This window comes from Calonectris borealis, chromosome 6 (assembly GCF_964195595.1).
Source record: "Calonectris borealis chromosome 6, bCalBor7.hap1.2, whole genome shotgun sequence".
Taxonomy (NCBI): Eukaryota; Metazoa; Chordata; class Aves; order Procellariiformes; family Procellariidae; genus Calonectris; species Calonectris borealis.
This window is the reverse complement of record NC_134317.1, coordinates 41,866,751-41,988,646: the sequence shown is the minus strand read 5'-3', so window position 1 is coordinate 41,988,646 and position 121,896 is coordinate 41,866,751. Positions and strand designations below refer to the sequence as shown.

Below are 121,896 nucleotides of genomic sequence, written 5' to 3'. Positions count from 1 at the left end.
ACAAGAAATGGCCCCTCTTCCGCAGCATCCTCCCAGGATAGCGGCCTTTCAGCTCGGGAATTAGCCGGAGCCGCGTAGGCACCGTGTCTTTGATTGCACCATGACAGCGTTTTAGCGGCGGCCTCCGAAAAGCATCGTCGGCCGGGGGCATCCCGGGGCAGTGAGCCGGGGGTCCGGCTGGAGAAACCCCCTCCCCTTTGAAGAGGACAGCCCCACGGATGCTGTGCAAAGCTGAACAAGAGCCCTAAATGATTTGGGGATTTTATGCAGCTTGTTATCTTAGGTGTAGGGTGGTTTTTTTTTTTTTTTTGAAATCCCAGCAAGAAATAATCCTCTTTTTCTGGTCGGAATAGAAATGGCTTGATGCCACGAGGCAAAAAATAAAAGAAAGCTCTACCCGGTGCTGTGATGATTTGCAAGGCTAGTGAGAGACTACATAAGGCGTTTTCAAATAGACTCCAATATTTTCAGTGCTTAAAGAGGGCCCGACTACGTGACACCTTTTTTGAAGCCCTGATTTACAATGGACCCAGGCTGAGTGCATTATAATTTGCTGCGCGAAGTTCCAAAGTCACAGTACTTTCAATAATGAGGAGAGAAACCTTAATATGATGAGCCTTTTTTTTTGGTATTGTGTTTAATGAAAAGCTAAAAATGTGCTAATTTGTAAGTCCTGTTGTGGTAGTGGCATCAGAGGCTTTTGAAATGCATTACTGACTTAGGAAGTATTAAGAAAAAATGACATTTTGCTACTAGCAGAAAAGTCAATTATAACATTTCCACACTTTAGAAAATTGCTGATGCAGGATGGGAGTTAATAGAACAGTCAGCTTCGCTTTGTATTACCGGATTTGCGGGGTTTTGCTGAGAAATGTCGGGGTTTTTTTTTTTTTTTTTTTAATTCCGATGGTAACTTAATAAGCTACAACAGGCGCTTCGTGGTTGGGACTCGTCTCTGGCCAGGGCGTGCTGGAAGGAGATGTGTTCCCTCGGGCTGCTCCCACCTGCAGCCGGACTGTGTGCCAGCCTGGTGCGATGCAGGCTGCCCAGGACCGGGGCGAATCATCATAAATAAAGATTTAGCTGCATTTTGCTGTTGGGCTGATCTCTCCCTGATGGTGGAGGAGCACGTGCCAAAGCACCGAGTCCGGTGCAATCTGTTCCCGGCGCTTTGCGAAAGAGCCCTGTTAATTTATTAAAAAACGTTTAAACCAAGAAACTGGAGAAAATAGCTGTCCTTACCCACTGGGCTCTCGACGGAGCTTTTTTTCCTATCTCCTGGAGAAGAAAACAGCAGTAAACTTTTCCTAAGCTCCTGGGGAAGGGAGGGGTGGGAGCTCTGGGAGACTCGCTGTGGTTGCCAGAGAGCTTCAGTGCCGGTTGTAAAAATCCCGGTGCTGGAGGAGTCGGCTTTCAGGAAGGCAGCGGCACTCCCAATAACCCTATCTCTAAATCAGTACGGGCTAGCAAGGCAAAATAGCTTATGCAAAATTGGCAGGGATCAGAGACAAGGGCTGGCACCGCTTTTAACAGGAGTTAGTGTCTGATTAAAGGGCTTTTGGCCACAGCGGCATAACCCGAGCGCTTGACATAAGCCGGGGACCTAATAATACCCGCGGCACATCGCGAAAGCGTGACTTCATGGCGGCTGCTGCCTTTTACCCAGCGAGGGCTGGTTTTCCTCCCTCCTCGCTGCGAGGATGCAGCCCTCCTGCCTGGCTGCATGGGTCCGGGGCTGCCCTGGGTCGGCTGCATCCCCGAGATCTTGCTGCTGGGAGGGAGACGCATCTCCTGCACGGGTGCCGACAGGAATGGTGCCTGGGGGCTGCGAAGAGGCCGGGGGCTCTTCCCTGGGGTGCTTGGTGGGTGCTGTAGAGCAGCGTGGAGGTGATGCCTCATGACTTAAGGCTCCACTTGGTTTTGGTTTGTTATTATGGTAACCTGCTTGTGTTTCTCAGGCTTATTGATAGGGTTTAAATCAGTTGGCAGACATCTCATCTGAGGCAGGGTATCGGCTACACACCTGAAATCCTGATTATGGCACTGTTTTGGTGGTTTTTTTTTTTTTGGAGAGTTCTGGAGCAGAAGGTTTGTCAGCTGCAGCTGGAGTCTCTGCCCTGGCTGGTTTGGCTGATGCCCAGGTGATGGGTATTGGAGGTTATTGGCATTTTGGGGAGGTGAAGGTGATGTGAGGAATTTGTACAACAGGCAAGAATGGTTCCCAGGTGCTTCCCCTGCCTTGGATGGAGGCGGAGTGCTGGGGCTGTGCTCCTTGCCCACCACCCAGGACCCTGCAAAGCTGGCACTGAAACCTGGGCTCCTGCTCTAAGCGTGGCCTCGTGGGCTATATTTAAAGCACATTAAAATCCATAGGGCAGGGTTGTGCCAAGACTTTATTGCCTCTGGGAGAGTGAAGTCACACTTTGCTCCCTCTTTCTCGGCTGTTCCTCCCCAAGAGTTTCAAAGGGGGGTTCCCGCTTGGTGTGGTAAAGCAGAAAGATGGGAAGTGAGCACAAACCCTTTTAAAAAGTCATGTCATATGTAGTTCTCCTGGGTTTGGAGGAAGCAATTAAGCCAATTAATTTATTGGTAAATTATCTTATGATGAAGTACAAAATAACTGCAATGAAACGCTGACATTCACATTAATACCAAATTAGTTACTGTATTATGACTGTTCTTACAATGAATGCCCAGTAATTTAATAGTAATGGGACATTTAAATAATTTAGCCGATAATTCTCTAGATCACTTACATATATAAATGAGCATGACAGCTTCTTTTCTCAACTTTGCTGGTGCTGCTGGATTACCTCCCACCACCAAACCAGGAGGCAAAGCAGCCTGGTGCCCTTTCTCCGCTGTCTCCCAAAACTCACTTCTTGCTGGAAACTAAGTAGGGGATAGGGTGTAGCAAAGGGGATTTTCCTCCCTTATCAGATTTTTGGGATTGCTGTGCCAGGAGGCTGCGGCTGGAAAGCAGAGCACAATTGCCCTGAGGCTGGGCTTTGCAAAGCCACAATTCTCTTTTTTTTTTTTTTTTTTTAATTTTATTCTGTGGTGAAAGATCTCTGGGTAGAGATCTGGGTTGCAGACCTGGTGGAGCATCTCTAGCAGTGTTCCTTGGGAGAGCACTATTAGTCTCGCAGCGGGATGGGCGATGGAGATCCAGCCAGGGCCACTTAATTGAATAGTTCAGCCGTTGACAGTGAAATTACTGTGTGTTGGCTCTGCTTGATGTAACGGCTTCATTTTCAAGTAGCTGCACTTTCTGTGATAATAATTATAAATAGCATTAAAACTGCTCCTCATTCTCCCCTCCCCATCCCCCCGAGAGGACTCTCCAAAGGAGAGCGAGGGCTTGGCAGCTGTGCAGGGCAGAGTTTGTCTGCTTTACTGCTTCTTCATCACCCCCCGCACCCACGGAGCTGCTTGTAGATACACCAGCTGTGGCTTCGGGTCCCCACGGAGGAAAAGAAAAAAAAGAAATGCAGTTTACACCGAGGGCGGCCACCATTGCAAGTTACACCTAGAGGTTAAATTGCCCCAGTGCTTTTTTCCCATAAACTGGTGAATACTGGAGGAAAAACCACCGGCTTCTGCCCTGCCAAGCACACCTGGGACGGCGAGAGGTTCACGCATCCTTTCTGCATGGGGTCAGAGTCGTGCCCTGGAGATGGATGTTGCCAGTCAGCGTGTTACTTCGCTATTAAGATTGCATTGAACCTGCTGAAATATTAGTTAATGGGCTTGCTTACGTCCAACCTAAATGTGGTCTTTTCATCACATCACGTTCTGCTGTCAAACCTGTTGTGGAGAGGAGTATTCCACTGTCTGCAAGATTGAGGACAGAATTATCCAAATTAGTTTTCTTGCAGATGAGAGCAGCAATGAGGTTTTTAACACGAACCCTGCCACTTCTTTGGAGAGTCTGGCTCCTCTCACCGAGGATGAAGTTGAAGAGTACCTTTTTTAATTTGGATGTGCTGCCAAATTTGTGAAGCCAGCAGCCTGCTGCAAGCAAGCGTCTGCAAAGAAAGAATAAAGAAAGGAAAGCCAAAGTTTGTAGCTGCTCTGTTGCAAGCGATTAAATCCAGGGGCTGGCAGCTCATACTCGCGGGGTCCCTTGTGTGGGTCATGGCGAGGTTCTAGCAGCCAGATTACTGCTGGGATGGCTGGGGGAAGGACTTGCCTACACCAGAAACGTCCTGAGGTTTTGCGCAGAGGAGATCTAGCACGCGGTTCCTCTCCTGTTATTTGGATCCCCTCGGCAGGGCTGGAGATGCAGCCTGAAGGTTGGAAGGCTGAAATTCAGGGACAGCTGGAAGTAGCCAAAGAGGACCTCAAAAAGCCTGAGCTGGGGCTGTGATAGCACGGCAGCCTCTTCTTCCCTCGGGGAGAAAATTCACTTTATTAACCAGAGCCATCCAGTTCCCTCTGCTGTGCTCAATGATATGATTACTGGAATTGTTTTCTGTGCAGTCAGTTGCCTGTAGGAATCTTTCCGGGCTCTTGTTCAGACTTTGCCATTTCCAGGAGCATCTTTTTCCAGTGGATTTCTCCTTAGGAGTAGGAGAGGCTCAATACCATCCCCTTCCCAGCAAGCTTTGTTAGAGAAGCTTCTCAAGCAGGTTTTTGGGTGGGCTTTTGTCTTTCTGCAGGGTTTCTGTCCTAAAGTATGTTGTGTACTGACCATCCAGGTAAAAGCACATTTTCTACAAGTCACTTGCCACCATATTTTTGATGAAGTAACTCTGTTCTACTAGGGGAAGCCAGAAGAGTAAGGGGTTGGGGTAGTACAAAGATACAGAAATGTTTAAAACGTGATCGTTCCCTTCTACGTAGAAGACACATTGGTAAGATCTTCATGAGCAGTGCTCTACTCGGAGTGAATTGTAACGGGCAGAGTATGTGTGATGTGCTGTCCTCAGCCTGCCCTCCCCCAAAGGCAGGTTGGCCTGGGCTGGGCTGGAGGAAACCTGAGCAGCTTCCTACAGCAATGCAGCCCTCCTGGTACCTCCTAGCCTGTCTATAGCGATGGTGTAGAGAGGTCCTTCGACTCCCTGGGGACGGTGTGCCTTGTGTTTCCAGTTAAATAGGTGTTATGAGTTACTTGTTGTCAAGTCAACATAGGCGTGCGGCAGTTAGAGGTGAAAACAGGTCTTTGTGGCTCTTATTTGTAGAAGACCCCAGTGAATGAGATCCTGTACTTGACATAAAGGCGGCGCTGGCTCCATCATTGTCATGTAGGATGTCCCAAAGCTTTAGGGTGTTCTAACCACTGTTTATAAATACCTCGCCCCCAAAATTGCTGATTTGTGAGCAAACAAGATTGATTGCCTATCAAATGCTATCATGGACCACTCGGTGCATTGTGTTTCTGAGAAGATTTGGTTCCCTGCATTTGCTGTTTGTGATATTTGGATATTGGGCCTAATGCACGCTACTGAGTAGGAGACACGACATCAAAGCACAAGACCAGGAAATCTCTGCCTCCAAGTGTCTGAGGTCCTTCTGTGCAGAAGACATTCCTGGCACGGAGCTTCACGTTTTGCTGCTCACGCACGTAGAAATAGCCACCGTCATCCCACAGGCTACATCTGTACACGGCTTCATGTGTGGGCTCTGAACGTGACGGGGCAGACTTTCACCAGTGGGCTACTTAAACAGAGCTTGCAGGACTGGATTTAGAAGAAGTTGAAGCAGGTCTAGGTGGATTGGGTTTAACACAGCATGAAACAACCTTTTAGAAAGCTCAACAGGCCTATTCCAGAATGCCATTAGAGCTGCTGTTTGGCTACATATGGTTTTTTTAAGCAACAGGTACATTGCTATTTGTGCAAACAAGGAAATTGGGCATTGTTTTCTATTGCAAAATGGATTCTTGGGACATCCACCAAAATGAACACCACCTGACTGCTTTGCTTTTGCTTTTGTTCTGCTTATTAATGCTTTCTGCTAACATCCACATATATGAATTTGTCCATGATGAGGCATCAGAAGGTGAAACAGTGCTGGTCCTCGTGCAGCTATGTAAATATTCAGCTTGTGGTAGATTGCATTAAGTGTCTTATAATCCATCCCAATTAAAAAGCAGTCTTTATAGCTGTAATAGTTTTATTGAGAACTGTAACACATTAGACCTACAGATATATAAAGCAGTTAGTTTTATAAAGCATATAGGATATTAAAGTAATGAAAGACATTAATGTGACATCAATTTTTAAGGAGAGTTACTTGCTGAAATAAATGAGTATAGCCTAAAAGTTGATGGCATGTTACAGTCCTGAGTAATGAACCTCTCTGCCCCCTAAAACCTTGTAGAATAAATAACGCTTGAGCAAGTCAGTGGTCATTAACTCTTTATCCTCTGAGAGCTACATGTCACATTGATGTCTCATCTGATTTTTTTAAACTTTTGAAAATTAATTCAGAAAGGAATTCTCTTTCCTGGAATAGCTATAACTCGGGGTGCGTTACTCTGAAGTTATTTCCTAGCATCTCCCCCTTTCAGTGAAGTAGAGCTGTGACTGGTATTGCCAGATGCAAAATTACTGAGGAAGTTAGTTTTTCCCTTTTCCTTTCTTTCCTTCTTTTGTTTTTCCTTTTCCTGCTTTCTCACTGTCTGCCAGTGCTCTGGTTCGTGCTTTACCCAGTGGTGTCTTGGTATACCAAACCTGGAGAATCAAAAAGCATGTGTATGTTTTAGTAAAACTTAAAACACCTCCCCCCCTTCCCGCCCCCCCCCCTTAAGAAACTTTTGACTAGTACAATGGAGTATTCCTTTAAAAAAAGAAAAAAAAAACATCTTAAAATCCTGGCTGGCTCGTGGAGAAGCAGAAATGAAATCCTTGGATCTCTTGAGAACATTGTTATAACAAGAAGTATAGCAATTGCTTGCTTGAAGTGTGTCTCATTAACAGGAATACTTAGCTGGGCCATTTGTGTTGCTATAGTTATGGAAATGTTAGAACTTCTATATCAACCCTATTTCTGAGGTACATAGCTCTTGTCAAAACTCCCTCTGGTATGAAACCTGGCAATAGACAAAGCATATGCTTCTCATGGCTCTGCAAATCAATCCGGACAGTTTTTATTTCAATGAGAGAGCTTAAGAAGCAAAACAAACCCCGAACATTAAAAACCTGTTTATTGCTTTCAGATGCCTGTTCACAGTCCTGTGACTTGTAAATGATTTTGGTGTAGTTGCTCTGCAAACTTGCCAAGCTCCTGGACTGTAATGTCAACAAGGCAGTTCCAGGCCATGTGAAAATAATGTAAAACGAAGGAGAGGGTAGCGCTTTAAAGTTAGTAGTGTGTAGGAATTGGTCTTTCCCCATATGTACGTACAGGAACCTTTATCAACAAAGTCCTGCCTACACCAGAGATTAAAATGCCACTAGGTGTTGACATGATTGATAAAATGCCTTCCCTCTTGACCGTATTCATCCATGCGCTGCCCCAGGAACAAATGTCTTTCCTCTGACCACAAACTGCTATTTAATGCCACAACTGTGTCTCCTCTGCCCTTCACTTGGGTAGTCTTCAACCTTCCTACCAATGCGGCATCCTGTAAAGTCTGCCTTTTCCATATGATTCATCCAAAATGCTGCCTCCAGCTTGAGCCTGGCAAGGCCACCCCTAGGAATTTGCTTTGTCCGGTTTCTTAGTACGTGTTGCAGGCAGCAGCAAGAGAAGTAGCTGGGAGAAGAGGTATCGGAAGTGTATAGGGAAGAAAAACCCTTGATGTTCCTCTCCTGGCCCCAGATGGTCCTTCTTGGTGTCATGCTTCTTAAAGGCTTCCTCTGGGTCCCAGAAAGGGGCTGATGACAGGCACCCTATTTGGATCTCTTGTCTTGAAGATGAAATACTGTCAGCAGGTACATGAAGTCTGACTGCTGTCAAACGTCCAGCTGGCTGCTGAGCAGCCCTAAGGCTGTGATCTCTGCTCTAATTGCCCGAATTAGCTGAGCACCCCTCCTCCAAGAACCCTGACTCCATTGATTAAAACACCATGCAACCTCTCATGCATCCACATCTAGATGGTGTCCCAGGAGGTGTTTGGGAGGAACCCCTGGGATCTCAGTGCATTTGAATTTTGCTGTCCTAAAGATGGTCTTGGGCCAAGCTATTCCTGTGTCCGGGAGAATATGGGGCTGGGACAACATGGGGCAGGGAAAGCCCTGGAGAGATGGCTGTTTATGGTCCTTCCCATGAGTGGGATAAGAAAGACAAGATGGTGGTTGTGACTATTGGCTTGGGAAGGAATTGACTTCCCCGGCAGTAGCTATGCAATCAAGCAATCTCCCTGGCCTTCCATGTGTGATAGGCCATGAGGCCACAGAAATTCTATTTCCCCCCGCCTGGTTTCTCGTCCTGGGTATGATGTTCTCCAGACCTTAAGTGGGAGATGGAAAGAATAACCCCCGCCAACAGCTCGCTGGGAGCTTGGTAGGACAGAAAGGGCTGCTGGGTGCAGACTGGGGAGGTCAACTCACTGCCCACTCTGAGTCGCTGATAAAGCACTCTGCTGCACGTGGCAAGAGGAGCTAAATGACTCGTGATGTCTTCTCTTGTTCCTTTCCCATTTCTTTGGGTGCATATTTCAATGCAGTAAATCTGCCTGCCTGTTGACACGCGATGAGGGCTGCTTTTGACTCTTTAGCTAGTGGAACTGCTATGTGAGGTTAATAAGCCACCTCCTCAGATATGGTTAAAATAAAAGTAGATTTATCACTAATGCACTAGCATCTGAACTGGGGATGCAAGTTATTGACAGTGAGTGAGTGATGAGAGTTAAAATGTTTGCTTGTTGGAGGAATCATGTCCGCAGTCTTTGGTATAGGTCTTCTTACATATTATAAGTATTTCGTATCAGTCGCTGCCAGGCAGAACTAGCGTGCCCTTTGGGCTGCCCTTTGCTCTTCTAGGACTACTGATATTTCTGTGTAAGGATTTGTATCAATCACACTGGTGCAATAACTTATAATTTCAAAAATGTGGATGTATAATTGGGACAGAAATTTGAGTAAATTGAATGAAGAAATCATATTATCACAAATTTTGCATTATTTATATTCATTTTGGAACACTGGCAGAATATAAATGTCAAACAGGGAGATTCATGTTTCCAGTGAATAGAAATCAAAGATTCATCACAGCGCTAATCTTCACTTTGAAAACTGCGTTTTAGCCGCCCCACTTCAAAAAGGACAAAGCAAAGCAACAGAAAAGGTCCAGTGATGGCAATGGTTAGAGGCTCAGGAAGAGGGGCTTCTGTGCGAGAAGAGATGAAGATACTGGAGTTAATTAATGCACGAGGCCATTTTGACAATCCTCTTCCCCTGTGCCATATTACAGGTGCTGGGGCAAGGTTCCATGACATTTAAGGGAAACAAATTTAAAACCGATAAAAGGAAATACTTTCTTAAGGGCTGTAATTAATGCAAGGAAATTATTGCCATGGGATGCTGAGGACAGTATCATTTTAGCCGTGTTCAAAATGAAGTGCTGCCTGCACACTTTGTGCTGTACAAAACAGGCACATTTATAGTAAGTGGAATAATATTTTCAAGTTAAACTCACACTAAATACTAGCTCTCGTGTTTCAGGGTACAAATGGATTACTACTTGGAGCTGGGAGTGATAGGGTTTTTTTTTCTTTGCTGCAACACTGAACCATTAGCCTTTCCCTGAGGAAAGATATTGGTTTAGATAGGAAGCATGAGGAAAAAAGAGTAATTTGCCAAATATCACAAATGCTGTCTATGTTGAGTGAGCCAAATGGCTCTAAATGGAAATTGGAAAGTATTCAACAGCGCTGGGAGAAATATGCACTATCATTAGGTTAGCAGTGGAAGACGACTTGGACAAAGTTGTTAGAAACTGCATCCTGTTTATTGTGCGAGGCACTGTGGGGATTCAAAACCAGGGAGGATTCAAAGAGCAGAACGAAGAGGAAACCTTTTAGCCGGGAGAACTTGATGGTTTATAAGTGGGTCTGGGTAGAAGTTGGGGGGGGTATGGGGTTGAGAAAGCTCTTTCAGAGTCTCCTGGCTTCAGTACAGAAGTCCTATCCCATTTGGAGCCCCTGGTGTGGGCTGCCTGCAGCTCCTTGGTACGCAGCAGGGTTTTCCTGTTCGGTGGCCAAGGCTTTTACTAGCCTTTAGGAGGCTCGAAGTGCCCTGGTCAAGCGCTGTGCCATTTTTCTGGGGTGTTGGTGCTGCTAAGCTGTAGTGTTGCACTCAACTAGCTCGTTCAAGTCCAGTTCAGCTGTTCCTAAGCTACGCTGAAGTCACTACAGTAAATAAATTGTAGACCTTTACTTAAGCCTGATAAACTGTTCCCATCAATAGGAAAACCAAAAGCAATACAGCGAAAGCAGAATTAACCACTACATAAAGATAATCCTAGTCTAGGGAAAGAAAAGAGTAATTATAACTAAGCTACATGTGGAAAAAGTAGGTTTTTGCAGGGCGATCCACGTATATTTGAGGTACATGTAATGCACCTCAAATGCACTGGGTTTTGCCTTCAGGATTTTATAGCCCTGAAGGCAGGGAGAGGGATGGAGTTTGAGGCAGAAACTAATTCTTTTTAAATGCTGAAATGAAGACTCTTATAAGAAAATCCTTGTTTGAAATCATTTAAAATAAGGACTTAGAATTTGATCCCTATGTGGAACACCCTGCAGATCCTGCATGTCCAGGTTTTTTGCCTTCTCAAGATAATATACACAGGCTTGCTGAACACGTCAGCTCCGAAAGAAAAAGGACCAATGCATTGTACTAATGGCACCCGCATAATTTATCCATGCGTGTGAAGGCCACCCTGTTCCACATGAGCTGGGTGCAGGCAGTAGGTTCAGCAAAGCCGTATGCCGGGTGCGTTGCCCGTGCAGAGTTGCTGCCTGTAATGATGACCGTTTGCCTGGCACGCCCAGCAGCCCGGGCTGCCAAACTTCCCAAAATGGGGGAGATAGGTGTTTGGTGCTGTTGAGCCATATATCATCACTCAAATAGTGATGTGCCAACCCGTCAGCAGAATTAGAAGCTCTCTAGATCAAATGTGCCTGGACAAGGACATGGCAGGGGACAATGGAAGACAGCCAGTTAACATAGCTCTTAATGTCACCTTAAATGTTTCTTCCTCCTCTTTGTATACCGGGTCCTGTCTGGCCAGAGAAGTCATGAACTCGGCAGTCCTCAGTGGCTTCCTGGTCATCTGCAGGAGGCGTAGCTCGGTCAGGACAGCTTGCACTGCCTGGACGATGTGTCCCTGGGTGAAACCATCAGACACCTTTGCTAGGCAGCTTATGTTCAGCAGGTTGGTGATCGCTCCACCGTTCTGCAGGATGATGTGTTTCCATAACACTGTTCATCAGGACCCAGAAAAAGAGAGAATGCCGAAGGCATGCATTAAGGAAAGCAGGAGAAATATTTTTGCATTTTGAAATCGAAAGAGGAAAATAAGGGATATTGGTCAGGAAGGCCAAGATTCAAACTTTTCTTGTTTGCTGTTTCTTTCATCTACAGACTTGTAGCGCAGAGGCCTTTAGGCACATCTGTTCTTAAACCATTAGTGATCATTTGTTGGCTACCAGTCAGTACTTTTCAGAAAGTCATTAAGGGCCCATAACGTGAGGTGGATATGTGTGTAAAAATGGAAAGAACTACTTAAGTATGCCTGTGTGCATACCCAGAAAGAGAACCTGTCCAGAATGTTCCCATTTGGGTGTGTAAAGTTAAGTACCTATATTAACAGCCTGTTTTTATTTCCGTGACCCTGATCACAGGTTACTCCTGCTGAACCGAGGGCTGCTATGGGGACTCAATGTCTGGTTTGGAAGCCAAAGGCTTCCAGCTATGCAGGCACATGTTTGCAAAGGCCAGGTGTAAATTTCTGTGATTGGCATTTTGCTTGTTAGTTAAACGGTGAACCTGTTTGTATCTTTTAGCTGTGAACCTCTGTGACATGAAGTTTTTCTTAATGTTTGTGAAGTGCCTGACATTTTGCTTCCAAAAATAAATTAATAGGAGTAATAACACCTTTCATTTTATCCTGTGTAAAATAATGGTCTGTCTCAGAGGAACTTAGTAAAACTTTCATGCCATCTCACCGTGCTTTCCTTTAAAGCCTCATATGAAAACACTTGGAAAAAATAAGAAGTATTACGCATAGAGATTAAAAAGGTTCTGGAATGAGACAGACAATTTGTGATTTGAGTATTGTGTGTTTGAACGCTCATATGTAGCATGAAAGCGTTGGCTGGAAAGTTAACGGTACTGGATGTTGGGGCAGCCATGTAATGGAGAAAACCTGCCTTATTCTTCCTTCGATTGCAATGTCGATACCATGGACTTGTGCCCATAACTATTGACAACTTTGTACTACATTTTTCACGCAGGCAAATTGTGATCTTCCACTTGAATTATATCTATGCTCAATAATTATTGGCTGAATCACTAATTTATAAATGAGGAATTGGTGCACGCAACAGTGAGCGCTACTTCTGCGCAGCCATGTACTGTGTGCTGCAGCTTCCGTGGCAGGTGGGATCATGCGTAACATGAGGTACTGACTTGCTGGGTGATTAATAGCAAGAAACCAGTATAGGATCATGAATCTTCCAGTTTAATGATTTCCATTGTGTGTTTACTGTTTCCATCGCGCATAGATTGGAATATTCTGGTTTGTAACAAAAAGGAGGGTTGTAGCAGACAGGTAGTTGTGCACAGTGCCTATGAATATTTGTAATGTCATGGCTTTTCTGTCAAAACAAGTTTCTTTAGTTCTCAAATTGGGCGTCAGGCACTGAAAATTGTCAGGATTGGAAGGTGAGTTGCTCTGTACTGTAAAGATCATATTTCCATTGAACTTCAGGGAAGGTTGGAGCTAAAGAACAAGCCAGGTACTGTCTTAAATGGGACAATGTCAAAGAAGTAAAGCTACAAGTTTAATCTGCTTTAAAATGTCAAGAGTTAACTTTTTAGGACATTCTTAAGTTTGCAGTTGAAATCCCTTTAGCTGGCCCTTTTTTTTTTTGATCCAAATTAGTGGTGAGAATCCCAGAATGTGACAGTTCAATCCCCAGAAGTGAACACAGCTAAATTCAGCTGCTATCACCTCCTTTCTCTAGGTCTTATTCATGTCCTTTATCTGTTAGCAATTTATCAGAGCTGTAACATAACATGAAACACATGTTAGCTTGCATAGAAACCATTTCCCATCCACACTATGAAAATTATTGAATGTGGGAGAGATTTACAATGTGCTAGGCAGTCAAAACCTGTCTTGAGCTTGCCCAAACGTGCATCACCTCAGTACCTTGGCTGCCTCCGTGGAAGGCAGTATAAACTGGATTTCACGATACAGTTGCATGACTTTTGTAATAAGGTGACTATGCGGAGCAATATTGTAGTCAAGGTACAATTGTGTAGTGAGGTCCCTGAACCCTGAATGTGGTTTCCTTTACTACTGCATTCTTCTGGGACACGATCTGTCAGAGATTAGTGGCATGAAGGGAGTCTGTTTTCCTTGATGTGGTGATATCTAATAGGGATACTCATGCTAGGAGCTGCTGGTAGAAGAAACACACACTTGAGAGTCCTAACTCGAAGTGTTTGGTGCCATCCTGAATACCCAAAACCTTTTTTCCACATTATCTTTAGACTGAACCTAAACAGCCCTTCTGCTTACGAGTCACCACATCCAGACTCCTTAGTACGCAGAAAAGTGTATTAAACCACATGATATCTGTGAAAAAACCACAGGAAAAAAGATTAAACTTCTGGGAACAAAAGTCCTTCTTCCAGCCAATTCTGAAGGATGTGGACAAACTACCATTTTTCTTGCAGTAATTGATTCACATTATTATGCTTAATTTGGAGCATTTCTTCGTAGTCAATGCTGAGCTATTGCAGACTTCGAGGTCTTTCAGATTCAAATCTGAAAACAAACTTGCATGCTTGAAAGTTTCTTTTTTCTACCCATGTAAGTTGGTCTAATAAAAGATGGGTTTTTCGTTACAAGCTTTGACTCTCAGCATATGGGGTCCTCAAGGAATTTGTCAGACTTTGGGAGGGCCCGTCTATCACCACTTGATAGACTAGGCATGCAAAATCGTGGATGCTTCTCCAATTTCTCTCATGATGTGCAAGTACAGAAGTGGAATTTGATAGTGACAAAACTCAATTCTCCAGACATGGTTCTGTTTATGGAGAAGCCCTGAAGTGTATTGTTTAGAGTATGGAAACTGGATAGGAACAACAGAAATTCAGAATCTTTGTGTAAAAAGAAAAGCTTAAAGTAAAAACTGTGTGTTGAAATAGGATCTTATCCTTCCTACAGTGAAAAAACAGCTTGGGATGAACTCAGTACATTCTAAACAACTCACGAAGAAATGCTAATTACCACAAAACAGTATTTTAAACCCTTCTCCCAACTTCCACTTTTATTATCTGATCTTTGGGGTAGCCTGCATCAGTATTACCTAAACTTTCAGGAATTGAAAATTTAGGCAATACTGAAATTCATTGAAAATCCGTACCTGGGGTACAAATTGAGGTTAAAGTCACTTCTGAGGATAACGAGAGAATAAGCATGGATTTTAAACAGTAGCAATCAACAGGATCACTCGCAATACTTGCCAAATCTTGAAGCGTAGTCAGGCCTAGGAATCAGAATAATTTTTTGGTAGACTTTGCAGAAAGGTTTAAGGTTAGCATCAAAGGGACGGTTGGTGGTTCCTACTAGCAGCACTCTGTCCTGTGCTTTTAAAGCCTTGAGGAATTTGGGGAGGATCTTTTCCAGTCGTTTTGGGTTCATCTGCAGTGCGTACATGTAAATACAAGGAGGAAAGAGTTGTTACCGATGCTGACAGTTTAGAGTTAATGAGGTGAAGTTGTAGACGTGCTATATACAACAGGATTTTGTGCTTTTTTAGTGGTCTAGTTGCATTTAGTATAAGCAGACTAGATGCTCAACCTAAGTAGAAAACCTCTGTCTTCTGAAAGTCAGGTAAACACTTGATTTCTGCTTATGTATTTGTGGGTTTGTGCCAGTGCCTTTCACTATTGAATTTGCTGGTCCTGTTATTGAGAAGCAGGAAGGAAACAACTCATTTAAAGAAGGAAATCCTGACTTCGAGTTCAAGGAGAAATATTGCTTGGACCTGTGCACCTGATGAACCTTAACAGATAGAAAAATTGCCAGGGTATATAACCTGGTGTGGAATCCTCCCAGCTCTTGGAGGTTGTCATCTACCAACTCCTACTCATGGTTTCAATGTGAAAAATACACTCCCTAATTTTTGCTGTGATTTCTAGCTTGCTGAGGCTCTAACCTGAGAAGACAAGCTCTTTGAACTCAGGATTCATTTCTTTGCAATAATCTACTGTTTGACTTTATAACAAATATTTAGCTACTATTTACAGAACAGATGAGTATCGAGCAAAACCTGTTATTGGATAGTTATGTTTGATAATGTTCAAGTGAATATTGGTTGGAGAAGCTTAATCAAATTGCTGTGGTGTCACTCTACTGTTAATAAAGCTATAAGTGAATAACTGGGTTAGGATAGTGCATTGTATTCAGAGAAGTCTAGTGACTTGAAGCCTCTTTTCAGAAATGATTGAGACTTAACATCCAAGTCACCCACACTCACTGGAAAATCTTACTCTAGATCACCTTGTGATTTTTTAGTTGTGTAGTAGGCAGCTCCCTGAGAAACCTGAGCCTCAACTTCAGACCGGTTATCTTTAATGTCAGTGAGGAAGAAACAATGTCCTGCAAACCTTCCTAGTTGAAAGGCAATAATAAACACCTATGTATCTACATTGCATGTTCAATCTTTGCGATCCACTTTTTCTGTTGTCTGCAGTAGCAGACAGCTGACAGAAAGGAGACAAAGCTCTGTCCTCTGGAGCGAACGCTACAGAGGAGGGGAAATTGGGAAACCAACAAGAAATCCCCAAAGGCTTGGGGTAGAGTCACACAGTTATTTGCTAGCTAAACTTGTCTTAATTACAATATGTCTGTTTTCTCATTCTTTTTATTGTCATGGACATACTGTGCATCTTCCTAAGTCTGGCAATTGCTTAATCATGATAAGGAGCTGAGCATGTCTTAGCGCTGGGGCTTAGGTCCCACTCTGGAGCATGGACATGTTGCTTGCCAGGGTGATGCATCCAGCTCATGTTTTTGCTCTTGGATGAACTATTCCTATGGCCATCACTCAATGCCAGCAGCCATCTCCTCATCTCCTCCTTGTTGTGCCTATGCACCCAACGCTTCCAGGAGAGCAGGATGCCTGCATTTGCTCCCAAGGAATGTGCCTTGTAAGTACAGTAGGTCTGCCCTGGAGCAAAGGAGAAGTCTTGGTTTTTCTCTTGCTCTGAAAGAAAGGATGTCTCTCTGTCCATGCCCAAACAGTACCTTTGCCGTCTGAGGGCACGACTTCAAATCATAAGCTCTTACCCAAACTTTGTCATTCCCTTGTTGGGAAGCTTTTGGTAATGAACTTGACTTCTCTGATGATTAAACAAGCTGCTGTTACATATCTACCTTGGAAGTTTTAGCCAACCTTGCCACCTTTGCTCTGTCAGGGAGATCTGGTCACAGCAATGACTGAAATGTTGATGTACTTTATTTTTAACACATTTTATGCTGGCTCAATTACTCTCTGTGATTTATACATCTGTTGCTACTCATAGGCTTCAAGGTTTGCTCCTCTTTATGTGTATTGGAAGGAAGTAAGAATGTTCTCTAAGATGTTTCGAGACATCAATATTGCTAGAAAAGTGAGAGTTATCAAATTATTTTAGGTTTGGAGGTGTGGGGGGTAGAGGAATCCCATCTCGCTGAATAATAGTTGCTTCAAGTGAGATATGGTGTTTTCTGGGCTTGCAGTATGTCTTCTGCTGGAAAAACTGACGCTATCAGGAGATGCAGAGAATTTTTAAAATGATTGTCTGACTCTATTTCACCTCTTGCTTGTGAAATTAAGTCCTAATTTATCCCCAGCATTTAGAACACCATTTTTTTGGGTTACAAACGATATTCATGGATTCCCACTGATCTAGAGTTGGTTACAAGAAGTGCATATTGCTCAGCTTGCAGGAATCTTAATTTTAAAATTTTAGATGATTGTACTAAAGCTAAACACTCCACTCATGTTAAGTGAGACTGAGCTAAACACTCCGCTCTCATGTTAAGCCTACTAAGCGAGACTGGCATTTTTGTGTCAGCAGCTCCTGTTATGCTTGTGAAACTAATGTGTGTCCATAGCGCACCCATTTCAGGGATATGTCCTGAAAGCTAATAATATCTCCTCCACTTTGGAAGAAAAGTGTGAGTAGCAAGAAGGGCTGCTGAAGAGGCAAGCTATGATTTCAGCCATCATATGGACCTGAGCTGGAGAAAAGTGGGGTGGATTGTGAAGGTGACTCCTACTTGTTTAACTGTGAGTGGTTGAACTGCTTGCACATCATCCTTGGCAACTGGGTTTACCAGAATGTATCTGCTATTTGACTGCTTTGCATCCTTTGGGGAGGACTGGAGAGAGACTGCTTTTCTAGTGGGTATTTGAAGAAAATTTAAGGCTTCTTTTTACCACGTTCTCAGACATGGTGCCAGAAATGTCACACTGGGATGAGCAAAGTGACTTCCGCTCACTTTGGCTTCTGAGGGTTAAGCTTAGCTCATCTTCTCCAAAATTCTAGTGCTCCTGAGGAAGGCTCCCCAGACTGCCAGTTACCACTGCCTGTCCCTCCTGTTTCGTGCTCTCTGGCTCCGAATATTGGTTATGCTGTGAACTATCTTGGACATGAGTGATTTCAAGCCTGGAGCCACTCACTCCCACCAAGAAAACAGGAGACCTTTTGTTAAATACCTGCAGGTCTTGGGGTGCGATAGCAAGGGTGGAGGTGATACCCCTGACTCTGAGGTGGGTGGAGTGAGAAATTTTTCCACACTGGTGGCTATCAAAGCAGACAAAGATCATGATTACTCCAGGCAATCTTTAGCCTGTAGTCTTATTTTTTGATCCCCATCTGCACTTGCTGTCAAGGTTTGAGCCCAAGAGAAAGGTTCCCTTTTGGTGTGGGCACCACTAGAGGGCATCAACCCCTGCATACCCATCGGCTCATATAGCCCTCATGGAAGCGACGGCCTCATCCAAGGTGATGCTTCATCAGCCTTCCAAAATACAGGCTTGAGTCCATGCCACAGTCTACATGCACAGGACTCACCTTAAGAAAAAAAGTTTAATTTTTCACACGGAGCTGTAACAGTAAAATATTTTGCAAGCAGCGTGAATCTAATCAGGATTTCAGGTGAATTGCTCTCTGCTGCGGTGGTTGAGTTGCTGTGCCTATTGGGCAGTGTTTTAATTTTCTTTCAGTGGGGAAGCTACACAAGAGAGGAAGGAATGGAAGCAATGGCAATAGGACTCCTGGGAGCCCAAAGAAAATAATCTGTAAACATAACTATTTAACATAGAATCTTTGTTTTCACAGTGGAAATTTATCCTTGTTACTTTATTGTTCGCTTTGGCTCCATCCAATTTCTCAAATTAATAGAGCTGAACAACTTAAGTTCATCTTAACTTTTAGTTTCTTGCCTCATATTTTGAAATTCTCCATTATCCTCTTCTACTTTTCAGTGCACTGATGAGCAGTGACTGGACTATTTTTAAATAAAGCAAGTATAGGTGTGTAGGAGAGAAATGTGACCTCTTGGGGGCTCTTAAGAAGTCACAAGACTCTCTTAAAAGAAAAAAAATGTTAGTGAGACAAGCTATTATCAAGCAAGCTTTGGCAGGTCTGGTCATACTGGTATGTGCTAAGCTAAGAAATACACTTGCTCCTTTGTGTTGGCTGTAATGCAACAGGAGAAATTATCTGCAGTGGAATAAAAAAGGAACAACTCACCTTTTCTTCAGCCTTCGGCACGGCTTTAGAAAATATTTTTTCTGTGTCTCCAATCCACACAACTGAAGGCTGCAAGTGCTTAGCCACCTAAGAGAAAATGGGGGAGAGAAAGCAAGAAGTTGATTAAAATGGCTACAATTTCATACCTGGGTGCATATAGTTATGCTTTTGAATCCATATTTCAGCAGTTAAAATTAGCCTGGTTTATTTTTTTCCAGAAACGTTCAGCACTCATGGATAGCACTGACTCTGCTCAGCAGTTTCGGCAAACCAAAACCGTTTCTAGTTAGGAATCTAACATTAAGAACCCAACCCAAATTGGATCATTTTGACTGCTATGCTTATCTTTCATTTCTCAACCCAAATTCAGCTGCAGTTCTGCAAAAGGAAGCCTGGACTTGGAGTTCAATGGCACACAACAGACCACCAGCAGCTTTTCACTGCTGCCCTGCTCGTAGGATCCCTCCCTGGTTTTCCAAGGACAAAACAGATAGGGAGACAGGCAAGACATGGCTATTGCATGAGCAACGAGGGTACTAATATTTAAGCAAAATAGGCTGATATGCAATCTTCTGGCTTACAAAATAGCATTTAATTTGCAGTTAGCCCAAGAATTAAATGGAACCTGTTAAATTTGAAGGGGGGGTGGGTGTCTATACGAATGGGCTTTCCAGCTCCAAAGTCGGAGGCACTATACCTCTGGTTCACAGCAGGATGGCAGCAATGCTACAGGCTTTTTCACATCTTGCACTCTCCCTATTGCTATAGAAACGCCAGTGGTTTAGACATTCCGCTGCCAAATTTTAATCACTTTCCAGTGGCTCTCGGAGCCGTGCTAGTTTGCTCAGCAACAAAAGTGATAGCTTGGAGTCAATGGGTAACGAGAGAGAGACAGCATTCTTCTGCCCTGCCCTTCTGCTTCCCCCCCCCCCCCAGTTGAAACTACTGCTTCCAGGAAAGAAGCTTACAAAATCGATAGGTTGTATACATCACAAGCTCAGTGTCTGACAGCCAGTGCAGGAAGAATTAAGTCATGAACATCTTTCTTCAAAGCACCGCAGTTCATTTTTATGGATGCATTTCAAAAGCACCAAGCACACGTATGTGTCTGTACAGTAAAAATGGATTGAAGATAAGGGGGAAGCATAGTAGATGAGGGCTGTTAAACTTGTTTGCTCTGCTGGTGCTGCTAATAGGGTGAAGTGGGAAACAATGCTATCTTCAGCATGTGACACTTTATTTGCAGTAACTCGTCAGTCCTAGACTATGTCAAGTGGTACCTCCAAGTTAGAATCGTAGAATGATTTGGGTTGGAAGGGACCTTAAAGATCATCTAGTTCCAACCCCCCTGCTGTGGGCAGGGACACCTTCCATGAGACCAGGTTGCTCAAAGCCCCATCCAACCTGGCCTTGAACACTTCCAGGGATGGGGCATCCACAACTTCTCTGGGCAACCTGTTCCAGTGCTTCCCCACCCTCACAGGGAAGAATTTCTTCCTTGTATTTAATTTAAATCTACCCTCTTTCAGTTTAAAGCCATTACCCCTTGTCCTATCACTGCATGCCCTTGTAACAAGTCCCTCTCCAGCTTTCTTGTGGGCCTCCTTCAGGTACTGGAAGGCTGCTATAAGGTTTCCCCACAGTCTTCTCCTCTCCAGGCTGAACAACCCCAATTCTCTCAGCCTGTCTCCACAGGAGAGGTGTTCCATCCCCCTGATCATTTTCGTGGCCTCCTCTGGACCCGCTCCAACAGGTCCATGTCTTTCCTGTGCTGAGGGCTCCAGGGCTGGACGCAGTATTGCAGGTGGGGTCTCACCAGAGCAGAGTAGAGGGGAAGAGTCACCTGCCTCGACCTGCTGGCCACGCTGCTTTTGATGCAGCTCAGGATACGGTTGGCCTTCTGGGCTGCAAGCGCGCATTGCCAAGCCATGCTGAGCTTCTCATCAACCAACACCCCCAAGTCCTTCTCCTCAGGGCTGCTCTCAATCCATTCTCTGCCCAGCCTGTATTTGTGCTTGGGATTGCCCTGACCCATGTGCAGGACCTTGCACTTGGCCTTGTTGAACTTCATGAGGTTTGCACGGGCCCACCTCTCAAGCCTGTCGAGGTCCTTCTGGATGGCACCCCTTCCCTCCAGCGTGTTGACCCCGCCACAGTTCGGAATGTGCAAGTTCAGAACAGTTTCATTGAAGAAAACTGAGCTTTTTCCTTTGTTGGAAGGCAGGAACTCAAATGTTTAGCATTAATAATGAGGATTTAAAAAATAAAAACATATCATGAAAGATAATATGAAAATCCTGCAGAAACTGATGTGTGGACCTAGGCAGTTGTGTGAATGTTTATCTGCGTATACAACTTAAGGGGTTAACTTCTCAGTCCAGCAGTGTATTGAATATACAAGCTGGAATGAAATGACAGATTAGAACTGTACAGCAACAATATCTGCCATTTTAAGGCCAGATGCTTTTTAAATTTATCTCCTATTTATCTATTTTCAGAGGTATGTTTGGCATATTCCTAAGCCTGCATGCTGTACTCTACAAGGTACATTTGAGAGGGCAAGCTTGTGGCTTTCATTGGACTGAGCTGTGCAGCAGCCTTTGACTCAGGGTTTTCCTGCTGTGTATCCTGCTCGTCAAGGGCTCCGACACCTGTGGGAAAGTGTCCTCCTGATTTGCACTTGCAGGTGAATTCAGTTAGCTCCTGGCTGTCTGTAAACAGGTTTGGAGACAAGTGGTGAAAGAAGAGTAATGTGGTAGCATGACCGTATAGCAGAGATGGGATAACTGAACATCCTTTGTAAAATTAAGACTTGGAAAGAAAAATAAAGGTGTAGTTTAAGTTGCTAAAAGAAACCTACAGCTTCTTAAAGAGAACTGCATTTGCATTTCATGCACCCACTATGAAATCTATTGTGATTGTGGAAGCTCTGACTCGGAGACCCTTACTGAACTTAGCACCGCTAATGAATGGATTATCAGCTGGGGCTTTCTGATGGTGACTGTTACCTTCTGAAACATAAGATAACAACCATTTTTCACTCCTGCTCTGTGTGTGCCTGGAGAGGATGTCGGGAGGGAGGTGAGGCAGTGGGAGACTGTTCCCATTGAAGCCTACCTTTCCCCTGAGTGAAGATTGGGGTGGTGGCATGCTGTCTACTCAAGTTTACAGACCGTGTGCTTGTATTACTACCCCGATAGACTCTGTCACTGTGGGATCTGCTGTTGTTGTGGTGCTTTCTCCCCAGTTCACTCGTGTTTACGATCAAAGAGGTGCTGTGCGTTTGCTTCGTAAGGAGAACAGTCTTCTGGTATTTTTGCTTTGCAGCTGTATGAAGCGTGGGGAGCCGCGTAGCTGTTCTGCAATATATTTTCCATACCTGTGTGTCTGATGCTGCGCTGTGATGTGATGGGGAATAAGGGTGGGGAAGGTTACAGAGGCTATAAAAGCTGTTGGCGATGGTTGAACTCTGCTTGTGTACTTCAAAGGGAACCACGTTGTCCCTTCAGTGGGGCCACCGCAGTCGGGGATGTGCAGATCTTCCCCATTTGGCTCAGAGACAGCTTCTGTGGTTAGCAGCCCTCTAAAATGGAGCCTTAAGTTTTTAATCAGACTATAGCTTCATTTTAACTCTTAAGGAAGAGTGCTCACTGCGTTCACACCTGTAGTTGTCTTTTTCTTGTACCCTTTATTTCCCTACCCAGTAAGGAGAAGTACAACAAATAAGCTCAGTTCTGTCTGTTTCTTGGAGATACTTCCCTGTGCTTTCTGTTTTGAGGCAATGATCTAAATGTATAAAGTGGCCTGCATATATTTTTCTGGTGTTGATACACATTAATATGACCAAATTCAACACACTGCGTTTGGGCCTGGCTGTTCCTTTTTTTGTTTTTTTTTAGAAGACAGATCAGACACCCAGAATCCATCAGCATCTAATTTAAATTGTTGGCAGATACGTAGCAGACTGTATATCCCCCGTGAAAGTGCTTCATTTGAATTATCCATGGACAGTTTGAATCCATGGATAATTAAATGCACTGTACATAATTAATTTGTAATTGAAACTTTATTAGCTTTGCTGCATTCAACAATTTGTCGGAGCTGCCAGCAGATGGCTCCTTAACCCTTCTAATACCGCACCGAGCCAGCAGCCGCCTGCGCTGCAAACCGCTCTCTGACGGATCACGGAGGTTTGATCCGCTCTTCAGGAAAATCATTATGGAAAAAGCCTTCTCGTCCTGCTGTCTGTCAACATTCATCAAAGATCAAACGGCATTTTTGAAAGCCTTGGGTTAAACTTTTCAAACTTGAGAGCCAGAGTTTAACAGTTAAATTGCTACACTTGAAAATACAGAAACCTGATTCTTGCAGGGCAAACGTGCACAGGGCTCCTCCAAACTTGAGGGCTTTGGTGGAATTTTTTTAAAAGACCCACGACTAAGATTTTTCTGAAAGCTCAATTTGTTGTTGAAAACTGTTCAATACTCTGTAGTTTATATTCACGGAAATGCTTCAAAGCAGCTAAAGCAGCAAGATGCTGAAAGCTGTGATTAGATCTTATCTAGGGGAGCCTCACCAGGTAAATAATTCCAGTGCTACAGTGATGATGCCACTGTGTTCTGGTTTGTTAGACAGAAAATAATTATAAATACTGTCTTCCAACAGGATGCATTTCATTTTTTGACATTAGAGTAACACAATGTAAAGCTGCTTTGTCACAGAAATAACACTGTATATTTGGGCACTGGTGATATTTAACACTTCAAGGGTCTAGGCTTCTAGCAGGCTGCGCTGCTCCCAGATAAAAGAATTGCTCTGGGATGCCTGGAAGAAAGGCTGATTGTGCTTGTTCCCAAATTTCAACTGTAATGGAAAAGTCTTGTGAGGCATGGAAATGCTAAATACGCAGAGACTTCTCTCAATGTACTGGGGTAAACTGTACCTGGTTCTTCAGACTGCCAGAAAAATGACCCATTTGAAAGGACAATACAGCAGTGGTTACAAATAAATGAACCTGATTCAGTGGAAAAAAATTGATGACAGACTTCAAAATTATGTTGCCTCTAAACTCTGGGATTATCTAGTTTAATCTTAAACTCCATTGTATTCCTTTTTGGTATAAGACTTTTATAGTCACCTCTGACTTGCTAAATAGTATAACCAAATAGCCTGATAACAGAGTCCCCGGACAGTGATGGTGTTGAAATATTTCCGCAGCTTGCTGCTCTGTAAAACTCCTTGTTCAGTAGACGGCTGCACAGCACGCGCTGAGCTGTTGATACAGATACACGACTACTCCGCTGGTATTTCCTCCTGGCCACCTCTTTCTCAACCTTTTAGCCTGGTCAGCGTTGCACTAATAACGTTTTCCCATGTGTGGCTTTTTGTACAATGTGCTTTCTGTGCGCTGCTGCGGCCCTGGTAAAGGACCCGAGAGGGGTTGTCTCACTCTGGTAGTGATTAACCTGATGGCTGCCTTATGGTTGCTAATGGAAGGCCAGTGCTTGTCACTTTTATTGCCTTGGAGTTAAGCCTGATGAACTACCTGCATTTTTACACTTCTGTGTCGCGGAGTCATGCATTCTACCCTCTCTCCTCGATCCTTTCTGGATTTGTTTTTGTTCCTATGCATCCTTCACTATCCTTCTTTGCGTGTTTTATTTTAGCTGGTGCACTGCAGCACTGTTTTGTGCCTTGATGGGAAGGCGGGAGAGCCAAGCCATCGGTTGGTACAAGCTGGCAGAGCGCTCCACTGAGTTCAGGCTGGCTCAATGCATGGAAAATGTGGCTTAATCGAAATATTCCAGCGTGTTCTGGTTCATGCTTGAAGGATGAGTTTTGTTCTGGGGACTGCTGGGAAGCGCTTCTATATTAGAGACAGATCCTCTCTTCTCACTCCAAAGCAGAGCTGACCTGGCAGGCTTCGCTGTGTCTTTATGGAGAACACAAGTGCTCGGGCTTGGTGTTAGCAGCTTCTTTCAATAGTTTTCCTATTCAATATTAATCTTCCTTACATTTCCTTTGAATAAGCAGATTGAAATGTTGGTGTTTTCCTGTTCTGGTATGAGAAGTCATTTCCTCTGTAGGACATTTAAAATGCCTGCTTTGAGTAACACACAAGCCTCTCTTTTGGATCAGGGCTGGTATGTCTCTTGCAATCTCCTCCCTGAAATAAGGGAGGGGAAAAAAAGAATTTGGCTCTTGCATCTGAAACGAATTAAAGTTTCATTTCTTCCAATGCTGTTCACTTGTTTAGGGTGTCTCCCACGGAACAACTGCCAGCAGCCAACACTCAGTTATGGACGGAAAGTTTCCTAATGGTCATTTTATGCTCTCCAGAGTTTCCTTTCATTACAGAAACTCCGTTGTTTGCAGATGTTATAGGTAATCGAAAGTGCAAGGTTACTTCACCTTTATCACAGAGCACCATTAATTCTTATTTACTAAATCTTGGTGTTTAACAATGGTTACATGGATCATAAGATAACAGAACTGTCATGTTTCCTGTCGTTCACTTACAACTGAAGTGGAAGGTCTGTATCCTGCCTGACTAACTCTATGTAAAGGCCCCTCTGGAAAGCTGGAGTAGAAAGCTTGCTTGACAAGAGTCACAGTTGTTGTTTGCAGAAAACATGACCAGAAGTGTCTGATTATGGAGACGTGGTGAATCTTTCAGTGATCGCCTGCATGCGAGGCACTTTAACAAGGTGTATTATGGTGTGTCAGTAATAGACTGAGAGCTGTGAATATTAAATACTACATGTCAGCTGCAAGATACTGTTTGTTTTCATGGCTTGTCTGCTATATGTGCCACTGTATACTGTAGTCTTACAATAATTCAAACATGTTTACACCAGACTTTTTTACCATGGTGAAGAAAACCTTTTTTTTTGGGCAAATACCAGTGTTCAGCTTCCTCTTGCCATGGAATTTGTTTTCAATGTGTGTTGCCCTTGTGTTTTCTTCAGCTTGGGTAAAGTAGATTCCTGCAAATCAGGATATAAAAGATCCCTTATCCTTCAATTTCTTGTGAAACTTTTCCCCTAGCATATAAATAATTTCCCTTGCTGCGACTTGTGTCCATTGCCTCTTGTCCTATCGCTGTGCACCTCTGGGAAAAGTCTGGCTCTGTTCCTTCTATTATCCTAGGAAGCCCCTGAAAACAGTAGTTAGACTCCCTCTCACTCCAGCCTTCTCTCAGGCTGAAACAACTGGATTTGTTCAGCTTATCTCATGCACTCCAGCCCCCGATTCTTCATGGCTCTCCGCTGGACTTGCTTGCTTGTCAATGCCTGTTTTGTAACAAGGTAGCCCAATACTGGACTTGGTGTCCAGTTGTGGCCTCATAAGTGCCAAACAGCAGGGAATAATTAATTGTTTTAAGAGGTTGGCTATATTCTTGCTGATGTAGGCCGGTATTTGGCTGACTTTTTGCTGCATGGACGCGCTGTTGACTCGTGTTCAACATGCTGTCCTTAAGAGCCCCCAGTCCTTTCCTGCAAAGCTGCTATCCAGTTGGTGGGCTACAGCCTGGACCTCTTTGTGCTGTTGCATGGGGCTACTCCATCCCAGGTGCAGGACTATGATACCGGATGGGAGCATCGGATATTGTAAAGAAGCAGCAACCGAGGGCTGGACAAATGGAGTGGATGGCTCTGGCAGGGACTTGAGAGTTCCCAGAGTCAGGGAACATGAGACACATTAAGAACAAAAACCAGGGATTGTAACTGCAGAGGTGAGAGCCTGTGTGGATGAAGGATTGCTTCCAGCCTGGCTCTGAGAACCTACAGAATCTGAGTCTAAATCATCAGCAGATTGGACAAATCAGTGACTCGGGCATGGGGAAAGAAGGTGGCAGGGAGAGGTGAAACAACCGAAGGAATTAGGAATGGAAATTGAACATAGTCGATTTGAATGATGCCAAGACAGGCTGGTGCTATGTCAATATGAGTTTGCACAGAAATAAGCATGCAGATGATGTATCCCTTGGAAAGAGGTACTCTGTGCTGTTTGCTCTGTTGTTAAAGGAGCAGAGTTTGAAGCAGTACTGCTGTTGCAGTTGGAACGAGTCACCTTTTGATAAACAAGTGCCTGGACAGCCCTTATTCCATGTGATTGACTGTGAGCAACTTCCACCCCGGTAACCCATGGAGGTTCACTGAAGTATCATTGCCTCTTTTGTAAGAGCTACAGTAGATAAGTAAGGTTGGACTGCTCCCCATAGTTTTGGGGGAGGTGTTGGATAATGTTTCCATTTGCTCTTAAGTAATGAAGAAAAATGTAAGGGGTTTTATATACCTATATCTGGACTTATGTACACATCCACATAATGTGTATATATACTTTCATATCTAGGAAGTATAGATATAGATATGTGTATCGATATACATGCACATTTTATGTATGTTCCAGTTATTGGCTATATTATATATATATGCATGTATACAAAAAACCTTAATATCTTCAGCTGGAACCTTCTATAGGAGTGAAAAGGCTGCCCTCCTTTCTCCTGTGTTTAAAGGCCTTGTGCTCTAGCAGGGACTAAATGACGGAAAGGATGGTGTGTGCGCTGTGCCGGCAGCCAGACGTGTGAAGTGGAGCAGGGTGAAATGTGCAGAGCGGAGGGAGGAGAGGGAGGATTAGCTCAGTCTAATGGCACTCGCCTGTGTCGGGGAGCGCTAGACCCAGCGTTAGTGTTACGGCATCAAAGGTGCATGATCACAGCACCGTCGCTTTTCCTTAGGCACTGCTCTGACCAGCAAGAAATGGGGTCCTTGGGGATTGCTTTGCTTTTAACTGTGAAACCTGTCTTTTCTGGGGATGGAGACACCTGTCACAAAACCTGCTATAATACTGGATTTAATAAAATATACATCTGATGAATCCCAGGGAAAGCCAATTTGAATTCAGCCTTTTAGTAGGCCTCTGGCATTGGAAAAATATTGTACTTGGCTTTTTCTAGTGTATGTGCTGTGTTTTTTCTTTCTAAGAGTATTTTGTCTGGAAATGTTTACCAGCTTCCTTCCTTAGCAGAAACACTGAGGACTTAGAATGTGGAAGAAATCCTGCCAGGATAGTGTCTTTTTTCTGAAGAGGATTTGGGATATGTTCTTCACAGTTCATATGCCTTCTTTCATTTCCAGACTTCTCATACATTTCTGTTAATGTAATCCTGAACTAGGATTCCCTCTTTTGAAAAGCTTGCTGATAGGTAAACAGAGAGCAGTATAGGGGAGAGCTGTTTTACAGCAACGGTCCCAGAGAGGAAATTTTTGACCACCCCCAGTCTAGTATTTGATTAAACGCTGCATGGCAAGCATTCCTAACTGATGTGCATATAAACAGAGAACAGAATTTTCTTTATCTATGATGCTTTTCCTATTCAAGGTAACACAAAGCTTGCACAAATGTTAATGTGAAAAATATGGCTACTACGAGTGATTTCTCAAGGGGTGCACACACTGGCTGTCAACAAGTGGTTTTGAAAACTTGAAAGCAGGGAGGGAATTTCAAATTGGGTTGGCAGTCCTTTGGACTTTGGGCAGCTTTGCACCCGTATGACTGGTGCGTATGTTTCTCAGTATGGAGGAACCTACAATTCAATTCCCTATTTGTTCCACAAAAGATGTGATGAACTGAACCGACTTTGTAGAGAAATACACAAAACACAGTACCTTGAGAACCATGTGAAGCATCATGTGCAGGCCACTCTTGCCTGGGTATTTTCCAGCAATGTTGGAAGCAGATAAGTTGAAGAGGTTGGCTCCTGTTTCTGTGCAGATGGCGTGGACCAACATTTTCTTTCCAACACCAGCGGGTCCAGCTAGTAATAAGGCTTTCACCAAAGGAGCCTTCTCATGGACTGTTTGGGAACCTGTAAAAAGTCATACGGCACTATTATTGCTTTCATTTAAGTCTGCCATAAAGGTAATGGAATGATTCTTCCTTTTTTCTTCACCGTAAATAATTCATAATGTGAATTCATTGTTTCCTTAATATGGCACAAGTGCTCTTGAGTTCAATTCTGTATAACTAGAGCTGTGACCGTAGCACATTTGAGTTAACATCCCTGTTTGCAGCAAAACGCAACCACCCTTATTTGTACCTTCTGATGGGCAAACTCCAGCTCTAAATCGATGTGAACTAAAAGAAGGGTAATTAATCGGTAAATTTTTGAGGACAGATGCAAGATAAGAGCCCTGAAACGGAACTGCTGCTGGTGGCTATGTGTACGGACAAGCCTGGTGCGCTGTGCAGGGACGACTGCCTGCCCTCAGCTGTCAGGCACAGGCAGAGTTAGAGATGTAGCTTTAAGCTTTGCATTTGTTGTCAGAGCAGGTCCTCACTTTCCGCAATTGGACAAGGGTGTAGATTCACGTGGCACGTAGGACTAGCAGAATTCCTTCCTCCTGCTGTCTGAAATGACACTTTCAAGCTTCCCCATCTTTAGAGAAAACAAACTAATGGGACTATCTGTTGGAGCTGCGTTTGTCAGTGATTTTGAAACCCGATGTTACTATGTGTTTTATTTTCTTTAACTTCTGCGTGCACCTCCCTTTTTTGGGTAATTTTTCCTCTTAAATGTTATTGCTGTTCAGCAAGCATTGGAGACACTGACTGTTTGTCACTTCAGGCTAGCTCTGCTCCAAAATCCTTCGCTGTTATCCCCTCTACGCGTGCCTGCTGAGTGTAGTGTTAGCTTATCTGCAGAGGAGCCAATGTTATTGCCCAGTCTGGAACATGGCAGTTGCATGTTGCAGAGCAGGTACGATGTACCTGCTAGGAGAAGGAGGATCCTTTTCTGTTCCCTTCATTTTATTTGGGTGAGCAAATGCCAGGGTTGCTATGCTTCACTTGCTCTGCCGGCGTTTCTAAATCTGTCTCTATGGCTGCTCCAGGTAAATTCATTCTGGGCTGTAAGAAATATGCTCCATCACCTGGGAAAGCCTAGCAGAAATGTCTGTGTTGTGAAAACACAACCACAGAGAGAGAGATTTAGGTAGCTGACGGTGATAGAATTTTGCCTTCCCTGCAGCTCTGTCACTGTATGAATCAGGTACAGGTGAACCTCCAGAGATGGAAGTAGCAGGAAATGTCAAACGCTTTATCCATACCCACTGGTAGTCCAGTAACATCACTGCCTCGATGCCTAAAAAGGTCCTGTGTCAGTGATGGTGGTTGTTACAAAGTCAGATTTGAAAATCTACGTGAGGATCCACTACTTCTGAAGGTCCTCGAGACCGGTGTCTATCAGACTATGGGACTCGTGGGGGAAACCAGCCCCAAAAGCGATGGGCTGCAGAGGGAGCCTATGGCTTAGCCTGGAAAAGTTCTCCAGGTTAAGGGGGCAGCTAGGTAAGAATGGTATTTAAAACCAAATCCAATCAGGCTGTCTATCTGTGTCCTAATGGTTTAACGTCCCAAATAAATGACAATGAACTGAGTGCTAAGATGAATGCCATTATTTCAGCACTGTGCAGGATGTAGTGAAGTTGTCAGCCACCCAGGCTTTATTAATATTTGGTCATTCCATACCAATCTATTACTATTACACATAGATTTATTATGAGGGGAGCTGCAGACTCCTCTGTGGTTAAAGATGAAGTATATCTTCTACTATTATTTCTCCTTTCAGCTGCTTATAATTTTCTCAATGCCATTTGAGCTGGAGCTTTCCTTGCCATCAGGTGAGTATTTTGAGAAAAACTTTCACTTCTACACATACACAATTACATAATGATTAACTAGTTCTGAGACCAATTAAGTAAAATGTCATCCATAACATATCACCCAAAAGGTGAAACCATTCCTGTGCTTTTTTTTTTGGCTCATGCAAGATCTTTTTTTTTTCTCAGAGGCATTTTTCAAACTGTTATTGCAAATATATTGTTTGTTTAACTAGTCCAAGGTCTCTTCTCCCCAGATTTTTAGCCAATTGTATAAATGGCAGAAAATTTATGGGTTCTCTTTCCTCTTGCCTTGGGGGTATCTTGGGGCTTGATTTCACTAGATTAGATGGTGTTAAAACATAACCTTGGAGGAGTTATATGTGAAATACCACATTGCAGTCAGTGCAGACAGGGATAACTGCCGAGCTCTCTCAGCTGATTGCGGTCAAACTTGCAGCCAACCCCTGAGGGTTTACCCAAAACCAGCTGAGAGTGTTTTAGAAGGGAAGAGCCCCATCTAGGCTGATTGGAGGCAGGGGTGCTGCTAGCATCCTGTTTGTTAACTTGACTCTTCAGATTGAGCTGTAGGGCAGACGGAGCGCTCTTCTCTTCCTGAAACCCACACGAAGCAGACTTTGCACTGTTGCAGCAAGCTTTCTGCAACACATCGAGCCCGCTTTGGGGACAGGGGAGCCAGGAGATGCGTGAGGAGAGCCACAGAGCATGTACGTACAGATCAGCCCCAGCACTGGTCTTTCTGGAAGGCGTGCCAAGGGGAGGGAAAAGCAGAAGCTCTGTGTCATCTCTGCTCCGTTTGCCAGAATGGGAGGCAGGGAGACGTCAGCTATTTTGCCCTATAAAGGGGATGAGCAGACAATGACACAGCCTGGGGGAGGATATGCCTAGTTAAAATTTCCCCAAAATCCAATCGGGAAGGGAACAGGATGCAAGTGAAGTATGAGTACAAGCCCTTGAGACAGGCACTTCTTGCAATCACTGGAGTTTGGCTTAATGCCATTCCCAAGTAAAGTATGGGGTACATTTTATATTAAAAGCCATCAACCTGACCCAGTAAAGCCTTGTTAGATGTTGGTTAAGTCTGGCATTAAAACTGCAAGGGCATTTAAAAAGTGTTCTCTCTGATGTACAAAATGTATTCAGACTAATTCCTTAAATGATTGCATTGTTTAGTACTGAGTAACATTAGCCAGCTTGTAAAAGGTAAATTGCAACCTTAGCCCTTCCCTTAACTTGATTAATTTTGATCACTGGAGCTTGTTTTAGCTATTATCTTTCCCAAGTGATTTCCTTTTATGTGCTGCCATTCACAAACTGTTAACATGCAAACAGAGATGGTATGGAAATGTAATACCTGACAATAGCATGTGCAAGCTCCTTTATGCACTATTAAAATGATATGGTCTTCACTCAGAAAGCTTAATTGAAAAACAATTATACTGCAAAATGCTTTAGATTACGATTAATCAAGCCCTGTCAAAGCCAGTAAAAATGCACGTTACTGACAGGAAGCAAAGCCATTGTATTCTGCCCTCTAGTAATTTTTGCTGTGCTCTTACCTAATGGCAATATTCCATACAGTGCTATTAGCTGTCTGACATCTGCGAGAGAGGGCATTGGCTCTATATCTACCTGACGAAGTGTGGTCCCCAGATAGCTGTACTCGCCTGTAGGGAGGAAGCATGGGCTTAATAAACGTGACACTGCATTGTTATAAAATGCATAACTCAAGTAATGAAAAACTACCACAGAATACCAGTATAACATGCTCTCAGCAAACCCAGTACCGTCAAGGGATGGCGACTCAAACAGGGCAATATTGTTGTGGAATGCGGCCCTGAGAAATTGGAAAGGTGAACTGCAAAGGAAAATGAAGGTAAACACGCTGTGGACTTTCCCTTCCAGACTGTGGAAGGCGTTCAGCAGAGCAGTCGGTCTCGAGTAACCTTTTAAAGAAACTTTGCGGAGAAGAATCATTAGTAGTGCCATAAATCTCACTGCTGGCAAAGGATTTCTGGATTTGGGATTTTGCAGGACTGGAATCCCAGTGAACCATGCTCTATCAAAAGGATTTCAAAAAAGGGGAAAAATATTTTAACAAGCGTTTCCCCTGGCTGCATCGCATCTCAGCTTCTCACTATGTTAGACATTTAAGCATGTCACCTAATTTGGTGGGGCTCTTTGCTTTGCAGTTCACCTTTTTAGTTCAAAAAACCCTCCACAAAACAACCCAAGAAAACTAAAAATCCCTGACATGAACTGCAACGATCTAATCTTGCCTCGGCTCTTGTTACAGAGCCATAATCACATTGCTTGCCCTGTCAAAGTCCATATACCAAGACATCTTAGAGAACAAAGATCCAGAAGGATGGGCCACAAGCAAGAAAACTAGTTGCGACAACGTAGTCAATGATTATTTTTTAGCATAAAATACATGTCATTATGGTGAACATTATTGAAAAATAATAGTATGTTATGTTTTGTTGGAGCTAAAAAGGGAGAGCACTAGAGCTCTCTGGAGCAGAGGTAAATTAGCAATGGTTAAGAGAGAAAGTAGAGTTGTAATCTGGGGGCAAAAAGGCAGACAAGCCCTGGTGCAACTACCCCCTCCCCTCTGAAGAATAAAATTCATTTCAGGTTTTATCTTTTATTTAAGGAGAAATCAAAAGAACTGGATAGGAATTAATCTTCACAGATTTAATTAGAAGGCATCAAAGGGTTTAATTGCAACTGAACATAAATCACAGTAGAAATTCTCTGACTAATTTAGATAAGGTCACCAAGAAAATTAGTTCAGCGATGTCGGTTTGTCATAGAGGGGGGACATTTTGGTGCCTTTACTTGCTGTGTAGTGCAATTCCACTCTTTGTCCTTTCCCTAGGAACTGGGAGTGAGTGACCTTCCTTAGAAGAAAGGCCTGTAAGAGCAGAGCAGATGAGGACTTATTTTTCTGCAGGCTTTGACTGTGTCCTTGCAACCTTAAAGGGGGAGGTTTTTTGGTATTTTTTTAAAAAAAAAGTCAGGTCTAAATCCTAGGCCAATTTTAAATGCCTTCTGTATCTTGTTCCGGCAGCTCAAGATGCATGACTGAGTTTTGAGTGGGGAAGAGCTGGCTTTGACAGTCTGGGCCACCTCCTGGCTGCCTGGTCTGCACGGGCCAGCATCTGTGGTGGGACACGTGGGGGACCTGGCACGGGTCTAGGCAGCCAGGTGAATATCACTAGACTCGGCACTTTTGTGCCCAACGTCATCTGCTGCTGGGAAGTGAATGTTCCTAGCGTAATTTGGAGCAGCTCTTGTGTTGCTGCAGAGGAGCCAAGGCTTCAAACCTCAGGGTCAAGGGAAGATGGCCCAAAGCAATCTCAGCCTGCTTCCAAGTTTGATGTTACCAGCTGTTAATTATTATCTACTGGCTCAGATGTGCTTTCAAAACATCTGTGTTTGTTGGACAAAAGTGACCTTGATGGTACTGGTTGGGTGAATGAAGGAATAATGAAAATCCTCCATTACTTTACTTTGTGATCTTTAATGAGCATAAAATGGATGGAATAGTTGTTAATTCAGCCTTCAACAGAGTGGGCAAAGACTCTGAAGGCAGTAATTGGCTCTTCTAAGAGTTTATATAAACATGGCATTTAGAGGTGATGTATGAGAATCCAGCTTTTCTGGCTCAGATACGTACTATACTTGCAGCCAGAGGTATTGTGGCTTCTGGATGTCTGCAAATTCAAATAATGGTGGCCTTTGAAACAACTGAATTTTGGTTTTTTTTTTGCTGCTAAGGTTGTTGTGACTTTACTGTATATCACCAAATGCTTTTGGAGATGGCGTCAGACCCTTGTGCAGCCTGCAAGTGTGTTTTTTTTTGTTCTGTGTAGAGCATGGGTAAGCGTGTCTGACTGCAGCTGCAGGTAACAGAAACTGGGCAAGAGGACCATGAAATGCAGAACTAGGCAGAGACACATCTTACTCAAATCAAGGGCCAGATATGCCTCAAAGGGCTGCTCAAAGTTCAGGGGCAGTCAGGGAGGTGGAGGTAAGGGGGTGAGTCTTCTCTGCTGAATGAACAAATGCTGAAGGTATGATTTTGGCTGTTCTCTGGGAAATATTCTGGATGGATTATGACCCCTAGTCTGATAGACTTGCGCTGTCTTGGCCAAGGCCTGGCCAGTGCTCCTTAAACGATGTCCTGGTTCCACCTCAGAGTGGCTTGTGACATCCAAAAACATTCAAGGCTTCCAGGTGTTAGTGCTTGGAGCTGAGCACCAGCTCTACAAACAGGTCCTGGTTTCAGCAGCAGAAGTGAAAGGTACTAAGGACCCTGCAGAAACAGACTTCATTTGCATGCATGGCTTTAGATCTTAAAGTTGGAAACTCCTGAAAGTGTAATTACTCTTGAACTCATTCTTGACTGGAAATAGGGGTCAGTGAACATTGAATGGCTGGAGGTTTGGTTAGACTAAAAACTGTATTAGCTGTAAAATGTGTACTTTACCAACATAATCGGAGAGATTCACAGTCTTGGCTTTTATTAGTAAACCTTCTTCCACTAGTTCTCTGTACAGAGAATCGATGGTCCTATGGACAAGAGACATCACTCAGAAATTCTAGGGAACTGTAAGTAAAAGCTTAGTCCTTCAATAACTGAACTAGCTTCAGAGTTATTTATGCTTCCTCGGCTTTACTTCTGAGCTACCAAATACATTTATAAAGGTGATTAGCTCCATCAATATGAAATCAATAAGTACAGTTTTCTGCGTTATGGCAAGGAATCTCTTTTATTACCTCACATACCGCATGGCTCCCTTTCACACCAATTCCATTACCCATTTCTAGGTGATGCAAGATCAGTTATGACTTGCGTAATAGACTCCTTCATTAATATCAATTACTGGGAAATTATTTTTAAATTATATAATAATAGCAATTCTAACACTACTATACCTATTCACTTAGCTCTCCAATTAGTAGTAATTCATTAATTCTTCCTGGAATTTATTCTGTTTGCAATAGACAGCCTCATCTCGTCAGGAACATACTGGGAATGACTCCATCTACTGCGGTGTTAGGGTGATGCTGGCCAAAAGAGGACTGGGGGAAAAACATACAGTGGGAACTGGCATAACTTCTCCAGTGGAATGGTTTCTTTCTATCTCCATTAGTGGTGGGAAACAGCTCCCAGTAACTGAGGATTTAATACACTTACATCTTGTATCCAGTTTTCTGTTGGTGTGGATGTTCTCCTTAGTCTCTCTCTTGGAGTTCTATCTAAATATTACAACAATATTGATTTGAACCTTTCTAGGTCTTTCACTGTTTGTGCACTTTTCACATCCTTTTCCTTCGATATCTGAGCTTTTTTTGTCTTTGTCATCTATCTTAATTGGGATGTTCTGGTATTGCTACAATAAAAATATTTAATAGTAGCTCTCAGCTGGCTAATAAAACCATATATATAATTTGAGATCTGCAGCCCTCTTCTATTTCAGCTGGGAAGTTTTATGTTTATGCAGTGTTAGTGGCACAATTAATATAGGAGTCGTAATAAGGAAATACAAAATTTAACACACCTTCAACAACGTTGATTTTGCCACTCTGACTCTTGCTTTCATTCTCAGTGGTTTTATGTTGGCGTATGCATCATAAAACAAGCAGAAGGTAAAATGGGACTAACCTGACAGTTCTGTTGGGAGCATGACTTCTACTTTTCCTGTCTTGTTATTTTTACTGTGCAAGCTTAATGATGCATGCCCTGAGTCTCCTCCAAGTAAGTATGATGTGATCAGTCTCTGTTGACTAAGGCCCCCTGTGCCCCCTCCACCATGTCAAAAATGAGATGAACCTGAGCTTTTCTTGGTTATTTCTGAAATACTTCCTCCTTCCCTGCTCAGCAGGGAAGAACAAAGCATTGGAGCCAAAATGCCACATAAAATCCGATTAAAAGCCAGCTACTAAAAAGCTTGTGTTCTTAAATGGCTGTATGTTGTATTAAGTTTGTTTATAAGAAGCAGGTATGTGCAAGAGTAATTTTAAAAGCACAGACTATATGCATATTTGCTAGACTTCTGGCACTGTTCTTGTAAGAGAGGTCATGCTCTGTTATAATCCGTGACATGTTTATTTTAAATATTTGCTTGGAGAGGTTTTTTATTTTAAAGCAGGTAAAGAGATCATCGACTGATTGTGTAGTGCTAGCACCCAAATGATCTAGTCCAGGTCTTGCACGTCTTGCACAAATGGATTTGTGGGGTGAATCCCACGTGCTTCCTCCTGCAGTGATTAAGCGTGTTAGTCTTCATGCTGTCCTCCAGCCCTGCTCTCTCAGGAGCTGGGTCTCCTCCTGCCCTGCACTGCTGCTGGGTCAGCAGGTCCCAGTGGTGACACCTCTGTGTATTATGTGCAGAGGTGAAAAATGGCCGGATTATCAGTGAATGCATCACGAGCTCACTGAAAATGTAATGTCAAAAGAAGAAATCCTCTCAAATCCTCCCAATAAAATAAGGGCGCTTAAAATAGCAAGGATACACAAATCGCCAGGTCTGCCAGAACTCTTATTGATAAATAAGACTGATTTATATGACATGTACATTTTACCTAAGACATGAAGGGTGATTTATAGAGCACAGAGGCCTGTCTGCAGTGTCCCTTATCGGGCGTCAGCTGGGATGGAAAAATCTGACAGTCAACAAAACTGCCCGGTGCTTCTGCACCTGCAGAGAGGATGGGAAAGAGGCAAACAGGGCCAATATCCTGCCTAAATGTTACATGTGCTGAGCTTTGCATACTGGAATTAACTTGACTGAAGTTAATGGAGACTGGCTGTAGTGGTGTGTCGTTGCAGAATGGGGATCTTAATTTGTATGCGTTGTTGAAGATGGGGGAAAAACAAGGTCTGTGCTGTGTACCATTAAAGCAGTGTTTTGTTGCCCTGTTATTTGTGGTGCTGCGAAGCCATCAGTCGGGGAGGGGCAGTGGGAAGGTTGTAGCGTTCACTGGGAATGCAAAAAAGGTTTTAGCTAAAGTGTATGTGCTTCAAGTTTGTAAAAGATTTTTTTTTTATCATCTAGGCTTTTTATGGATGTTTATAGCTGTTTATAAAGAGGTTTTATTTATTGTAGGGCTCCTGACGCTGGTAAGCGTAGCAATGTTGAGAAGCTTCTTGTGTAATTAAAGACTAAAAGGGTTGACAGCATATCTGATGCAAAGAGGATGGAGTCTCTCATTGTCTGAATCTCAGGTAAACAGGTCTGCTCTTTACCTGTCAGGAGTTAGATCTTCCTCCATCTCCGGTATCTTTTTCCTCAGGGGCGTCTTTTTTTTCTGAGGACCGCAAAAACAGGCTAAAATTAGGGACGTTAATACAGATTTTTTTTTTTAATGTACTGAAGCAAAGTGAGGGTCAGAACAGCAAATGTTTCGGTGTTTGAATGCGGCCCTTATTATTGAAGGAACCCAAAGGGAAAAATCATACCGTTGAATGCCCTGAGGGAAGTCAGTCATGTCCCCATTTATAAAAGCACAGGAGATGTTCCCATTTATAAGTGCCTCACCTCGGCATGGGAGAGATGAAGCACCCTGGGCTGAGGAGCTGGGCCCAGCCTATAAATGTCACGTGGATCCTGTGGCAGGTGCTCTTGAACTGGACTCCGCACGAAGTAACCTGGTGGCTGTGGCTTCCTTCTAGAATATAGTTGCTCGGGGAGCCTCTGTACCTCACCTGCATCTGCCACCTCCCCAATGAGTGCCCAGAGCATTGTACTTCAAAGCCATCAGTCCCGCTCCTTCCAGTAGAAGTTGCATACAAAAGAATCCCAGGGTCATTTGCTCTAAGAAAAAACTCTTCTCTCTTTCCTTTTTGGAGCATGACTCTGGTTGAGTGGGTACAGCCCTTACCCAAGAGGAAGCAGGATGGAAAAGGGTGTGGGGTCCAAGTAGCTGCTCCAGTGACTGTTCACTTTTTTTTTTAAATTGCGGTAAAATATATAAGCAGCTTCCCTGAGGGTCACTGAGGGTCACACAGGGTGCTTTAGCTGGACCAGGACCTGAAACCAACCCTCCTGAGTCTAGCCTCCTAACCGTTAGACATCCTTCTGCCTTCTCTTTTCTAATGCCTCAGGGAAGAAGCTTGAAGAGGTCAGAAAAACATGACCTGCTCTTCTCTTGATATTTTCACCACACTTTCACTATGGGAAGGTTTTGACTTGTGCGACTAGTTTCTTTACATGCTGCAAAAAAGCCATGGAAAATATAAATAAGAAAGATGTGAATCAGTAATGTGAAGCCCCTCCATTAATTACAGCTCACAAGCCATAAATACGATTAGGGATAATTAGTAGTGGGGAGGGCATCATTAATCCATGTTAGTGCCCACCACTGGTGTCCATACTTAAGTTCTGCAAAGCACTTTAGAATTACTTCAGTGGAGCTATTTACACAGTGACATTTGTGCACCATGGGATTTCTTCAATGGCTTAAATTTAAGCATGTGCTTAAATGCTTAGTTGATCAAGATAGCTTATTCTTTCCAAAAGTTTATGTTCGCTCTCCTGGGAATACAGTAGTTGAGTTTTTTTTAATAGTGAATACTTCCGCAGAGCTCTAGAGGCTATGTTGTTGAGTTAAAAAATCCTATCCAGTTATCTGGAAAATGATGTGGGGTTTTTTTTTTCTAGAATGGATCAGCAGTGTTCAGAAATATATCAATTGTAAGTTCTCAATGACAGTCGCAATGTAAATAACCTATGGTTCAATCATCTGTTACTGTTTACAATGCAACAAAGATAATCTAGATGAAAATGTAAATTAAACCCAGAACTATATGGATAAGCTAACTGGGAAAAAGTGATGGTTTTAAGCTTTGGATTAGAATAATGCAAACAACTCTGTACCTGCAGAACTACACCTCGGGTTTCTTTACATAAATAAGCTTGGCAGCAAATGCTCGTTAGAATGTGCCGGTGGGGTTTTGCTTTAAAGAAAAGGAATAGGAAGAACAAAGCATATGCCATGCTGTTTTAACAACCGAGGAAATATTGAGACTGTCAGCGGTTTATTTCTGGTGTTCCTCCAGCTTTGTCTCTTTAGCCTTTCTTCCAACAAGCTAGAAATTACATATCACGGGGTCTGACTGGGAAGAAAAGCTCATTTCTACCTATGTAAAGACACTAAGCATATGTTGAATTTATTGGCCAACTGGTATTGTCCTCAAGGCAGCTTCACCAATAAAGTAACTCAAGAGCAAACAAAAAATGAACTATGCAGGGGAAAAATGTGTTTTCCTAATTAACATCAGCATTTCTGGGAAATCTGGCAAACACTGAGATGCGATAAGGGGAAATGTGAATTGTAGACAATGGCTTTCCTCCAAAATGTCTTATTGGGAACCGCTTTTATTTAGAAAATGATAATGTTTAATGAATGTGAACATGTTCATCATTTATAATGGAAATCATCTTTTTTCTATCTCTGAAATGTCAGTCTAGCTTCTGTGTAGCCATCCATTTACTCGCTTATTTTCTGCTTTGATAAGTCACATGTAGTGAACTGCATTAGTTATTAGTTGGCAGATGACAGAAGACCATCTCCCGTGCTCAGTGTGGTATCTTTTCTTACTGTGTGGGCTCATGAAAATGTTTTGAGTAGCTCAGAGGTTGCCACGAGCAAACACAGACCTGACTTCGGACCAGATTCCAGAGCAGAGAGTCTCTGGCACCAGAAGAGAGAGGGTAGCCAAAATGTCACATTGAGGGAACTCTTCCACGTTGGAACTGCAGGATCTGTGTCACCCTTTGGCTGTGATCATACAAGTCCTGCTGCCATCAGCTGTCCACAGCCACTGCCACCAAGCATGTGGAGAAGTAACGAGAGGAAAGTACCCCTGTGGTATTAGGGAAATGACGGTATAAGCAGCAGTCTATGAAGTGTTAGAGTGGATTCCTTAGATCATGTGTGATGGGAGGCTGAGCAAGTGCCGATTTGCACTGTGTGTGCATCTGCTCTGGATTGAGAAGTTTTTTCCGGCAATGCCAAGATATAGAGAGCAGCTTCTGATACTTGTACTGAAAAAGTCCTTAGACAAAGATGTTCCCACTGATTATTAAGCCCTTGCGAAATGAGGGGCTCTGATTTGTGGTTCCTGTTGGATTTAGCTACAGCATCCAAAGAGGTTACAGCCCTCACAGCTGGCTGCGAGCTCTGGGTGCTAATCTCCATCAGCTACAGAAAATCCAACAGGGATTGTGAATCACTGTCCTCGCACCTAGCCTTTCCTCAATTCTGACCCAGCCTGTCTTCTGGCCTCATTCACTATGGCTCTGCTCTTATCAAGTGTTTAGATTGATGTCAATATTCTTGTCGTAGCCATTGCTATAGTTAATCTCTTGTCGTTTTCGTTGCTTCTGTCCGGCTGCATCAAAAAGGGATATCCAAAGCTGGGCTGAGATGCTAGCACGGCCTATTTCAGGAGAAACTTTTACACGCTTAGGTTCCCATGGCTCCTCTGCCTGTTTTTTCTGAATTCTGGCTATGCCTTTTGTGTATGTGTGGGTGTGGTCACTTACAATGGGTTGCTCTACCTGCAGTTGGATCGGAAGCAAATCCTTAGGAGAGCAGAGCAGGAAAAGCAGCACAATAGGCTTGATAAAAAGCACTCTGATAAGCACTCAAATGTAACTTCCAGGTCAGTAACTGCAGAGCTGATCTGTCAGCTCTTACTTCGGGTGCAAAGCCAGTTTCAAGAAGCCAGGTCTGCAGTAGCGTATTTGCAGATTCCCAACAGAAACACCCTCTGAGTACCATGGTTGGGTACACGGCATCTGTCTAGAAGAAGCACTTGTAAAGCTGATGGGTTGTGTTGAGCCACCCAAATCAGAAGCTTGGGTTGTTCAGCAGAAAGGGGTGGACTCAGAAGAACAACATTTCACTAAGAAAAGTTTGTGCTGGCTCAAGGATGCTACCAACCTTTTAGCAATCAATTACTTCAGAAAATGCTCTGTGCTCTGTAACAGGCTCCTCTAGCTCAGCTGGGTGGGGGCTTGGACCTTCTGACATTTCTTTGCCAGCCTTCCTAGACATCAATGCCATATCCCTCACGAGGAGCAATCTCCCTTCAAATCTTTCCTCAGCCTGCCTTTACACAGGTGCTTACAATCCTAGCGTGGTGAAACATGGCTGGGCAGATGACAAGCTGCCGCTGGGCATAGTGAAGAAAAATGCTATTTGCAGCAGAGCTGAACCATATTCCTTTGTTTCTGTTGTATTCTCATCCCCTCTCCTGTGACAGTCATCAGATCAGGAGCTATCTGGAGCAAACAGAGCCCAGCACAGCGTGTCTCTGAACGAGGACACTTGTGCTCTATACCCTATCAATGATGGACCGTAAGGACAAATAATAGTGGGACAGTCTGTAGGGTGAGATGCTTCTAACATGGATACGGGCATATGAGATCTGTGCCTCAAAAGATAGCGGTGTGGCTTGTTGCATACTAGGTGCAATCTAATTAGTTTAGGTATTTCCAGACCAACCTAATGGTCTGGAGACCTATTTGTAATGAGAAGAGCAATTTGTCCTTCCACCTAAAATGATTCTTCCACAAAGGTGGCAAATGGCTTTTATCTCAGCGGCAGTAAGAGTAATTCTTGATAGGGTTAAGTGTCAGCTTTTAGTATTAAGTGGTATTTGAAAGTTTGGGAGCCAGTGATAAAGTTCAGCCTAGAAAGTACTGTGCATGGAATTAAAGGAGTGGCCTATACATACACCTGGAGCTGTTAAATTTTGTTTATTTAAGACTTGAGCCATCTGAAACACTGACTGGGAGGGAGCTTCTGCTTTTCCTTTAGAGTCTAATTCCAAAATGTCTTTGCTGAATCCCCCACAAAAGGGACCTCCAAACAGGATTTCAAACTCAAATCATCTCCTGTGGGTCAGTCAGATTTTTTTTTTAATATGGAGTTGACAGAATTTTTTGAAGTTGTAAACTAATTATCCTAAGGCGCGTTTGAAGAGGCAGAGGACATCTACCCTGTACACCCCTGGATAGTGACTGTTCCCCGACAACAAAAAAGCCCTGGTTCTACTGTGATATCTTATTGCAAAAAAAGTAGAAAAAATCCCTCCTTACAACAGAGGGGATGGCTAAATGTGGCATTGTGAGTTTGGGGTAACTGCCCCTAGACAGAAAACTCCACTCGTAAGAGTTCACTTCAAGAAATTACCCTCACTGCCCGTTCCGCACTGACAGAGTGCAGAAAAGGATCTGTATTCTCTGAAGAATGTTGAATCTTCCTGAGAATGCTTTTCTTTACAGAATATCCCTTTTGGGAGGGAAAAAAAAAATTTACATCGTGCTCCAGACGTGTTCATGGCTACAATGAGAATCCAAACCCACTGTTGTTTCACATCGCGTAGTTGGTGGGGAGATGTATGGGACCTAGGATGTGGTAACACATGCCTTGAAAAACTAGAGGATTCTTGCTAAACAACAAACTAGTAAGCTGCTTCCAAAACTTTCCAGCTCCTATTATCTTTGTTTTATAGGCCAGATTTTCATAAAGCAGATCTGAAGTTTGATTGTGAAGTGTTGGTTTATGGGCTGAGATATTTATGGAAATACAAATTAGAAAAAGCCTTTGCTAATGCTGATTGGACATCTCAAATAGTTTTGCACAGGGAAGATGTGTTTTGATAAAAACTGCATACCTCCTTCCATTCCCCACCCTTAAAATAGAACTGTTTTTTTTTTTTCAGACAAAATCTTTAGGGAACTTGTATTATTTAATTAGAACTTCTTTCCTCTCTTCCCCCTCCCCTCATTCTCTCAGGCTACTGGCACAACTTGGAAAAACAGAAGTTAAATAACCTCCCTCTACCAAAACCATTCAACATTACACTGAAAGGAAAAAAAAACACCACCAAACAAACAAAAAAACCCCAAACAAAAACCAAACCCTAACACAAAGCTTTAGAATTCCAATGTGACATTTTGAAGCAGTTTTGACCAGCTGATCTAAATGCATCTGCCCGTGATAACTTTGGGAAGATTGTTGTAATACTTTGTCTGTATATCTTAAGCCTCCCTATTTCTGAAACAGATTTAACAATCCAATTGGTATCAGTTTTCAGAGTCGCGCCAGTCTTGCATTATTAAATTGCCCCTGCACCTTTGTCAGGTGAAAGAGCATTTTTAAAGATAATTTGAGTAGAAGCACTGCAACAGCAAGTATTTGCATGCTAAAGGGATTATAGAAATGAAATACAGCATGAGATTAGGGCTGGCTATTTGCCCTGAGGATTTTAAGTGGATCTGCTGATTGAATGGTAGGGTCTGTAAGCTTTGAGTTATTTTGCACTGACATGATCTATAGTTTAAATGCTTGGGTAAGGAATTCGGGGAACCGCGAGCTGTGGAATTCTGCATATGGTAATGCTGTGAAACTAGATGTGAACATGATGTGGGCTGTGTTTCAGTGGGTAACACACATTAAAATAACGTACGTCTTCAACCTACTTTATAAGCTTAAGCAAACTTGGCTTAATTGCGAGTTCCCAAACCCTTCAACAGTAAGTAGTAACATAGTTAAACGTGTAAATGTGTACCTGGCTGTATGTGATCTGTGTGTTGTTACAGATAAATGAAAGGTTACACCAAGACATTCAAAGTTAATTTTTTTTTTTTGGTGTACAGTTTTGAAACACATTAACCAGCCTTCATTTAGAAGGAAAACAGCCAGCAGCTGGAAAACTTACTGGCACCCAGATCCACGCCTTCCTTGGAAGACTGTATTAATCTGAACCTGTCACCTCAAAGAGAGGGACTGCTTGGATTTTCCTGTTTGACTGGATCAGAGGATTTCAAGAGGGTGTGTATCCCTCTTGAAAACCTGATCTATCTTGTAATGATTTATCTCTGGAATAGTTCAACTTGTCCTAAGCAATATTTATAAAGGTTAAGGAATAATAATAGCTAAAGGAAAAGGCCCTGAAAAAAGCCACAGATTTTTAAACGCTTCTGACTTAAGATTCGGTAAATGTTTAGAGTAGACGTTTTGATATCGGTATCTGTGAGACTAGGGCTTGCCCTGAATACTACTGTATCTGGGCAGAGAACTGAACAGAGAATATCAGTTGAATTCTCCCAACTTGCTGCTCTTACCTTTTCACTTTTTCTTCCTTTTTTCTGTTTGTCACTCTTCTCTCCATCCACAGCCAGTTTGAGATTCTCCAGTTTCTGTTGCATCAATTCATCAACCTATCCAGACAAACACAGTCGAAGCTTTCCAAGTCTTCTGTTCTGCCACCACACCTCAGACAAATGTTCAGCTAAACAAGCGTTAAAGCAAAGAACAGACAGTAGGGACTCTGGAAGGAGGTAAGGTCTATGCCAGGGCCAGTTCTTACAGCTGTAGAGAAATATACACAGGCAATGCACGTTATTAGTGTCCTCTTACTATTGTAAGCACACCTGCACTCTGATCTCTTCCTCCACTTCTTCCCGTTTCTCTTCTTTGATCAGCTCCGGGTCGTGATCCTGGAGAAAATCCCATCCCTCATCTCTGTTCTGCCAAACGGCTGTTATCCAAAAGAAAGAAAAAAGGGGAAAAAAGTTACAGAAGCCGTTGGCTTCTCCAACTGCTTCTGGAGGCAAAAAATAGATAGTTGTAGGCAGCTTTTATTAAATTATCAGCTGTATGAAAGTAACAGACTCTAGGGACCCTTACCAAGTTCAGAGCCCCGTTGTGTTAGGATCTCTAAATCTTGAGGTGAACTTTTTTTTTTTGCCTTGGGCTGTAAATTGGTATCAGATTTCAGGAGGATAATGGGATATGGAGGTTGTCATTTTCTGGTTGTAAAGCTGAATGCCTGGAGTGTTGTTCATCTTCAAGAGCAGGTAGTACAGTATCGGCCAAACTATATCGTGCCCGATGTTGGCATTCTTTTTCTCTCTGCTTAACAGCATCGTGCTTAAATCTTTACCATGAAGAACTCACAAAGATGACTCCTGTCCTGAGGAGCGTGCTCTCTATCCATGTCTCTTGGCTGGCATAACGCAGGCTTGGGGACCAAAGGAGGGTGTTTAATTTAAACCAGGAAGTTTTCCTTGTTCTCTCCTGCTCAGTTATCGAATGCTAAATTAAAGCTGCCGCAACCTTGCGAGTCAGCCTTTGTAGTAATTCATATGAGGCTGAAGCATGGGCCAGGAGCACTGGAATAGGCATAAAAGCCTGCATGGAGAACATGGAAATGGGAGTGTGAGGGGACAGTGAGTCTGAACGATAACCCGCATCCAACCCACAAGTGACGTACGGGCACGCAGGGTTTTAACTCTGTCTGGGGAGTTTTAAGCTTGATGCAGTAACTGAGAGGCAGTTGAAGTCTTTTCCAAAAAGAGACAAGGCTCACCTGACACAGCACCTTTATTTCTTAGCGTTGTGCAAAGGATAAGTAATAAGGAGACCAAACTCCGGGAAGAAAGCAAGCTTGTGCAAACTGATGATCAAAAAAACCCAACCTGTTTACGATAACATAGCTAATGATCCTGAGGTGCAGCTCTTTATTTTTGTTGAGGCGAACTGCAATTTGCTCTTTAGAAAGAAAACTAAATGAAGTCTGGCAAGCTCGGTGCACGTCTGAATTCTCCGTTATTAGCAAAAGGCACCTTTTTCTAATGGAAACACCTCTCTTCTTCCTACATTTTTTTTGAGCTAATTTAAAGGAGGACAATTAATATCTTTCATTTCCTTGCATTTTAAGCCCTGATAGTATCTTTATAAATGGCAGCTAATCTTCAGCAGTATGTGCTAATTCAATGTCCAGATTTCCACTTTAAGACATGGGCTCCTTTATGAATCTGTTTTGTAGAGGGTACGCTTTCCTGGACCCGCTGCCATTTCTAAGGCGCTATAAATTCAGGAAGGTTTTCACAGCACCCATAGGAGATCATTCAAGTTTTAGTCCAGTTAATATAATATTGGCTGCTATTTCCATCCCCTACGAGTTTTCAGAGTCACATTACGTGCAGAGTATTTGTGGCTTTACACATAGGCAATAGTTTTTGCAGGTGAGTAGTCTTAATTTCATAACTGAAAATGGTAGAGATGGAGAAGGACAGTGGATTTCTTGGTAATGAGGAAAGAAACTCAAAGGTATAGACATTAATTTCTTTAAATTACTTGCGGGTCATCAGATGGCATGACAGATGTCACATAATATTTCAAGAGGGAAAGCTGATTTGCTCTAGTTAAAAGGTACTCCTCCAGGGTTGCCAGCCTGGAATTTCAGCCTTAGGGAAAAGGGATATTACATGGAAGTTATGTGAATTTTAAAACACTTTCCTGACTGGGTCAACAGGTTGCAAGTGCTATGTTTTCACAGGAGTACTAGGTTTTAGATATTTATTTTTTCATAGAGGGATCCATAGATTTTTATTCTGTTTTTTTTTCATAATTGTTTATTGTCATTTTGTAAACTGATTAGTGGTTAATATCCACTGCAGGCAAACCAGTGACAGTCCCCACAGCTTAGGCAGCTGCCTTTGATATTACCTGGCAATGAGTTTTTCAAGTGCTATATTAGCCACCAGGTTAGAGGTCCCTAATTTTAGGAGATGAATAACTCATAGGTGTTAGATGCTATGTTGTTCTTTTACAGATCAACAAAATGTTTCAAAGTTATTTTTAAAGTAAGGTCAGGAGGCTAAGGATGTTGTGTTTTCACTGGCTGGTCAAGAGAGCCTGGTATTTTGTTACAGACAGGGTCGTCCAGCTACGGGAGCTATTCCTGCGCGTGTGTGTATGCAGTGCAATTTATATCACCTCTTCTAAAATAGCGCATGCTTATTTTTGGATTATTTTCTATGCATACCTCTCTAGCTCAGAACTCAAAAGACAGCCCAGTCCACTAACACGACTGCTAACATCACCATCCCAGCAGTATTAGTTTTCACTCTGCAGACTAGTAGGTAATTCCAATACCCCTGAATTTCAGAGAACAGCTTGTGACTAATAATTGAAATATATTTATCTGAGGCCTGAAGCTCTTCTTAAAACGACTACTTTCAACCTCCTGGCAAGAGGATTTGAATCTTTTGTTGCTTGGTTAAAAATACACAGTATCACCACACCTTAAAGTTCGGGCCATGGGTATTTGGGTTGAACTCAAATATCCTCTGCAACACCGAGCAAGTCAAATATCACTGGCCGTCTGTATAACGGGGGAAATAGCACAGTGGTGCCTCACAGCACAGGGTGCCGCAAAGATAAAACCCAGGAAGACAGAGGTAATGATTCAGACTGCTTCATTTGCTCCGCACAACCTCTTGCTATTCCAATGTAAAGGTAGATGTCTCAGAAACTGGCTGTTTCCAACAACAGTATATAAAATAAGTGGTTTAGATAGGGCTTGGCAAAGGTAGTTAGCAACTAGCAAAACTGCCAGATACAGTTCCAGAAGAATAAAAGTCTTCATGAATTCCAGTGAAGTTTAGGTAGTAGTTCTAGCTTGGTAGAGGTGGGGGGAAAAATGGGGTGGAAAAATCTGTAACCGAAATGTTTAGATCTCTGTGAAAACTGCTCTACATCTTTTTAAATATTTAAGTAACCTAAGAACAAAGCTACCAGTTTCAGGGGATGGGAAGGCTTTCTTAATTGCAAGTGTTGAGAGGGGTGTGTGTGACAAAACAAAAATGTTTGTTGTTTGGTCAGCTATCATTCAGGTATACTTTAGACACACTCGTAAGGGTCTTTAAATGATTCTGTCGTAGACAGCTGATAAAACCCTTTCTTAATCAAGCTCCCTTACTTCAATGATGCTTTCAAGATTTATGCACTAATAAATTTGAACTTCTGTGCAAACTGTGATAGTAACTGAGCTATTTCTACATAAGACTAGAAAAAAGTTCCTAGTGTAGAAAGACCAAACTCAAAACTCTTTTTCTAAACAATTCTGCTACTGAAATGAAAGCAGGCTAAAATTAAAAATACAAGAAACTGCTTACACTGTTCTGGTCAGAAATTGTTTTAGATTTGATTCTGGAGGCCTCGAAAAAAGGAACCCTATCCATCACCAGCTTAAAAGTAAAATTATTCTGAACAACCACCAGGTAGTATTGTGATAAAGAGTGTCCTGCAATAAAAAGCACTAAGTGCTTGTGGATGAGGCAGGGGACTGTGCTGCATGGAGGAATTAACAGCTGTTTAACTAAAAATAAATATGGTGTCGAATAGACACCATACTTGGTTCCCTAAGAGGGGAAAAAAAAAACCACCTGAAGTTTAACTGCAGAGCTATAGACTCTTACTGTGCATCAGACAGAACTGCAGCTATTCTTTGAAGCTTGCAAGAGAGCTCTTTCCACTCTGAGGATTTCTGGTTGTGCCCTGTGCAGAAAATGGTTCTTTCTTATGTGCCGTTAGAGCGAGGGGAGTAGCTGTCAGCTCTGGCGGGATGGGCTGGAGATGAGCACTGGTGTTTAACTCTGAATGCCAGGCTGGAGTCTTTATCTACCACAAAAGGATGCTGCCCATCCCTGACCTACCTGAGCATATTATTGCAGTGTACCTGCAAGTGCTGGCAGTACATAATGGGGAGATGGAGGTACTCACACTGACGGGCTTTAGGCATCCAATTCAGGTGCCTGAATAGGAACAGAAGCTCCACAAGACAGTTAACAGGCTGCTGAGTTGCCCTTGGGAGGCCTTGTGAGATATACAGGAACACAACACCCCCAATTCAGCGCTCATCTTCATGCAAAAAGTTAGCACGAGTAATCCCAAAATGTTGTATGCTTGCAGAGCTCTAAGCAGGTATCTTGTTCGGAATGGCAGTACTAGCGTTCAGATACAGTGTGGGGGACAAACGTGTTCCCCATCCTCTCGTAACCCCCCTGACTTGTTGTTACTTGAGATAGTTATGAAATCTGGGAGTCTCTATTCCTATTAACCTTCTGTGGTGGTTTTATTCCTAAGACTGGAATCCACTGCCATGTTGGGAAGCACTGTTTAAAGCCCCTGTGTGGAGGTTACAGCCAAACATGTTTTCTACCACCTGGAGGAGAGTTATTTGCACAAATACAAGGAGATCGTGAATTTGCAGCTCAGCATTGTATTGAAGCCTGTTGGACTGCTTTTGCCTCATCAGGGGATCCAAGAAGCACTGTGGGAGCACTGTAAAGCATAGCTACTATATCACCTGCTCATTAGCAGAGTGCTGGATGAGCATATGGCCAAGCCTATGTAGCAATGCAAAACCCTCCTGCCCTCTTTTCGCTACTTCGCAAGGGGTAGGGTCTCTACACTGCTCCTTTATTCCTCTTGGGACTTGCTGGATGGGAAACATTGGTCTCGCTATTGCTGGTTTTGGGTTGCAAAGTGCCATTTCATCCTGAGTGCATGGAAAAGCACAGGTAACGTTCTTGGCCAGTTAAGGAAAGAAGCATAGGTGAATTTGTTCCTTATCTAAAACTCCTGCTGACTTCAGTGGTGTTCTGATGTAGCATTCAAGAGTACAGTCTGGGAGGAACTTCTCTTTGGCTATAAAATTGCCTTATGATTTATAATGTGTAAGAAAATCCTAATTGTTGGAAGTCAAAGGTCAGGCAAAACTGTATTGAAGTATATTTAGCAAGTAAGTTGTATGCTGCTTTCTCTCTGGCCAACCCAAATCAGGCAGAAAACTTGATGCCAGTAATTTGTCAACAGGAGGTAATAATGGAGATTTTTCATATGAGGAATTTTAGCAAGCCACTAACTCTGCAGAGTGGGGAGCAGAAAAGGAATTTTTAATAATTGTTTGAGAATAGAATCTGCATGAAATATAGCAAAAAATAACCCCTGAAAGCTTTGATCAGGCACATTTTTGCAACCAAGGACTTCAATTTGACTTGTCTGACCTTTGGAGTCCTCTCGTGCTGTTCACTTATAGTTCACGGGGCAGGTGCTCCTTTCCATTTTAGACGAGTGCATGACTTCTGTGCTTACTTCCAGGCCCAGCACAAGTCATTGCTAACTCATTTGTGCATCGAGGGCGCACACTGAAGACGAGTATTTAAGAGATAGACAAAGGCATCAAGTGTAGAGGAGAGGATAGAAGAGATATGGAAAAGAACAAGACGTCCTTTTGTGAAAACCATTTTTTAAATTTGAAAAACCCTACTTTTGAATGCTTTCTCAAAGTGAAAAACCAGCCAGTCTCCTAGCTATTAGTTTGAGTTAAGTCGCACAGACTTTGAATGAAGCAAGTATATTCATAGTCCAGCAGCATTTCTCATGCCCTTGCTTGAAAAGATGATCCTCCTATTAAAACATGTAATAAAAAATAATTTGATTAGCTGTAGACTGTATAGGTGAATGAATCCATGGACTCTTGCAATGAATGAGAGGAAGACAGGATCAAGAGTTACAGGAACATGAAGACATTGATGCTGAAGCCTGGTCTACAGTATAGTGCTTTTGAATTATTTGCTATTCAGACGTCATTTTTGTTGCCCTCAGAAAATCCAAGAAAGCTCCTGCATGTACATCAAAGCACTTTGGTTCTAGCTTGGCCACTTTCACTCATATAGAAATGTACCTTCCTGTATGATTACCTTGAGGGACTCCTAAGAAGGCTTGAGGTACTGAGAGACTCCCTTCCTAAATACCATTTTTATCTAATGTCCTCATTTCTATAATGTTCCATAGTTTGGGCAGCTGCACTGTTTGACCTTATAGGAATGACATTCAGGTTCAGCTGAATTAGAAGAACATTCCAGCTGTAATTGTTATCTTTTTCTACTGACCTTTGTATTGACTGTTTCCTTCCTCCATTATTGAAAGGAAATTACTGGGAGCCATTTTCCAGCCCTCCTCTTCTTCCTAGATTGGGACGGGGGGCAGGGGGGAGAAAAACATAATTTTAATTGGATTTTTAAAGATATGTTTTAATTTGAGGAATAAGATGCTGTTATCTCAACAATGAAAATCTTCCTAGCAGGCTCTAAGGAAGTTTTATCCCCTTGAGTGAAGAGAGGGGGTGTCTGTTCGTCGGTTGACCTACTAAGGTCAGAAGAATTAAACTTAGGCTTGTTTGAACATGTAATATAGGTAGGAGACTTGCAATGTGTAAATGAAATAAAAATGCTATTTTTAAAGTTACTCTTATTGTAGGGCTGCTCTCTCCCCTCGAAAAGGAATTCCCAGCTTCTGGGTAACTCAAAACTATTGAAACCTCATTTTAATCTGTAATCAGAAAGAAAAATAGTGATCTTGGTATATCTTGCAAAACAAAATATTTTGTTTCAACTTTATCAAAACATTTTGATGTTTTCCTGTCTAAAGTAAATGACATTGACATGTTTCTGAAATAGTTTAATTTCATTGAACCAGTACTTCTGACAGAAAAACTTGTCAGAAAATTATGAAAGTTTCTTCATGTCGTATCAGTCATAAGTCTTCCAAATGGTAATAGTTATTAGTAGGAAATAAGATCACTGTTTGGGGAGGAGGTGTTTTATCAGTTTTTGCTAAGTTTTATCAGGCTTTGCTAACCAACGTGCAGTCTGTAACCCACTGGTTATCAGTAAGATATAAAGTGCTGCTCCTGGAATAACTAAAACAAAACAAAACCCCTAAATATGCCTCTGTAATTAGGTGCCATTTCATACCTGCTATCAGCAGATACAGTTGCGGCCAGGTCATGTGCATTATTAAATATGGTTTTAATTAAAGTCTTATTACAGTAATTAAAGTTTGGGCCCAGAAGGACATGTAAAACCTAAATACATTTATCACTTCTACCCTAAGCTCTATAGATACATTTGAAAAAGATTCAGGAGTTTTTTGACTAAATATTAAGAACTGTTTGGGTAAAGTATAAGCAAGGGTTTGAGGACTTGACATCCAGAGCCCAAATTCCCAGGTACTCTAATGTATTCTCAATTTTTGCAACGTGTGATGTTTTGAGATTCATCCTTGGATCATTTGCAATAGGCAGAATATGTTCCTTTTAACATTCTCCCATGACGTTTTATAGAAAATGATTAAATCGTGATGTTTTAAGAGGAAATACTGATAATTGCTAACTATTTAAAACAAAGCAAAAAAAAAAAAAAAAAAACCAAACAAACCCCACCCCAGAACAGCCTAAAATGGGCTATTCATTTTTAGCCTCTTAATAGCATAGGACACATTAACGTTTCTTTTATTGTTACAAATAAGCCAATAAATAATTTTAATTACTAGCTTCAATGTTTTCATACACTGATGTAAATAATATGGCTGTGTCAGTTTCATTGATTTTAATCAAAACCACTGTGTGTCTAAAGGACAGTTGCGGAATGCTGTTCTGTATTCCCTCTTGCCTCTATTAAGGGCGCAAAAGTCAATGTAATATAAAGAACTTCTTTTCCTTTGAAGTCAGTTGATGTATTTTCCTACGCTCCGTTGATTGATTCCATGCTTGTTCTGTTTTAAGTGTGCTAAGGCACCTTGAACCAACAATATACGTTTCAATCTCAGCAGAGATATGGAAATAACAGTTTGAATATATTTCTGAAGCTTTCCAAAGCCTAGCTTTGGTGATTCTCATTCAACAGCAGGGAAAATTTTGAATCGACTCCATTGTGCACTTTTGCTAATGGGTTTCACTAAGGACAAAATGCTTCTCGCTGTTAAACATTTCTGGGTGAAATCTAGGGGTGCACAGCCTTGCTCATGTTCAGTGAGCGAGACAGGTTGCAGCATGTTGCTGGGTAAAGCAGTCCAGACTGGTATAACGTGTGTTCTGCTATTGAAAAGAGGGATCATACGGTGCTGAAGTTGTGTTGTGTTTTGTTTTGGGTTTTTTTTTCCTTAGGTGCCCGATGGGAAATCAAATCAGCACCTTACAGAGAAAAGAAAACAAAGTTACTTTGATATCAAATACGCCTTTTTAAAGATTGCTATCGGGCTTTTCAGAAATATTTAAATTTCCTTCTGGGATCAAACTCTTGTTTTCTTTAAGAACTGAAGTTAGGAGCAGGGCTTTTTTCTGTCTGCATCACTATGACTTATAGCCTATACTTATTTTAATAAGAGTCCTGCTGTTAGAACTTTTTCAAATCCTTCTCAACTGGTCTTAGATACTATTTTTTTCCCCCCCTGTCAGTATTATAACCTTGGAGAGAACGTTCCCTTTGTTCTTTCTCAATGAACCATAGAGAACCTGATATAATGGCTCAGAATTTTACTTGACAGGACTTGTGATGGTTGAAGAGATGAGAACAACCTCAAGTTATAAAGCACCAGAGCTCTATATTGGTATTTCACCCCACTTCAAAACAACCTTGCGGAGGCTGTGTGGGGATTGAGATTAATTTTTGGTATTGTTGGTTCTTATCTAGTGAATTGCGCAAAACCAACAAGGAATCAAATTTATCCTGTGAAAGTCAGGTTTTTAAGCAGATCAGTGAGTTGCTATCCAGTTTCAGAAGTTTGTGTTGGGTTTGGCATTTTCAGTGTGCCTTAGACTGACTTGGCCAGCAGGAGCAGGGAGGTGATCGTGCCCCTGTACTCGGCACTGGTGAGGCCGCACCTCGAATCCTGTGTTCAGTTTTGGGCCCCTCACCACAAGAAGGACATGGAGGTGCTGGAGCGTGTCCAGAGGAGGGCAACGAAGCTGGTGAAGGGCCTGGAGCACAAGTCTGATGGGGAGTGGCTGAGGGAACTGGGGGTGTTTAGCCTGGAGAAGAGGAGGCTGAGGGGAGACCTCATCGCGCTCTACAACTACCTGAAAGGAGGTTGTAGTGAGGTGGGGGTTGGTCTCTTCTCCCAAGTAACAGCGATAGGACGAGAGGAAATGGCCTCAAGTTGTGCCAGGGGAGGTTTAGACTGGACATTAGGAGAAATTTCTTTACTGAAAGAGTGGTCAGACCTTGGAACAGGCTGCCCAGGGAAGTGGTTGAGTCACCATCCCTGGTATTTAAAAGACGTGTAGATGAGGCGCTTAGGGACATGGTTTAGTGGGCATGGTGGTGCTGGGTTGACGGTTGGACTCGATGATCTTAGAGGTCTTTTCCAACCTTAATGATTCTATGATTCTATGAAGTGTCTGGAACAGCCCTTTCCATTGCCTGTGCAGGACCAGAGGGGGGTTTTGTTCTGAGCCAGCTGAGTTGGGAAGGAGCGAGGACGAGGGCAAAGCCATTAGAGGACGCGCTCGAGAATGCTCCCCAAAGGAACTGGTCTGTCCGAAATGCTACAGGGTTCTGTGAATGACAATGGCCTTTAAAGTGTCTAATTTCGAAAGCTTTTCGTAAAGTACATGTACTTTTATCTGATCTTTCCCATCGAGTTCTGCAGTGTATGTGCTGATTTAAGGAGTTACACCATGAAGCTGTCCCACAGAGCTGAACTCGGCACTAGTACAAGTCACCAGAAATCTTGTGGACAACAAACAACTTGGTATCAGTATTATTTGGCTTAGGTCTGCAGGCGTTACACGTTCTCCTCTGTCGCTCCCGCAGGTTGGCTCTGCTCTGCCACCAAGATAGAATGAGGTGGTACCAGCAATCACCTTCCACTGCTTGCAGCATTATGCCTTCACTAACGCTGTGATAGTGTTGCCCAGATGGCAAACAACTGCCTTAAGACATGTGTGACCGCAGCTTAAAAAATTTCCTGTTTGCACAGGAGCAGCCACTACCCTTCCTAGTTGGCAATGCAAGACCAGGCTTAAAGAGCTTGGAAAACACATTTATATACGCTGCTCCTTCAGCCTGCTGTGCATCTTCATTTACGAAGGGAAAAAACCACCCCAAAAAACGCAAATGTTGTTTTGTATGACCCAAATAGCAACTTTGCTGGTTGAAAACACTACCTAAGTTACAAGTTACCACTTAGATATCCATCTCCCAACTAGATAGACTGATGCTTCCTAAGTTCATGTAGTTTAGGTTCCTGGCTAGCTGTTACGAGAGCTTTGGCCAGATTAATGGATGTTGTCCAAGAAAAGCATCTTTTTTGTTATATGGTTGTTCTAGGGTTAGGACTTAAAATTAATTTGTGTAAAACTTGCAGTGAAGAGTAAGCTTTGCCCCAGAAAACTCACCCTTCTCCTCCACATATTTGGTGAGAGATTAATGACCCTTATTAAAAAAAAATATATTGTTTCAACTTTGTTTATACGATAAAGTAAATGAGAAGCAAAAGCTGCTGCTTCAGCAAAAGCCTACAATTTTTGTTGCATAGCTCGCTTTTGAAGATGCCCTCTGGTCACTGCACTGTTTCACAGGTGTTTTCCTCAGTGAAGTTGTTCCTGAAATAACTTGGAAGCATACCTTCTGTGAAACCAGACCTTAGTATATCAAAGACTTCAGGGAGTGTATCATACATTAAGAGGTGTCCACTGTGACTTGAAGCAAAGAAGAGTTCGTACCCTAAGAATGTGGACTGAAAATGCACGACTGCCATTTACAGGCTTACAAAATATTGCCTCGCAGGACAAAACATGCAGCTGGACTATGGGGAACTGTGTTTATAAACTAGTTTGAAATGCATGCAAGCTCTGATCTGACTCAGACTAAGATTCTTGTTTCCTATTCTTGTGTGAAGGGGCGGCAGTAACTAACTTCTCTGTACCCAACACTAGAAGTGGAAATGCTTGGTTAGATAGCTGGGCACCATTTTGTTACCTGCACAAAAAAAGCAACAGTGCTTTGAAAAGTGCACGCACACCCTCTTGGCCACAATGTCAAAGCCATAAAGTGTATTTTTCCCTCATCTGTGTCTCTGGCAGTCTGCATCTACATCAGCTCTTCCCACTGAGCTGAGTCATGGCCATGCAAATAGCCATTCCTAAAATATGAGAGGTGAAATTCAGTTCGCCAGAATCATCGAGGTGATTGAAAGGCTGAGGGGGACCGGCCTCAGCCAGTTCCTCTGTCTTCTGAACCCAAGCCTGAAGCCTTGGTGACCAGTCTAATGTAAATTAATAGCCTCTGCCCACACGTGGCTGAATAGGCTGGACTTCGGCTCTGTTTTCATAAACTAACCGTTTTTACTGCAGGAAGACTTACTTTCTTTCCAGTTTTCTGTGGTTTTTTTCCTTTCATTTTTTCCTTCCCTTCTTTTTCTTTTTTTTCCTTTTGGGTTTTTTTCTGCAAAGCCATCTCCTTTTTGGCAGCCAGTTCTGCAGCAACCTGAAAGAGACGGAAAGGAATGTGAAGAGCTGGTCAAATATTTTCACGTGCAAGGTGTGTTAGACGTGTGCTGTAAGACTTATGAACCAGTGTGTACTTTTCCTCCTTCGCTTTCAGCTTTCCAGGACTGGGGAAACACGGTATCCTCTCTGAATTCCAGAGTGGCTGACCATTACAGAGGAGTCCTTTTAATTTATGCTGAGGGCACTCCCGCCTGCAAACTTTAGCATAGGTACTGACTATCCCAATATATCATTGGGAAAGAGGCGATTTCTATGTCCCAAACTGCCGAGGGCTTTTATGGAGTAAGACCAATTCCTGAAATGACCCAGAAACACAATACCCTAATGACATACAACTTAAAGTTCCCTCTGGTCTTGGACTCAGATTATGAATTTGTCTTAGCATTTCTAAGGCAGATTGATTTTACAGAGATGGATTTTGAGAGATTGTCCTGAGGCACGTCTAATTTCAATATGTGGCTAAAGACTGAAATTGTTCTGGTGAGTGAGAGAGATTGGATAGAGATACTGTGACAAGCTCTGACAGATATTCACGGATAGCCTGGCATCTTCACCCCTGCAAGCTAGTAGCAGCTGATAACTGGGCACAGCTACATCATTTTCCATAACTTTAGTTCCTGGCCATTTATACTTTATTATCTGAAAAAGGCAGAGGGTGAAATTTGCTGCTTCTACTGTTCTCTTGTTCCCAGGCGCCTTTCATAGTGTTCTTTTGTGAGATCGTCTACTGGTGAGTGTAAATCAGAAAATCTGTGGCCACTGAAGTTTGTTAATGGACCGTTAATATTGGCAGTACCACGGAAGAGTAGAAAATAAAAAAATTTCAGTTGTAAGTTGTTTCCTGTAACAGTAAAAATATTTGTTTTCTACAGAATGCCTTTTAATGCATTGAAGATTGGACAGTGGAAGGGGAATGACGAAAAGGGCTATACTTTGCAGCCAGTGAAATTTCATTAGTGGATTTCCCCAAGCATTTCAGTATCTTACATTTAATTAAATATGGTAATTTAAACCCCAAGCACCATTCAGTCATATCTTGCGGTGATAAGCAGTGAAGCATTTCATTCCCTGGGATAGATTAACAGATTGACTAGAGTTCAAAATAGGTTTTTAGTGTCCCAGCAGGCCAGTCGTATCCAAAACCAACAGAGCTACTCAAAGCGTATCCTTTACTGTAGCGCTAGTACCCTGCCAGAAATCCAACCTTGCCACCTCCGCCCTCTGCCTTGCCTGCCTACCAAAGGGCAACCACCACTTCCAGCATCTCAGGGGTGGGTTTATCCAGCAGGATACCTGGTAGGCGCACATGCGATTGACAAACGGTTTTCGTTTTAAGCAGTGTTTTTTGAGTACTACTGATGATGTTTTAAGTATATCCAGACTTTGATTGGAATGATTTACTTTCATGTTTTTATACAGCCTATACACTGAAAAGGGTTATATAGAGTTTCTGTTCTCATGAACCTGCTATAATGGGACTGAAGCGTTGCACCGTCCCTATCCCTCTGTCTTGCCTTCATCAGTTTTATAAGGTGGCAAGAGAAAAAGTTTGTTTATTGTTTTCAGAACCGCAGTATGAGCTATGGTGCTACGTCTTGAACTAACTGCTCATACAGGGAACAGAGAAAAATGGCGCTTGCCGTTAGCACTGAGTGAAATGTACAGTAGCGCAGGCAGCCAAGTCTGGAAACGTGCACGGTGACTGCAGGCACAGGTTGTGTACATCCGAATAACACCTGTACAGTCTCTCTCGTGGATGCCTTGGCAACATATATGTAGTCCGAGACGCCAAGTAGTTTTGGTGAAATGCTCCAAAGCCATGGAGCTGGCAAGGCTGAAGTGGCTCTCTGCTTCCCAAAAGAGAATGAGAGAGCAAATATAATTTTTCCTTTTCCATATCAGATGCACCTTCTCCTCTATACTCCTTCAGTGCAGCTTCTCCAGCTCTGCTTTCACCTCTGCTCTAAGCAGCTCTATAATTGCAGAGGACTGGGAGCTGAGGTGAAGCTGGCAGTGTATCTAACCTTGAATGGTTTGTTCTCTTCTATACAGAACAATTTCCCCTCCAGCTACAAGAAGATGCCTGAAATATCTGACAAAAGAAGAGGAAAGAAAGGGAAGGGCAAGCAAAGGTTAGTTTGAGATACTAAGCAATTCACCCACATTATAATACAGTTTTTTTTTCCCCTGAAGAAAACTTCATAGTGGAAATAAAAGCAGATGTCTTCCTAAATTATTTTAGACTGCCCTTTTCTTTGCTAGGTTGCCTCCTTTTGAAATGATGCTGAAAGCACTTAGAAAACTCTTAATATTGGGGAAGAGAATGCATCAGTAAGAACAGACGAATTTTAGTGTCCTTTTTTTCTAGTCTTGCTGTAGGACTCCTGTTGTGCTGGTGATGACTTTTCTCCATTAACATTTTCTTCTGAGGCTGAAAAGACATTTTCCTCTAAACTGATATCCCACAAAAGTCACATTGACTTTTCTATTCATACATCGGTTCAAGTGTGTTTCCAAGCTCCTGCAGTGCAAATCCCCTTTTTTGGGAAAGAGAGGGGCACAAAACCAGAGTGCGGCCTATGAATGGAAATGCTGATGTTGGTTTATGAGCCAAGTATGTGAAAACCCCCAGCTGCCAGTAGGACTCGCTCATGTTCTATGTTCCTCAGCCACAGAAAGCTTGGTGTTGGCTCAGGCAAGCTGATACTTGAGGTAAATGTTCTTCTTCAAGAATAAGCCCTTCCCTCATCCCTCGAAAGAAGACCTTACTTGAACTTCTTGTCTTTATTAGTGTTGTGGGCATAAATGAAATGCAGGGATAGAGTGAGTTTGGGAATTCTGGATCTCCAGCTGCGGTGGGTGAGAGGCAGCCTCAGAGCCTTGTAGTTTTGGCTCTAAAACCGTTTTGAACAGAAACACTTTATACGCACGTAGCCTAGTGTTCCTGGGGAGAAAATGTGGTCTCTTTGAGTATTAACTCTACAGGAAGAAGCTATTTTGAAATCTAAGACGAAAAAAAAGTTTCTTCAAGAAAACAGGCCTGTTTGAGATGGGAAGAGATGCCATCCCCATGTCCCAGAGCAGCATGCCAAACATCAGACTGCCCATTTGCGTCGCTTGTTCGTAACATGCAGCATGCTGTAAATGTGCTTCCCCCATTCTGCCCCCCTATCTTAAGGACGTTTAATTACAACTCTTTCTATAGGCTGATTATTTCTGTAAGGTGGTATATTTTTTTGTCAGCTGGAGGAGATGTTATTTTCATCATGGTGGGCCTGGGACTCTGTCCCATCGAGGTAGCTGAGGGCTGGCGTTCTGGATGCGTTCCCTCTCACAGGCAAATCCATTTGCGTAGCTTTTAATAATGTAGCATTCTGCTGGCAAGGCATTTCTGAGCGTTTACTTCTGGGTGTGTACCTGCAAGCAAAGCTTAAGCCATTAGAAACAAACTCAGTGATCTGTCTCTTGCAGGAATTAATTCAAAACGTTGGGTGGGATTTCATAGCTTTATGGGATCTTGCAAAATCTTACAGTTGGCTTTAATAATCATCATGCATTTCAGTCCATGATTGATATATGCTCTCTAGTCTTTTTCCACCCGGCAGATGTTGCCCAAATGTAGTTTAACTCACCGGTTAAACTCACTCACTCACTCCTGTGTTCGTTTTCTGGCAAAAGCCTCAAAACGTTGGTCTCCACTGAATGTGTTTATGAAAAATCTGTTAGCTTTGGTGGTAGAGGTGAAAAGAGGTTGTTGATACTGCCTGGCTTTTTAGGCGTACAGCCCAGACTACTGCCTTCAGCCAACAGAGATCCTGTTCGTGGGCAGCGGAGAGCCACTGGGCTAGGAGTCTACCTGCTGAATGGCTTCATTGCAGGGAACTGCTGTCTGGAGGTGAATACATCTGCCCGTTGTGTAGCCCAACAGAGACTGAGCACCATTTCCATCCTCCTGCGTGGTTAACTTGAAATCATCAGAATATTTTAAGGCTTTGAGGTGCTCAGCTCCAGCTGATGGCACTGTGTGTTTAGCACTTGTGAAAATTCAGCCTGATAATTTCTAAAAGGAACATCCAGAATAGTGTGGAAAGAGGAAATAAAAGTGAGCGTAACTGTAGGCATCTACTTCTATTACTGAAAAATACAGTTGGTGTATTTGCTGTCAAGATAAAAGCATATTTGCAAAATGCTGGATACTAGAAAGTACAACTCTACGCAGCCTCTGAATCCTTCTCTGATGCTTTAAAGCTATTCATGATCTATATATTTGGTAAAAGTGAGTAAGATATTACACATGGGGGTGTGCGTGAATATTGCAGTACTTGATTGCATTTTACTATCCCTACCTGGGAAATAGAGATATTAATTAAATATTAACTAACTACTGGGGATCTCTTGCACTTCCATTCACAATCAGACTGATTATTGGGATTCATGGGGATCTTTAGCTGTTGGTAATAATGAATACTAATTAGCAGCATAGTATTGCACAGAGTGCCAAGCGAGGATCAGGAGCATATGTTTGCACAGCAGCTAACACATACTTTTTCTCACCCCTTCTCTAGATGCTGCTGGATCAGATACTGTGATTACAGTAATGTGGAAATGACTCTGTCCTCCATGCAGCAATTGAACGTACAACCAAAATCTTGGTAAGTAAGCATCTTTTTTTTTTTTCCCTGATAAGTTATTTAATATTGAAAATGAGGGGGAGTTGGGAGAGGGGGAATGTGTCTGCTAAATGGCAACTCTCTTAGCTTATTTTCATGGTGATGAGGCTTAATGAACTACAGGAAGAGATCATAAGTTTGTTGGCAGCAGTATAAGGGCAAAGCTAAAAATTGTCGCATCTGATGATTATCTCTGGAGCAAAACATAAAAAACCATTAGGGATAGACATCTGGAACAGATGCAGGGAGATTACACTGATGTCTCAGAATCTTAAATTTCTCTTGAAGAGTATGTAAAGTAGAGAAAAGCTTCTTTTCAGTCAAGAGACAGTACATATCTTCCTGACTAAACCACCACGTACTTTGGATCGGGATCTCTTTGGCATATCTTTTTGAAAGGTATTTGTAAAATGTCATGAAAGCAGTTTGTGCAGAAGGCCAGCTACATTACAAAGTCAAGTAAGGTCAGAGTTGTCAAAGGATAAAGAAATATAGAATGTATAATAATGCAGCAATGGTTCGTGAAGTGATTAATTTGTATTTTATTTTCCCCAAAGTGTCTTTACCTAAGTCTTATAAAATGCTTGCTTTTTAAATACAGTTCAGTCCCGATTTTTCATGGAGTTTAACCTGGGAGTAACCAACCCATTCACAGAAGCTAATATATACAAGAGGTGATATCTTGTCCCCCCGTGAAGTCAAGGACAAAACTCCCATTAACTTCAATGGGGCCAGGATTTCATTTACTATGTTGCCCAGTAGACCAGTGTGGAACAAAACCAGTTGCCTTAGGGATTTTTAATATGCGGCTGACTCAGTTGAACAAAAAATGTTTTACTTGTCTGACATTCAGGTAAAATCACGAGCGTACTAAACTTTCTTTTGCCAAGTGTATTCTGGATATCTGTTAAGGTTATGTGATATACATTCTGCTCTGGCCCAAAAATCTTTGAAAATCAGATAATTGCTAGTGAAAATTTTCTGGGAAAATAGCTGCATTTCTTTCTTCCAGGTATTTTTCTTTTATGCAGGGAAAACCAGGTAGTAAAACAATCGCTCTAGACTTTTGGCTTCCTTTATTTTTTTTTTTTTATGCAAAGAGAAAGCAGATGCCCAGGAAAGACAGCAAAAGAGCTGAAGGTGGGAATTCAAAGCTGGGAATAGGACAGGAAGAATATATTTCTCCAGAATCTACTACCATATCCAGTTTTGTTCAGTATAATTTTTGGTAATGCTTTCTTTCTGAATTGCGTTTATCCTCATTGGTAGCAGGTCTAATTAGCATAAGGTCCCCTGAAGCCTTCTCCAGCAGTAAGCCATACTTGCTGGGTGGCTCCCCATCTGCTCAGAGCAACCAACAAAGCTTTCTTGACTCTGGCATGTGTTTCTACTTTAGAAGCCGAAAATTTAACCGATGGGTCTCCTTCACTTTGAACAACAGAGTGGCTTAGATACAGGGGCTGGTGGGATTGACCGTAGCGTGCTCTGAACTTGGCTAAAACCAGGAGTACGCCCTGAGCTCAGCTTTAGTGAGGCACGGAGGGCTGTTTGTAGCTGTTTTCTTGCATATTTTTGTAAGCAAAGTAACTAATGGTTGGAGTATTGTGTTTTTTGCTGGGCTAGTCTGTATTTACATCCCCTCAAATTGCAGAGATGCTGCCAGCGTGCCCCAGGCTTTTCCCTATGATTCCAGGAAGGACTGAATCCAAAATGCTGTTTCACCATACCTGCGTTAGATCATCAATTGCAGGCAGCTAATAAACACAACAGTCTGTCTCAACAGGGGAACTTGAAGGACCATAGAGGTCAGGTTTTGACAGTTTAGTTTTCCTAGCCCACTAGTAGCCACCACGCCTGGTTCACTCGGGGGCCAGATCCTCCTCCTGCGTGTGGGGCTTCCTCTCTGTAATTGCCCTCAGCAGACCCATCATCCTGCTAAGATCATTGTGGAGGGGGGATCTGGTTCCGAGTGCCAATCGCTGCCTTCACTGCTCCAACTGGCCTTAATCGCTTCTCTGTGACAGCCAGATCACAGGAAGAGATTATTAGCCAGAGAAGTCAGAAGAGGGATTTTACCAGGAAAAACATCTGAGTTCGCTATAAGAATACATAAGATAAACTAAGATAAACTTCCTTCACTTGAATGTGCCCCTTGTTCAAGCTCGCTTAATGGATCCTTGGCAGTAAATCAAGGCTTAGGCCTGCCTGCATAAGAAACTCTTCTCTGCTTAAACTAAACTAATTATTGCTAGACTGTGCTGATACTGAATGCAAACACACTGGAACCAATTTCAGCCTTTGGGGTAGCTTTGGATGCCTGTTTTAAACCAAGGCTCTTTAAACTGTTTTATATTTCTACTAGTAGCTAGCACCAGTCTAACTACATGGATTTTGCAACAGGAGGGCAGCTCTTTGTAGCTGAGCTCTTTCCTCTTGGCTCCCTCAGACATTCACCTGTGTAACTTGCATGCCTGAGCACCTTTTGCCATGACTAAGTGGCTGCGCATCCTGAAAGGGAATAAACTTTGGTACGTGAGTTTTGTGGTTTACCTTGGAAGAAAACAATCCTTTCACTTGCAGCAAAAAGCTCTTTAAACAGTAAGGTTCCTGGCGTGCTAGAGGCCATTGTTATGAAAAATTACTTAAATAAACAGACATGTTTTCCCCAATCCCATTAACCTTTTGCATTAGAGGAGTGACAGTACCTGCTCTGGAGTTTTTTGAGAAAGAATCGCCATTGAACCTCCTGCCTCTCCAGTAGGATAGTCAGGAAACTTGCCTATGATGTGCCTGTGAGAAACAAAAGATGGAAAAGGAATTAAAATCCATAATTTTTCATCTGGTTGACAAAGATGTTAGATCGTGGGGAAGCATACCATCTCTCACCTCCTATTCAAAACCAGAGTGCTATATTCCCTCCTATGACAGTGGCTTCTTGCCCAGTAAATTCATTAAAACAGTTACTAACCCATGTCTCTTGTCCCGTGGCCCACCAGACATTGACAGTTCTCAGGGAATTTCTTGGGACTGCACATCACCTCACAGCTGAGAGGCTTAGCTTTAAGTGTTTATGTTTATAGCTCTGCTCTCTGCTTTCAACATCTAGCTTTTTTAAAAAAATCAATTTTATTTAAATCTGTTTTTAATCTACAAATTCCAGATTGTATTTTCGTGTGAGGATCACACCCTTAAATATTTCCAAAGTACTTGCACAATTAGGTGCTGATGGAAGCTGGGGAGGGGGCAATGAGGGGCTTTGTGGTAAGGTTTCATGGACGGCATGGATAACATGGGGTGCTTCCAGACCTTTCAGCAAGAGATTAAAAGATATAAATAATAGTTACAATCTAAAGGCCATTTATATTGATAAGAATGTTTCACTACTCTCACTTCTGTAGCTTTTTGGATTATGTCAGTAAGACTTGCTGTTTGTTTGGTAATATCAGGATGATTTTCTGTTCCAAAGAAAATTCTGACACTTCAGAAAAATCCTTGTGCTACTTTCAAACAGAATGGTAATGTTTTCTCTAAATGAAACGAAATTTCCCTTGAGAAGAAAATAGCTCAGAAAGGTCAATGTGATTCATAAAAATGGCTTTCATTTTTTTTAAAACAACTGGTACCTTAAGGGATTTTTCCTAGTCTACTGTTAAGCAGTAGACTCAATTTTAAAGTGAGAACCTTGGAACAGAGCATCCATTATGTTTCTATAGTACCATGTGTACAGTTTGGATACCTAGCTTGTATTAATGTAATACAAATTACAAAAGAATAAACAAACATTCGTCTGTGATTGTAAGCTCTGACTTGCGTGTTCAACAATTACTAGTTCTATACGCAAACAGATGCAAAACGTTGGTCACTGCTTTCCCAGAAACCAGTTTGCATGAACGAAGGGATGTCATCGTTAGTGTAATTTTTTTTTTTAAAAATCTAGTAAGAATGGGATTTTGGCCTCAAAAACCTGCATCATCTAGTTTATTTAATGTTAGAACATGTTTCATTTTTACAAACAGCTAGAAAACAGCTCAATTTTATGTTAAATGCAATCTTGTTTTAAATGCTGCTACAAGTCTGGCTTACAGCAACAAATTTCTCAAAATCTGATATTAAGGCTGTTGCTACTTCACTAATGCCAGCTGGGAGGAAGGAAAGGCAATATGCACTGCGGGTGAAGAATCAGTTTGGAGTCCATCGCCCACTGAATGTGGTATCAGTGCCAGCTTTCAATATTTATTAGTGTTACATTTGGCATTTGTATTAGCTTTTCACTTTTAAATCATTTACAGCTCTTGGAGATGGAAATATTTACCCTTTGGGTATGTATGATGAGTGTATATCCGAGTGCTGTAGAAATTCTATCAAATTCTCAAATTTGGAATTGGGTTCCAGTTTGTTTATAATTTGTATTTTGTGCGATTCTTCTGCTCACAGCTGGTGCAGCTGTTTGGGATGATGGGGGTCGTCATCTCTTTTTGTAGCAGCTACAGCAAGCGCTTATGTTGAAAAATAACTTGAGGTGAAGAGAAGGTAGTGCTAATCCTTTCACACAAGTGAAAGGAAAGTGTCAACCATTTACTGACCCGTCAGCTGCCTGGGGACTGGGTCTTCGGTTGAGGGCAACGCAGAATGTAAGTTCTCATGGTCATCAGTGACCTGAGAGCAGACAGCTACCGCACATTTCAGTTGTGCTAATTCTTCAGGGACATCTGTTTTTTTCTGGACTTCATCCTTTCCTGAGTACTGCTGTTTAACATATCAATTGCTGTCCAGTGGTCAGGGACTAGTATTCCTAAGTCTTATTTCCCTATCTGACCTCTGGTGGGTTTTCCTCTTTCTCTTCTACGTTTAAATGACTACAACTTCAATCTTGTAGTGCCTGGAAAGCATGCACATGCATGACCCTTATAGACAAATTCCTCTCTTTATGAAACCCTCTGAGTTCAGAGGTTAAACCAGGGATTCATTTGGCCTGTAAATCTGCACAGAAAAATGCAGTCATTGATCTTCCCGGTCAAAAGTCCATTTTAAATGTAATGAATCTCAATTTTCCCTCCCCATTCACTTTTTGGCAGCATTCTACTCAAAGAGCCATCACAATGGGTTGTCGGACACGTTTGTCATAAGATACCATTATGGATTCAACTGGATGTAAAATTCTATTTTGTATAAGCTTGTTTATAGTTGTTGATAATGACAAAACATCAGGATAAAATGAGCAGCCAGCATGCACTCCACGAACAGCCAAAGGTATTCCTATATCTTTGTTCCATTAGATAAGCCACACACCATCTACAGCTCAAGAGGATTCCATCAGGCATGTCCCACGTTGAACGGGGAACAGCTCTTGAACTAGGAGGATCTTTCAAACATGTGGAATGACTTTGAGCTTGCTTTAAGGTAATAATTGTTCAAATAATTTTAAACTGTCATACCCTTTTGAAACTTCCTAGAAACATAGAATTATTCATGATTAGAGCCAGTTTAAGGCAGTAATACTGAAATAAAATTAATCCAGATGGTGTAAGAACTTGTTCCAGACTTGAGCCTAGAATGCTACTTTGTTTTGCTGGAGCCAGGAGCTCTGGTGTTAGAGAAGGGCTTTATGGTGGAAATCCTTCTTGGTTCCACCTACGTGGCGCTAATGGCACAAGCAGGCTGTAAACCAAGACTCACAGAAGGTGGAGCTGCAGAGGTTCCCATAGTCAGCAACTAGCCTGAAAATTGAACTAGGGACTAGAGGAGCATTACACCTGCACCTGCATCATTCATTGACTCCAAAAGTTGAGTTGCAACTCAACCGTAAAGCTTTAGCCCATTAGAGATCACTGGGTGAGTATTTCAGACTGGTGTTTGTTAGATTGCTCTCTATTTGCAAGAAAGAAAACTATTTGGTCTCCATTTCCTCTAATCTGCTCAGCATTTATTTTCAGTATTCGTAGTACCTTGACGCTTCCCTTGCACGTCAGTCACTATACCTAGCTGACAGATTACCCACAAAGTTCACGCACCCTGATGCTTTCTCTGCATGATGCTGAAAAGGGAACGCTATGCAAAAACTAAACTGGAAAGTCTGAAAGTGTTGTTGCATGTTGATGCGGAGAGGAGAATGTAAAAGGCTTAAGCTCTTGGTAAGAAGAGTATTGGAGTGTGCAGTATATTTGAGAGACATGGTACATGTCAGAAACACCTGGTTCCAAGGCAAGTCAAAACTCAATGAATCTGTTACTTATTATTGTCTCACTGTTTGCAGGGGAAAAAAAAAAATCCAATTGTGCTTTTCCAGCATCTCATAAAAATGTGCAAATGCCAGAACGGGAAGAAGCAACTCTTATTTTCAACACGATTGCTTCAGTGGGAGTGCTGACAATGTGTTAAGGACTGCAAGCAAAAGCAGAAGCAAATTCTATTGTAACCATCGGATTTCATATGGAGGATGCAGTTCTAATAAAACTGTTGGCCTAAATGAAGAAATGAAATTTGTAAAAAATATGGCTTCTTGGTAGGACTGGACTCGGTGGCTGCACAGAAATCAAATAAGGTGAGATGGAAGGGTAGAGCTAGGAACAAACCTCCACCTTGTGAGAAACTTCAGCAGTACCCTAAGGAAGCCCTTATAGACTAAAGACCCCAAAGCCTGCAGCTTGCCAGTCTGCAGGCAAGGAGCTGGGGATGGTTCTTGTGGGTGACCTGCTCCCCGTTGTGTATTCAGAGGCCACTGAGCAGAAACTTGTGTTTGGGAGCCTTGCTCGCACTGCTGCAAATCAAACCGATGAGTGCCAAACAGAGTTCGCAGCAGGCAAAATATCTTTCTTTGGGTGAGAGCCACTGCTTTAACAGAACTATTAAATGTTTCTGCGCTGTGGAGGACATTGCTGAAGAAGGGACCTTTAGAAACTGTGGTATGTGAGAAATCCATTACTTTTCTGGAAAGCAGTGAAATCCTGTCAATGGGAGCGTAGCATGGGTTTGGTACAGAGCTTTACAGAAAAGCCATCTAACTGGAATAAATGGGGGCCCTAAATCTGAATCAGACCAGTTCAACTGGAAGAGTAAGGGGATGAACAAAGATGGAGGAGTGAAAAGAGATGATCTTCCACTCTCAGCAAAGTAAGAAAAAGATCTAATAATAAGATTCTTGCGCTGTTTCTCAAGTTACATTCTGTTCTCTGGTTCGCTGTTACTTCTCTCCCCTTTTCCAAACTTATTCTTCTTATAATAACTTAGATCTGTCAAGTGTAATTGAAAAAGAACGAACTTTTATGGTCTGCAATGCAAACCCTTTTGTCTCCGATAGTGTAGCATAGAGTTCTGGCTCTTCTGGGCTCAATTATTTTTTTTTTTTAAGCGCACAACCTACATAAATGTCCAGGTTTTAACTACGTTCAAATGGTTCTTTAACATCTCCAAATCGCCACCAGACTTGGTATGAGTTGGTGTAATTGGCTGAAGTCTCTGCTCAGCACTGAATGCTGCAGCACCTCAATTCTAACCTACAACATAAATTCCTTCTCTGTGTGATGACCCTACCCTGTGCTCGTCTCATCTGCTGCTTCCTCGCCTCCTCATTTCAGGAGCATCACCATTTTTTTTCTTAAGTGTCTTCTCTCTATTCCACGTTGCTCAGGGGTGGTTATAGTTAAGGCTAAATTTGGCTGTTGATTTATGAGAACACACCATCGATTTAAACATTTTGTCTGGTAATAGACTCAACAAGTTACTACCTACTCTGTTCTCTGGCATGATTTTACATGTGTTATTCTTTCTTTTTGGCCATGGCTTCTCTAGCTAATTGCATAAAAGCCCTTGTCAGGAAAAATAAAAAAATTGTTCTTTGGAGGAAAAAGAGGGTTTAACTCTTTTCAGGGTAAGAAAGGATGTGGGCTGTGTGCAGAAGAAAAAGAATGAATGATGGCTGTATGCTCTAGGCGGAGGGACAGCAGAATGTTCTGCGCAGAAAAGGAACAAAAACAAAGGCAGGGGGAACTCTTTAAAGAAATAAACCCCTCGTTGTTTTGTAGCTCTTCCCTGTTTCTGTAATCCCACCTGATACGGGTTCTCTCGAACTACTTAAATAGCAGTGTTGGTTTATTTTAGGTGTCTTTGCTGCTGCATTTTCTTTCCTTTTGTGTGTGCTTTCTTTAGCTCTTTGAAAATCACTTCCAGAAAAAACAACCTACGCAAATATAGAATTACTTATAAAGCAAGATTAATTTCCACAGGCTTCTTGTCATCTTTAATGGGTTTGGACACAGACATATTACAAGGTCTGTTTTATCTAAGGTCCTGATCCTCCAAGCGTTTGCTTGTATGTGTGATTGTTATGCATGGAAGTAATTCAGTGGAGTGACTTGCAGGGAGGAGTGTTTGGAGGATTGGAAACTTTCTTGTTCTGGACAAATATTCGGCCTTAAAAATTTAAGATCAAGTGTTGTGAGACCAACAATGTGCAAGAAGAAACATTCCCATGGAGGAATGAGTGTGAAAGGTTTGTGGGGAAAGGTGATATCCTTTATTACAGTAACTGTTATAATTAGAAACAATACATGGTCTTTTGGGTACCCAATGCCTGCCTTAGATCTGAAATGGCAGAAGTGAGCTTCAAAGCCAAGTAATAGTTGGGAACAGTTGTTGGAGGGACAGACCTAAATGTGGAATGTGGTAATTCTCTCTGATAGTTTTATTACATGTAGTATTATTGGCCAGGAAAGGTAGACCTTTGGCTGACCCAGTGCAGTTGTTAGTAAGCTTCTTGAGTTCTTACAGTTAAATAGTTTGTTCTGCTTTGTCATAAAGTTATTTTACCTTTTCAAGGATCTTCCTGGTCTTTTAAGGATAGCAATAGAAAATTAGTGTGCTGAAAAAAAGGGAATCTCTGTTCCCCTTCAGACAGACTTGGGCACGAGCTTTCTCTGCCAGGACTCCTGGTTATCCTGCTTCCTGCTGTAAACCATAGGGCAAAAGGATTTTTTGACCTACTGGTAACTTCAAAATTCTGACAAAAATTATTCCTGGTTTAAGATGGCAATAGGTTTTTCTCCTTGAATTGAATCAGAGACATAGGAAGGTAGCACTGCAGATTACTGCTAAGTTTTTGAATGAAAATAAAAGGCAATATGGGCATGAATAATGCCAAGGAGAAAGAAAAAGATTTATTTTACAGTTCCAATACTAGCTTAAATTAAAAAAAAAATTGGAAATAAAAATTGGAATAAAAATAAAAATTTGGCAATATCAACACTCACGAAACGTTGTGGTGCTCTAATTTTGCATGTCCCTCCCTACCCTCAAAAAATATTGCCAAAAGTTTTCTCAGAGCTCAAATCTGAATTAACTCAGCATTGCGAGAAGTCACATCCTGACCCTACTCCTTTGCAAGAGCTAGTAACGTCCAACCCATACTGAAAGCTTAGACAAACCTAGAGAAGATGAGTATTAGATATACCCACCACGGCACGGAAATAAGATAAAAGGGACTGGAAAGCAGATTCCTGTAAGGTTATTTAGGATTTTTTTGGCTTGACTCCTGCAATGCAGGACAGTCTTGGGCAGGGCTGCTGCTAAGTCCGGTGTGAGGCTTTCTGCAGTAACAGTGAAAGCATCTCCTGGTGGACCCAAGGACACCTGGATGTCCCGTCCCTGCCCTTGGAGGGAATGGTTTCTGAGCAAGGAGCAGGGCACGTCATGGTGTTGCACAGCAATCTCTAGCCCACAGCATTTCTACTGCTGTTGGCCTTGCCAGGCCTACCGGTGACTGCCTTGTTAGCGAGGAATTCATCAAACTGACTTGGGTTGGGGTAAAATCCTGCTTATGGGAAACAGGCCTGAGAGAACCAGAAATCCTGCCTTTTTCCTTCTCTGAAAGCTACAGAACGCATACTGACATCCAACACCGCACCCACGGTTTGCTTCCTAGGTCTAACGCTTCTTTTAGTGCCTGTCCTTCTGCTTTGGACTTGTTCATCACCCCGTGTTTACCGGGGCCGTGAAGCAGGCTGTTTTCCTCCAGGGGCTGTCTCGAAAGGTGAAGGGCTGCTCCCCCTGTCTCACAGTCAGACTGTTCCTAGGCTGATTTCCAGCGTCAGCTTCCTGTTGACTGTCTACAGCCTTTTGAGGAATGTGATCCCGTCAACCTGGCTGCAAGGAGAGTGGGTTGAGCAATCCTTCCTGCAGAGGAAGAAGCCCCCTCGGGGCCCAGCACACGTCTGGGGGACGTGGCTGATGGAGTAACGAGTACTCTGGAGCGCGCGACTCTCGTTAAACTCTCATCTGTTTTGATTTTCTTTTATCTTTCCATTCTCCTTACAGCCAGGTCAAAAATACAGAAGCTGGCTCAAAGAAACGGCAGGTCAAATTCCCCTTGCATTTACTGAATTCCTTACCTTTGGTCAGCTTATCCTGCCTCCACAGAATGCCGAATCCTGACTCAAATTGGCAATATTTTCTGTGCTTAGTATTAAACTTAAGAGACTGAAACAATTATGGCCAGTTTTAAGCAAGATTACTTTAACTCAGACGAGAAGCTTTGCGAGAATAGCTTTCCTGCAGAGTCAGCCAGAGGGAATCAACAGTACTTTATTAACACAATATGAATTCTGTAAAGAGGAAAATACGATTTTTGTAGCAAGGCCAGCCAAAAGAAATAACTTGCCCTCCAACATCACAAGTTTCTTTGGGATTTGGAGTGAAATGGAATACAGAGAGCATTTTGGCTTATCGGATTTGTTTATGAGAAATTCGAGCAACCGCTTTTGCTTCTAGAAGTCAAGGTGTGGGCGAAAAAAAAATGCACCTCTATGGAAGGGAAAGCAGGCTGTAAACTGGACATGGCTGCTTTAAATAATTTTGCCGTGGCCCATCACTTTAGCCTGAAGATATTGCTTAGGGGGGAGGGCTGAGAAGCGATGCCCTGGACAGGTCGCCCACCTGGAGAAGTGCCGCTCGCACCCGAGCTCTGTGTCGGCTCTCTCAGGACTTTGCCCTCCTCCTTGTTCCGAAATCTTTTTGCATATGCTGTATTTCTTCTGCCACCACCTGACTGTGAAAGGTACTTGAAGTATTTCAAGGGTATTAGCGGTATTAGCTGATTAAAAACTCTCTGAAATGACCGTGCTCTCCCTGAACCTATTGCTTATATGCTGGACGGGTAGTTGTTTGCATGCATAATAAATTTAACGCACTTGGCGCACGTCAAACTCCCTGCATGTGCTATGCAGCATATGCACCCTTTATATGTGTCCGGAAAATTGGGGAGTAAGAGCGTGAAAATGAACAGAGAAGCTTTGTGCTTTGATCTAGTCTTATTTAAATGCTGGAATAAATACGGCACGGCATGTAGGAGCAATATGTAGCCTTTTGCGTCAGTGGTTAAAACAACCCAGCCTACCTGCTGCAAGTGCGGTAAAAGGATGTGATTTCTGCTTTGCAGCTACTTGCGTTCTTTCACAGTGTGATGAAGACGGGTACATCTGAGGTGATATTGAAGGTGGCATCAGACACATTTCAGTAGCTAGATCTCTGTCTGCTTTATGTCTATGGTATCAATGCAGAAACGCAGTCCAGTCTGGCATAATTTTAACTTGCCTCGTTTTTTGCCGCCCTGGATTAAAATGATCTGTATGTGCACGCTGTCCTCTTCAACCACTATATCACGGCTGTCCCGTTCATGGATCACTGTGCCCCTGACCTGCTGCCTGCCCATGATTTGACTTTAAGCGTTTGTAAAGGACAATGTGTAATCAGCATCTGTCAGGCATCACATTACTGCTTGGGAGAGTGGCTTGCTACTTCATTTAAGACCGATATCGTAGCGCTGTGCTAATGGCATTACTTGTAGGTAAGACTACACTTCCTTGAAAAGCACTTGTGATGTGGAAGAAAAACTTTAGTGGGGAATGAGAAGCTGAAAATGGCACATAGGATGTTCCTAAGTTTTAAAGAAGGCAACCAAATACGCCGCTCTCTATTTCACTGCTGCTAACATTCTTGTCCACTTCAAGAGATCCCGTTCTCTGTGGTTTGCATGAGTGTTTAAATGAACTATTTAATGATAAATCTGAGGCAATTTCATGCATATGAAAGCAGTCACAGTGCTTGATTTTTTCAATGTTCATCCTAATTGGCTTGTGCAGCCTTATTTGAATAAATCCCAATCAGGTGTACACAGAGTGTAAAACCAGGGAAAAACTGAGACTGATATTGAAGAATGCTGCAGAGAATTCCTGTATAAAGTTAGAGATGTTTACAGACTCCTGGTCAATGCTAATAATCAAATAGCTCAGTAGCAAGAAAAATAATTTAGAATCTCTGCTTTGGCAATTTAAAAAAGCGTGAGGAAAAGACAAGGAGAAACGTTGTAGATGAGCTCAGTTAGAAGCCGGTGTCTGGCTGGTATTAAGAGCATCCATTTATCAACAGTGTTAACTGAAAAACCCAGCCATCTCTGCAGTCCAAGAGACACGTTGTAATGCCTTGAGATGCCAAGTTTGTTAACTCCCACCTTTTAGTTTTGTGAAAGAAAAATTGGAGTGCTGTATTTCTGTACCTGTTTGGTGCATCTCTTTAAATGGGCTGAAAATGTGGACAATCTTAGAGACTGATAAAGAATCGAATACCTTTTGTGGGACTCTGGCATTGCCTCTCTAAATGACTGAATTCTTCTGCACATGCTATTCACAGTGGGATGCACTCAAATTTAATCAATTATAAGCACAAAATGGAGCTTTTTTCTTATTATTGTTCACTTACAGGATGGCTTAATAATGTGCTTTTTAAGCATCTCTTTGGTAGATGGAGCCAGCGCTGTGAAGAGTTGCTGGCAATGTGGCAGAAGAGGCGGACACCTGGCTGGAGACCCAGGGACAGGCATGGGGATGTCCTTTGGGAATTTGGAGCTGGACCTGCAGCCTACTCTTGGTAGAAGCAAAGTGCCCAAACATCGGTAATTTCCTTCTACCAAAGCAGCGTAACAGGTAAGGTGGTGTGGGAAGTGCAATTTGAAGATTGAGGATTGAAGGGCAGGTTTACTCACTTGTTAAATCTTAGGGCTCTTTCATATTTTTGTCAGTACTGAAGATATAAAGGTGTTGTTTCACAGGCCTGTATAGAGGATCAGTTGTCTGGAATGGCCTTATTATAGGACAGCAGAGGTCCCCTGGGCAAAGAATGTAAAGATGAGGTTTGGACAGGAATGAAAGACAGGCACGTATGTGGGAGAGGCTACAATCGGCTGCTCCCACTAGTTCCCAGGCCTCCCGCAATTGCAAACCTTGCAATACATAAAGAATAAAACCATGCATTATACATGATTTCCCAGAAGAGGATGAAGGTGAAATGATATTTTGGGCACAGTGTTACCCCATCAGTAGCAGCTATGAGAGCTGAGCCAATGACGGGAAGCACATGTATGCAATATGAAAGATGGCAAAGCTCCGGCTCTGGAATTTGCTCCCTTGGAGCAATTGTATTTTGACCTGGAATACTTTGAGGTCTCCTGCAGCTACACAGACTGCAGCCTTTAACTTATAGCCATGCTTTAAACCAGTATCTTCAAAATTGGTTGCTGGATTAGACGCTTTCCAGAAAAACCTGCAGGAAAGAGCCAGTCTCCCTGTGTGATGGGGAATACAAACCAAGAGAATAAACTTCCTTTCCAAGCCACCAAAGGATTACCGAGTCAGTAAGATGCTCTAAGAGAGAGGGGAGTATTTCAACAGATTTTAGTTAAGGGTAATGCAGTTTCCTGGTATTACATAAATATCTCGGTAAATACTGAAGCAGCTCTTTTATGGTTCTACGCTCTTTGCCCAAGTCAAACAATACTGTATTTGGTACGGTATCTTACTGAATGGTACTATGTTGATGTAGCTATTTTGTACAAGTAGAGCCTAAGGAGAGAACTAGCAACCCTCCTTATATGCACTGTTAAATGTCTCTTATTCAGCCTGGGATAGTAACTCTTAATACTGCTCTTGCATAAGTCCTAAGGATGCCTGACACAGCAAACAAAACATGGCTAGTTTGTGATGCTAATAGCTGGGGGTGTTTAAAGTAAATTACTACAAATAACTAGATTTTCTGTTGTATCTGCACAGGACTGAAATGCAGCATGTCTTAAAAGTCCTGCACTATAAAAACAACCCGCTTGATGGAGTCGGACTAATCTCCTCTGTGCTGAAATTCTCAGTAAAACTGAAACATATTGACTCTGGAAGGAATGGATGAGACTCAGGTTTCAGGCAAGTTCTTGTTCTGCCCACAGAAATATTATCTTCAAACCTTTTCAGCGTTAAGTCGAGCTTCGATCCAAGTATAGGATTTGGATGGACCAACTTTAATGTTAACTTTGCATTGGGAAGGGTTTACCTAGATGCTTACCAAACCACGCAGCACACCGCCCACCTAACAAAGGGGCAGTTTGGTGCTCTCAAGGGAAATAATCAGCTCAAAGAAAAAAATATGCCTTGCCTCATGTGCTCTTTACATGCTTGCCAACCCTGGGATTGCAGTCAGTGTACTGCTGTCACCTGGAGCCTGTACCAGCTAGTCCGCTATGGAGATCTAGAGGCTGATGGGATAACCTGCTTCTGCTGCCTGTGCCCTTCTCCTCCCTCAACTGCCCATCATTCCCGCTTAACTCTACTGGAATTTGACTTATGCCCCAACTTGAAGGGCATAAGCTCATTCTATTTAAATGCCTCTGGATGTTTTATTAACCACCTGAGAACCTACTTTTACTGAAGCTGGTGCTCTCAACCTTTGTGGTACCTTACGGCAGCTGAGTTTGAGTCTAATTGCGTATTTGACATTTGGCTCAAAAAGGGATGAGCTGTTTTGTCCAAGGTACAGGCGAGGGAGGGCAAGGAGAAATGAGACTGGAGGGGCAGCGCTCTCAGCGGGGTGGTAGATGTTACACTGATTTCCAGTGTAAGCCTGGATTTTCTATACTAGGTGATGCAAGTTTCCTGGGTGTAGAATCCACTTGAAATTCAGCACTTGAGTAACTTGTCAACAGTTTGTTAAATAAATATGTCGGCATACTGAAACTGCAGTGCCCTGAGTCAGCCTTACGTTCCATCAGACACTCTGCTGCTATGGTCCCCAGCATGTAAACAGTGGAAAAACCCACTGCCAGTGAAAACAGTGAAACAACTGTTTTTCAGAATTAAATATATCCTCCTTCTCTTGTGAGAAAGAATAATAGGCTGTCACTCACAGCCACATTCCCAGCCATAACTTGCATGCCTTCATCCTCTCCGTAGTCGAATCTGACTTCCTGACAATCAAGTCTTTTTTATACACCTACCTGAGCTTGCTTGCTGGCATACACGTTTGGGGACCGCTCTTTTGTCTTTGCCTTGGACACACTTAATATTTTCTATCAGTCTTTGGTTCTAACTGTCCCTATTTTTCAATTTGGTAACTTACAGGGTTTTTTTCCCAGTTATATGTCTCTTTCATCCCTCCTCTTCTGATTCTGCCTCTCCAGCTCCTTGTGACTGTTTCTGCTACCCCTTTGCTCTGCTTGTGTCACTCCATGCCATGTTTCTTTTTTCCCCACTTGCCTCCTTTCTTCTTTGCGTTCTACAGAGCCAAGGCTGAAAATGTCCTTTCTACCTCCTCTGCTTGCTTCTCCAAAGAGATCGTTCTGTGGAGCAAGCTTGGGAGCCACTGCTCTGTGCTTCGTGTTCATTTTTATTCTCCTTACTTCTAAGCTTTTCCTTAGTCTTTCTCTTCCCAGAATACCCCTCAAACACCTCTCCTCTGCAGCCACTGGCTCTTCACTGCCTCTCTGTCCTTCTACCAGGCACCAGTGGGACTCCTGATTCTTTTTTCTCTGCCTGTTTCTTGTTCCTGTATCCCAGCAGATCTTCATTCACTTTTCTTGTTGGAAATGGGGAAGTGGGAAAATTGGTTCTTCCGCCTGCTCTGTATTAACTTGCTGGAGAAGATACCTCTCCTTATCACAGTGGAGTGAAAAAATAGCTGAACTGGGTCTCTTCCTCTCCCCCTTGGGATTCATTCCCTTCTTCCTTTCTCATTGATTAGAACTAAGCTATGCCGGTCAAACCAAGAATAGATCGGATGGTAGAGCAGGCCCCTCTGGCTGAGCTTAGTAGGTATCTAGCTGGATTACTGGAATAGAAACCAGCTCTGAGGTGAAAATCGGGCCCCAGTTATCAGTGTTAAACACCCCATTTGTCTGATTCTACCGTCAGAAATCCTGTCGGCTGCGTTAGGACTCTGCTTGAGAAAGGAATAAAGAAAGTGCCGTGTGGGAGAACGGCAACCTAACACATCCAACAGGGCACACTACTGCAGCATTTTTCAGAAAAAGCCCAATTCGGTCTTTAAAACACGTAGAGCTGTATTATAATAAGCTGTTGGCAAGTATGAGTCCCTGAATGTAACTGATGTTTGTGTCTGTGTGAGTATCTATGACAACAAATAAATCTAATGTTTGGGAAGTGTCCTTGAGAATATCAGTGGGAGGTTTGTTGCATTATGTCGGTAACACTTAGCATTTTCAGACTTTTAATTCCTAAGTGTTACTATAGATGGGTATGAGTACTTTAGGAAAATGAACTAATTAGTTACAAGTTTTTTTTCTTGTTTGCAAATGGGACCAACTCAGAGTAATGCTATTTACTTTAGCTGATTCCAGACTTCTAGACATATAAAGGAGTGAATATTTTTAGGAGCTTTAATGCTAAGCAGGAGGCTTAGACTCAAGGTCAATGGACTGCGGGTCACTTTCAGCCATTTCGGGGAGGTAGAAAAGGGGATCTAACTTAAATTTGTCAGTGTTGCTTCTATAGTGCTACCAATCAAAAAGTAGGAAGCAAACAAAGCCAGGAATTCACCCCACAGAACAGTGCTCAGCATGGGCATGTCTGTAAGAACTGGGCTAGAAGTGACTAGCAGGACAGGACAGGGCAACTTGCCCTTGTTCTAAGACTGTGGTTTTGGTCCTCTAATTTCTTCTTGCTGAACGGCAGCTGTGCTACCAAACACATGTGCTGAGGCTTATTGCTTTGGCCTTACTCGTTGCATCCATTTTACTCCCATGTCCCATACTGTGCTCTTAAGAATGAGAGCACGAGAATAAAGAGGCATCCTGCGTGTATGTGCAGAACTACACCTATGGCTGTCTCTACACCACACTGCCTAACTTGCAGGAACGGGGACTGTACTGGGGAGGCTATGGATGCCTATAAAATATCTGGAAAGTTATGCACCGAAAATGGGACTTGGAAAGCCCAGTCGTTGGCAGCGCTGTGGAGGAAGGTGGTGCAAGACCTGCTTCCTCTCGCCCAGCGGTGCCTTATCTGGGGCTTCACGGGGGATGTCTCTCTCATGTGTGCTCAAGTATCTGACTGCTCTCGTCCCTCTTGCATTCTAACCTCTGATGATTAACCTTACCTCGGTTCTCGTCTTGCGTGAACAGCTGTGCACTCTCTGCAGTGCGCTGGGCAGGGATTGACAGCACCAAAACAGCTGTACTAATTTTCCACTTCTGGTTTTAGCACTTCCCCCGTGTCACTGCCTGACACTATCCATTACAAAGCTCTGTTTCTCAGCTGATCACACATTTATCAAGCTATTAACCATTTGGACTGAAAGTTTAGATGTTGAGCATTCAATTTACAATATATAGGTTTGAAAATACTGGCTCAAATGATTCAGGTTTTTCCAACATGGAGACTAGTTAAAGACATAATTTTGCTTATGCTAACTAAATGAAAATGTCTAATTGGACCCATCCTTTTGCTCTCAAGATTTAGAACAAGGAGTTTCATCTTGCCCTTTGGAACAGAAATGTCTTTGCTGTCCCTGTAAAAATCCCACCTCCACAGGCTGAGCTAGTAGGCTCTGGACAATTTTGCCTTTGGTCTACAGTCATCAGAGTGTTTAGAGCTTTACAGTTGAAAACTGCAGAGACAGAAGCTGGGACTGAAATGGGGTGGGGAAAAGGTTAAGTCTTTCTGGGCAAAGTGATTTAGAAGCAAGCACGTTGAGGAGAAAAGTGGAGGAGGAGAGACTGGTCTGAAGAAGAACCATGCTCATTATGGCGTTGCTAATGTGTGACTGCTCTGATCTGAATGAGCTTTTAATGTCGCTAATGCATAATTTATATGCAAGCGTGGCAAGAGGTGTGCAATGCAAATCATGCCTGATGAAGAGAAGAATATGTGCTTGCAGATGCTTGAAGTTCTGAGCATTCCTCCAAGATGCTGAGGAAACGCCCCATCGCAGGCAGAATACCTACGATTCGGCTTTTCAGCAGAAAAGCCGAAAGTGCCACAGCACTGAAATAGTTTTCCCTGAATTTTGCATTGGTAGTGAACTGCTTGGCGAGCAAGAATATGTGCTTCTGCCTGTCTGTAACACCCTTGAAAAAGCCCTGATATTGCTAAACGTGCTCAGAAACAACAGTGTCTTATTCTATGAATCCCGCTGATGGGAGCCTGCTTAGAATGAGGACTTAGCTCTGCTAAATAATATTAAGACCTGACCTTATCTTCAGTAACGAAGTCAGTAAGCAAACTATCAGGGAAAGGAGAGATCTTTCAGGGAAAATCACTAATGACTTTGTGTTTTAAGATATCTGAATGTCTATCTGGAAGGGAATAGTAGCGTTTGGAAAGCTGGTGAAGATGTACTTATGTGCAGCGTTGGTGCACTTAGTGATTAAATCATAGTTCATGAGGATGACTTGTTATGTTGAAAACTCTTTGGGAAGCTTGATTTGCACCTGCGATATTTTAAGAATCTTCTTTTTGTTCCTTAATTATTTCAAACTTGTCATAATTCAATGAGCAAAATTAAGGATCAGCAGCAAAGTCCTTTACATATGTTTTTCATCACTGTATAGAGGCGGCAATCATAAATTGAAGTGTAAATTCAAAGAGCCTTACAAAACTGGAAAGGCAACATATTTCAGAGTTTGTGGTGATTTAGAAAGCAGTACTAGTGATGTTATCAATGCCTCTCTGGAGGCGTGACACCAGGGTTCAACTGGTCTTACGGTTTCAGATACCCGCCACCAAGATTTATCTGTGTTTCACCAACTATGAGAAATATATGAATCCAGAGGCTTCCGGCTGATCCCCCCTCAAAAGCCATCAAGCCGCCTCCATTAATGTCAGCACACTCGTAAATTTTTAGCATGCACTGAAGTAGGCAACTTCTGCCACTGCACAGAAGCTTCCAGAGGTGTCCCCTGCCTCCTGTAAATCCATGGACACCCAATAAAGTAGATTAACTGCAGATGGACTTAATAACAGTTGTCCCTCCTTTGGAATTAGAGGGGTTCACACTTTTTAAAAGAGGACAATGTGGTGTTCCCATAAGCAAGAAAGAAGGACTGAAGGTTTGTTGTTTGGGTTTTTTTTTTTTTTAAAATGGCTGTCAAAGCTAGATAGTTGATTCCAATCAATGGGAAAACAGGTTGCAGAACTGTGGGCTCCGCTCTCTCCTGCCATACACAAACAATCCTCTTGTTTATGATAACTTATTTTCCCTCTGTTCAAAGAAACCCGGTGGGCTATTTGCTCTGGTACTCCTCCGGTAAGCCAGTGATGCATTTGCATTCTATTCCTTTGCTCCCTCCAGCCCTAAAGATGTCTGCCAAAATTAGTCAATAGATAACTACTCAGTGGAAGCTTTAAGAATGTGTTAGGAAAGGCTTGAACATTACCCATTAATGCTTACAGCTCCTAATTATGTTAATTAATCAGTCTTAGAGGTTGTCTCATCCGGGAGCCCAAAGGCAGGATTTTAGTTCCCACAGATGTACTTTAACTCAGCGGCATGGCTGCTTGCAGCGAGGAGCTCAGCGTGGTCTAGCTGCCAGAATATTTATGCAGGGTCCTGGACAGGTTTTGCTGCCAGAGCTATGTGCTGTCACGGCTGTGGTGTTCCTGTTGGATTCTGAAGCTAGCTTTGACTGTCTACATGAGGTACAGTCAAACATCTGGGAGCAGGCTGAGCCATGTTCATGAAGATTGATGTTAAATGTAAGCTGTTCCTGCAGAATGGCCTTTTGGCACAGGAGAAAGGCATTCAGAGAGCACTTTGTACCAGCACTAATTGTTATGATACAGAGATTACTGCCTTTGCAAAATCTGAAGTTGTTAGCTCTGTCAGAAAACAGAGGCGAAACCATCATAGAGAAAACGGACGTTGTCTCTTCTATTAATGTTACTGTAGTTTTGCAGGAAGACAGTATTCGGGCAGGGGAGGACACCCTAGCCTGTCCCATCCTCTTTCTGAGCTTCATTTCCACAATTTAGAGCTTGTCTTCAACTCTCCCGAGGAAAATGAGAAGACTCGGCGAAGACACGCAACCCAGACTGGCTGCAGAGTGATTCAGAAGGAGCTTCTACTTGTTTTGTGCTGTTCCCTAAAGTTTGCATAGGCTTTCGGTGCACAAAGTACAAGACGGTAGGAGAAGATATATTCAACTCCAGTGAACAGGTAAGGACAGGAGAAAACTCTGGTGCAGGTACAGACCTCTTTCTAATTCAGTTCAGCTCATCCTCATCTGGTGGAATTAGCAGACAACCACTTATTTATCCCCATTTGCAGAATATCCTGATTTTTACATTGAGCTCACAGCTGCTTCTGGCTGGTAATTTTTGTTCCCGAGTGGAATGTTGCATTCAAGTGGCTTGTGAGTGTGTGACAATCCTTTAATGATGACAGGGAAAGCAAGTGATGACAATATGGATTAGGTGAAAGAGCCGTTCATCACCCATCTATAAATGGCTCCTGTGGGTAGTAACTCCTGTCTGTGCTGAATATAAAGTACCAGATACCAGAGAGGCATTTTTGGTAGGTTCCTACAGGAGAAATGCCCTTACAAGGAAGAAGGGAATGCATTTTCCAGAGTAACGGGGCATTGTATGGAAAGAGAACTGTGCTTAAAGGGCTGATGATGTCTCTGGTTGGTTGTGTTCCAAGGATTTCCAGACTGGAGCTTGCTCTTTAAGAGAACTGTCTGTCATAACCAGTTTTAGTGCAATGAACTGCTATTAAGCAATTTTCCTATCAGCTGTTTCGTGAACTGTTGCCATATTGTGTAGAGACCGCACTTCATACTCCTTGGTTACTTGGAAAGCACTTCTGGCAGGCTGAGGGCACGTACGACGAGCCAGATGGGACTGAAAAACAACACGGGTCTGGATGGACTTAGAGCAACACTTCCTCCGAACCAGAGCTGAGGCGGTACGGGGAGGGGGTGCCACTGCTTGGCACTGCCGAGGCGACATCTGTCTCTGTCCTGTTGGCAAGACTTCAGCTGCTGATGGATGGCCTGGCAGCTTTCACCCACCTTAACATTAACTTCATAAAAAGCAGCGTGTACAGAGTGTGAAATGCGATACGGGCAGTGCCTGACACAAATGAATACTTTCCCTATTCTGTGGAGTTTCAGTGCAAAACCTCTCTCTCCATTCATCTTCCTCCTGCCTCCTCCTTCCCCACCCCCTGCTACCTAGGGAGCCCCGTGAACAGGCGTATTGGCAGTAAACTCAGCTCCACAAAACAGCCTTGTGAAGAAGGGAAACATAACGCGATCACTTCCTATTTCTTTCTCCTTTCCTCTGCATCAAAGCCTGCGCTGGCTGTCAGGAATGTTCAAAATGAATAAATAAAGCAGGAACCCCCTGCTTCAGAAGGAGTCTCATTCACTCACCATGAAGCTTGGCCAATTCTTTTTCTGACAGTACTCAAGTCAGCAGGCAGAGCAAGAAGATCATTCAAAGCTAATCAGTAAAGTGTAAACCTATTATGAAAGCACATTTACCCCTCGCCTCCTCCTTCCTCCAGAAAACCAATCCCCAAATCTGTGGGAATAACACATAACATACATAAAAATTGCTATTACTTAGATCCCCTGTTATTAGGTCAGCAATGCCACTGATTAAATGCTCCCCAGAGCACTGAGCAGCGGCATATAAATCCTCCAAGAAATTCACAGCGTAATTTGTTACAGCTAGAGGGCATAAGATACATTACAGCAAAGCCTGTGTGTTAGGCTCTCCCCTGTGATTCTTGAGGCTATCTCTGGTAATAAAAACCTCATCTTGATTTCTTATCCTTCGTATTGATTTCTGTCAGAGAAGACTTTTCTTAGACAAAGATACTACTATATTTCTCTGTATAATAAGGGGATCCTTCTCCCCTCTTCTCTCCACCCCTTTTGTTATTTATTTTAGGGACGAGTCCAAGGAAGATTCATAATTTGGGAACTGTTGGTATGTACCGTGGGTAAAGAGCGGGGAAGATGACAATGACAGTTTTTGCATATGCAGTGTAAAACCCGAAATGTGAAACTGGAGAAAAATATTTCTGGTCTGGAGCAGTACAGGAAATTGAAACTAAAACCCCAGCTATGCAATTGGTACGCTTTAATACGAAACTCTGTTATTAACGTAACGGCTGGAATCTGTGTGAGTCAAGTGATTAAAATCCACACTCAGATGTATATAATCACAAAAACTGTTAATTTTGAAACATTTGTACTCCTGCTCTATGAATCATACAGCTATCTTAAAAAAAAAAAAAGGGAGGCCCGTAGGTATACTGCATGATGCTTTTTTAAAAAAGCTTTAAAAAAAAATTCTTTCTTTTCTAGTATGGTGCGTAGGGACAAGGCCAAATAGAAATCTAGAAAGCTTTACGTGAATAATTTGCAAGCCAAAGAAGAACAGCTCCACAGAAGTCAATACAGATAAACAGAACGATGGATGGTAACGCACAGTGCTGTATCAAAAATATTTTGTCTTCTCTATGGGGGATTGCTATAAGCAACTGGAACGTTTTCATTTAATCTATTCCTTCGGGTTTTGCTTTTCTAGAACGTATCTTCATAAGAAGCTGTTTCGGGTCTTGAAATGACTGAAGCTATGCCTGTTCCCTTGTGCAAAGAAAGTGGTAAATATTTATAGCAGTTCTTACAAGGGGAGAAATTTAATATGTGCTCATTGCTTTTGTAATCTAATAGCAGCTGTGCTGAAAGACAATACCTGCTAATTGTATTTTCTATCACATCCTTTTCCAATTGAAAGATAAAATATGGAAGTTTGGGTTTATTTTTTTAGTACATACAGCAAAATTTATTCAAAAGAATCTTTGTTCCCCTTTAGCTATCTGTTTATTTAATAGACTATGGAAAATGGTAAACTCTGTCAAAAAGCCTAGTTAAAGAATAATTTATAAGCTATATTTAGCTGTTGATCTCGTAGACTGGCTTAGTGGAGAGCCAAAATATATCCTGGCAGGTAATAATTAATGTAAACCTTGACATTTCAGATCTGGCCACTGTTCAGCAGGCCAGGCGGAAGAGGACACAACTCCTGCTAGTTCTGCAGTCTCTCTGGCATGCACCACACGGAAAGCTTGGCTCTGTGTGACACATGTGCTCCCCATGTGTAGAAACTTACTGGTGGTGTTTTTTTTCTTACCTATTTTGGATGCAAGTGAATATGTCTGCAGGGAAAATTATTTTGGTCACTTAAATAGAGGCCTCCTGTGAAGAGCAGGATGGCAGGCAGCTCACTCGGACTCCTCTCAGGCCCATAAATCACTGCATCACTCAGCCAGATTCAAATGAACTGCACTGAGTGATGCCCAGCCTTTGCTGAAGCTGATGGCAGCTCTCCCACTGTCTAGTTTTGGCTGAAATGTGCCTTACTGATTTTTAGAGATGATGTTGGACGGTTAATTTAAAAGAAGGGAGTAACAGGGAGTATGATCAGACATACTGCTCTGCCTGCAGCAAACCTGTCACTGCCCCTCTGCCATCAGCACATGCAGCGTTTCTTTAACTGTGCTCCATCAAAATGGTCTGATTTAGCTTAAAACTGCTTTTTGGTTAATTTTTTTAATATCAGATTGTTTCAGATGGGTGGGTAGAGAAGCAGCTCTGTCTGTGGTTATTCTACAAGGTTGGAAGGGAGCTGTTTTCTCAGTGTCTTAGCTGCAGCAGAACAACATGTCTGACTAAAGGTTTATCTATAAGCAGTATGTCATTGATTAACTCTGTGTGTGAGCATATCTTAGTCCCATTTAATATAATCGCTTGCTCTGGAAAAGCACATCCATAAAGCTATCCCAGATCAGTTAATGTGGTGCTTATATTCAAATATCTGCTTTAATCTTCGTTAATTTTCAAGTCTAGATGAGATTCAAGACTACTGAACCTGACTAGACCAGACCAGACAACTTAAAGGTTAGCTAAAGAACTCCTTATAACTTGTTTAATCACGTATTTATATGCTGGGATACTGACTATGTCTGCCTATAGCCTTGAAGTCTCACCTAAAGTTGGGCCCCTGGGCACATCTCGGATATAAATGTTGCAACGAGGTCCCATTTCACTTGTAAGGGCTACTGAATAAGAAAGCTCAGCATTTACACTCCACCTTACATCTTCAGAGTATTTCGTAGAGACATAAGACTGAGGTCGCTTATACGTTAGGTAGCAAGGGTTTTGATGAACTGCTCATTTAGCCATTCCTCTCCACCTCCCTTGATCGAATGATGGCTTCGGCTTCCTCCAAATGATCCTTTGGATTGGTTAGGCTCTTGGTTGGCTCTGCTTTAAGTGCCTCCGTGGAATGGATTTTACTTTTAATAATGTCTCATAACTGTCTTCAAAGAGGTTTATGGCTCAGCCTTATTCTCTGGGAGATTGACTGTTCTCTGCTAATCTCCTACAGAAACATTGTTATTGGTTCACGCAGTATTTCAGTTAGTTCTCCTCAAGCTCTAGAGTCAAGTTAACTGGACGATTGACCTATGTTAGAGAATTGCTATTAGATGAGTAATATTAAGCAAAGGAAATAAGATCTTTCTGTACCTCGGAACATGCTGGGAGTTGTGGGGAGCGGCAGGAAATGGCAGCTCAAGAAGCGTGCAGACCGGGCCCTAGGAACAGGGTTGATTTAGGGAACGGGGAAGTGCTTTGTAACAGCGGAGGTTTGTAAAACCCGCAGCTCTTTCTAAAGGAGAGCTAGATGGGGTAAAAATATACTAGCATCTTGAGTGTCTGAAAGGCAAAAGTACAAGAAAGAAGAGAAATAGATTGTGGCAGACCTGTGAGAGTGCTGGTTTTGACTGCTTTTTTTTTTTTTTAAGCAAACACTCTTATATAGCTACCAAAACCTGATTAAAGTCAAGGAATAAATAGAGCAGGACTTCATCAGAATGCATTTGCATTTCCAAATGGAAATTGCATGCTGAAGGCAGGTCCGGTACACTAAAAAAAAAGCTGAATGATTAATGGCCATGACACTAGTCCACAAGACAAATACGAGGCCTGTAACATCACCAAGCAGCTCAAGACACAAACACACTGGAAGTGCTTTTGCACAGCAGTTTTAGGCAGAGCAGTGGAAACCTTGCTGCTAAATCCTGGAACTTTTGGGCGCTGCTTCCCAATTTACTTTTACATACTAACCCACTGGATGGGGTAAATCCTGGAAAAAATTACCTATATGATAAAACCAGCCTATATTCCTTAGTACAAGGCTTTACAGTATTGCCATATTAAAATTGCCAGTTTCAAAACTTCTTTAGCTAAAGTAAACTTCCTTAGAGAACTATAGGTGTCAGCACTCATGTGTAAGTATGTGCTTAACTCTACTGAGACGTGAAGTTTCACTGAGATCAGCAGCACCACTTAAGCAAAGTTACATTTGGAGGAGTGTCTTGAAGGTCAGGCCTCAAGCATGAAAGGACTTCAGATGCATATCGGCTGCTGGATAATACCAGCAGCAGGCACCTGGACTGCAGCACCAGTGACGTGATGTGATTTGCTATAGCAAATAATTATACTTCTATCTCATGGAAGACTGCATTCTCTCTCTTAAACCTTATGTATTCAGACAGGGGAAAAAGCTAGTGTGCCTAAACTTTAAGTATGCTTCTTGTAATTACAAAGCTGGATCCCAAGCTAATATGTAATCTGAAGGTGTCCCCATTTTAACCTCCGTGGACCTGATTCTGCAGTCAGTCTTTCAAGGTGCATCTCTGATCCCTGCTGGACTGTGCAAGGAGTGATGCACTACTCTGGTTTCCCCAATTAAGAGTCCTGCCGTTCAGGAACTCAGTTCTGCAGCTGGGATTGGGATCACCACCGTAAAGTGGAATTTGCAATTTGTAAGAACTGCAAAATCAGGCTCCTTGGGGCAAATGGACTTATTAAGGGCTAAGCGTTTCTCTCTGCTCACCGGCACTCGATGAAACACTGGCCGATCTGATCCTGGAGCGTTTCCTTGATGTTGAGCCCCTCCGTTTCTCTCAGCTTGTCCTTGATGAAGACCTCCTCGTGTCTCTCCTGGACCTCACCTTGCAGGGCATTTATTTGCCCAGCATGCATCTGCGAAATACTTGTTGCCTTTAAGTGAGGAGGTAGGGTCTGAAAACGACAAGAGGAGAAAACCAAAGGTACAAATTAAAAGAAACTTAATATAAATTGGAATGCCAGGTTGACAGTGAATCCGAGCTTAAGCCTTAATTTATTTGCAGGAAGCCAGGAAAAAACCCTGTGCTCATAAAAAGTGCCTGGATGTACACAATGGTCTATTGTTAGTGTTTCAGCATTAATTAACAACATTGCAATGTACAAAAACAACCCTTCCAGCGTGGGATCCTGGGATCTCAATGAGACAGGTGAGAAAGCTGCTGTTCTGCAAATGCCGACTTTATCCATGTCAGAAGGGTGCCAGAGATTTTTTTAATTGAATTTTCAAATGTTTGGACTTCCCATTGGTACTTTTTAATTAGCCAGTATTGTTTTTAATTTGTTCACTTAAATTTTTATATGCACTGCTTGGTCACTGGTTTCCTGGTATTTTGTTGCAGCTGGTCATATTCCTTTAGGAAATCAACTTCCCTTGAGGAACAACAACAACAACAAAAGAATAAACAAACCCCCGAAACACTGCAATAAAAATCATAGCTCCCCAAGTTTCCCATGATTTGATAACCTTGGCAAGAAGGACTTCTAAGCCAGTTTAAAGTCTTACAATAATTTCTGCTTTGTGATTGATTTTACATGTGTACTTTGAGAGAGAAAAATGAAAGTCTTTCTGGTATGCAAATACAGAAGCATGAAAAATACCATCTGTGTGGGTGGTCCGAAAGTTTGCGTTTTTTAGTTTGCAATGGTTGATATAGTTAAGATGTTCCCAGTGTTTTACGAGCTATTACTACCTTGTAAGTGTAGAGAAAAGTATATTTTAAAAATTAACTTGTAAACTAGCTTCGTGTTTTTTTTCAATTCTAGAACAAAATATTTTCCGCATACTTGGGAAGTAGTAATCATATTGTCTGACAGTGTCTGTCAAATTTAAGAATGGAAAAGAGGAGAAAATGTGATAATCTGTTTTTGTAATATGGTGTGTTTTACTCTTCAAATTTAGTGACTATCTGACATATAGGTGGCAGCATATGTGAACAAAAGCCTAGGACTGTCGGTTTGCGTGAAAAACACCTATACTATTCTGCTCTGGCCTTCCGCCTTCAGAACGTATAGAATTTGTCCTTAAATCAGCACAACTCAGACTAATTTAGTAATACATTCTCCTCGCTCTGGTGATGTATTTTCTACTGTGCTCCGAGTCCTAATTCCAGAGGTCTCCCGTAAAGACAAAAAAACTTCTATCAAAGGTTTGACCAGCTTGTATTTAAGATCTGTTAGCCGGTGTTTTTCCATGCTTCGACCAGGTTTCAAAAATCGCTAACAAGCGCCAAGCCAATTTGGTTTCAGAAAGTACACAGCGGGATTGCACACTATCCAAAGTAAGCGCAGAGGCCCCGCTCAGGAAAGCAATTTACTGCCTTCCCTGCATCTGCGATGTGTGGCTCGCACTATGCAAAAGGAATTGGTCAAGGCCACCAGTGAGAAAATATTCAGGAGGAAACAAGAAGAGCAGCATACGGCTGCACATGCTCTTTTCCTGAATATATGACCCAAAATGTTGCCTTTCGCCCTGTTACCTTCACTCATGTTTCAGTTTCCATAGAAGTCAAGTGTTTCTAATCTTCACCTTCACTAGCTCCTATTTTTAAGGATAGCACAACTCATATTAACACTATTGGCTTGTATTTCACCTGGATTTCACCGTTATCTGTCTTACTAATATTAAATGAACCTCAGAATAGCCAGATCCGATGATGCTTTCTCAGGGCTCATTTGGAAACCAGAGGGGAGGGCTCATGAGGCTTGCTTTCAAGATTGAGATCTAGAAACAAGATCCACTTCCCTCAGGCAGTTTCCCACTCAACTTTCGCTTCACTACAGCAATGCTCAAGGGACTGCTTTTCTGAGAAGTTCCCATCGGAGTACTACTGCCTGGAGGTATTGGTAGCAGGGCTGCTACGGAAGAGATGAGCCAGCTAGAGCCAACGTGACTCTTCCATGTCTTTGTATGCTGCCGTAGCACAGTCTGAACAGACGCTGCATTACGCACAGAGGACAACCTACCAGATTTCCTAACCAGATGCTCACCAGGGGAAGCTGGGGAAGGGCTGTTTCATTTAGAAATATGTTTTTCAGTGTTTCCTGCTGAACATATGTGAGAAGAAAAGGCATAAGGGAAAGAAATTTGGAAGTACAAGAAAGGGACTGAATGAGCATCTCCATGAGCAAAGGTAGTTGTGAATGCTGAAGATGTCCTGCTGGGTGGGCAGAAGGCCTCCCCTCCTGTCTCCTCTGGGAAGCAACAGAATCCACATTCAAGCCTGGGCAACTCTGTGCGAGGGACCCAAGCGTATCTACAGGTTTAGTGAGGTGGATCTGTGGCCGATGCAGAAAGACAGGCTCCTCTACAGGACGTGTTTGAAAGTTTTAAGGGTGAAATGTTGTGAGATGGTTTACCAGATGAACAGCTTATTGGTGCTGGGAAGGCGCAGTTCCCCCTCCACCCTAACTGCTGCATGTGTGGTCCCTCTCTTCTGCACAGGCTCTGGCACTCACCTGACCCTGCAGTGAACCAGTTCAGGTCTCCAAGAAGTGGAAAATAACCCCTTATCTTTTCTCCACCTCCTCAGGTTAATTCCCTCCTAGTATAATGAGGTGAATCAGCCAGCCAAGGAGGCAGCTGAGGGCCATAGCCATAGCAAGGGAAGTGGTGGGTGATCACGGGACCACAACAATGTGGAGAGCAGGGTGGCCTGCGTAGCAGCACAGATAGGAGAGCTCCTCTTCATCATCTCTGAATCTTTCTTCCGTTTGGCTCCTCCTCTGAACCGCTCTCTACTGAGTCCTGATGGAGACTTGATGACCAGCTACTTGTCACTGCGAATTTACTATCAGTACCAAAGCCAGACGAGGTACGAACTGTTTGAACTGGCAAGAACGTGCCCATGTGAGCAAGACCAGAAGTAGGAGATTCTTATCTCTAACTGAATTAATACACAGCATATCTACACTTGAGTCCCAGAGTCATGAAGCTGGTGTGGACAGAGTCCAGGTAGCTTTAAACCAGCTGGCTCAGATGCTGATAGCAACAGGGCTACAGAACAGGCTCTGGTCTGCAAAACCCAGCCAAGCCCTGAGTAAATATTTGTGCAGCTACCTGAGCACCATACAGTTATCAATATATCTGCTAATACTAGTTTGTGAGCTGCACTCAAAGCCCTGAGGCTGAAGTAGACATAACCTTGTAGAACAACTTATGAAAAGAAGCTCTGTTGTATTTGTCCTTCATTTTTTTTTTTTCATTTTCTTTTCCAAAGACTGTTTTACAACAAGAAAACAAAAGAAACAGGAACCACTTCTACCAACAAGAGGGTATGAAATGAAGCGCAGAGCTGGCTGTGGTAAATGAGTCCTGAAGGATTTGTGGCTGTCTAATGCAGAACATACGCAGCGCGTCCCGTTTCAGTGAAGATCAGGAGGCCGACGCACGTCAGGAACTGAAGGCTGGCTTCTGTTCTGGGGGAGGAGGAGGAGGCGGCAAGCACTGAACGGCAGTAAGGAAATCATGCCATGGTTATTCGATTTTTAAGTAAAACATTACAGGTGAACGTACAACTGGCCTTACTTTCCATTCTGTTACTTTGAAATCAATGTGGTTATGTCAACAAAAAATGAATTGGACTTGAGGAAAACAAGGATGAGGAAATACCAGAAGAACTTATCTGTACGTGGGCTAACAGGTAAACTAGGAGACTATCTTAAAAACTGGTTCCCTGGCCTATAAAAACTGATCTAAGTATACTTAAGGGTTTGAATGATCAAGAAAAGGAATCAGTTGGTAGAGCGTAGGTAGAAAGCGAGAAGATGAACTAGATAAAAGTTGAGCGTGGAAGCCGTCTTGGGTCTTCAAATGGAGACAGAGTCTATATGACAGCCCTGGTGGAGTTTGTGTTCTCTTGTCAAGGAACAGACTTCAGAAGAAAGTATGTCTGAAGAAGCTTTGGCCATCTGAGGATGCAAGAGAAAACAGGTACTAAAATGGTAGAAAGAGTGTTAAGACAGATGGTCAGTGTGAGAGGATGGTTTCAAACAGCTCCAGCAGGAATGCCTCCCTGCCGGCCCGTCTTTGACCTCTGCCTTCCAGTATTGCAGATCAACTTTCTATGTGCCGATATGCTTGTCCTGGAGCTCTAAAGAATTATACCGAGACAATACGATGAGTGCTGCTTTTATCGCTCTCTATACTTAATGTGCACGTTAAGGAAGACAAAAGCCAATTTATTTCTAACATCACTTCTCTCAGCGCCTCTAATGTTTCTGCTTCTGAATCAAAGGGAGGCATTCTACAGTAAGACACTAATAAATAGCTTTTCCTTGGGGGAAGAAGCATTTTCCCATCCTTAAGAAATTTCTTTGGCCATGTGAAATTCAAATTTGTTAACTTGCCCTACAAACAGCAACTCATTTAGAAACAAATTACAAGTATTAGATGGAGACAGTGAACTTGATAATGCAATGCTGCCACATCAGTTGTAGAATAATGCATCTTAATGAAGGCTTCCCATGTGAATAAACCATTATATTTACAAGCTTTTCACAGTTAATGACCCAGAACTGGATAACGAAACTCACATTTTTAGTGTGGTCCTCTGTCAGCAAAAGTATACATATTAATAATTGATGTTGCTGTAAAAATAGGACATAATATGAAGATTCCTGAGTTTGTGGGAAAATAGGACTACATGGTCCATTAACTTAAAATGCTTATCTAATGTTTGATGGGCTTTGTCTTTAAAATCCTTGTTTAAATTAATAAGGCAAAATGGACATTTGTCTAAAAGAGAATTTTATTCTAACTCATCAGTCACAAGTATGCTGATGAGAGTGCCGTTTGATTCTTCTGTTCTTTACTCCTTCTCCGCCTATGTTCCCCAAAGAGAATTTAGGCTTTATCAAAGTGGAAGACCCACCAGCAGAAGGAAGGAAGAAGTTCCCTACACCTCCCAGGTAAGCCAGCGTGATGAAAGTCTTTGTACCTTTTCCCTTTTCGACTTAGGAACTCGATTGCATAGATCACTCTTCCCTAGCTTGAAAAGCCTGCCTTTCTGCTTAGTCAGCTCAACAGCTCTTCCCAACACAGACTGCTTTATTGTTCATTATAAAACACTTAGAGGTGTGCAGGCTGGCTGAACATGCTTAAGGCTACAGTTCTACATATAGGAGGCCCCATGCTGTGGAACTAACTGCTCTTCAATTGTTCCATTACGACTACACTTACAAGGAAAGATAGTCTTCATTTCAATGAAATAAATACATTTCATTTTACTTCACATTTTAAGACTAACGTTCATATTATGCCTGAAAGGTAGATTTACTGCAGCTTTTATTACTGGGTACTTAATTTAGGACAGCTTCTTTTCTTGGACCTGAAGCAGCACAGCTGAAACACACACTGAATGGTTTTATGGGACTTCTTCAGTAAATGTTCTGCTAGAGACAGTATTGTCCATAGTTGTAAACTTTTGATAGATGTAGTAGTTGTGTAGTATTTTGTTGTGGATTGCTCATTTTCAGAAGTATATAGTTTGCTTCTCTTGAAGGGCTTTACTTCCTAAGCAAAGTAAGTATTTTTAATGGTCATTTATTTTCACCAGTAGTGAAAATGAGATTTTTGTACATTTGGACTACACAGACGAGTAACTCCTTACGAGTAGACTAAAGGAATTTACCACCGAAGCAACTGAGGTCCTGTTCTTTACTCATGACTCTTATTCTACTGAATTTTAAATGGTAATCCAAATTCTCTTTAAAAATTTGGTATTGGAGTTACCTATGTTCTTGCTTTCTCATTTCCTCAATGTATTTCGTCTGGCTGCAGGAAGAATGTATTTTAAAGACGTCTCTTATCTTATGAAGATTGTATTCATATAGGTTCTATGGTACACAAATGGTGATAGCCACATCAATTATATGGCTGAATTCCTAAATTAGGCACAAAAAAGGAACAACTAAACAAAATATATTGCATTCATTAAAGCTTCCCTACTATATGATTCACTTCAATGGCTTTGCCAATTAAAGTAATTGTCATATGCATTCAAACAAAGCATTTGTAGTAAGAGGCCTTGTTAGAAAAATATTGAAAACGGCTGTTTTATAGATTTATATTTTATACATATATAAAAACATTGGCATGCAACACTTTTTAATAAGATGAAAGAAAACTGAAAGAGGAGAAAACATTTATATTCATGACCATATAAGTTTATTTAACTTTGGTTATGTTTATTTCCAATATTATACCTGGGCATGCTGTCAAACTTCTTCTAAAAATGGCAAGTATGTTTTGGACTCCGAATGGCAGTGATTTCATTGTTAGTGTGACTCCAGCCAATGAAAGCCAAATTATCTAGCGGGCTTCTTGCTCCCCAGCATCTTTCTATTTCAAAAATAAGCAGGTTTAAAATTTCTATTGAAAACAGGACAGATTAGTTATCACTGTTTAGGTGTATATGTATGCCTGGTGAAATAACATATAACTTCGTGCTGACATCTAAATGTCATCTAGGTTGCAAGTAAAACGAAAGTCACTTTAATCTTATGCTTGATAAAAACAGGCCTGGTGTGTACCACTACTGTAACTGCCCACTTTCAAGAGCTGAAGAAATATTTTAGATTTCACTTACTTATGGAGTTTGCCATTTGTTAAATCCCATATAATATTTATTTAGTCATAGTCTAATGTTTATACAGAAGGCTATTCTGGGAAATGCTAATTTTTTTCTGACTGGATGAAATGAATTATATTTATCAGGAATTCAAAGAACAAGGAATGTTTGGCAGACTGTTTTCTCAGACATAAATAAAAGCATTATTCAAGAAAACATGCCTAAATTAGGGTATGTTTAAAGGAGGTAAGAAGGAGAGAACAGTGTTTTTATTTAAGACCACGTAGATCCTTTCATGTGAAAAGAATACAGAAGAAGGAAGAATGTTAGAAATACTATGTAAGAAAATCAGACCAGCACGTATTATGCCACTAACTCTTTGGTAAGGGCTGAAATTACGGCATAGAGCAGCGTCAGAGCTGTGTAACTGTAAATCAGTAGATGTATCTGTGAGATAAGAAGGTGTTTATGTGTATGCGTGTCAAAAGCATGCAGGGCTCGGTCCTATAAATTGTTTAAGCATGTAGAGCGCTTGGCTCTACAATGAGATTGATTACTTGTGCTCGTTAAGTGAAAACACGAGCAAGGGGATGTCCAGGCCTTCGGAGTACTTCTGCCTCAAAGTTGCAACGGTAGGCTGAGCCCCTAAATTGGGATGGATTTTGTCTTGTCTTTTTGTATTCCTTGTTCCTAGGCTCCTCCTACCCTTCTATAAATCAGTCTGATGGCAAACTGTTTATCCTAACATTTTACGTTAAAAGCAGCTTTTCCTCTTTCCAGTAGCCTGTGTTCTGAGATTGTAAGTATAACTTCCTGCAGGTCTACCCTGTTAGGAGAGTCTGTTAGCCAGAGCGCTGAGCGTAGGTCCATTATTAGGCTTGGGCTGTTTTGCACCACCCCGAGACAAAGCAGCTGCCAAAAAACAGTTCACACATCCAGTTACACCAGGCTGATAGCTAGTTTGCACTGCAGCAAAATGAAACAATCATAGCAACCTCTGTGGTGTTTAGTGACAGGGAACTTACAAATGCCAGAAACAGACAAGTGGAATTATGCACCGGTTTAAAAACTGGAAAAATGGTACGTTATGATTAGGCTGTAATGGTAAAATAGTCAGAGCCAGGAAATACAGGTTTGTTTGGACAGCGCGTGCATGTTTTCAAGACAATTTAATGTGTTTTTTTGCAATATCAGTGTGGTCGGTGTGGCTTAAACACAGACCTATGCCCGGAACGTTGGTTATGGTGGTCATGCCGGAGCTGGTAGTAAACAGCACCGTGGCAGCAATGCGAGGAAGATCAGGGAACGGGTCAGGATACAGTTATCAAGATATATGTGCTCTTAGTGAGGCTTGCTTCTCTTTACAAATTAAACTGGTATTGCAAGTTGTGATTTATCGGAGATTTAGAAAAACATGTGCTGAGGGAATCATGCTGTTTCTGCAATTAAGCTTTAATAAATAATAATAATAATGAGCCTTTACTTTTGAGCCAAGAAAAATCTCTGGAACATAGGCTTCTACTCTGTCATCAAGCAAAAGATGAAACAGAATCAAATTCCAGAAAAGATACATAAATTTTTCTGAAGTAGACAGTAAAGAAAATAATACTGAATTAAGTAAAAGACTGGACAATTCCTGGTCTTTGTTCCACATATTTCCATATTTTTTAGGCCAACACAACCGAATTTTTTAAAAAAATCATTATTCAGAATTTCAAATGGACTAGCTCTTTTTGCAAAGCAGTCTTTATATGAAAATAATATAGACATTTTTAAAATAGCTATAATCATAAGAGAAATTGTATTTATTGCAGTAAAAGTCAAGTCTCCTTTGGGATGGACTTGGAGTAATGGATGGCTAGGTCTTCTAATTTATCTAAGTCGTGCAGCATTAGAAAAGCAAATTCAACATATTTACACATGAAGATCTGCGGTCATTTTTTAGAGGCCTGACGTGATCATACATCAAAGGGACTTGACCTTTGGAGCTCACTGCCGATCTATCAGTGTGAACCAATGCCTGCTTGCCACTCGCTTCCTTTGGAGACCACGAAAGGGAATGTGGCATGAAAAGTAAAAGGGAAACACAAATGGGGAATATGAAAACACTGGAAAGATGAACAGATTTTTTTATTTAGAGATATCCACTTTTTCCCCACATCCTTTGATTATATATTTGATAAAGAGTAATGAGTCTGAGTGCAGAGTTGCAAACATCAATTCTCTTGCTCCTAAATGGAGGTCAGGAAACGAATACACTGTATGTGTTTGGTTTTAATTCCCTTCATCCCTGTGATCATATAGATTTCCTCCCCGTAAACTAGGCTATTTACATCCTAGTTATCAGTTACTCCTATCATCGGCCACCATGAAAAGAGTACTTGGTGAGAACCCTCCAATAACTGATACCAGACTTAGATTTCCTTCCTAAGACTCTAGTTTTAAGATGAAACTATCACGGGATTTCATAGGGATTTGATTTGATCCCTTGTTTTGCATAAGGTGTAATTTCTAATTCATTTTCAGGACATCCCAAATATTCACCATTTTAGGTCCGCACTAGTTAAAATCTTTGGGAGTTTTCTTTGTCTTAAACAGAGGCAGAATCGGTACCCAAAGCTCTGTTTAGCTGTGCTGGCCACATTTACTGTTAATGACCAGCAGATATTAAAGGCAATAATTCATAAGGTGTTATCTCTATTTAACATGGCAAAACTTTGGTAAATGTACATGTGCTTCCTAAAGATAAGATTTTAAGGTCATTCTTAACTGATGATACATGTTTGTCAGATGTATGCAATAGGCACAATTAGTTTTCATAAACCTATATTACCTATATTAGCTAGAGTTGGAGAGCTGTGAGGCTTGACACCCGTTAGCGCCTAATGAAGGCACCCAAAGGATTGGTGGTGGCCAAAGAAAATGTCAACGGTAAAAAGTTTATCCTCTTTCTCAGGTACTTGCTAGGAAGGAAGATGTTGGTGGGAGGAGGAGATGCACCTTCTCCGATTGTGGGAGGAAGAGGAGGGGATGCTTTCATTTTTTTTCCTTCCCCCCACACAATCTAACTGACCATGGACAGCTGTTCATTTCCCTGTACTTTTGCAGTATGACGTGAGGAATATTTTGCTTATTTCCATATGGACTTATGGAAATACTGATATATTAATATGGCACTTTTAATGTCCCTTTTCCCTACTCTTGGCATACATATACACTGGCTTGCCAAAGGGGTGGGAGAAGATGACTTTGTTGCTTTAATTCTACTTCAGGAATAAGGCAGCTCAGGTGTCTTGGAATTATGAATTAAAAATTGATTAATAAAATTTCCTTGCTCTGTCATGCCTGGGTCAAATTCCTTAGAACCTGGGGCAAATTCTGCATTGGACTATGTATATATAGCACAAAAGCATGCAGCGTAAGACAAATTGTGCTACTTCTGTGCCATCTATCATTTCAGTTTAGTTCTGTATTCCTTAGAGATTCCTTTTAAAATAGGAAGAATCTTAGAAATTAATTTCTCATCTTCTGCTAAATTACAAAAGTCTGAAGAACAAACAGAGTGTGGCATTTTATATTCTCTAGGCAGCACTACTTACCATCCCCAGAAATATCATTTCCTCTTCTCTCATTTTCTCTGTTTTCTTGCGCTGGATATATCCACGCCAAACCTGAATTGTAAACAAAACTCTAATGAGATAAATGGGCCTTGTTACAGCTTCCTTTACTGTGGCAGACACAGGAAAAAACAAATAGAGGAAGGAAAGGCACAATATACAATTGAAACTATTACTCTTTAACAGGTTGCCATCTGCTATTTTTTTTTTTAAACAAATTCTGAGATTTGCTATCCCCTCACACTGATATATCTAGCTTCTAAACACACCACTATCAGGGTTTCAAACAGTGTTTAGACTTAAGATTTAGGCTGAGCTCCTGTTCTCACCAGGCTGAATTGTCTGAATTATTCATGTGCAAGGACTTTTTCTGGAATTTAGCAGTGATCTCCCTTTCTCATCTTTTCAAGATATGGAATGAACTCTTTCCCCTGAGATCACAGGAAAAGGCATGAATTCCCTGAGATGCACGGGATTCCAAGGGGATGCCAGAAAGAGCAACTGAGGTCATAAAAATCAGAATAGAAAAACAACATGCAGGTTATAAAGTCATCCTGCATTGCCAGTGCAGGACTGTTTCCATTGATCTCACCTCTAGGGTCCTGTCTCATTTTGTTAAGTGGTTTAAATGTTGTATTTCACCTTGCTAGACACCCTGAAAGCTATCGTTTCAGAATGCTTCCCATCCTATGAGCTGTCTTTCTGTCTACTGCTGTTCTTCTGAACAAAACATTGTCATTTGGTTCTGCCAGAACAGTCGTTAAATCAGAGATTTCACCTTTTGAATGCAAGTAGCAGCATCATCTGGATTTGGGCCCATCTGGACCTGAAGTTTAGTTTGTCCTTCTCTCTTCTCTTCAAGGTAAATTTGCTTCATGAATGCTGCTCGACAACGGCCTTGGCGAGCCCGTTCTGCAACCTGGATCATTTTAATGGCTTCTTCAAATGCCATGGCCTTGACAGGTTTCTTCAACAGCACAGCCAAAAAGGAATGGACAAAGCAAAGTATTAGAATTATGTGTTTTGTTAATTGCTTACCTCTTGCAATATCTCGGAAGTTTTTGATATCTTGGGAGATGTGTTTTTCTGAGGACCTTTAGGAGAAAGTAAACCTGACGTGTTGATGTGTGACAAGGAAAGCCTGATGCTATAGCGGGAAGCAAGAACGGTTCTATATGGCTTACGCAACCTGCTGAACTTCATCCATTTGAGAAAAAAAGACATAAAGAACCACAGGGCTTTGTCCTATTAAAAGGAGAATTTCTTAGGCTACGGAATGTCTTCCTTTCACTTTTCTGAAGGGATGGGTTTCTGGATGTGCTGCTGGGACCCCAGCTCTCTTGCTGACTGGAAGGACAGGCTGTTCTGAGCCAGCCCAGGCCTGGTCAGCCCAGCCCAAATAGAAAAGGCTTGGGGAAAAACATATCAGAACAGTGCAGCTGGAGAGAGGGACTCCCCCTTCTCACTCCTGAGAACTCTTGTTAACCCCTCATGCTCCCCCCAGGGAAAAGCTGAATTATTGTCCTTTCTTGACGTTAATCCCCCTGTTGGAGACAGTTCACATTTGATGCTGCTATATATATTGTGTGGAGCTCACTATACTACGTTTTCAGCAGGGCTTTCTATAACAGAATTACATAGAAGGACAAATGATCTGCAGAGCAGACTCCTCTGATGAACTCCACTGTTTTTGATGTATGTTAGACTGCTTGTAACAGTCTGCTGCCATGGACACTGAAGAATACAGTGGTCTGTTACACAAATTTAAGATTTCCTCAGCGTACATGGCATGCAGAAGCGCTGACAACCCTCTAGCAATCCCAGCGGTGATTGAACTGGAAGCGCGGCACCAGGGCACTGGAGTCGTACTGTGTGAGATTATTTAATTCATGTTTATTGAATCCTGTGCCTCTCTCGTGGCGTCCTGGCAAGGGAGACCTGGACCCTGCCAGCGTCGAAAGTGCAAGAGCCTGGTGCTCCCAAGTGAGCTGGCTGCACACCAGATAGTCTCATCTGTAATGGATGCCACGCTGAAAAGCGGCAAGAGCAAAACTGTGGGAAACAAAAAGGCTTCAAGATGTAATGTGCCGAAACAGAGGATCTCCACAGGCCAACATCAGACCACTAGAAGAGCAGAGAATTTGTCCGGAGATTTACTGTGGAGGCCAAGAGGACTGCAGCTGCCCATTAAAGTAATCTAGTAGAGAGCCTGCGCTTTGTCTCTGCGGACTGCCTCTGTCTGACTGGTGCTGTTTCTTTCCCTGGGAACCTCCCCTCCATCGCTTTCTGAGATCAATATGCCCGCTTCCCCCACCAGCACCATTACTGGTGGAGAATTCAACGGGTGGGGCAGTGCAGCGGTTTGACTAAGTGGTCTGATCAGGACTGTCTCTTATGGCTATAACATCTATGAATCTAAGTCATCCAGATATGTAGGCACAGTTGTTTATTTCAGGAGGTTAGCAACGACTGCTTGTAGGCAATGTGCCATTTCAAAAAGGTCAAAAGTATATCAAATCCAGAACAGTCTTTACTGGAGTGCTCATGTACTTCTCTGTAATGACTTTTGCTCTGCCAAAACTCAATTTTCTACTCCTCCTAGCAGCTGCAGCTCTATAGCTGTACAGAAGAGACTGCAGTCATTGTTCAGAGGTTATAAACAACTAAATACCAACAGTTGTGCTGAGCTGGACTCTTGAGTTTTGCCCGTTCCAGTTAGGAATCCTGGTTCAGTAAAACTTAAGCCCAACTTGATTTCAGTAGGACTAATTATGTGATGAGAGTTAGCTAGACAAATAAAGCACCTACTAAACTTGGCCAAAGTGCTGCCCTTTCTCCGACACTCTCACACACATAAAGCAGAGTCGATTCATTTCAGTCTTAACCAGTCTCAAGATGTGACTGGATGATGTTAGATGGGAAAATTTAAAGTTACTTTCTATTTGTGCCTTATCTGTAAACAGACTTTTACTTCCTAACTGCTATAAAAGTACTTTTCACTTCAGTGGCTCATGTGTTCAGACATGTGTGTCTATGAACTAAAAAAGTTAAGCATGTTATTATGTAGGTATGTGGTACGCTTACCTGTGTCTGCAATCCAGCATTAAGCAAAATCTGATCAAGGATTTTCTCCCGCTGCTGCAGGACTTCCAGCTTTTCTTTAATGAAATACCTTGGGATAGGTACTTCTATGTCTTCCTAGAGAAAGAAATAGTCATGAGATGCTTTTTAGAACCGCATTAAAATAACATTACTTATTAATTGAACACCTTTACAAAGCAATTAAATTGGACCGAGATTGTTGAATATTTTGGAGTGTTGGGGAATTTGACCTCTGTAACAGCTGCTGAGCTGTTACTTTGCAATTACTTAAGGCTTAATTCAACAAAAACAAATAAATCAACCCAGTTTCTAAACTACGGCAGCCCAGAAATCTTTCTTTTTATAATGGCTCAATTATATTATCGAACCGTTAAAATATTTGGCAGGGTTGCTAGAAATTTAAACATGATTTCCACTGAATTGAATACCTCTGGTTGTATGATTATCCCACTTCTTTTTTTTTTTTTTTTCATCAACATGAAAAATAGGTCTGTTCTCTTGGATTTTTTTTTTTTAACCATTACAAGGAACCGAAGTACAATTCTGCTCATCTACCGGTATTTCTACCTGTAGACAAACTGTCACTGACTATGACTGTAATATCTCAGTTACTTGTCAAAATCAGGTGTGATTAGAAGTGGCTGTCTTTACTTGTTTCTATCATTAAAAAGATGTAACTGATTCACATTTCTACCAATTCTTCTCCTGTAGAATTTCACTCTTCTTGAGAAATGAAAAAACAAAGACACGGACAGATACACAAAAAAATATCCCAAAAGTTAAGATGCTGAGGAGTGGCATGATCTGTTCTCTGTATCGTGTTGAAGACTAGAGACGATTCTTCAAGAATAACTACTGGCAAGTATGTTTCTTTGGGGGGTGGAATGTGTCTTCTAGATGTTTCAAGAACATCTTGAATATTTCCTCAAGCGAATGATTCACCCGGAGGGATGGGGGAGACAGGCAGTACCGTTACCCTGTTGTGCTACTCGTGAGGAGTTGCGCGGTCAAATTACACAATAATTTGTCCCCAGGTATATGTGGGCACTTGGTCCTTTTGCCCAATGAGCCTAAGACGGGTACAAGACTTGGTGCTGTGCTAGCAGTGCTCTCTGTTTTGTCTGATAGGGAAACTTGGTGGGTTTTGACCTGCCCGGGAAGACCTTTGACTTGACCCTTTGCAGCCTCAATGCCACCTCTGGTGTGGACAGATATAGAGGAGAAAAGGTGCTGGCTGTAAAGAACAAGCATCGCTCCTGCCTTGACACAGGCGCATGGCAAATGTGCTGCTTGTGAGCTCCAAGGCTTTCCAATTCCTAGAGCAAGAATTTGCAGGGAAGGCCGTGGCCAATGAAAACAGCCCCTGTGAACGGCAAACTTAAAGATTTCATTACTAATTCCCTTAGTTGCAGGCTGCGCGGACCGCAGCAGCATAAGAAAGCTTCCAAGTAGGACTGTGTTTATCCCTATTGACTTTATCAATGCGGCGGTCTGGTCTGCTAAAGTTTCTAAATATTTGTCTTGCTAAGCTCCCTTTTGCACTTCTAACATCCTTGACTGCTGATGGAAATTGTACGTTGTACTTTAAGAGTGCAAATCGCTGTAGGACGGATTACAAATCTGGCTGTCTTTAGGTATAAGAAATTAAGCGGTTTGTCTGGACACCCTCGCATAGGATGAGAGGGCTTTTACGCTGTCAGGTAGCAGCGCAAGTCAGTCAGCATAGGGGTGATGAGTATCTCTGATGTCTAACCTGGGCTTTAGTTACAAGTGATTCTGGATTGTGACTTTTACTGACTGTAAAGATGAGACCGAAGCCATAATACTGGGGCTGGAAGGGGTGGGGAGTAGGGAGACTACTTCTCTTCATACTCTCTTTTTGGGGCCTGGCATTGAAAAGTTAGGTTTGTGATGTTTATCCTCAAGTCAAATTTGCAGCCACTCCTGGCTCTGCACGGGATTTGTGTATCCAAATACCTTTACAATTACCCCAGGAAATGGAGTGACCGAGTGTTGGAAGGCAACCGTACAAAAACATGAGGCGCAGAACCAAAGAGAGATGAAGCTTGGCCTTACAGTGATGTAGCAAAAAGTATGCGGTATCATTGCATAAGGTATAAAATGAGCCTGCTCTGTTGTGTTCTCTGCCTACAGTCATGCTGGATTTTAGCCTGTGATAATACAGTGAAAGGAAGGACTCAAGATATCCTTTCTGGGCAGATTCTTTAAGAAACAGCAGTTATTTGTCGAGTATTGGCCAGTAATTTTGTTTTGGAAGCAAGAATATGTGATTATTAAAAACCCCATAAATCTGTATTTCTATTTACTATGGAAAATAATGTTTTCTCTGAAAAAGCCTGAAATCTCTTCAGTGCTTTTTTTTTTAAGTAGGTAGGTATGTCATGGCTTCTTAAAATTAAGGTGTGGTGCAGGAATTTGAATTTATGCTTGTTTTTCAATAGATGTCAAGCATGACTTTTCAGACTTGCCAGCTTTTTGCCGCAGGTGGTTTTACTGATAAGTCATGAAAACTGCAGTGCTTAATGATTTCAAAATATGATTTGAGGGATCAGTTTCCCCACAGGTGTGTTTATGCTCTCCAGTATGCCTTCTCATAGTTTAAAATGGTTCTCTGCTATGACTAACGTACAAGATAAAGAGCTGGTGAAAATTCGTGGCAATTACTACCCTAAATTTGCAGAGTAAAATACACATGCAATTGCAAAAAGAAACATGTTTGCAAATCAAAATAACGCTATAATGATATTAGGCAATTTAGCTGAAGTTATAACTAGGATCCTGAAAAAAGCAGTAATTTAAGCTCCAACTCTTTTTCTTTAGAAAAGCTGTTAGCAGCGGTACCTGAATTTGACAATAGGTGGAGCTGTCTGCGAGAGAAGTAACCAGCTTTTTGCAGTTAATTTTTCATACTGCTTTTAGAGCACAGCTTCAAGACTTTGCCTTATTGTTGCATTCATCTGGTTTAGCGGGCCGTCTGTCGGGGACTGCTTTTACATTAGGCAATCCTGAATCCCGGACGCTGAATATGCTCCCAGCTCCTGCCTCCTTTACAATGAGAGACTTGTCTCGGATTTCTCACTTCAGTAGTCCGTTGTACTATGAACTAGTAGACCAGACCATGCAACTTTTAACATTACCTGTAATCTCTGGAAGAGGCCCGAGGCCAGGCTGATTCACAGCGTTGCAAAGGGCAGACTGAAGTGGACTGCACTTTGGTTATCAGTCGGCCGTCTTCTATCTAATCCCACATTAAAATCAGGCAGAGTCAAGCTGCTGACATTAATAGTGAAGCTGTCTAAGCTAATATGACTTTGTGTTAGGACACGTGCAAGTGGAAGATCCACAGAGCCTGTGCTGGTATGGAAAAGCAGAAATGCAACATATTGATCAAGCAGATCAGCTTTTAAAATCTTGCTCCAATATATAACGCTCATCATAGATCAAATATACTCTGATCTTTAATAAAAATGCCATAATTGCTGATCACTCAGTACACTAGCAAACATGCAGGAAGCTAAATCACTTGGCAGAACTTCACAGACTGCAAGTAAATGTGACTGTCCTTAAAATACAGGACAGGCAAAGTTCCTATGAATTTGCTCATGATAGAGGCAGACCTACCGGGAGCAGCTTTAGATCTTCCAGGATATTATCAATATAATGAAACTCCGAGTTCTCCAGCTCCACCATCTCTTTTTTCATCTCCAGGATTCGGCCAATCACGCCATCTAGCTCTTGCCGAATCACTGCCCGTTTCTGCCGGTGAACGAGCTGGTCATGGGCTGTCTCCAAGTTACGGAAGATTTGCATGTATTTGATGTAGGAAGCGGCTAACAACTTGAATACTTTCACGCGGTCCTTCTCTGGCTGGAGGAACTCTTCTCTTTCTCTCTGGAGCTGGATGTCGAGGTCTTTCTGGGCATCTGTCCACATCTTATTGTAAGTGCTAATTGAAAAGAGGAGACTATGTTAACCCGACATGAAAGCAAGAGTTAGCACACGGTGATGCCAGGGCTCTATGTGTGTGGATTTCTCAAAAAAGCAAGCCTGGAAAAGTGAGCCATTATATTTATAAAGAGATTTTAACTACAATGTATTTTAAAAACCATTAGCAAAAGTTTCTCTTTTTGATTGTTTTAAAAATAGGAATCTTAGAACATTGTTTTATTAATGAAAGTTAAAAAGTTAAAGACTTTTTCAATCTAATCCTTAACATGCTTGAAGCATCCTTCAAACACTTGAAGCTACAACCCCCAATAGTGCCACGAGTTTCATTCAATTGTGCTAATTGAGAAGACGGTTTAATAGAAAAGGTGTCTCCCCCCAAAGCCCTTATGATGGGCGAAGGTCTGTTCATGTTTGGAATAAGGACCAATTGATGTTTCTAAAGCGCGTGTTGCTTTTCTGCCTGTCTGAAGTGGTTGCTCAGAACTAATCGTAGGGTAAGGGCTGTATTGGTGCCGATGCTAAAGCGTAGCTGTGGGCGCTATTTCAGATGTGAAGTAAGGAAAATAATTTATTTCTATGGTAGCAACTGTTGGACTCCAAGCAATTGCTAAACTTCTGGTCCAGTGGCTAGAGGACTATGTGATATGGAAGATGTCACCTAAGGCCAGCTTTATTTCCAGAAGTGATAATGCTGTTTACTTGTTAGTTTTGGTGGAAATAGGTAGAGCTCTGATGTGAGCATGGGCCGGTTGTCAGTGGCTTTTCATGGTACACGCAGATCAGCGCAGAATATTGTGGGAGATCATCCTAAAGGAGCAAGAAATGGACTCTGGGCAATGAGGCAGCTCAAAAAGCAGGTTTGTCATTGAAAGGTGCTAACATCCGTGGTAGTGAAAGACCCTTTTAGGTCTACTTTGTAACCTCTCTTTGCCAGGTGGAGACTGTCTCTTGGGAGTGACAGGCTTAAAAAAAAACTTAAATCTTTGAAAATGCTTCTCTACCAGCAGAGCTAAGAAATTTCTTTTGCACTGGGGGTCGGTTATGCTGGGAGGAAAACGGTTTCTTGATTCACGTTGCCAGGTTTGCAGGAGGAGGGGAAAACAGTGGGCTAAGGTAACAGGGAAAGCTGACTTTTGTTTCTTAGACCTAGAGATAAAGGCCATTGGCCTCAATGGTGCAATCTAGACCCGTCCATGTGCTTATTAACCTAGCTATTGCTTGCTGTTCCTAGAGCCTCTCAAAGAAGGATGAAGACAGCAAAAGGCCCTGCCTCCAGTAGATGAGGTTTCAGAGCAGACCTCGTGCTAGTCTGAGCAGCACTGAGGGAGCGCTTGTGCATTAATTCTGACAAGAAAGCTGGGTGGCTGTTAACATTGCTTGTGCTTGATAATAAACGCCTAAGTTGGAGCTCTGTCAGCGGAGCTTATCGTTCCCAATCTCGGGGTACAGAATGACCTGAGGCTTGTGCTGCAAGAGGGACCGGTGGGGTGGACAGGGCGAGCTGCAGCCCACAAGTGCCCCGAGCGTGGGGTGTGTGCTGCACATCCAGGATGCTGATGGGGCTGCTGGGACTCCCTGCCGCAGTCAGCAAAAACACCAACAATCTGAACCCTGCTATTGAATTTGCACCACTAACTTTTTAAAGTGCATATTATACTTTTCAGCTGATCTGGGTTTCTGCAGGATGCAGCTGGTCTTGCTTTTCCTAATGCCTCTGCAGCCCACCCAGGTCTTTCCCCTTCCTTTTTTCCAACTTCATTGACATCCCATTGCACCACCCAAATCACTCAATTGCAGCAATTAACCCAGGTGCAGGAGATAAACAAAATAAAACCAGCAGAGTGGATAAGGTTGGCGCAAACAAGACCGGCACTAGCTTTGACCCGGCAGCTTCGCCGGTTGATCAATGGGAGTTTTGTACGCTTCCTCAGAAGTCAGGACACGGAAGAACGTATACTAGTGTGAGGCTGACGGGGTTTTCCAGCACAGAAGGAAACAACGTGGTATTGTACTTACTTAGCTGTGCCTACTCACAGACCATTTGATATTGGGGAGGTTATAAATCTTTGAGAAAGCCTGGCCCTGTAGTTGTCCCCACAGCCACACCGCTGATTTATGAACAGTGGGTATCCTCGGGCTAGAGCGTTTCAAATGCAGGTTATTGCATGCAGACAACAGATTGTACCGCAACGAGAACCGACTCCACGATTGTCCACTCCAATTTACAATAATCTCCCTTTCTGCCTCCTCTGACTGAGGAATGTCAAGTGGTTCCTCCTGCTGAGCCAGCTAATATCCAGTTTCTTTTTAGATTTTGGATGACTTTTTGAGGGAGGAGGGGGACAGAGTGCTCTAGCCCTTCAGAGTACATTAACATAAGGCAATATAGATGGAACATAATTGCTTCCATAAAGCATTAATTTATCAGATAAGCATTAAGATGATTGCAAGCATGTTGCTGTGGGTCAGATGTTAAGACTATGGATATTATGGTATGTTTGTAGCTTTTGCAGCAGTGATGTTGTGTGTAAAGGAGGGCAAAAGGAAGGGACAGGCCCACTGGAAAATGAAGTATTGAAGGAAAAGATTGATGTGGAACTGCTAAATTTTAGCTGTGATAAGGTGATAGCTCCTGCCTACCTGCTGTGGTCAGGGTGACTGACACCTTGGGGGGACCTGCCCTAGTGCTTCAGTTCGTTACGCACGTAATGGGGAAGAGCAGACACTTGATAATTAGACAGTGCAAGCAGAAATGTGATTTGAGTGTTTCTTTGGTTCTCCCTGATTAAAAACTAGAGGACACATGCACAGCCATTTGTTTCCCCTCCCCAAAACAGGATTAAAATAATTATTTCAGGTTTTACTAGTGTCCAAATGGGAGCCCTTCTGGACTAGTTTGAAGGATCAGATGTGCTTGCTGTTTATAGCCCTTTCTGGGGGACTTGGCAGAGCTGCTGTGTTCCTGAGGAGCCCTTCAGCTGTGGTGACAAACGTGTTCAAGGGTAGTCGGAAGGAGTAATGCACGTCCTCAAGGTTATGCATTAAAAGCAAAGGGCAGGACTGACTCTCCTTGCAGCATGAGACCCCTAAAGCCCTATTTGAATTTTTGCCTACTTGCTTAGTCTCTCTCTGCATTAGGTTCTAAACTCCCTCAAAATTGCTTCCACGCACTGAAGGGGGAGTACAACGCAGCTTTGAGCACGCTGGCTTTTTATTTACTGTTACTGGTTCATCTCGTAGGTTTGTTCCTGTTCTGTAACGGGTAGGTTGTGAGCTGTGTCCATGCCTGAGGATGACATTGCATCAGAATTAGATTGGATTAGAGCGTCTAACTAGCCTACTAGTGTAGGTAACCAGCAGGACTGAGCATAATTTTCCTACTCAAGGCATAAGATTATTAAATCCTGGAAAAGAAAGAAGTCTGTCTCTTAATCTCTGCATGTGTATTGCAGTGTAAGTAATGCTGCAAATTGTCGTAGCAGCTACAAAATAGGAGTATTATGGGGAAAATAAGCAACGCTGTAATGGGATGAGGAAAAAACCACATGAAGTGACTTAACTCCAGAGCCCCCAGAGTGCTTTCTGGCAGCTTACGGCTTGGAGGGAAGGTCAAGGCTTTACCTCCTAACCAATGTCCCTTCTCTTCTTTTCATTCCCACGAAGTAGAAACGGAGTCTAAAACAAGGGCTTAAGACGACTCTCTTGCCACAAGCATGATTTCTAGTTTGAATCTCACTTTTATTGCTCAAAATAAAGCCTGATCTGCTTACTTAGAGTGGAGCTTAAAAATATGTTTTTCTGCTCAAGTTACAAAGAGGTGTTTAAAATTCTGCCAAATTATGCATCGCCTCACTTTAATATTCCAGGGTCCTCCACCTCTGCATGTTTGCTTGACCCATCTCTTGTTACGCTTAAAAAAACCTGTCGGTTTTGAGTGCAGCTAAGGTTAGCTTGCTTACTTGTGTTGAATTGGTTTTGAGACTTAAGCATGCCCTTCTTGGAAGGATTTGTGCTGAGCGTGCAAACTGTCCCTCAGACCACTCTTGAGCCAGTAGTGGAATCTGGCATCAGTGGAGTTACCTTTGTGTGTGTGGTTTTTCTTTTTTCCCCCCAAAGTGTCTTGGTGTTTTTACTTAGCTGCCAAAGGGAACACTATTTCTGTTATTCCAGGACATGGCACAGTTTGCACTCCAAGCTGTGTCTGTCTCTGGATTTGTATAGGGGCTGAACCTGTTGATGCCTGGTTTTTCTGGGCTGTCTGTCCTCTGAGGACAGAAATATCTCACACTTTCACACGCCAACCATGTAAATGCAGAGCGTAGTACTGCATGGCCCTACTGGTTTTTCTGATGGATGGGCTCGTGTAAAGAGACGGAAGGGAAAACATTTGACTCTGACTTGGCCCAGCTCTTTTCCCCTAATATGGAAACTCCTGTTTGATTAAATGAGCGCTAAATCATGTGTGGTTCAAAACATTTCTGAAGCATCTATGCTGCCACTGCAAACTACCTGCATTTCTTTCTGAGAAGATGAGGCTGTGCTGTGTTGGGCCATCTAACAGGGAATGGAGAAGGCACTGGCAGGGCTTGTGAGAGCAAGGGGGTGTGGAGCTGGGCTGCAGCAGGGATCTGTGTGATGGAGCAGGGCTCCTTCGGGCACAAGGAGCCCAGCACGTATTCACCACAGCGCAGATCAAGCCAGCAGTCACGGAGCAGCCGAGAGGAGACCGAGACATGGGTCTAGCGACAAGGAAGTGCGTGTAGGGGCCACTCCTCGGGGTCTCCTCTAGATACTTGGGGCCTGACAGGTCAGCCATTGTGCTAAGCCCTGGGCAAACACGGGGGAGGGAAACCCTGCCCTGCAGCCTCTGCAAAATAAAGAAACAGGAGACAAAGGTTGGGAGGGGAAAGTGAGGCCCTGAGAGGAAAAAGAGCTTGCACAAATGCTGCGGCTTTTCTTTTTTCTTCTCTCTTTCTAAAAATCACCAGACTTAAAATGACTGCTGGCCTATTCAGGTCAGCAGGTACCTGTTCTCTCGCTGCAACCTGCTCAGGTACTGCATGGTGATTGCTGGGCTAAATATGTTACATGAGCAGCTCTCTTTTCTTTTTTTCTTTTGTTGTCTATAGAGAAAACTTTTTGCAGACAGAAAGAGAGATCAGTGCGGACTTATGACACAACCAAATTGACTGAAAGGTGGTCTGAATCAATTCCTGTTCTAAAGGCCTTCAGCCTGCAGTCTGGAACAGTGCTGACTTGTGGGTCTGAGCTTGGTCAAGCATGCCTTGCTCCTAAAATAAGATTAGCCTTACAATTATGCTAAACTTCTTAGCTGGTGGTGAATGTAATGTTGCCAGATGACTTCCCTTAAGCATGCTTGCTCTAGCCATGATGTTTTACAGAGTTTGAAGGACACAGGGAAAATAAAGGATAAACCTCAGTAGGCTTTGGTTGTGACTGGGGAAGAAAACATACAGCCTGCTGGCACTGTTAACGTGAACAGCTCTATGCTTCTGTCACCTCCAATTGCAGTTTTTGGTACTGTGACAGAAAACGAATAGGGGATAAAAGATTTTTGTGGCATAAATGCAATGGGAAACCGCAGGGAAGGCGAGCAAGCTCGCTTCACTAAGCGGTGGCAACACCGCACCTCAGCAGGTCTCAAGCACCTGCTCTAGCCAAACTCACAAGGCTGATCGGAAAAAAATGGCTGTTTTCTTACAGGAGGACATTGCAAAGTGATTAAGGTAGGGAAGACATTATTCTAGGCTGAACTTTGCTGTAGCGTGCTCCAAGGGCCATCTGTCTGTCAGGCTGCAGCTCCTGCCTGGGCTCAGGCTGCCCTTGGCTTTGAGGGAAGGAGGAGAACAGCAGCCTCCTCCCCTTTGCAAGCAGTATTCCTCCTGGCCAGGGAAGCATGAAGGGATGGGGAAGGAGAGCTTTGGTAACTTATATCCAATTACTGTGTATCATTGCTGCAGCAGATACTGTAGCGAGCTCTTTGCTGAGAGGTGGATAGTCAGAAATAGGCCAGGGCTAAAAAGACATTACCTACTCCAGCTCCAAGCAGCATTTGCCTATACCACATTTTACTGGGCGTGGTAATGAAGTTTATTTCAGCATTAACCACATTATATGCATTTTTTCTTTTTTTTCTTCCCTCAGAAAAGGAAAGAGCAATCGTCCATCCAGCTGCCTACAGTTGCATGCATAAAGGGCAGATGCTGCGTCTGGGTGCTGCTCTGCCTCTGCTAGGATCAGGAGGCTTTAAGCTCAAAGTTAACACGGTCTACTCAGTTTCTTGAAAACCGTAGCCTCTTCTTTCACTGTTTTCTAGCACAAGTGCTGCTGGGATATTTCCACTAACAATGCTTTTTCCCAAAGGAGACAACGTATGAGTAATGCACAAGATCTTTCCCTACCTGCTCATTAAGGATGAAGGGAGGCACGGGAGGGAGTTGCAGCTTAGGAGTCTTAGTTGTGATCATTTTGATGCCGTCCCTGTTTTCCTGCTTTAGCATAAGCAGGATGACACGCTAATGCTCACCGGGGTGGAAAGAGGGGCAAAGATGAATCTGTGAATGCTTGGGAGATGTATGAGAGAGAACATGCTAGGAATGCCCAGGAGGAAGCTAATAATTGTGGTGTTTGGATGGAATTTGAAGAATATGGCCTGGGGCCACACGCTGAATGAGGGGATAAAAAGAAATATTCAACAACAGCCCAATTGCTGAATGAGGCTGGGGCCCCATGGGAAGAAAATAGGATGTGATCACAACATAAGAAACTGCATCGTAATGCAGCCACGTAAAGTGGAGTAGAGAAGAGGGGATTAAAAGTTGCGCTGACATTTTCTTACGTTTTGGTTTTGCAGCCTTAATTTTCTGTAACTGAGCTTTGGGGATATGATATAAAATACATAGCTCTCCTTTGGTTGCTTCTGTTGGAAGCAGAAGGGGACATCCTAAAGATCTTGCCTTAGATTAATATTTAACCACTGACTTAATATAAGTTCTATTTGTGACATGAGATTAAATTTTAAAGTTTTTTGATTGCTTAAAGCTCCTTGGTGGCAGTGGCAAATGTTTTGTAGCTGATTAAATCTTGATACAAGTGGTAGCAGTGCCAAGACTCAGCTTTGAACGTGTCTGGACTAGGGCTGCCAGGGCAAGTTAAGAAATTGCTGGTCAAGATCCTACAGGTCAAGTAAATGGTAAAGAAATTCATAAAAGAGGAGGAAACGCAGCAGGAAAACATAAATGCAAAAACATCTATGTAAGTCTCCTGTTCAATGTCTGGAACAAAAGGTACATCTGTATGCAAATGCTGGCGTTTGAGTGCTTTAGGAAGTGCGATATGTCCAGCACTTCTTAATCAACCCTACAGCAAATGTAATGGGCATGCTCTCTCACGAGCATTACAACTGTCCTTAGAAAAATTCAAGCATGTCTGGACATGCTGGCTTTTCTTTTGGCTGGCTGCTGGAGCTTACTGACCCTAAGAGAACATAGCTGAGCACTTCCCGAGTGTCCTGTCTCTATCCTAATATAAAGCTTATTAAAGCAGTGGAATAACACACTTCTGCGAGCTTTAGACCACTCTGGTCTTAAAATCATAGGGCCTTCAGGATGGTGAACACGCCATAAACTGACTGGAAATACTGAAATCCCAGCCACGGAAACTGTGTGCGGTGTGACTGTGCTGCAGACCGCTCTGACTTGCGGCACACGCGAGACAACCGCCCCGCGCGCACACTTAGTACGGCTGGCACGTCCAACTGGCTGCACCAGACGCATGCAACTTCTCTCTGTGTGCGTAGCAGCTGCCCTTCCAGATGTTTAAAAAGCAGCTGTTTACCTCGAGCTCAAAAAAAGCTATGTGCTGTGTAGCACTTCTATACAGTACACAGGATGTGACTGTACAGTATCGAAAAATCGGTATGATAGACTCGGCTGTGACTTACTGAAGTGCCTCTTTGTAGGATGGAGTCTGTCTTCCATGTGACATGGCAAGATGGGCAGCCACCCCCATTCCCAGGCAAATAAGGTGCTGTCCCCTAAAATATTTTTGCCCAAAGTACCAAAGTTCTTTCTCATAAACCCCATGCATTATTAGCTCTTTGCTTCGCTGCCTTCAAGTAAGGTAGTCTGTTATAAGACATTTTTGTCACGTGGCTTTTAAAATACTTTTAATTTAGTATGATTTATGGTACGCAGCCAGGATAACCTCACTACATACAATCACGTAACAGGAGCCTCAGTAACTTACTTGAGAACCAACTCGGCTGTACCTTGCAAAACAAGATAGCCTAGGACAAAAGGAAAGCTCCTATTTCGTAACTACTGGCATTGATTACGGCTCAGCTCTCTGCTGGGGAGGAACGCACAAAGGTGCGAACAATAAACATTAAGATAAAATTTTTATGGATTTGCCAGCACTGTCCGTCCCAAGCATTTAAAAATCATGAGATTAAGCCTTGCCATGTATATTTAGGTAAGAATACCTAAGTATTCTAAGTACCTAAGTACTCTTTATTTTCCTGATGGTTTGGGAGCATTTCTGAGTCACGCTTTTTCTGTTTTGAGGTTTTTTTTTGGTTTTTGTTTTTATTTTAAATTATTTTTTGAAAGAAATGTTGAGGTTCTTAGGTGATAACCTGAATCCAGTTGCTGGGGCAATAAAGAAAAGCACAAACTGTTCGGAAAACTTGGTATGCTGGCTGAGGTGTAGAATACAGTAAACAAAACTATCCAGCCCGTTCCTTAACTCAAGCTCTATAGATGCAGTGGTTGATTAACTGGTGTATGTTCAGACTTGTGTTTACGAAGGACTGGATTAGCCTAGCTATAAATGCTGTGCTGTGCACAGCTATAGAGTGACTATAGTTAAGTGAGCCAAGTAGCATCAATGTCAGATTGGAGTCCTTTACCAGCACCACTACCTCGTTTGGAAATGGAACTGTATGTATTTTTGTCACGTGGCACGGAGATGTGCATCACGTATATATGGATTTTCTGTTCAATGCTGGCAATGCTATAGGAAATGCTAAAGAGCCCCGTCTCTTGAAGCACAAGTATTTTCCAACTATAGTCAACTTAATTCCTTTTGTGTTAATCTAGCTCAAGTAAGAGCAGCCATGATTCAGACACTCGGTAAGAATGACAGATTCTGAGATAACTCTCTCAGGAAGAGGTCAAACACTGCTTTTGTGGTTTTGTTTTTGTTTTGGTTTGGTTTTGTTGTGTGGTGTTTTTTTTTTCTTTCCTTTTAAACAACGCAATTTAGATAACTACCCATTCCTTTGTGAACTTCCCTTCACTGAGTCACCATGCCAATGCAAGGCACGATAAGCGCCGTTACAAGCCAGGCCCCGCACCGGATTAGCCGGGGACCTCACCAAGCCCTCCCCAGACTTAGGGCTGCCGGAGGCTGTGCTGGGTCTGCGTCCTTGGACGGAGCCCCCAGACGGTCTCTGCCGCGCCCTTGGTGATGTTTTTCTTTATTCGCTCGCTCTTCTCTCCTGAGCCAAGGAGCAAGGAAAAGGAAGCTGCCTGGCTGGAAAGCAGCGGCGTTGGCGGGGGTATCTGGCTGGGACTGCAAATGCGTTGAGGCAGGTGGCTGGAGGCTAGGCTAGGGCAGATCACCGCGGAGGTGACAAGGAGAGCTGCTCTAGTTATGGATGTTTTAGAGCCTGAGGGGTTTTACCTGGCAAAGAGCTGCAGTTTGGAAAGAGGACACCGAGCAAAGGAAGGAGGGGGCTTTGAGGCTGGTACCACTGACGCCAGAGGAGAAGAACATGGGTAAGAGGCCAGCAGAGGCTGTGCTCACAGCCTGCTTGGGGCAGCAGTTTGGATATCGCCAGGTTTGACCAGGTCAGAGCAGGAGCGGAGCAGCAGCAGGCAGCAAATACTGCCCGAGGGGTTTTTTTAATCTTCCCCCCCCCGCCTATACTATTATTTTGGTGAATTTGAGCAAGCCACATCCAGCTCGGAACTGGGAACAAGAGCTGCCCCAAACTGGGTTGGCTGCGCCCAGGGTTTTGTCCCGCTGGACCTGGAGGCAGCAACAGCAAGACACGGAGGGATAATGTCACGAAAGACGCTCGCCGTTAGGTTCCCAACGTCGCAGCGCGGCAGTAATGCTGCTTTCTTAATAGCGAGGGTTGGCGTATCAGTGATATTTCTGGAGAAACGAGTGCGGCTCCTTGCAGGCACTGCCACCATCGCTGTCTGGTTACTGCAAATAAACTGTTGAAGCTTTGTATTGTGCTGAAAGCAGGAGTTCATTACAGGGGAAAAAAAAAAAAAAAACAACTATGTGCAAATTTTGGTCTGCAGGAGAGGAAAAAGTATTTTTTGCAAGCAGAAAAGGGGCCTAGTGTCTGCGTACGAATAATGTTAATATTGGCCTTGACGCTGCTGAGGTGATCTGACTACTCTGCGGGGCAAAATCCCGCCCTCTCCGCAGCCCCCCCGCGGCAGCCCGACCCCCGCCGCTGAGGGGAGACCGGGGGCCGGCGGGAAGGGGCGCCCGGGCCCCGCACCCGCCAACTGGGCCCGGCCCAACCGGTTATACCGCGTTTGTACCGGCAGGTGTTTTCCCGTGGAGGTGTATTTTTTAGCCCCTTAAACGGGGTTTTCGCCCGGGCACCTGCGGCCCCTCGCCCCGCCTGACCCCCGCGCTACTCACGCCTGAGACATGGCGAGGCGCCGCGGGGCTCCTGCTCCTCCGCCGTGGGGCCGGCCCGCCGAGCACGCCGCCCCGACACCGCTCCCGAGGCCGCCGCGGAGCCGCCCCGGCCCGGCCCGGCCTGCCCCGGCTGGCGGCGGCTTTTCCGCGGCCTGGGCAACCGGTCGCCCTGCGCGGGCCCCGCCGTTACCGCGGAGACGGGGCGGGGGGGAGGCGAGCCCCTCCCTGGGGCTGCTTCGGGACCGGTCCTGGGAAGGAGTGAGTTTTATTCTTATTTTTCCTTACTTATTTTTCCAAAAATTTTCCTTTATTTTTGCTCTCAAGGGTTGTCCTAGTCGCATTCACGTTTTCCCTCTATTTTTTTTTCTTTTTTTCTTTCCCCGAGTACCTACCCAGGCAAGTTTCTAGTGATTTTCCATTCCCTTACCACTTAAAACCCAGTTTATTACTATTTTTTCCCCTCGCAACAGCTGGAAACCTGCCTCCCACCATCATTTGCATCCCAAAATCGTACACCAAGGGCGGTTGGGAAGCGTCCGCCGAGGCTGGGGACGTCTGCCTCCATCCCGCCTATTAGCTCTTCATCACTCCTAGCAGGATTCGCTCTTTTTTTTTTTTTTTGGCTTTTTTTTTTTTAAAAAAAAAAAACAAACCAGAATTCAGTAACGGTGGAAATGGGAGCACGTTGTGATGTAGCCTGTAAAATCACAGCCGTAATTTCCGAGCCCTGGTTTGGTAGGAGGCTGGCTTTGAGGGTGATGCAGCTGTTTCGCCTCCTTGTAAATGATGTCTAGCTGGCGCGAAGCTAGAGTTTTTAAAAATAATTGTTTTAATTTATTGCCTGTGCGCAGAGTGAGAAGCGTCTGTTGCAGAACGTTAAAAGTCTCCTTTTTTAAAAGGGGAAAAATCAAAGCTAGCAAGACAGAATTACAGCACAGCACATTTTTCTGGGGGAAAAACACGCTCCTTTGCAGCGTGGGTGGGGAAGGGAAAAGGCAAGAAGTTTGGGACAATGAGTGTTTTGCCGGCGATCGTGTTTTTTGCCATAAATCTCTGGATGTCTGCGTTCCTTTGCTTCCCGCCCCCCCCCCCACTTGAAGCCCCAGCTCATATAATTAGGTGAGACTCTTGGCTATCAAGTTTTCGACATAAAGTTCCTAGCCCCCGTGGTTTTGGAGGAGAAGCTTAAAAATGTGAACCTTGAAGGATCAAGACTGTAATAAAAAGCATCGAAAGCGAATTATTTTTGAGCTGTACGGCGGCTATGCCCATTGCATGATTTCTTTTGGTGTGTTGGGTCAGTGGGGTTTTTTTTAGGAGCAAGCAAGCTTGAGTACCTGTTGCTTTTTCTTTGGGGGGGTTGGAAAATGGTGTAATTAGCTGTGTTGATATGAAAGTGGTTTTTCATGCTGGTATGGCTTACATCAGAAATTTGTCTGTTTCCTTACAGTGCCTGATTCTCATCTACCTGCAGGTCCGGAGGTTCTCAAAAGCAGTAAGTAACTTGTGTTTTGTTCTCATTTAATACCTTAACCGAGTCTTCACAGCCCGGATGGGAACCTCACGTTTTTATTTCCATTAACGCAGGCATTTGTACATCACTTTTTGTGACGAACTATTTTTTTTCAGCCAAGACTTTTACCTGCCAAGTCCCAGCAGTACTGTCTCCATCAGCGCGTGTGGTTTTAAGGACTAATTTGGCCGTAACCTCTAAGCAATATCCCTTTTCCCATACACCTCAAGATACCATTCCCAAATGTCTAAGAGAAAGGGAGTAACGCTTGTAATTCAATAAGCAAATTCAGGAATTGGAATCGGAATCGAAAATGATTTTAGTTCTTTTATTCTGCAATGTATCACTCAAAAATAGCTTCTAAAATTAATAGCTAAGGAACCCATTGCCTGTGCTTGAGACAAAAAACTAGGAAGCTTTCTGAAGCAATTGAAATGAGAGCAACAAGATTGCTTGATATGATGTGGATGTTAATTATTAATCTGAATTTATTGCTCTCTCTTAACACCTTAGTGCTACAGTGCAAAGGATGGTTTTTATTGTGCTAGAAACTGTATCGAAGATGAAGTAATGCCCATTGCTTGGTTCCGGTTCCCCCTTCCCTTCTCCACCCCCCCCCCAAAAAAAAAAAAAAGTTGGAGGAAAGCAACCATCTTCCTTTTAAAAATGGGAAATTAAGCCACAAAAAAGTGATGTGCGTGAGAGCGTGCAGGGAGCCTGTGCACGAGCTGAGGGGCTTTTTATTTTCATCAGTTTGTAGGGAACTTGAAAAAAGATAATGAATCGCTTTGCTGGGAAAAGTCATGCAGTAAAATTAATTATGAAATAAGTAGAGTTGATTTTTTTTTTTTTTTTCCATGGGTAAGGAGCCTGCTTTGTAGCTGGAATGGGAGTAGCATATGACTGAGAATAAATAATTGGTTTAGCTTAAGAAAATAGACATTTATAAACAGAAACTGGGGAGTGTGAGATGTTCTGGTTTGCTGTAGGTTTCCAGTCAAATACTTGAGCTTTCAAGTAATTTGAAGTGAGAGGACGTGCGTTTGCCTGGGCTGTTCAGACACTGCTATCCTTAAAGGACTGCCCTGTGATACATTTTCTGCTGTGGCTGCATCTACGCTTTGGGTTCGTCACAACCACTCTCCATCCCCATCTCCAGCTTTCTTCTCTTTTTCTTTCCTTTATCTCCTTTCTCGACTCTTCCCCTGGAGCACTGCAGCCTGAATTGTAACTGAGGTCCAGCAGACCACTGACGGTCAGTCAACACCGTGAAGTATCTCAGTTTTTCCAGTCCGGGCTCATGCGTCTCCGATAAGCCCTACAGGCACCAAACCATCTGAGATCTCTAGGTACCACCAGAGATTAAAGGGATTTGTAGCTGTTATTCCACACGTTGTATATTTTTTGTATAGCATCAACAGTGACTTCCTCATCCAGATCACATTGCATTAAAAAATAAAACTGTGTTATTTAATCTATCCAGCAGGAATAGGTGATGGGTTTTATACAGCGTGTTCCTTTTGGCATCTGTAATTCCTTAGGCTCTTGCAAACACGAGCTTAAAAGTTCTGCTGCCTTGGAAACTAGGTGCCATCATTATTCAAAAAAGTCTTTTATTACGAGCTTAAGAGGCGACTAGTGAGCTTCGAAGGGGATAACATATAAAACTGGAGGGCCTTGTTCCTCTAAACGCAGGTCCCTGGCAAAGAGCTTAGTGCACCTGTCTCTTATTGAGTAGGGGCTTAAGTAAAGCAAGGAACATAATAGGAAAAATGTCCTGCCTTTGCAACTCGTATTTCAAAGCACTTACAAAGGTCTGGATTGTCCCTTAAGGCACAGGATGGAAGGTGGACTGGGTTTTTTTTTGCGTGTTGCTGGCCCAAAGATCATGCAAAGGGAGAAGTTGTGGGTCAGGGCTTTCTCCATCACACAGAATGGATGCGTTGAGGCTTTGGGCCACCGCTTGGGAGTCGAGGATCCTGTTGCTTGTTTGGCCATGGGGACAGGCGTGAGATATCTGTGCTGCACCTCCCTGGGCTGGAGGATGCGATGTGCTCTACGAGGCATCCCTTGCTGACATGAGGGGTCGTTTAAGAGGCCCGTTTGCATGCTACTAATGAGCTGGATGAAGCTGGGGTTGTGAAGAAGTGCCAGGAGGGTGGATTTTGCTGGATGTCACACACTGAAAAACTGCCTTGCTCCGGAGGACCGGTGCCCCTCTCATCCTGGAGGGCTTGACAGAGGAGCTCTCCTGCAAGGGACAGTGGCTGTGACAGCACTTACAGCAGGGCAACTGTCCCCAGATAGGGACCTGGTTGCAATTGAATTGCACAGCAGACCTGTGAGTCCAGGAAGGTGAGAAGTAAGACCTCTTTCAGGCAAGCCTGGGGAGGTGTTGCTCAGGGCTTCCTTGCAGATAGGTGTTTGGTTTTCCTTTAGGCTTGGATTAAAGTGTGTAAAAGAGTTCTGGGTGGCTCTTCGCTGCAAGCTTGGGGACTTAGGTCTGCCTTGTGGCTTCAGTGCCGGCTTCCAGCTCACGCTGACACCCAGGAGGGATGGCTCTGCCAGCTGGGCTGCGCTGACCAGTTCATTTAGCCTTGCGATCGGTCGCTGAGCTATTTTGCCAGTTAACGTTAACTACCAGATCTACAGGAGGTTTGCTGCTTACTTCAAGGCTAAGTGAAGGGGATTTGTTGGCAGTCAGGTCTGTTAGACTTTGATATAGCACCAGCGTGTTCATCAGGCCCGAGCGTGGTACATGGAGGAGGAGGATTGGAGCAGAATTATAAGGTATAAAGTTCAAATCTAATTTGAAGAATTTCCCCTCTATCACTTAAATGTGGGAAAGGTTCCTGTGGTTTCAGGTATAAAATGTCATACTTCATAAGGAGCATGCGTTTTAAATCTCAGCCAGATATTAAATGCCATGCTACACTCCACTTCTCTCTGTTAAAAAGTAAAACCCCAAATCAACTCTCCTGAAATAATGTTCGATAATATTAAAGCTTTCAAAAGAAGCCAGTTCAAATAGCGTCAGCTCTCCATCATTAGGAAACATCATGGAGTGCATTGATTTTATTCTGTTTTGACATTTGTTCATCGGCATTTGGCTATTTGATTACCTAGGATGCTGTTTTTGAAGATGCCTACCGGCATAAATCTTGCAGTCGATTCGGATTGACAGTTAACATGCACCAGATGGTTTTTTTTGTGAGAAAGAAACAGAAAAAGGGATCACACTTGGGATTCTGGCAATTATCCAAGTAATTCGTTAGCAGAGGTTTTAGAAAACTGGTTGGCTTGAATGTTTGGCTTCAGCTAGAAATTTTTTAATAAATTAACACAAACACTGTGTCAAGCTTTAGTCACTTAGGAGGGCAAAGGTCGCTTCTATATTATTCTGCAAAACAAATATTGGAAATAAGTAGCGTTTCTTTTGGTTGTGTAACGTGAAGATGTATTCAATATCGCGTGTGAAATGGCACTTCTGGACAGACCCATTTCAGTTCTTTTAAGATATGCAGGTCCTGTAACCATTTACTCACTTTTATAGGCTCACCAGTCAGCAATTTAAAATATATATGTTTCCCTCTTACAATTTTGATGGAAAAATGACAAAAAGTTTGACTCTTAATACTGGCTATATGTGCTCATTAAGCACTGAAAACTTCAAAAATTCTTATATTTTTAAGCAAACGAGGAGAAAATGCTACACAACATAAGCCACTATCTGCTCCTTTCGACTGGAATGGGATTTCAGCTGACCTGAGCCCTCGTGTCTCATGGCGTGGTAAACGGGCAGGGGTTTTGGTGGGACCAGCCTGCCTGGCGGCCCTGGGTTGGTGACAACTCAGAACAGCAAAGTGCCACTTGCTTTCCATGTCAGGAGGGGGACGAAGATGCCGGTCTCTCTCAGCGGTTTATACCTGCGCTGCTTGATGGTCTTCCTGTTCATGGAAAAAACCAGCTGTGAGGTCTTATCATGGGGGAGCAGTCTTGGCTTCAGCCATCCTAATCCATACATGAGATGGAGAGGCTGTTGGAAAGTCCTTTGCTCTCCAGCTGGGGAGCTGGTGTTTCCGAGGATGCCCAGGGTAGAGAAGACCATGAGTAAGGGGCAGGGGAGGCAGCTCATCCCTTCAGGGGTCAAGTCTGGATCAGGAAGGTCCTCTTCCAGACCCACTGTCTGATTGAAGGGAAGCGTTTGAGCTCCAGGACTCAATGTCTTTAAAGCCAGTAACTGAGAGTGACTTGGATCTAAAGGAGAAGGGAATGTTAGCCATCTGCTTTAGCAGTTCATTGCCCAGAAGAGGAGAAGTTCATCTGTTATTCGTGCACGTAGGCTGTTGTTTCATTGTGTTTTGTTTTGTTTTCCCTCCCACTCTCCAGTAAAGCACCTGTTGAGTTAATCCTCTTTGATTCAACTTGAAAGCAAGGACGTCAAACTCCTT

The 121,896-nt window shown here is 42.8% G+C and overlaps 1 protein-coding gene across 1 annotated transcript; it reads right to left on the bottom strand.

Annotated features, from left to right (window-relative positions):
* Nucleotides 1–6,102: 6,102 nt before the first annotated feature.
* DRC11 (dynein regulatory complex subunit 11) lies at nt 6,103–116,204 on the bottom strand. The gene is made up of 19 exons (XM_075153782.1): nt 115,933–116,204; nt 104,917–105,241; nt 101,257–101,370; nt 98,951–99,139; nt 98,155–98,226; nt 87,694–87,881; nt 64,162–64,246; nt 56,641–56,763; nt 51,388–51,463; nt 45,076–45,182; nt 44,767–44,862; nt 37,875–37,936; nt 35,112–35,194; nt 32,176–32,283; nt 28,604–28,803; nt 18,930–19,016; nt 14,649–14,826; nt 11,134–11,372; nt 6,103–6,677 (listed from the first exon to the last, which is right to left on the bottom strand). Exons 1-19 carry the CDS (start codon nt 115,941–115,943, stop codon nt 6,564–6,566), a joined length of 2,457 nt encoding a protein of 818 aa, XP_075009883.1. The 5' UTR covers nt 115,944–116,204; the 3' UTR covers nt 6,103–6,563.
* Nucleotides 116,205–121,896: the final 5,692 nt, after the last annotated feature.

Excerpts from the sequence above, each read along its gene's own strand:
- DRC11 (XM_075153782.1), bottom strand. Across the intron at positions 99,140-101,256 it reads ATGCTGGATTGCAGACACAG|AAACCTGTCAAGGCCATGGC; the intron begins GTAAGCGTACCA and ends GTGCTGTTGAAG. Across the intron at positions 35,195-37,874 it reads GAAGATCTAACTCCTGACAG|GACCATCGATTCTCTGTACA; the intron begins GTAAAGAGCAGA and ends TCTTGTCCATAG.